Source organism: Grampus griseus (genome assembly GCF_964374135.1).
Source record: "Grampus griseus genome assembly, chromosome: 9".
NCBI classification, from domain to species: domain Eukaryota; kingdom Metazoa; phylum Chordata; class Mammalia; order Artiodactyla; family Delphinidae; genus Grampus; species Grampus griseus.
This window is the reverse complement of record NC_139003.1, coordinates 11,555,262-11,688,556: the sequence shown is the minus strand read 5'-3', so window position 1 is coordinate 11,688,556 and position 133,295 is coordinate 11,555,262. Positions and strand designations below refer to the sequence as shown.

The 133,295-nt window shown below is 47.3% G+C and overlaps 5 protein-coding genes and 1 long non-coding RNA gene across 14 annotated transcripts; 4 read left to right on the top strand and 2 right to left on the bottom strand.

Moving 5' to 3' along the window:
* Positions 1-19,358: 19,358 nt before the first annotated feature.
* Positions 19,359-39,483, bottom strand: LOC309827403. The gene is made up of 4 exons (XR_014297216.1): positions 39,358-39,483; positions 22,819-22,985; positions 20,480-20,562; positions 19,359-19,410 (listed from the first exon to the last, which is right to left on the bottom strand). It is a non-coding gene; the product is annotated as an uncharacterized lncRNA (long non-coding RNA).
* Positions 39,484-40,035: 552 nt separating this feature from the next.
* On the top strand, positions 40,036-44,626 carry GSTK1 (glutathione S-transferase kappa 1). Of its 2 annotated transcripts, XM_082661886.1 has the most exons (8): positions 40,036-40,172; positions 40,696-40,777; positions 40,977-41,105; positions 41,417-41,517; positions 41,676-41,711; positions 43,496-43,612; positions 43,948-44,041; positions 44,320-44,626. In XM_082661886.1, the coding sequence occupies exons 1-8, from the start codon at positions 40,101-40,103 to the stop codon at positions 44,367-44,369; spliced, it is 681 nt and encodes a 226-aa protein (XP_082518012.1). In that variant the 5' UTR covers positions 40,036-40,100; the 3' UTR covers positions 44,370-44,626. The 2 variants fall into 2 exon arrangements, with proteins under 2 accessions (XP_082518012.1, XP_082518013.1); XM_082661887.1 differs by lacking the exon at positions 40,977-41,105.
* An 11,872-nt stretch (positions 44,627-56,498) lies between these two features.
* On the top strand, positions 56,499-59,907 carry TMEM139 (transmembrane protein 139; the record flags this gene model as incomplete). Of its 4 annotated transcripts, none has more annotated exons than XM_082661854.1 (3): positions 56,499-56,609; positions 57,845-58,094; positions 58,312-59,907. In XM_082661854.1, the coding sequence occupies 2 exons, from the start codon at positions 57,862-57,864 to the stop codon at positions 58,703-58,705; spliced, it is 627 nt and encodes a 208-aa protein (XP_082517980.1). In that variant the 3' UTR covers positions 58,706-59,907. The 4 variants fall into 4 exon arrangements, 3 of the variants coding, with proteins under 3 accessions (XP_082517980.1, XP_082517979.1, XP_082517978.1); XM_082661853.1 differs by lacking the exon at positions 56,499-56,609 and adding an exon at positions 56,841-56,864; XR_014297206.1 differs by lacking the exons at positions 56,499-56,609; positions 57,845-58,094 and adding an exon at positions 56,827-56,864 and having other exon boundaries at positions 58,312-58,450.
* Positions 59,908-60,204: 297 nt separating this feature from the next.
* On the top strand, positions 60,205-77,332 carry CASP2 (caspase 2). Of its 2 annotated transcripts, none has more exons than XM_082661767.1 (11): positions 60,205-60,353; positions 63,483-63,633; positions 63,939-64,106; positions 64,264-64,345; positions 64,938-65,032; positions 65,304-65,480; positions 71,082-71,210; positions 71,360-71,450; positions 74,403-74,552; positions 74,693-74,802; positions 74,942-77,332. In XM_082661767.1, exons 1-11 carry the CDS (start codon positions 60,280-60,282, stop codon positions 75,071-75,073), a joined length of 1,359 nt encoding a protein of 452 aa, XP_082517893.1. In that variant the 5' UTR covers positions 60,205-60,279; the 3' UTR covers positions 75,074-77,332. The 2 variants fall into 2 exon arrangements, with proteins under 2 accessions (XP_082517893.1, XP_082517894.1); XM_082661768.1 differs by having other exon boundaries at positions 63,939-64,127.
* A 4,643-nt stretch (positions 77,333-81,975) lies between these two features.
* Positions 81,976-115,655, top strand: CLCN1 (chloride voltage-gated channel 1). Of its 3 annotated transcripts, none has more exons than XM_082661806.1 (23): positions 81,976-82,233; positions 85,735-85,855; positions 86,253-86,384; positions 86,982-87,110; positions 87,345-87,478; positions 88,669-88,746; positions 89,769-89,847; positions 95,993-96,118; positions 96,449-96,533; positions 96,756-96,857; positions 97,187-97,271; positions 97,546-97,695; positions 102,096-102,165; positions 102,403-102,462; positions 104,887-105,100; positions 105,335-105,468; positions 107,722-107,960; positions 108,245-108,356; positions 108,777-108,853; positions 109,088-109,126; positions 112,834-112,938; positions 113,040-113,126; positions 113,663-115,655. In XM_082661806.1, the coding sequence occupies exons 1-23, from the start codon at positions 82,054-82,056 to the stop codon at positions 114,032-114,034; spliced, it is 2,910 nt and encodes a 969-aa protein (XP_082517932.1). In that variant the 5' UTR covers positions 81,976-82,053; the 3' UTR covers positions 114,035-115,655. The 3 variants fall into 3 exon arrangements, with proteins under 3 accessions (XP_082517932.1, XP_082517931.1, XP_082517933.1); XM_082661805.1 differs by having other exon boundaries at positions 102,352-102,462; XM_082661807.1 differs by lacking the exon at positions 112,834-112,938 and having other exon boundaries at positions 102,352-102,462.
* Positions 115,656-118,192: 2,537 nt separating this feature from the next.
* FAM131B (family with sequence similarity 131 member B) lies at positions 118,193-124,532 on the bottom strand (the record flags this gene model as incomplete). Of its 2 annotated transcripts, XM_082662075.1 has the most annotated exons (7): positions 124,374-124,532; positions 121,732-121,841; positions 121,393-121,428; positions 120,986-121,079; positions 120,476-120,673; positions 118,883-119,026; positions 118,193-118,665 (listed from the first exon to the last, which is right to left on the bottom strand). In XM_082662075.1, exons 1-7 carry the CDS (start codon positions 124,399-124,401, stop codon positions 118,193-118,195), a joined length of 1,083 nt encoding a protein of 360 aa, XP_082518201.1. In that variant the 5' UTR covers positions 124,402-124,532. The 2 variants fall into 2 exon arrangements, with proteins under 2 accessions (XP_082518201.1, XP_082518202.1); XM_082662076.1 differs by lacking the exon at positions 121,393-121,428.
* Positions 124,533-133,295: the final 8,763 nt, after the last annotated feature.

Below are 133,295 nucleotides of genomic sequence, written 5' to 3'. Positions count from 1 at the left end.
CAGTCAGATTCTAGACCTCCTGGATGAAACATCTGTGTCTCTTATCCTTTCTGTCCTCGTTTTTATCACTGATGTGTGCTCTACATTCAGAGAAATTACCTTAACTTCTTCTTCTTTTTACTGAAGTCATATATTAACTGAATGTAATTTTAAATCATATTTTTAATTTCTAAAAGCTTCTTCTTGTTTTTATTTGTAATAGCATCCTTTTCTTCTTTTATGGATACAATATCTTCTCTGAGGATATAAGTTTGAATTTTTAAGTGTCCTTTGATCTTTATTTCTTCAGGGGTCATTTACCCTGAAAGCTTATCTTGGCTTTCTCTTGCAAGCTATGGATTTTGCTATTTCTGATAATCCCTGATTACTAATTCATGAGGGAAAATGAAAGGCTGTTTTGCATAAAAAGTGTTATTCCCTAGTAAGACAGTCTCCTGAACAGAACGGTTGACAGAGAGCTCTGCTTTGTAACTGGGTCATCCATCCGGTTCACCAGGACCGGCTTCTGACAAGTGGCTTTTCTTGGAGGTATGAGAGTGAGGAATCTGACATTAGCCTGGAAATCTAAAATGTCACAATAAGAAGGACTCTAATCTATGTGCACACACCGGCACTAGAAGCCCTAGTTCTTCCTGGGAAATGTATTCAATTTCTCTAGAAATGAATTGTCCATATGGGGGCTGCCAATGGTTCTGTGTGCAGGGATGGGGAAAAGTTGGAAGGGATCACTGAAGCAGCTATCTGGCACACAAAATTTTAATGATACCTCTGGTTTTGCACCATACCTCACTCTCACTCTCCAAAGCTAGGAACCCTAAATCCAGGGCCCTGGATGTGGCAAGTTGATGAGCTAACTCTGCACGTTCCCAGAGGTCAACCACGTGCCTATTCCGAGCATCCTCTACTCCACTTTGCCTATGATACATTTTCATTGATGGTCCACATCCAAGAAATGGGATGAATTCTCTAGTCTGCTGTTGGCCATCCCCACGCCTCTCTCTTCATCATTAAGATTTTTCTGCCAATGGAGTCTCAAAAGGGGAGGCAAATGCATCTGTTTGGTCTAACATTTAAAATCAGAAACCTTCTACAAACTTTTTTATTATGCAAGAACCTCAAAGCATATTACAGAAGCTTAATCTTTGATGCCTACAATGTTTTATCATGGACCAACTTGTATGGCCCATATCTTAATTTTGGATCATAAAAATGCCCCCAAACTCATTTTCTACAGGAAATTTCTAAAGAAATTTTTGAACTGGAACATTAACTCCATTGATAACAGGCTGATCTTGTTTTTGTTTTATGTCAGTGTTTTAATCACCTGTTAACAGACCTGTTAATTCCTTTTTAATTAATTTAATTTATTTATTTTTGGCTGCTTTGGGTCTTCGTTGCTGCACGTGGGCTTTCTCTAGTTGCGGTGAGCGGGGGCTTCATTGCGGTGCGCGGGCTTCTCATTGCAGTGGCTTCTCTTGTTGAGCAGCACGGGCTCTAGAGCGCAGGCTCAGTAGTTGTAGCATGCGGGCTCAATAGTTGTGGCTCACGGGCTCTAGAGTGCAGGCTCTGTAGTTGTGGCGCAGGGGCTTAGTTGCCCCGCGGCATGTGGGATCTTCCCGGACCAGGGCTCGAACCCGTGTCCCCTGCATTGGCAGGTGGATTCTTAACCACTGCGCCAGGGAAGCCCTGTTAATTCCATTTTGTGACTCCCCTCTTTGGAAAGTTTATCAATCCTTTAAGTTGGTGAAACAGTGGCAGGTCCAATTCCCTTTTCTCAGTAGTTTCATAGAAAATTTCCAGAAAGCTTAAATTCATGAAAGCTGATTGTTGGGCTAGAGATGAGAGGTTTTATCAGTAAGTTGTTAGTTAAGTGTTGTTTTCCTTAAAATAAAGAAAAACATCCATATGGGACCTCTTAGCATGTACTCTACACAGCAATGTGCATGTCCCTCACCACTACCTTGGGAAGTTTTTTCATAGGAGCTGAGAACAAACAGAGAAAAGATAAAAGTAGAACGCAGGCCATCCCAGCCGACTCTAACTTGCCCGCCAAGTATATAAGAAGGCATGGTGGCCGATTCCCTGAAGTCTTGTGCCTATCTCACCATGGAGACACTCTTCCAGCCATCAAGTAATGGGATTCTGTACAACAAACCTAGCTGAACACACAGATGCAGCTACTAGTGCCAGGAGAATGAGCAAGAGAAGGGGCAGTTTAAGAGAGAAGAAAAGGTGACATACTGGACACAGCGGTCACAGCGAGAGGAAAGAGGGTTACAGGTAGTAACTCTGCAGATGGGAAAGATGGGCTGGTGACTGGATAGTTATTTGGCTTGGAGACCAACTTCTACCTTTAACTAGCAGACAGGCGCAAAGCACGAGAGACTATCTTGAGTGGGATGAGTGTAACATGCAGTGAGTGAGTTTTCCCAGAATTATGTTTTCACCCACCAGGTGGCTGGGGGGTGGGGGGGTTACTCGAATACTAAACCAATTACTTTAAAATGTAAGCTGCTTTTTCACACATTTGATTTGCAAATGTAAAAATTCATCCCTATCTTATCTCATCTGGGATCTCAAAAATTCCTCGCAGGGCATACATCTGCACAGAAACCAATTCCAATCGCTGGACTAGAAATTGGAGTAACGTCGTCTCCAGGCAGGACCAGTGAGAGGCAAAGGACAAGAGGCTGAGAAGTGGTGGGAATAGATGAGACGGACTCTCAGAAGGCACTGCCGATATCAGAAATGGGGATGAATTATAATGAGACTGACTTTGAAAGAGAAATACAGATGCTTGAGAAGCCCAAGGTAGAGCCATACTGCACTTTTTTCTCTCTCCCTGAGCAAACCCCTCTGTTCTCACTGTTCAGTAAGAGCTTCAAAAAGCCAATGACTTCTAAAGTTGTGTCGTCCCATATCTCACTCTGGAACCCCAAGCCCTCTGTGTCCCCAAAGTCCTTTCTCCCATCTCCTTTTTGGATGAAGATTTTTGCTAAACTAATAACTGTCTCTAACTATCCTCTGCCTTGCAAGCGAAAGCTCTTTCCGTTTGAAGAACTACTACGGACTGGCATTTACATCTGAGATTAAAAATAACCCTCACCAGACTGCCTGTAAGATGTGGTTTTCTGAGAACCTGCAGGCCTTGAGAATGCAAATCAGAAAAGGATCCGATTGCCACCAACACTTCTTGAGAAAACTGCCATTTGCATCTGCACACCAGGTCCCGGATGTCTGCAAATAAATCAGTGGCTCGTTCAAACCAGAACCCAGGCACAGATTGAAAGCTCATGTGGAGGTGGATTTGGAAGAAGGAGTGAAAAGGACACAGCTCTGGAAATTGGGATGAACGAGCCCAAGTCACTGTCAGAAGAGAAGGGGGCAGCACATTCCTCAGTGTCTAACCCTAACCTGACTTTGAACTGTATCGACAATGTTCCTTTAGTTCCAATGGGTTTGCAACTGCTAGCCCTCCCTCCCTCCCACCCACCCCCAAGACACCTTCCTATACTTTCATTAACTACATCCTTTTAAAGAATGTCATCATTGCCAGGGACACATTTTCAGGCCTGGAATAGACAGAAGTGATTTTACTGAAAACGTGTCAATAAACAGTGATAATAGTAGCCCACCATGACACAAAGTAGAAACAAAGTCCAGGGGGGACCTTCAAGATGGCTGGGACGAAGTGAGAGAGTAGCACCGACATATATACACTACCAAACGTAAGGTAGATAGCTAGTGGGAAGCAACTGCATAGCACAGGGAGTCAGCTCGTGCTTTGTGACCACCTAGACGGGTGGGATAGGTAGCGTGGGAGGGAGACGCAAGAGGGAGGGGATATGAGGATATATGTAGAGTTGATTCACTTTGTTATACAGCAGAAACTAACACACCATTGTAAAGCAATTATACTCCAATAAAGATGTTAAAAAAAAAAAGCAAGTCCAGTTTTATCTTCCTTAGGAAACAGATTTTCCTGAAATCACTTCTACCCACACACCTGAAGGTAGGAATCCCATTAACTCTTTATCTGGCCCCCTAAATACCATATCATATCAAAATATCAGTTACAAAATTAAAAACCTGTTTTCTTTAAGATTCTATGCTTCCAAGTTCTGACCTGGCTTTCCCTAATGGGCTGTGACCTCTGGTCTGCAGCTTGAACTTGTACTCAACCTTCCCCACTTAGGAATTCCACAAAATTCGTCTGTTTTAGTCTAGAATAGGCTGCAGAACCCATGGTCCTACCGTCCTTGTTTCTAGGGAACACACTGATGTCTTTAGGGGTGAAGGGGCATCACATCTGCAGCTTCCTCTCACACAGTTCAGAAAAAAAGTAATATGTGTACAGTTGGCGTTTTGTATCCGTCGGTTCCACAGTCTCGAATTCAACCAACCACAGATCAAAAATATTGAAAAAGGAAAAAAAAAATTGCAGAATGTTCCAAAAAGCAACACTTGAATTTGCCAGCTCCTGGCAACTATCAACTATTTACAAAGCATTTACTTAGGTATTATAAATAATCTAGACATGATTTAACGTACAGGGGAGGATGTGGAAGGTTGTACGCACACACCACATCACTTTATAAAAGGGACCTGAGCATCCTCAGATTTTGGTATCCACAGGGGAATGGGGGGTGATTGGAATCAATCCCCTGCAGATACCAAGGGACAACTGTATACATATTTAGAGAGAAGGACAAGAATCTAGTAATGTGGGCTTCCCTGGTGGCGCAGTGGTTAAGAATCCACCCGCCAATGCAGGGGCACGGGTTCGAGCCCTGCTCTGGGAAGACCCTGCATGCCGCGGAGCAACTAAGCCCGTGCGCCACAACTACTGAGCCTGCACTTTACAGCCCATGAGACACAACTACTGAGCCTGCGAGCCACAACTACTGAGCCCACGTGCCACAGCTACTGAAGCCCAGGTGCCTAGAGCCCATGCTCTGCAGCAAGAAAAGCCACCCAATGAGAAGCCTGGGCACCTCAACGAAGAGTAGCCCCAGCTCGCCGTTTACCCACGCGCAGCAACAAAGACCCAACGCAGCCAAAAATAAAAATAAATAAATAAATTTATATTAAAATAGAATCAAGTAATGCAGTAATGGTAACATTTCGATCATCTGGATGAAGGATATGCAAGAATCCTTTGTGTTCTTCTTGCGATTTGTCTAAAAGTCTGAAATTAAGTCAAAATCAAAGTTAAAAGAGGGACTTCCCTGGTAGCGCAGTGGTTAAGAATCCGCCTGCCAATGCACGGGAGACGGGTTCGTTCCCTGGTACGGGAAGATCCCCCATGCCGCGGAGCAACTAAGCCCGTGTGCCACAAGTACTGAGCCCGCACATCCTAGAGCCTTGCGCTGCAACTAGAGAAAGCCTACAAGCAGTAATGAAGACCCAACACAGCCAAAAAAAAAAAAAAAAGTTAAAGAAAAATTACCTGAAGAGCACTGTGAGCTTTAAAGGAAATAATATCTATGGAAAAAATGCTCTATAAATTATAAACTGCTACATAAGTGTTTTTAAACTGGAAAATTACATCAATGAAATTCATTTGATGTAATTTAAAAAATTAAAATTAAAAAAAATTTTAAAGTTTCAGTGGCTTAAGAAAACACGTATTTGTAACAGAGCAGTAGGGCTTTATGGGGCCTTTCCGGATGGACCCCTCCCCCATATCCTCTGCTTTAGCTCCTCTCTGAAGTACCTAGATAATAGTATCTGATGCACATTTCCTGAGTTGTTTCACAGATGCTAAAACTCCCACCAAATGGAACAAATTAACTGCTTGATGACCACGAGCACATAGCCCCCAGACCTACTGGCACCTAAGGATTAAGACTGTTAACCCCTGTGACACCACCCTGTTACCTCACCATCAACAAATCAGAATTGTGCACGAGCTGATCACATACCCTGGGATGCACCCCACCCCCCCCAAACCTTGCCTTTAAAAATACTTTGCTGAAATCCATCCTGCTTGGTGCCCTTCAGCAAACACTGTACTTTCCTTCACCACAATCCAGTGTCCGTAGATTGGCTTTACTGCGCGTGGGCGAACAAACCCAACTTTGGTTCAGTAACATTTATTTCTTGCTCCTTCAAAGCCTTCTACATGCCCACACCCTCCAAGTGCAGCTGTTCTCCATCTCAGGCATTCAAGCTGCTTGCAGCTAATGTTCCACCACCTCAAATGAGGCCCAGGGGTCACCTTAGCAAGAGAAGGGAGCTTGTGAGCTGCTGCCCTTGCTTTTCCGTGCATTGGTAAGGATGTCACAAATCTCCTTCCATTCAGGGCCAGAACAAATGACACAGCTCCGCCTCCCTGTAAGGGGGGGCAGGAAATGCAGGGACTTCCAGGCCATAATCGTGGAGCATTCCTGTCTCTGCTCCAGTAACTCCTCGAGTTCCCATTTTCTGCTGAACCCTTGTATTTCTCAATATATGTGGGAAAGGAAAAGGAGAAGAAAGGTATATATCTTACTTTATTCCTTCATTTCTCTTCTAATCACCTCGCAATGCTCCAACTTGGACTCCCTACCTGACCCCCAGTCAAATAGAGCAGGAAGCATCGCCTCCTTTAGGGATGGCCCAGATCAGGCCACCCCTGTTCAGAAATGTAGTGGCTTACTCTTGTCAAAACAGAAAACAATGCTCTCCATCATGTGTATCACAGACGTGGGGTCTTGACTGGACAACAAATGAAGACAGCATTGAGAATAAAGACAGGCAAAGAGTAAACACTAAGCGTGTAAGAATTTCCCAAATCCACAAATACTGACGAACATCCACTCTACATACACCTGGACTCTTCACGTTTAATAGTCTCAACAGCTTGTTTACACCCAGCCAAGTTCCAGCCACCTTGGAACAGACAAATTTTGGAGGTCACAGTACAGCACAAAAGGTGTGTGTGAGGCCAGAGCAACACCAACTCCGCTGCGACCACAGAAGGTAGATAACAACCCCACCGCCCCATTTAAAGAAACAAAAACCACAAGTGCAGAGCACAGGGCTAACAGCATCAAACACCCAGACAGATGCGGGAGAACGAAGCTCCAGGGAGAGAAGAGAGTGATCTTAAAGCAGGGCAGTAAATGAAGAAAGCACAGGGCTGCTTGGGTTTTACTGATTTCTGCACCGAGAGAAAGGCAATTAAGCAGCTCTTCAGGGAGAATCGAGTTACAAGGGTCCCCGAGCTCACTGGTAACTCATCCCACCTTCACGGTAACATTTCTTACCCATAGTCACAGAATAAGAACGGTTCTACTCCTCCCACCACAAACCTTGAAAATCTGGCACCAGAGTAACCCCCCTGTTTCCTCTAGTCACAGCCCTAAGCCTCGGAGTGTGCTTCCCAGAGCTTAGCTCTTCCATCATCTCCTGGGCCACCTCCTGAAGCAAAGTCGTGTGATAACACACCCAGCACACACCTAAGGCAAGTCTTATTTCTTGCCTTCTTCCTTCCTTCCCTCCCTCTTTCCTCCCTACTCTCCTTCCTTCAACAAATTACTTACCGAGATCCTAACGTGTGGCCAGGCACAATCTCCTTAATTTAGAAAATGAGACTTTACAACGTGCAATTTAAAAGTAAGAAGCACCTGTTCCCAGGTAGATAGCTAGAAATACATGCAGAGAGACAGAATCCAGCTCCGGCTGGATATTTCTGCCCACCCACCTGAGGAGAAAGAAAAAATCCAGGTTTTTTTCATTGCCCATCCTGGGTAGTATTGTGGGCATGAAAGCAGCATACGCCCACAGGGGTGGATACATAAAAAACGTCCTACTTCTAATACCTGCCAAGCACCTGGAGTAAAGCTTTAAAAGTTCATTCCTGGGCTTCCCAGGTGGCACAGTGGTTAAGAATCCGCCTGCCAAGGCAGGGACCATGGGTTTGAGCCCTGGTCCGGGAAAATGCCACATGCCGTGGAGCAACTAAGCCTGCAAGCCGCAACTACTGAGCCCACGTGCCACAACTACTGAAGCCCGCACACCTAGAGCCCGTGCTCCACAACAAGAGAAGCCACCGCAATGAGCAGCCCGGACACTGCAACGAAGAGTAGCCCCCGCTCACCGCAACTAGAGAAAGCCCGCCGCGCAGCCACGAAGACCCAATGCAACCAAAAATAAAAAATAAATACATTCAAAAACAAAAACTGATTTAAAGAAAAACAAAGTTCATTCCTATTTAGAACCTAAAGAAAGGTGAATTCTGCTTAACTGCTCCCTGCCTCTCCCCACATCACTTTTGAGCGTGTTTCCTCTCTCTGGACCTGGAGCTCTGACGAGGGCCGGGCCCACTTCTCCTACACTGATGTGGAAGGCACACAACATTTGTTTATCTTATCGCGTTATCTTCATTGCCTGCTGCACTCTCTCGTGACTACTCCACTCCATTCAAACAAACCAGCACCTCATTTCATGCATGAAACCTGCATCCATGTTTGGGACTCCATGATCTCCAAAACAACAACAAGCAAAACAAAGCCATCTCACCCCAAATCATCACCTCTCTCTTTCAGAAAGAACTGTGAATAGAATATAGCTGTCATGTTTGAATGCTTCAAATAGTCATTATAATTATCTATAAACACACCCCATATAATAAAAAACAATAGGTAACTTTGGTTTTAATAATGGTCGCCACTCACAGTTGTCTTTGTCTATGGCTTGGTCCACTGTGTTGCAGGTCCCAGGAGTGAAGGAAGCAGGCTTGTCCAGCCACAAGGGGACAAACTGGGGTTTCGCTATCTCCTTGGTGTCCTCAAGAAGCCCACGGAAGTTTTCTGGCGATAGTTTCTGGGTTTGGGCAGCCATACATCTACACGTTGGGAAGCATGTTGGTTGGATTCGGAGCTGCAGAGGTGTGAGCTGCGCCCCTTCCTGTGGAGCCGTATGCCCTGGCTTTTCCTGCCAGCACAGACTGGAAAGACCGTCTACATCTTTTTCCCTATGTGAGTGCCAGTAATTCAGTCCGGGTCCTTCCAGCCTTTTCCCACTCTTTTCTCTTCTCTCCTTCCTCTACTTCCTCCCACAAATTTCTACGTAAGAGAAAAATCATCCGGTGTTCCTGAGAAAATAGGGAAAACCACGGGCTTCCGGAGGCCTCCCCACTGCTCGGCCTCCGGCTGCAGACAGCTCCACACTCAGCCGCCTCTCCCCTTCTAGGAAGAGAGTCTTTTTAGTTCATGGGGTGAATCAGTAGAATTTTGAAATCCCCTCTCCCCCAAAATCATCTTGTAGCAGGTTTATTCAACGAGCCGGAGTCTGCAAGGGACCCTGAAAAGCGATTTTCTCTCACCCCATCATTGCCTTTGGTTTTACAGACTAAAAGTTCTTTTTCCAGCCTCGAGCAGCCTTCCAGGTAGAGCCCGTGGCTTTCCAGACAAGTCAGGAATTAAAACAGCATAACCTTCAGTTAAAAACAAAAAAAATTCAGTTCTATTGTAATCAAAACCATTATCTTCCACTTAAATTTAAAGTCCGTCCTCCCTCCAGCTAGGCCTGAGCTACACAGCCGCTCCGCCCCACGGACGGGGGAAGAGCTGAGTGAGATCTCTTCATCAACCTCGTTTCCCACTAGCTCAGGCACCTCCCATTCCTGGGAGGAGCCAGGAAAGAAGGAAGTTGAGTCAGCCCTCGGTATCCCCAGGTTCCTTATCTGCAGATTCAAGCAACTACAGGTGGAAAATATTCGGGGAAAAAATTTCCAGAAACTTCCAAAAACTAAAACTTGAATTTGCTGGGCACCCGGGAACTATTTACAAAGTATTTACGTTGTATTACTCTGCCATTTTGTATAAGGACTTGGGAATCTGCAGATATCCTGGGGGCGTGGGGCAGGCAGGTGCGCGAGGATCCTGAAAGCAATCACCTGCAGATACCAAGGGAGGACTGCAGAAAGCACAGAATATTACTTAACTAGTGCTGATGCCATCTGGCTACTCCACGCCCAAATACCGACTGTCATTGGCAGAAAATACCTTCCCCAAAGCTTTCCACATTCTAATCTGTGAAACCTGTGAATACATTACCTTCTATTGAACAAGGGACTTTGTGGATATGATGAAGTTTAGGACCTTCAGATGGGAACGATTGGCCTGGATTATCCAGGTGGGCCCAATGTAATCCCAAGTGTCTTTATAACAGGGAGGCAGGAGGGTCAGAGTCCGAGAAGGAGGTGTGATGGTGGAAGCAGACGTCAGGTGATATCATTGCTGACTGGGAGCTGGGAGCTGAGGAAGGAGGGCAGCCTCAAAGAGTTGGAAAGTTCAAGGACAGAAATTCTCCACTTGAGCTCCCAGAAGAAACACAAGCCTGCTAGCACCCTGATCTTAGCCCCCCGAGACCCATGTTAGACTTCTGACCTCCAGAGCTATGAGATCATGAATGTGCATTGTTTTAAACCACAAGTTTTTGGTAATCTATCAGAGCAGCAATAAGAAGCTAATATGCTGACTCATGGAGAACTTTCCAGACTCCCACAGTGGGTATCTTGGCATGTACTGTATGGCCAGGCTGCTCAAGGTGGCTGTTCTCTTGTTCTCTGTACATCCCCTACTCGACCAGCGCCTGCTTCACCTACACCTACTCACACGACTGACCTTGCCCCTCTGCTAGTTTCCCTGGTAACCGATGAGCCAACCTGACATCAATTCCCCCTTAACTAGCAATCTCTCCCCCTCCGTGGCCACCCCCCTACCTCTACCACCCCCACCCCGGAGGGACGACTGCCATCTTGTCCAGCCTGCGGTCCACCGCACACGGTGGGGTGTGGCTCCAGGACCTTGCCTCCAACATGTAAGATCCCCCATCCATTAAACCACTGACGTCCCTGTTGCTGACTCCGGGCTCTTTCTTCGGTCTTAAAGCTGGGCATGCGCACAGGCCTTGTAGGCCTTCAGGGTACAACACAACACGTACCTTTCTTGAAAGCACTGCTTCTCAACCAGGGGCAATGTTTGCCCCCCACCCCCAGGGGGTATTTGATAAAGTCTGGAAACATTTTCAATTACATTAACTGGTACGGGGGAGGGGGGCAGTGATTTCTAGTGGGTGGAGGCCAGAGATACAGCTGACCAGCCAACAATGCACAGGACAGACTCCTACAACAATTATTAGGTCCAAAATGTCAGTAGTGTCAAGGCTGAAAAATCCTACTCTAAAGCAAGCAATGAACTCTTTGGCTTCTTAGAAATCTCTCTCCTCCAAGAGGGTCGTTTCAAAATAACTTGAGATTGATTCACTCCTACCACCTGTGCCTGAGAGGAGGGTAATGAGCCTTCTTGGCTCACCAAACATCCCCAATTCATGCAGCCCCTACTGAAGGATCCTCTCTTTTGTAGGTTAGAGGTGGGAGGTTGTATGGCTCTTGTCATAACTGACGCCATCTTGGTTCCATACAGTTGCTCCAGTCCTTACGCTGACCCTACCCAGGGCTGTGTGGCATATCACTTCCCTGTCATCAAGGGCTTTGTAGTTAATAGACATTTTTTTTTTTTTTTTTTTTTTTTTTGCGGTACGCTGGCCTCTCACTGCCGTGGCCTCTCCCGTTGCAGAGCACAGGCTCCGGACACGCAGGCTCAGCGGCCATGGCCCACAGGCCCAGCCACTCCGCGGCATGTGGGATCTTCCCGGACCACGGCACGAACCCGTGTCCCCTGCATCGGCAGGCGGACCCTCAACCACTGCGCCACCAGGGAAGCCCTAATAGACATTTTTTAATAATCATTAAGACCAAGTGGCCTTTATGCTCTGTGAGTCCCCCAACAATGAAGAACTGTGCTGATGTGTTCCCAACTCCCAAAGACTAGTTACCCATTCATAAATCTTGACTTAGGAATGCACATCCTGCTTCCTTCCAAGCACGTGCCCCCACACCCTCTTATAGGTTAACTATAAAGTTGTCCCAATGGCCCCTCAGGGTTGTAGAGTGCAGCTTCTAACGCTTCTGGATTGTTGTCTCCTGGTCACACACTGTGAGTAAGTCACCCTATAAGAAATTGATCCAGGGTTTCCCTGGTGGCGCAGTGCTTGAGGGTCCACCTGCCGATGCAGGGGACACGGCTTCGTGCCCCGGTCTGGGAGGATCCCACGTGCTGCGGAGCGGCTGGGCCCGTGCGCCATGGCCGCAGAGCAACGGGAGAGGCCACAGCAGTGAGAAGCCCGCGTAGAACAAAAAAAAAAAAAAAAAAAGAAACTGATCCACTGATTTTATGCAGCTGCCTGCCTTGTTTTTCGGTCTCAAGGGAGAGCAGATACAGGGATATATGTACAGCTGATTCCATTTGTTATAAAGCAGAAACTAACACACTATTGTAAAGCAACTATACTCCAATAAAGATGTTTAAAAAAAAAAAGATAACTTTTCAGTTGGTGGGCACTTTTCATTCCCTCCGTCCTCCAACAGAGATGAATTAAGAATTCTCTCCAGATTATGTGGCCACTTATCACCAATTGTATTCCACTTGAATGGTTTAGAAAACATTCAAGAGCCTCATTTAACATCCTGTTAACACACCTTCCTTAAGACAATTAAGGCATTGTTAGAGTTTAGAGATTTTCCTGTTAACCGATTCTGCAGGGAAGCATTGTAAGCAAACATTTCCATGAAATGACGATGATTTTCATTTCCTGAATGTGTCTTTCACACAAATTTGTAGAATTGGAATGGGTAGAGACACACTCTAATATTGTATGTATCAGAGAAAGGACATGTACAAACGAAGGAAAAGTGTATAGAGAGCATGGCGGGGTCTGTGTGCTTCATCTAGTCATTCATGAATTCAACAAATATTCTACTCAAACATGACCTTTCCATCAAAACTCTCCCTGACCAGTGTTTAAAATAACCCACCTACCACCCTATGCCCACTTTCCATCCTCTCACCCTTCTTTCTTTTTTTAATTGAGATGTAACCCCACGCCATAAAATTCACTCTTTTAAGTGTATGATTCAGTGGGTTTTAGTATATTTACAAGATTTGTGCAACCAATCACTGCTATCTAATTCTGGAACATTTTCATCACCCCAGTAAGAAACCCTGTTTCTTTAGCAGTTATTCCCCATTTCCCCTCCCTAGTCCCTGTCAATCACCAACCTACTTTCTATCTCTATGAATTGGCCTATGCTGGGCATTTCATATGAATGGAATCAGCCTTTTGTTTCTGGCTTCTTTTACTTAGCATAATGCTTTCAGGGTTTATCCCTGTTGTAGTATACATCTCTACTTCATTCCTTTTTCATGGCAAAATAATATTTCTTTGAAAGGATATACCACATTTTTAAAATTTCTCAGACAATTTGGGTTGTTTTCTCTTCTTCACTATCATGAATAGTGCTGTTACATACGTTCACATTCAAGTTTTTGTGTAGACATATGTTTTCAATTGTCTTGTCCTACCTAGGAATATAATTTCTGAATCATATGGTAACTCGATGTTTAACTTTTTGAAGGACTGCTGAACTGTTTTCCAAAGTGGTTGCACCATTTTACATTCACACTAGCAATGTATGAGGGTTCCAATTTCTCCACATCCTTGCCAACACTTGTAATTGTCTTTTATTTTTGCCATCCGAATGGATGTGAAATGGTAGCTCATTGTGGTTTTGATTTGCATTTCCCTAATGACTAATAGGGCTGAGTGCTTTTTTTCACATACTTATTGGCCATTTGTATATTTTCTTTGGAAAAAATATCTTCAAATCCTTTGCCTGTTTCCTTTTTTTGAAGTACAGTTGATTTACAATGTTGTGCTAATCTCTGCTGCACAACAAAGTGACTCAGCTTTACACGTTCATTTTTAATATTCTTTACCATTATGGTAAAGAGACTGGATATAATTCCCTGTGCTATACGGTAGGACCTTGTTTATCCATCCTAAATGTAATAGTTTGGCTTTGCCTGTTTTTTAATTGAGCTGTCTTTTTACTGCTGAGGCTGTAAGAGTTCTTTATATATTCTGGGTCCTAGACTCATCATATATATGATTTGCAAATATTTCTTCCCGTTATGTGGGGTGTCTTTTCACTTTCTGGATAGTGTCCTTTGAAGCACGAAGCTTTAATATTTGAAATATTTGAAAATTTTGAAATATTTGAAATATTTGAAATAAATTTTCTTTCATTGCTTGCACTTTATATGTCATATCTAGTAAACCTTTGTGTAATCCAAGATCACAAAAATTTACACTTATATTTTCCTGTAAGAATTCAATAATTTTAGCTCTTACATTTAAGTCTTTGACCCATTTTGAGTTAATTTTTGTACATAGTATGAGATAGAATCTAACTTCATTCTTTTGCATGAGGATATTCAGTTGTTACATCATTTTTGAAAAGACTCTTCTCCCCCCATTAAGCAGTTTTGGCACCCTTGTTGAAAATCAATACTTTATTTTCTTTATGGTGCTTATCACCATCTGAAATTATATCATCTGACCTTCTCAAACTCCCTCACTCCTCTCCCCCCATATTTTCTCCCCCCACCAACACACACAAACTAAACTAAGTTTCACAAAGACAAAATTGTCTCACTTACTGTTTATATCCAACGTCTGGGATATAGTCAGCAATTAATAAATATTTGTTGAATGAATGAATAAAGGAAACTCCACTTTTTTTTTTAGGAAAAAAAAATGGCCATTGTATGTATCTACACTTCCTGAGTGCAAGAAATCATTTAACTTAGGGCAAAAAAAGATTGTTGTGTGATGGGCCTAAATGAGATTTCATTACCACTTCCTGGACTGGGTGTGAAGAAAGTAAATAGGCAAGTAACTACACACTGATAAAGAGAGAGTCTGCAGAGAACTTCAGTAGAAATCCAAAGGCAAGTGTAAAGGGACTATCCAAGATGCAGTACTTAATATTCAACAACGTCCTCATCGCCTAACGATGTCTACTTACCTCTGAATGGTGAGCTCAATGTACTAAACCAGCTCTCAGGTCAAGCACAGTGTTTACTGGTATTCTAGTATTCTGATGTTTTGAATTCTTCAGAAACAGCCTCTGTAGTCACCTAAAGTTAGTCTATTTAAGGAATATAGTTTTTATTTGCAATATGTCTTTCAAAAATAAATATTAACCAACATGATAATTAAAAGATACACTATTAAGAGACAATATAGGGACTTTTCTGATGGTCCAGTGGTTAAGACTCCATGCTTCCATTGCAGGTGGCACAGGTTTGATCCCTGGTCTGGGAACTAAGATCCCACATGCTGCACGATGTAGCCAAAACAAAACGAAAAAAAACACAACAACAACAAAATCTCATATTAAAAAAAAAAAAAAGGAGAGACAATATGAATTTTCTTATAAAAGCTTTCTGAAGTATTTCTGACCATGAGTATAAAGATTCAGAGCTCTCCCTAAAAGTGAGTAGATAAAACTCTTGGCCAACCGCCTAAAATAGAAAAGGTTCTCAAAGACTTTCCTGAGTATCTTCTTTGGAGAAATGTCTATTTAGGTCTTCTGCCCATTTTTGGATTGGGTTGTTTGTTTTTTTGATATTGAGCTGCATGAGCTGCTTGTAAATTTTGGAGATTAATCCTTTGTCAGTTGTTTCATTTGGAAATATTTTCTCCCATTCTGAGGGTTGTCTTTTGGTCTTGTTTATGGTTTCCTTTGCTGTGCAAAAGCTTTTAAGTTTCATTAGGTCCCTTTTGTTTATTTTTGGTTTTATTTCCATTTCTCTAGGAGGTGGGTCAAAAAGGATCTTGCTGTGATTTATGTCATAGAGTGTTCTGCCTATGTTTTCCTCTAAGAGTTTTATAGTGTCTGGCCTTACATTTAGGTCTTTAATCCAGTTTGAGTTTATTTTTGTGTATGGTGTTAGGGAGTGTTCTAGTTTCATACTTTTACATGTAGCTGTCCAGTTTTCCCAGCACCACTTATTGAAGAGGCTGTCTTTTCTCCACTGTATAGTCTTGCCTCCTTTATCAAAGATAAGGTGACCATATGTGCGTGGGTTTACCTCTGGGCTTTCTATCCTGTTCCATTGATCTATATTTCTGTTTTTGTGCCAGTACCATACTGTCTTGATTACTGTAGCTTTGTAGTATAATCTGAAGTACAGGAGCCTGATTCCTCCAGCTCCGTTTTTCGTTCTCAAGATTGCTTTGGCTATTCGGGGTCTTTTGTGTTTCCACACAAATTGTGAAATTTTTTGTTCTAGTTCTGTGAAAAATGCCAGTGGTAGTTTGATAGGGATTGCATTGAATCTGTAGATTGCTTTGGGTAGTAGAGTCATTTTCACAATGTTGATTCTTCCAATCCAAGAACATGGTATATCTCTCCATCTATAGAGTCATACAGAGTGAAGTAAGTCAGAAAGAGAAAAACAAATACCATATGCTAACATATGGAATCTAAGGAAAAAAAAAAGGTCATGAAGAACCTAGGGGCAAGACGGGAATAAAGACACAGACCTACTAGAGAATGGACTTGAGGATATGGGGAGGGGGAAGGGTAAGCTGGGATGAAGTGAGAGAGATGCATGGACATATATACACTACCAAACGTCAAATAGATAGCTAGGGGGAAGCAGCCACATAGCACAGGGAGATCAGCTCGGTGGTTTGTGACCACCTAGATGGGTGGGATAGGGAGGGTGGGAGGGAGGGAGACGCGAGAGGGAAGAGATATGGGAACATATGTATATGTATAACTGATTCACTTTGTTATAAAGCAGAAACTAACACACCATTGTAAAGCAATTATACTCCAATAAAGATGTTAAAAAAAGACTTTCCTGAGGCTCCTATTTAGAAAGAAAGAGCGTGCCCGCCCACTAGTGGAAGAATTAAGTAATTGCTTGATTTTCCAAGAAGGATTCATTGACTTCATCTTATGGTGAAAACTGTTAGCTAAGCTTTAGAGCCACATAATTCATTGCCTGCACAAGAGGTGAATTGAAGAGATCATTGAAAACTCCAGGGACTACAGAAGCCAGGAACATAAAGGTCTATTTTCCGGGTAAGAAAAACAAACCAAGTGCCAGGAAAATAATCAAACTGTATTTTTCTGAACTATGACTGCAACCAAACCACATAATATGTGCATGTGTGATACTGACAATTGTATCTCAAATTCAAGATTGAAAAAAAAAATCAAGATAAAAGGGTTTCCCTGGTGGCACAGTGGTTAAGAATCTGCCTGCCAAGGCAGGGGACACCGGTTCGAGCCCTGGCTGGGGAAGATCCCACATGCCGCGGAGCAACTAAGCCCGTGCACCACAACTACTGAGCCCGTGAGCCACAACTACTGATCCGACGTGCCACAACTACTGAAGCCCATGCGCTTAGAGCCCGTGCTCTGCAACAAGAGAAGCCACCACAATGAAGAAGGCTGCGCACCTCAACAAAGGGTAGCCCCTGCTCGCCGCAACTAGAGAAAGCCCGCACACAGCAACGAAGACCCAACACAGCCATAAATAAATAAATAAAAACCAAGATAAAAATTGGAATATTTTACTTCCAATATTTTCTTTCACAATTTGTTGACTTTTATTTTGGAACCAGAAATCTGCAACTTTTTCTTTGGCAGCAATATTTCATTGCTAAATCTTGTTTTAAGTTTGATATGAACTCAGAATTCAGCCTTGACAGGTAGTCTTGACTAGAAGTGATGTTTGACATTGGAAAAGAGCTGTTGAAAAACGTAGGCATTTTCAAAGATTTTCCAAAAGTCTCTGCACAATTGCTAAGGTATTTGCAGGAGTCTGACTTTCTAGTGTCACTGTACTAAATTTTCCATCCTGTATGACACCATGGACCATCTTCCACATTATAGGTAAGAATTGATAAAGGAGCACAGAGCAGTGGGAGGTTATTTCCAGAGTTTGAGATCAATAAACCACTTTGGAAAGTCAGTTGTCAGTGTATCCATCACGGAATTCAGGCCATCAGTTACAGTTCGAGAAACTAATTCTAGCACAGAAAAGAGGACCAGGTAACACTGTGTCAGATAACTGTCTCCATCATGCTGTATAACTACTGTGGATGGCTTTGTAGGAAATATTCAAAGTATCTGTCAACCCAAAGGGCCAAGTATGTGACAACAATCTTTGCTGCTTAACATAAGCAAAGATTTTTCTTTTTCCTCAGATGATGTGAATGAGTTTGTTTCAACAGTTCAATAATACTTCTTAGCTTCAGCCATGACTAAGCCTCTCAACCTACCTGCCGTGAGGAGACTGCTGTGTTATGTGTCCAGTTCATCAAACAGCACCTGGGACACTCTGTGGTCCAAACCCTAGGAGGAGATCCAGCTTACAGGTGGTGAGCTCTGTGTCTGTGATGTATTCCATTTTTAACTTCCAGCAGAAAGCAATTTCTGCTGAATGATGCAAATGAGTAGATGTAAAAGCTGTGTCCTCATGTAACTTACGACATGAAACTTACATTTAATGGCAAGTCCAATATGAGCATCATCTATCCCAGGAACATCATCTACATAAAATTGTTTGAAAGTTTCCTCTGTTACAAAAATGAATTTCTTACTCACTTCCTTGTATTGTGCCTGTCATGGGCATGCTGTCCAAAATATTTTCAATCATAAAAATTCTCAGGGCTTCCCTGGTGGCGCAGTGGTTGAGAGTCCGCCTGCCGATGCAGGGGACATGGGTTCGTGCCCCGGTCCGGGAAGATCCCACATGCCGTGGAGCGGCTGGGCCCGTGAGCCATGGCCGCTGAGCCTGCGCGTCCGGAGCCTGTGCTCCGCAATGGGAGAGGCCACAACAGTGAGAGGCCCTCGTACTGCAAAAAAAAAAAAAAAAAAATTCTCAAACCCTTGGGGCTTCCCTGGTGGTGCAGTGGTTAAGAATCCGCCTGCCAATGCAGGGGACACCGCAACTAGAGAAAGTCCGCGCGCAGCAACAAAGACCCAACGCAGCCAAAAATAAAAATTTTTTAATTAATTAATTTAAAAAAAACCCTCAAACCCAGAGTGAATAAATAGAGCTAATTATTACATCTAAATACTACTAAATATGTAACCTCATCAGCTGTAATAGCAAACGTCACAATGTTTAAAACTTTTCACACAATTTATCTTTTCGTTTCCTAGCCATATTTCCAGGACATTGAACAACAGCATTTCCAGTTATGCTTACATTTGCCCGGGCTTCCGTCTTTTCAGGACACACAATTTCCGCTACATTCAAAAGATACTCTGTTACAACTTGCGGTCTGTGAAGACTTTGATGTCCCAGGCAGATTTTCCCCTTAAACACATAACTGCTTATTTTATGAACAACCAGCACAAACCTTGCTGACACTTCAGTTCTCTTGGGAGCGCATTAGGCTTTGATCACATCGCTTCCACATCCCTGGTCTTTGTTCTTACAGTGGTTTATTTCATAGGGCATCTAGGCTGTTTTCTTTAATTACATTTGTCAACTAAGAAAAAACAAAAGGTACAACCTAAAGAGTTATGTTTTATTCAGGGACATTACTGAGGACTATGGACTGGGAGACAGCCTCTCATATAGCTCTGAGGAACTGTTCCAAAGAGGTAAGGGAAGAGCCAGGATATATAGTTTTTGCTGGGGAAAAACAAAAAACAAAAAAACATGTAGCTGAACATCAAAAGATTACTGCTAATCACAAAAAAACAGACATGTCAGGTTAATGATTTTAGTGCTTTTCTACATATGGGAAGATGCAAAAGACTGGGTCCATTGAAATTATTCCTTTGATAAGCATCTTAAATATCTAGGGCCAGATAGTTTTTTTCACCATCCTGAATTTCCTCTCAGGGCACACAGTGGGGTGGCAACAGTGACTGACAGCTCGATGGTGGGCATAATTCATTGTTTACTGTAATGGCAGGCAACACTCTTTGTTTACTAAAATCCAAGCAATATTTTTTTGTCCCCATATCCTTTCCCAAATAAGCACATAGGAATGGTTTTCAGTTTATAAAGAACATTTGACCCTCTAGGCTTATCTTCTTTTTCCTCCTTTTCACAGAGATATGAGAAATATCTTTGCTTTCCTAACATTATGTAGTAGAAGTGATTTTCACAAGCTCAAATCTCAATTTTTAAAAATATTATAATTTTCAACCTCTGGATCTGGTATCCCTCTACCTGGTGGGAGAATTGTCCTCTTAGTTTCCTCCAGGAAGTCAGTCAGTCACTTCCACGAAGATGTTGGGTGGCTTGGTTCCTGTTGCCCCAGAATTGACCCTAGAGCCCACACTATAAACCACACAGGAAAGTACCCTTTACCTGTAGTCATTCTCAACCACCCCCTGCTCCAAATCAGACTTGCAATGGGGAGCTTTGGAGATGCCAATGCTTAGATTTTCTCCAGATCGATGGCTTAGAATTTTTGAGGGTGGGAGACCTGGGTGTGGATTTTTTTTTTTGAAGCCCTTCAGGTAATTCAGGCAATTGTGGTATGTAGACAGGGTTAAGAAGGACAGATTAAAGAAAGCAGCCAAGAACTAAGGTTACGTACTTACCCTGAAAGTTTACCAAAATGAGGAAATGCCAGCCGTACTGTAACCAGCCAGGATCCCAACAGCAACTGTCCACCTTGGTCATACTTTTAAAAAGGGGAGGGGAGGGAAAGAAAAGGAGGGTGACATGAGTCATGGGCAGTACGCTGGACAGTGCCACAAAGCCCTCTCAAGGAACTCACTTGTGCTCCTCAGGAGATAGCCAGTACAGGGATGCCTGGCCCCCAGAAGCACCATGGCCAGATGGTGTAGGGGAAGCAGCACCCGCAAGACAGTACATTTACCACAGCAGCCAGTAAGATAATGAGACATCCTCCGCGCCCCCCTCCACACCAGCACCCTGGAGGAAGAGGAAGGAGAGACCGGTGTCTCAGAGCCTACCCCCTTCCCATCCAACCCAAGCAGATGGGTCTCAGCTCAAACTGTGCTTGGGACAAAGGGAGAAGGTAAGGTTTAAACCAAATATGACACTAACTTGGATTGAGTAGTAATAACCAAAAAAGACTAGGAAAGATGCAACCTGCCCAAGATATCACTACGGGATTGAAACCGAGCAGGACCCTGTGGGGTCCCACCGGGTACAAAAACCTTTCCATGTCTCCTGTCTCTTGTTTGTAGAAAAAGGTTTTAGACTCCTAGACCTTTCCTTGAGTTCCAAAGCGCAGATTCAAACAGGTACAACTAGGGAAGTGAGGGAATGCAGAAACAAAGGAAAAGCAAGCCCAACAAAATCTTTTCCATGATGGTTAGCTTAAACTAATGCCTTGATTTATGACCCCAAACTGTGGAGATAATGTCCTGTGGCTTCAACCAGCTGCCCCAAGTGAACTTAAAATTGATGACACCAGGAGGGCTAATTAAGAAATGAAGCTTCTGAACCACCACAAAAGCTCTGAGTAAATAATAAAATGCTTCAGCCGAGGCTTTTTCTCTCTCCTGGAAAGAAGTTAAGGGATCACAAGGCCATGATTTACTAGTTTGCTTTGCAGGCGCTCACAGATCAATTACAGTCACCAAGGACACCCCGAGTCACGTGACAGTGCCAGGAAGTCTGCAACGGAGGCCTTATCGGGAAGGTGAGATCACAAAGACCCCCTCCCCTTTACCTCTTTTGCCTTTAAAAACCTCGCACCCCAGGGCTTCCCTGGTGGCACAGTGGTTGAGAGTCCGCCTGCCGATGCAGGGGACACGGGTTCATGCCCGGTCCGCGAGGATCCCACATGCCGCGGAGCGGCTGGGCCAGTGACCCATGGCCGCTGAGCCTGCGCGTCCGGAGCCTGTGCTCCGCAACGGGAGAGGCCACAACAGTGAGAGGCCCGAGTACCGCAAAAAAAATAAATAAAAAAATAAACCTCGCACCCCAGCCAGCCAACCGGTTGGACTTGAGGAGTTGGCACCTCCTCTACTAATAAACCTTTCTCTGCTCCAAACTCTGTTTCAGTTTGGGCTCACTGTGCATCGGGCACGTGAACTTGGGTTCGACAACAGGATGGGAATAGATTCAACAGCACAGAGCTGAGCGCTATGACCGAAGGGGAAATCTTGTTCATGTTTATCCCCCTCACTGAGTTGACACTGCTCCCTAAACCAATTATTCTTTCGTGTTTTCTCAGTCATAGTAGGCTTGAACCCTAGGATTACAAGATTTTCTTAGGAGTCCTCCTTCCTATCCTCCCGGAGGTGAGGTATCTGTGTTTGGGGATCAAACAGAGACTTGGAGGGGGCAGGAGGTGGATGTTCCTCTGTCCTTGCACTGGCTTCATCAGAACCCAAGCTGGCAAAGCCTCCTTGGTATGACCGACCACCAGACCCCCTTGGAATCTACTAACTCCATCAGCAAATTTCCAAACCCTTTCTGCGAACACAAGGAAGATACAGGGATTCTCCCAAGGGTGGATGGGCTGTGGGAGACTCGGGAGCGAGCTCGCAAAGCCCCCTCTGCCACTGACACCTCCACGCAGCCATGAGTGATGGGCCAAGACGTAGGGCCCCTTTCAGAGAGATGCTTACCCTCTCCAACTCTTCCCTCCCACTTCTCTCATTCCTCCCTAACTTGGAAAAGCATTTTCTAGTCTGCATGGTGGTGCTTGAGATAGAAGTGAAAGGAAAATGGTTCCCCAATCACATATTCTTCCAAATCTGTTCTATCCTACACCTGGACCAAAGTTTTTGAACTTAATAGCTAAGAATTTGAAACCTTTGGTGTTTGGTTCCACCGTGAGAGTCTCCCCAAAATACAGGTGCCTCCATTCTAGCTCTCCAAATGAGAAAGGATCAAAAAATAAACCGGCCCCCCATCCCTATAAATACGGTGCCTGCCCACACGCCCCCTATGCTTTCACCTCTTAAAATCAGAGATAGGGCTTCCCTGGTGGTGCAGTGGTTGAGAGTCCACCTGCCAATGCAGGGCAAACGGGTTCGTGCCCCGGACGGGGAGGATCCCACGTGCCGTGGAGCGGCTGGGGCCGTGAGCCATGGCCGCTGCGCCTGCGCGTCCGGAGCCTGTGCGCTACAAAAAAAAAAAAAAAAAAAAAAAAAAAAAAAATCAGAGATAAACGTGAATGAACACCAATAGAAGACGCTACCAAATCAATGGAAATCAATAATTATGTACAAGAAATTTGGGGAGATGTTATTTATTACAAACTTGTATAACTTGGGACAAAATAAGAAAGGTGAATTCACTGCTTTGTCATACATGAAAGCTGCTGACCAATGCCATTCTCCTCTATTAGTAGAAGTAACATAAGTAACATGACTCTCTCACTGAAGATGCGGAATTTGTCAAAGAACCTTGTTTTCTGTCTCTGGCGATTATGAATAAAGTCATTCTTGTACCCGTCTTTGTGTTGAATTTTGCATGAATTTTCATGTCTCTAAACAATGCTTTCTTAACTTGGCAGTATACTGCTTTGTCTGGTGCTATTTTTAAACAAATATGATTTAATCATACAATTTTATAATAAAAATAAATCTCTCACTTAATTTGAAATAAAATTAATGTGCGATTAGGGAAAGCCATTTTATTAGCCTTCCATTTATACGATAACAATTATAATAGGGCAAGCACACGGGCACGAGGCCTCAGGGTCAAGAGGAATTGGTGGATACTATAACACTGAAAAGTCATACATACCTGTTTTAAATGGGCAGCCACTATTCTACTTCAAACAATTCACCACGCAGACCCAATATTGCCAAATCTTCTAATTTTTCAAGAGAAGACAGACTTTTGTGTGTACATATATGCAATCTCCTAAATTTAGATGTTAGCCTATAAGATAAAGCTTGATCCCTGGTGGACTAACGCTGTCCAACATTAGGCAGTACAAGACAAAACACAACGGCTGGCCAGATTTTGCTTTAGGTTTCCAAATGATAAGAGACCAAGTGAGAAGAAAGGGAAGGGAGAACAAAGTAACAGAGTGACATGTGCGAGAAGCAGAAAATAGAGAGAAAGAGACCAGACCAGCGAATAGTCTCTTTTGCTTCACTCCTGGGTTTGTGACAATGTATGTGACACCCGTGCCTCGGGCTTTTCCAGTTCTGGGTCACCTCTGGGTAACCAGGGGGGTGGGTCAGGGTACCTGGGAGGGGTTGCTTGACAAGGAAACACTCCTTACTGTTCATTGTCACTCTCCAGAATGAGAACGTCAGCAAGGCCTCAGAAGGCTGGTCACAAAGTGAGACACCCCACCTCCCAGACATCTTGGAACTACAAGTTAGGAGATTGGGTTTTCTTGTATTTGGTATTTTTAAAATCAGAATTACGGAGGTAACTGAAAAGAAGGCTACTGATCATATCAAGCTTAAGGGGCTTGTAACTGGTTGTAAGGTCACCAGCAAAGACTAAATTCTGAGTTCCTGGGTCCTCAAGCACATATTTCAGAGAGTCCCTCACCTCTTAAATGGCAAAAAAATCACACACACACACACACTCTCTCTCTCTCTCTCTCTCTCTCTCTCACTCTCCCTCTCTCACATTTGTCCCTTTATAGTTCAGACAACTTGGGACTTACTCAGCTGTAAAGAAAAATGTTTATGAAAACACACTCTTTTGATAGGTTTCCTAAGTGATACCTATTTAGGACTATTTAAGGTTGGCATAACTGTTATAGCAAAACAAATCTGATTTTGAGGTTTCATTTCAATTCCTAAAGAATAGAGAAATATACATTTTTTCCAAATACTACATACATCCGTACCCACTGAAAAACAGAAAATTGATTTAAAGTCATCATGTCATTAATATGAACCCTGCCAAGAAAATAAACTGTATAATCTCTCTCCGTGCTTATTATAAAGAAATATTATCTCATTGTTTGCAAAAGCGGAAGGCAGCAGAGAGCTAACAAGGGCTTTAAGGATGATAACATCCTTATCAATACTGTATGTTGCCCTACTTTAACCAGATTAAGTTCTCTCCACTCCTCCCTCCCTCCCCCCCCCCTTTTTTTTTCCTTTCTTTCTGTAAAACACACCTAAACTTCCAGAATGGGCCACAATACCCTGTCTTTGAATTGGTTGGACAGAAAACAGAATTCCTAAGGGATCCACTTTGCAAACTCTACACAACACCCTTGTCCCCTGAGAGATGCTGAAAGTTAGTGTGAAGGATTTCTTTACCCGCAAATTCATCCCAGACATCATCCACCACGTGCAGCAGCTAAGGGGATATTGGCTGCCGTGGAAGTCCAGTCTGGAAGGCCCAGTGCAGGGCCAGGTGTCTCAGACCTGGCTGAGTCCTTGCAAATGAGAACTGAACTAGCAGCTGGGGTCAAGCCAAGGGCAGGGATTCGAGAGGCACCAGATCTTCCCACAATCCAGCACCATCTTCCCCTTCTAGTGCCTCAGTGTCTGCTAAATTCCACTGTGGTTCCTGCTTTACTGGGAGAGAATTCCGCTGGAATTCTCTTTCATTATTCTCTCTTTTTACTTTGTTCTCCCTTTCCTTTCTTCTCACTTTGTCTCTTACCATTTGGAAACATAAAGCAAAATCTGGCCCGCAGCTGTGTTTTGTCTTGTACTGCCTAATGTTGGACAGCGTTAGTCCACCAGGGATCAAGTTTTATCTTATAGGCCAACATCTACATTATTTTATTTTTGGGCTCCTAAGCATCTATTGAATAAGAGACAAGACACCATAAGTTCAATCAACCAGTTACAAGTCTTGAGTCGAGAGAGGACAGAAGCCAAGGGCAGAAATCTGAAGCCATCGGGGCAGGAAAGGAAGAGACGCTGAGGGGGAGGGAGCCTTCCACCCAGCTCCTGTTTCCCTCATCCATCTGGAGAGAAGCGGACTCCTTAGAGGAAGGTGGAGGAATGGAAATTTCTTCCACACTCAGTAACATGGGTTTGTGGGAAGAGGAAGGGATAAACAAGCTGGGGGGCCAGTCCCCAACGTGTGAAGGCTGGGGGAGCTCTCTGGACCCCTCCTCTAGACCGGAAGGCAGTGCCTTCTACAGGAGAGGTGAAAGATGGGGGGAAACGCCCATCTCTGGGGTCCTCTGCGGGGAGGTCACAGGTTACAGGCAGTTAGACGTTTCTATCAGTGGAAGGAAGACGGAAGCATTCTGGAGCCTGGGACACAGCTCAGGTGGCCCACACAGGGCAGGCCCAGGCAGAAGACAGCAGCGCAGCATTGAGGGGTGGAGAACAGAGCAGCAGGTACTGGGAAAGGGAAGGTGTGAAGGTGCTGAGCACGGAAGACAAACTTGGCCGGTCTCGTTGGGAGAAGCCTCTGGGGATTATCCCTGCAAGCAAGCAACCAAACAGAACATCTTCCCAGAGCTTTCCAGAGGAACTTTCTGGGTGGGACCCTTCACAGTTTCGGGTGCAGTATGGCAGAGGTGCTCTGTGTCTGCAAAGCTAGCCTGTCAACCAGCCTCACTGAGGGGGAAATGGACTTTTTTTTAAGTTTCTGGTTTATCTCTCGTTTGGTCTTCCTCATTGTTTTCAGTAAAGTGTTTAGAGAATGTTCTGCCCTCTCTCAGCTGCATCAGGAGAAAATAAGAGAAAAGCGGTTTTAAAGACAGTTCAAGGAGCAAAAGAATCAATAATCCCCTGGGCTGGGTTTGGTTCGGTGTGGCAGCAGCAGTGAGAGGGGACCTGAGAAAAGAATTCCAAGGTGGAACATGAATGGGAAAATCTCATGTGGGCGGCAGCTGCGCCCCACTCCCCACCCACACCCCTCGCCCTGCTGCTCTGCAGTCCCCAGAGTCCAGATGACTTAAGCTTGGGGTCCTGGCTCTGCTACTCACTGGTGTGTGACGCAGGCATGTTAGTGCATGTCTCTGAACCTCAGTTTCTGTATCTGGAAAATGGGAATAACAATAATAATGCCTACCTCCTAGGACTGTCTATCTCACCCTAAGAAATGAGTGAGATAAAACACTGTCTGGTCCAGAGTAAGCTCTCAATAAACGTTAGCCATTTATAGTCTGAAGGTAAGGGATGTGAGGTTGAGAGGTAGGTGTCTAGAATGAGGACATTCAGAGCAGGTCAGATGTGAAAAGCCAGCGCTCAGGTTGGGCCAGATGCACGGAAAGGGCTAGGCCCATACCAGGGGCTCCGGAAAAACACAGTTCAATCTGCAGCAGCTCAGTCACTCCAGCGGGGAGGAAGGGAGGGAGAGGGGGTGCCCTGAAGTATTCCGCTCCTGCACCCACTCCGGACAACATCAGAAAGACTCCAGGCTTTATAGCCCCCCCGGCAATTATTCAAGTCCCTATTTTGAACAAAGCAGGGCACTAGGTCAGGGTCAGCAAACTTTCGGTTGCGGGCCATATAGTAACTATTTTAAGCTCTGTGGGCCACATGCAGTCCCTGTCACAAGTACTCAACTCTTCTACGGTAGCACAAAAGCCACCAGAGGCAACATGTAAGTGAATGGGTCTGGCTGTCCTCCAACAACATTTTATTCACTGGCACTGAAATGTGAATTTCATATAATTTTCACATCATGAAATATTCTCTTGACTTTTTTCAACCATTTAAACATGCAAAAAGCATTCTCAGCTCATAAGCTCTACAAAAACAGGTGGTGGGTCAGATTTGACCCCCAAACCACAGTTTACCAACCCTGCACTTGGTACTTTCTCCAACCCAAGGCGGCATCAAAACCTACCATCAAACCCCACTTATCTTCACCGTAAACCAGAGACACTTATCATGACAGTTTTTGCAATGTTTTGAACATTGCAACTTTCCGAATATTTTTGCCACTTATAATTTCTCCAGGTTTTGTCCACATCTTTGCAATCCCTAAAGCACAACCCTTTAATTTTTTTTATATCTTTACTGGAGTATAATTGCTTTACAATGTAGTGTTAGTTTCTGCTGTACAACAAAGTGAATCAGCTATATGTATACGTATATCCCCATATCCCCTCCCTCTTGCATCTCCCTCCCTCCCTCCCTATCCCACCCCTCTAGGTGGTCACAAAGCATGGAGCTGATCTCCCTGTGCTATGCAGCTGCTTCCGACTAGCTATCTATTTTACATTTGGTAGTGTATATATGTCAATGCTACACTCTCACTTTGTCCCAGCTTCGCCTTCCCCCCTCACCTCCGTGTCCTCAAGTCCATTCTCTACGTCTGTGTCTTTATTCCTGGCCTGCCACTAGATTCATCAGTACGGTTTTTTTTTTTTTAGATTCCATATATGTGTGTTAGCATCCAGTATTTGTTTTTCTCTTTCTGACTTACTTCACTCTGTATGACAGACTCTAGGTCCATCCACCTCACTACAAATAACTCAATTTCATTTCTTTTTATGGCTGAGTAATATTCCATTGTATATATGTGCCACATCTTCTTTATCCATTCATCTGTCGATGGACACTTAGGTTGCTTCCATGTCCTGGCTATTGTAAATAGAGCTTCCATGAACATTGTGGTACATGACTTTTTGTTTGTGTGTTTGTTTTTAAACAGAGAACAGGAGTATTTATTTATTCATTTATTTTTAAAGTTATTTATTTATTTATTTTTGGCTGCATTGGGTCTTCATTTCTGTGCGAGGGCTTTCTCTAGTTGTGGCAAGCGGGGGCCACTCATCATTGCAGTGCACAGGCCTCTCACTATCGCGGCCTCTCTTGTTGCGGAGCACAGGTCCAGACGCACAGGCTCAGTAGTTGTGGCTCATGGGGCTAGTTGCTCCGCGGCATGTGGGATCCTCCCAGACCAGGGCTCGAACCCGTGTCCCTGCATTAGCAGGCAGATTCTCAACCACTGCGCCACCAGGGAAGCCCCCAACCCCTTTTAAAACGCTCTATTCTTGGCTTCAGAATCTGTTCAGCTGCCTGTTTTTTCTCCTGTTTCCTTATCCATCAACACCTTTCAAACACAGAAGTCACTCACAATTTGTACACTTCATCTGCTGCCAACGCTAAAGCGACGAGCCATCCAGATTTCAAAACTGAAATTTCCACATCTCAGAACAACGTTCGGATCCGGGCAAACCAGAACAGTTGGTCACCCTATAGCATCACCCAAATGACTGAGGCGATATTCAGATTTCAAGTGTTACCTTCCAACTGCAGTCATGCTATTCTCTCCAGTGCCCTTCCTTTACAAGCAGATATGAACACACTTGAACTTTGCACATGAAACTTTGACTGAAAATCAAATGGTGTTGTATAAATGTATTGCCACTAGATGGCACCCTCCTCATTTCTGTAGCAAAAACCCTTTCCGCAGAGGTATTCGCAATTCGATACGAAACAAGTCATTAATTCAATCATAGGAATGAACTGACAAAAATGTTCCCCTTTCATCTCCCAGTTTAAGCTTCATATTTTCCTCTGAAAATCCATTAGGAACCCAGCTATTGACCCTTGAGTGTAGCCACCTCTAAAACTCTAGGCAAGACTTCCCCGGTGGTGCAGTGGTTAAGAATCCGCCTGCCAACGCAGGGGACACGGGTTCGAGCCCTGGTCCGGGAAAATCCCACATGCCGCGGAGCAACTAATCCCGTGCGCCACAACTACTGAGCCTGCGCTCTAGAGCCCGCGAGCCACAAGTACTGAAGCCCGAGTGCCTAGAGCCCGTGCTCCGCAACAAGAGAAGCCACTGCAATGAGAAGCCTGCGCACTGAAACGAAGAGTAGCCCCCGCTCTCCGCAACTAGAGAAAGCCCATGCGCAGCAACAAAGACCCAACGCATACAAAAATAATAATAAATAAATTATTTAAATAAATAAATTTATATTAAAAAAACAACTCTAGGCAGAAGCTATTAATATTTTCAATCTTATAAGAAATCAAACCAAAGTCGCAGTTGTCCCTGTTACAGAGGGGTCAACTCCCTGCCATTTGCTCTCCTCATCTCTCTCCCCTTGCTCAAAAGAAAACAAGATGGCTTCAAATATGACGTCCATTACCACATCACTCGCTTCCCTGCCCAGCAAGGAGACCTAAATCAATTGAACAATAGTTCAGTTCTATAAATATTTACTTAGCTACTGTATATGTGAGGTACTAGGCCAAGCAGTAAGGATATAAAGGTAAATAAGAATCATACAGAAGCAAGGAACTTAGTTATCAACAAATCTACAAGATTTTCCCAGAAATAAAATATTAATTTTTAAATGAACTCAACAACTTATTTCTAAAACTTATATAGAAGAATAGAGGCATCTACTAGATCGTAAGGCATAGTAACCTCAACCATGTATGAAGGCATGCTACTGAGTTATAGTGAGACTAATACACAGGAAAATGAGCATAAAAATGGACTCATTCATCCACGGGAACTTCAGATATGATAACATGTGAACCACATATACGTGGGCAGAGGATAGATCATTCATTAAGTGGTACCATGAATGAGACTCACTGTTTGGAAGAAAATAAAGTTGGATCCCTTCCTCTTACTTTATACAAAGGTAAATCCAAATGGATAAAAGACCTAAATGTGAAAGCTAAAATTAATAGAAGAAAATACAGAATAATTTTGTGACTAAAGGGTGAGGAATGGCAAAATCCCAAAAGCTCAAAAATTGGCTGGAGTTCCATTCAATGAAAGGCACAGATGACAGTCAGGGAGAAAATATTCACAACATAGGAGACCACTAGCTAGACTATACAAGGAAAACTGGGGAACACACACACACACAGAGGCAGAGGAAACTCAAACGCACAACAGGAGAGGTCCTCATCCTCACCTGTAACCAGAAATATCCAAGTTAAAACAACAATAATATACTACTTCACGTTCATCAGAATGGCCAAAAATTACCAAATGTTGGCAAGGATGTGAAGAAAAGAAAGCTTGGTGCTGCTGGAAGGGGTGTGAAATTGCACCGTCATTCTGGAGAGCAATCCGTCAGGACTTGGTGAAATAAAAGATTCACACATGCTTTGACTCAGAAACTCACTCCCGGGTACATTCCAAAAAAGAAACTGCAGCACAAGTTCATGGGGGACAGAGATAAGGATGGCCCTCACAGCATGATTTGTGGAGGTCAGAGGTGAAGGCACCCCTAGAGAGGAGACGGGTCAGCAAGGTACAGTGGGTGCCCGGTGCAGGATGGCATTGGAGCAGTCACACTCAGTGAGCTAGAGGGACAAACAGCACCGTGGAGAGGGTGTAGAGACAAGTGGAAGACGCGAACAAGATCTGTAGCCCACAGGTGGGCAGCAGGAGGTATTTCGGGCGGTGATGGAACTGTTCCATATCTTCATGGTCAAAATAAACTGTATGCCAAACAAACAAAAAAAAGATCTGTAGCCCAACACCACCTACGCATGTGGAAAACACCTCCCACACAGAACAGCGGTAGAACAGCTGTGGGATGTCATCACCCACAGCAGCGCGTCTGGGAAAAGCACAGAACAGGGCTTCTGGAGCCAGACCACTTGGCTTCAAATCCTGCCTCTGCTGCTTACTTGCTCGGTCACCTTGGGCAAGTCTCTCAACCTCTGTGTTTAATCAGCTTCATCTGAAGAATAAGAGATAATAATAGTAACTAACTACTCAGTGGGGTTCATGAGCAGAGTTAATAAAAACACTTCATGCCTGTCAGCAAGTACTGAGTGGTGATGTTGTTATTAGCCATAATAATATGAGTGGCGGAGCAAGAGTGGAAGAGAAAATTAAATTAAAACAAGTGTGTGGACTTCCCTGGCGGCGAAGTGGTTAAGAATCCGCCTGCCAATGCAGGGGACACGGGTTTGAGCCCTGGTCCGGGAAGATCCCACATGCTACGGAGCAACTAAGCCCACGAGCCACAACTACTGAGCCCGCATGCCACAACTACTGAAGCCCGCGCACCTAGAGCCCGTGCTCCGCAACAAGAGAAGCCACTGCAATGAGAATCCCGCGCACCGCAACAAAGAGTAGACCCTGCCTGCCGCAACTAAAGAAAGCCCGCGCGCAGCAACAAAGCCCAACACAGCCAAAAATAAGTTAAAAAAAAAAAAAAAGTGTGGGAACTTGTATGTATGATCATAGTGAGCTATGAATTGAAGGGAACGATTAACTTAACTTGGTACCTGAAGTTAAAACACACACACACACACATCCACACGCACACACCAACACACGTCTTCCTCCCTGCAGAAGCTTGCAATACAATGGGAGAAACTGAAAATTTCAATATACTATGGCAAAGACATGGTAACAGAATGCACAGGGCAGTACAAGAACCCAGAAGAGAGACATTTAGCATAACCTGCAGGTTCACAAAGGGATTCTGGAGGATAGGAGTCTTGATGGGCAGTATGGTTTAGGGCTTAAGATTTGGCACCTGAGTTAGGATCACAGTTGTGCCTCCTACCAGCCTGTATGATTTTTGGCAAGTAAAATTCCCAGAGTAAAGACACCTAGAAAACACCCATCCCTAAGAATATATTATTAGAGCTCAAAGACCCCAGCGGAACCTCACCATAACTTTAACTGTGATCAACACTCTCTCAAGGCAGTTCACATCTCTTTAAGAACAATCCCTAAAAGTGCATATTGTCAAGCATGTGTACAGTAACCTAAAGGCCTAAATATGCATCTCCTCCCTGGTTTGTTTAGAGCATGGAGGGGGGCAGGGCTGTGGCATTCTTTTGCAGTCTTCAGCAAAGGAAGGGAACAGACAGTGGTGATCATATCAAATCTTGGAAGCAGAACAGAGTGATGACTGCGCTGGCCTTTGAAATCAGGAGGCGTAACCAGTCAGCTGCAAAGAGTCTTTTGAGCAACTGGCCCGTGAGTGGCTGCAAGGCGGCCCACACACCATCACTGACACGTGTACTGTTGGCTACCAGCTGCCGCATTAAAAAAAAAAAATCCACCAGACACACACATTGAGTCAGTAGCTAGAATGTTATTTTGTCCTAAGGATGTGTTTCTTGGTCCAAGAAAGGGACTCGATCACTGGAGAGTTTACAAATCCCATTTGCAAAACACTCGCTAGGTTTGTTCATTTTTCTCATGGAAGGAACACGAAGACAGAAATACTTGAGTGGCCTGAAATTTGCTTAGGGAATGACCTTGGAAGGAAAGAAGGAAAAGGACATCACAGACATTCTTTCAGGCACAATTCCCATGGACAGAGCTGAATAACATGTTCTCTAGCAGTTTTGAAACCAAAATCTGGTCAGGGAAAGAACACAAGGTGCATTCTTTGAAACTGAGAACAGTTTCCAACCCAGGAAGTGGCTACCAAAGTTTAGGGTCACGTTCACAGAGACCAGCTCCAAATTCCACAGGTTCAATTCCCACCTCCACCTCTTATCGGCTTTATGACTTTATGCAAGTTTCTGAATCTCTTCATGCCTCAGTTTCCCCATCAATAAAACAGGGACCAGGATGATAATAGTACCTACCTGAACAGCCATTTGGGCGGACAGTTTGTCAGTTTCTCAAAGAGTTAAACATAAACTGATTGTTAGACCCAATAATTTCACTGCCAGGTATCTATCCAAGAGAAATAAAAACTTTTTCACACGAAAACTTGTATGCAAATAATCCTGGCAGCGTTGTTCATAATGGTAAACAGCTGCGAATAATCCAAATGCCCATCAACTGGTGAATGGATAAACAGAATGTGGTCCATCCATGCAGTGGGGTGATTCAAACCCTGAGAAGACATCTAGTAATTATATGACCACAGAGAGTTCCGCTGTGGACTTCTCTGGTGGCGCAGTGGTTAAGAATCCACCTGCCAATGCAGGGGACACGGGAAGATCCCACATGCTGCGGAGCAACTAAGCCCGTGCGCCACAACTACTGAAGTCCACGCGCCAAGAGCCCGTGCTCCACAAGAGAAGCCACCGCAATGAGAAGCCCGCGCACCGCAACAAAGAGTAGTCCCCGCTCGCCGCAACTAGAGAAAGCCCGCGCCAGCAACAAAGACCCAACGCAGCCAAAAATAAATAAATAAATAAAATTTTTAAAAAAAGAAAGTTCCGTTGTGCCAATTTTCAGTCAATACCCACTCCTACTCCCAGCCTCAGGAGAAACCAATGATCTGCTTTCTGTCTTCTCTGAAAACTTCATATAAATGAAATCATATGATATGGAGTCCTTTGCATCTGTTTTCTTTCACTTTGCATATATTTTGTCACAACTGGGGTTGGAGCATGCTACTGCCACCTAGTGGGTAGAGGCCAGGGATGCAGCTAAACATCCTACAATGCACAGGACAGCTCCCACAGCAAGAATTACCCAGTCCAAAATGTCAGTAGTGCTGAGGTTGAGAAATCCTGCTCGACCGGAATGAAAGTGTGAATCGATGAACCAATGAATCGTTTTTTACACTTGAATTTAAGGACTGTCCTCTCAAATTCTAAGAAAAATCTCTAAAAATATTTCAACACCCCTTCCCTTTCCACGATTTGACATTTGTTGCTCTAATAATAATATTTTTAAAGAAGTCCCCAGGATGGGCAAAATGTCAGAACTATTATATCAGGAGCGCTGTGATGCTCTGCACAGATCACCTTTCAGACATGACCCCCATCTCGTGGGGTGTTGCCAGCTGACAGCCTGTAGGTGGGAAGTCACCTCAGCCAAGGTCAAGCCCTCTTCCCAGGGCAGCTTACATTCTATGCCAGGTTTATTGCGGGAGGAGGGCGGCAGGTAACAGGCCAGCAAGTCACCCAACTCGGGGTAACTCTGAAGGGCCAACTCAGCTTCAGAATTCCTTGGGGGCTGGCTGAGGCCTTTGTTAAGACAGCATCACAGCCCAGCATCTCTCTCCTCCCCTTCTTGTCCCTTCCTTTCCACAGGTGTCAATCATAAAATCAATCCCTAATACAGCTCCTTCTCTCTAATCTCCAGGAATCAACCTCCTAATCGTGACAACTGGAAACAATGGCTCTGGCTTCTAAAATTTATTTTGGAATATAAATATTTTTAATGTATAAAAGTCTAATCTAACAGTGACAGAAAGATTCATGCAAACTAACCTCTAGTGACAGAAAGCAGGTCACTGGTTGTTTGGGGTGTGGTTATTGCCAAGGGACACAGGAAATGCGGGGTATGATGGGTATGTTCACATCTTGATTGTGGTGATGCTTTCACAGGTGTATGCATATGTCGAAACTTAGCAAAGTGTACACGTGAAATATGTGCTGTTTATCGTATGTCAGTTGTACCTCAATAAAGCTGTTTTAGAAGGGGGAAGAAAAAGAAATTATCAAAGCCTGAAAGGGAGTCTTAGAAATTAAGAAAATTATGTATAATCCCTAATACAGCTATTTTCATTTTTTCCATTGTTTTTTGGTTTTGTCCCTATGTCCAATATGTGCGTATTTTACAAGGGTATAATGACAGCATATATTAGCTGTTCTCAGCTGCGATGTTGTCACACTGGTACGTCCTGATGAGCTACAAGATGTTCCAACTAAATTTGTTATTAATCGTATTTAAAATACCTGGTTTGGGGCTTCCCTGGTGGCGCAGTGGTTGAGAGTCCGCCTGCCGATGCAGGGGACACAGGTTCGTGCCCCGGTCCGGGAAGATCCCACATGCCACGGAGCGGCTGGGCGCGTGAGCCATGGCCGCTGAGCCTGCGCAACCGGAGCCTGTGCTCCGCAACGGGAGAGGCCACAGCAGTGAGAGGCCCGCGTACCACAAGAAACAAAAACCTGGTTTGCCAAGGTTTACCTCTTTTAATATAGCACAGCATATTCCAAGATTAGAACCATAATAATGTCAACTTGAGTCTCTTGCATTTTGGGATGGTTTCTTATGTGTGGAAGCTAGCACACAGAATTCCACACCACCCTTGGCATCTCCTTAGGAAAATGTCAGGCGCTGAGAACCAGTGATGTAAATACTCAGTTGTAACTTGGAAAATATTATATCTTAAAACTGTGTCACATGTGTTGCCACATGGCCTTCATAATTGACATTTTCCTTAAATCAAAGTAAAATATACAAAAGCTAATAAATCATATAAGTAAATCTCCTTGAAATCCCCTCCCCCCGCTTTCTGCCAGTACAAATTCCTAAAGGCACCTTCCTTCCTTCCTTTTTTAATTTTTCTTCCTTCCTTCCTCTCTTTGTCCTTCTTTCCTGTCTTCCTTTAGTGGGTAGATAATATACTCACATGGGTCAAAAATCAAAAAGTAGTAAACATGATATACAACAAAAAGTCTCCTTCCTGCCCTGCCCCCAGTCACCTAGCTTCCCTCCTCAAATGCAACTGGTTTTATCAGTTTTTTAGCTCTCCATCTATCAGTATCAATGAGCATATATGGGTATGTGTATATCCACACACTTAGAGAGTATTTAAACCCTGCAAAAAAAGATAGCAAATTATTTGCACTGTTTTACACCTTGTCTTTCACTTTTCAATATACAGGCTATTATCCGATATTAACACATAAAGAGCTTCCAAATTCTTTTTAAAGTTGAAAATATTATAAATATTGGTGTATTGAATTAGACCCACATGGGTGAAGCTTTAGGTAGTTTTCCAATCTTTTGTTATGACAAACAACGCTGGAATAACCTCATAGCACATCATGTAGGTAAACATGTTTATAGTATAAATTCTTAAAAAGGGAATTGCTAGGTCAAAGGGTGTGTGCATTTTTAAAACAGAGAGATATTGCTAAACTGCCCTGCTTAGAGGTTGTACTGATTTACACTCCCACCACTTACATAAGACAATGATTTTCCATGGATTCCTGCCAACTACCTGAGTCATAACCCTTTTTGATCTCTGCCAACTTCATAGATGAAAACATATCATAATGTAATTTTAGCTCACAGTTTTCGTAAGTGTATACAAGCAGGTTTGTGTTTTACAGCAATCTATTTGTCCATTTCTGTGAATGTTCTGTTCATATCATTTGCCTGCTTTTCCACTGGGCTTCTGTTCTTTTACTTTATTGATGTTTTAGCTCTTTCTACACTAGGATAACTACCTTTCTGACTGTGAAATGAACCCAAATATTTTTCCCAGTTATTTTTTGACTTGCTGGATTTTGCCAAACAGATTTTTTTAAAATTTTATGTAATTGAATATATAAATCTTTTCTTCTAAGGCTTTCTGTATTTGGTACTAGTTAGCAAAGCTGTTTCTACTCCCAGAATTTTTTTTAAAGGTTTTTTCCCTTAAGTTCCTCAGGTACTTTATTGGTTTCTTTCTCTAACATTAAATATTTGATCCATCTAGAGATGTTCCTTGTGTAAGGTGTGAGGTATGGGCCCGGTTACATTTTGTTTAAAATTACCAGTTGCCCCCTACCATTTAATAATCCATCTTTTACTGATTTTAAAAAGCAACTTATTTAAAGCATTTCTGGTATCAAATATGTAACTGGAAATCACATGATTAAAGCTGTAGCGGTGTTTTGAACGCAGGCTACTTCACTGACTTGTGTGTGAAAGCTGGGATTTAGTTTCCATACGCTACCCTTTCTCTCCCTCCTCCAAAGCTTGATAAGTACATCATGTTTAGTTCCTCTGTTACTAAGTACTATTAGTTACTTTAGCTACCTTAAATCATTGACTTACACCACTATTTCTAGTTCCAACTAATCAGTACCAAGACACTCCTTTCAGCAAAGTGCAGATCATTCTGCACAGAAGTGTACATATTTTTTGTTGTTGTTCACACTCCATATTACCCACAACAGGGCCCAATCTAATTCATAATAGTCATAATAATAATGGTGCATGAGGCAGGATACAGAGACTCAGATCCATGTTTACCATTCTATGACTCTTAAAATAAATATCCATGAGTCCACAGTGATATAAATGAATCATCAAATGAATGAACGAGTGAATGGGACAATTCTCCTTTCGGAAGAATTCTAATTAATAAATGTAGAAGAAATGAGGGAAATAGAAAATCTCGATTAGAACACCACAGTAATCATTGCTGCAGGCAAGTTCTACTGATAAATGATAAAGCTGGTAGGTGAAAGTTTGAGGAACAAGACTTATGCAAGCCTCAAAGTATCTCCCCCAAAAATATGTCTTAATTACTGCGATGGTTTTAACATATGTCCACAAATTCTTTGATGTTCTTCCCTCCAGAAGGTGGGTTTAATCTACCCAACCCCTAACCCCACCCCCCAGAGTGGGCTGCACTTAGTGACTTCCTTCCAAAGAATACAACACGGAAAGGAGGGAAATACTGATCAACAGTGACCAAGTGATCAAAGTTAACATCACTGACAATGAATCATGTTTATGTTGGAAACCCCCTGACTCAAGTGCAGAAGAGCACTTCACCTCTGTGGTATACTTCCCCCAAATCCATAACCCCAGCCTTGGCATGAGAAAACACCAAACCCAAATTGAGGGACACTCTACCAAATACTTGCCCAATACTTTTCAAAAGTGTCAAGATCACGAAACACAAGAAAAGGCCAAAACACTTTCATAGATAAGAGGACTGGTGGCGCAGTGGTTAAGAATCCACCTGCCAGCGCAGGGACATGGGTTAGATCACTGGTCCGGGAAGATCCCGCATGCCGAGGAGCAACTAAGCCCATGCGCCAAGCTACTGAGCCTGTGTGCCGCAACTACTGAAGCCCGTGAGCCACAACTACTGAAGCCCGTGAGCCACAACTACTGAAGCCCACGCCCCTAAGAGCCCATGGTCCTCAACAAGAGAAGCCACCGCAATGAGAAACCCACACACCGCAAGGAAGAGTAGACCCCGCTTGCTGCAACTAGACAAAGCCCGTGTGCAGCAACGAAGACCCAAAGCAGCCCAAAATAAATAAATAAATAAAAACTTGAAAAAAAAAAAAAAAAAGAGGAGACTAAAGAGACATGACATCTAAATGCTGTGGGGTACCCTGAACTGGTTCCTGGAGCAGAAAAAGTCATTAGTGTAAAGACGGGTGCAGTATGAAGCCTGTAATCTAGTTAATTTTTAAGTGTTAATTTCTCAGTTTTGATGTTATACCATGGTTATGTAAAATGTTCACATTAGGGGAAGCTGGTTGAAGGATATGCAGAAACTCTTTGTACTACCTTTACAACTCTTCTGTAAGTCTAAAATTATTTCCAAATATAAAGGTATTTTCAAAATAAAATCTTATTACCGGGCTAAATTAGCTCTTGGATACTTTTAAATTAATATCAGTATTACTGGAGGAAAACAAGGTATAATTTTTTTAGTTTCAGTGATCATCAAGAAATTAGTTTAATGTGAAAGTGAGTGAAGATAACCTCATTTCTCATTCCATTTTCTTTGTTTTACTCTATGTAAAGGTTTCCACTGTGTCCTTGTATTCTGAAGGCCTAGGATTGTTTTTCCAAAGCGTACAAATGAGAAGTGAAATGTTTATTATGTTTTAAAATTCATAAAATTAGTAATATTAAAAATAATTTTAATAAAATTAAATGGAACTTAGAAAGTTCTGTTTCTTTGCATTAAATGTAATCCCAGTATAAGACAACATGACATACTTACCGGTAAAAGTAGGGCAGACCATTCCCATTATCCCTCCAATTATCGTTGCAATAAGGTCTCCTTTCCTTCACTCACTCACAATATGTATTGATTACCAAATATATTCCAGACATCGTCCTAAACTCTTGAGAAATTAAAAACAAAACAAACAAACAAAAGTATCATTGGGGCACTTCTTACTCTGCCCCAGTCCCAGAAAGTTCTTGTAACTGCCAACTAACACTAATAACTAACGTGAATAGGAACTCTTTCACTCCTCAGAAGTCTATAGGTAGGGTTATCATTATATATCCCGTATTTTTATGCCTATTTTTACGAGGGACGAGGATACTGTGGTTCAGAGAGGTCAACAGGCTTGCCAGAGGTGCACAGCTAAGCAAGAGGCAAGTGCATCTCAAACCACGCCCCTTTGCCCCACACTCCACCCCAGGGCAGGGCGGTGACCACGAGGTGAGCGGGTCACCACAGCGGCGCGCTCCCCAGGGGACGCCCCTCACCCTCGCCCTCCACGGCCGCCCTCGGGTAGCCCCCCACCCTCCGACCAACCACCTGACTCTGTCCCGGGGGCGGATTTCCCCTGCGAGGCTGCGCGGCCGGGGCGGGGCGGGGCGGTCCTCCGGGGAGGCCGGGCGCCGGGGCGGGGCCGCCGGGCGCCGGGGCGGGGTCGCCGCGCGCAGGAGGAAGGAAGTACCCGCCCGCGCGCTTCCGGGGCCGTGGTAGCTTCGCCTGCGCCCAGCTGCACCATGGGACCGCTACCGCGGACTCTCGAACTCTTCTACGATGTGCTGTCCCCCTATTCCTGGCTGGCCTTCGAGGTGACGCCGGGGGAGCCGCTTCGGCCGGGGCTTGGAGGACGAGGGCAGAGGGAAGGGCGAGCGAAGGGCGTAGGGACCGCAATCTCGTGAAAGTCCTGGCGCTGCCCGACGCGGTTTAGGACAAGCAGATAGAGAGCCAGGCTGAAGGTCACTTTGTTGGTAAACCGGGTACGATCGCTGGCTCCAGGTCGAACCCTTATAGCCTAAGGCAGGGGCTTCCCCCAGTGGTTAAGAAGATGATCAACTTCAGAGAATCAGGATATAAGCCCTCTTCGTAGCCCTCCGATTTCCGTTTGGTGGGTGTGTGTGTGGAGTGAAGAACAGATTAAAAACTGTCCACAGGAGCAAAGGTCCTGGGGTCGATTCCTAACAGTGGAGAGGGTTTTGCCCTTTCAAACCAAACAATTTAGGACGTCCTCATAACCCCTTGTCTGCGCCTGTAGCTTCTGGCTGATGACTGCCGTGAAGCACCCTTCCCCTCCCTCAGCCATTTTCACTCTCTATCTTCGCCCCCGCCCTGCAGGTCCTGTGCCGGTATAAGAACATCTGGAACGTCAGCCTGCAGCTGCGCCCGACCTTAATTGCAGGGATCATGAAAGACAGCGGTATGAAGGCAGCAGCGTTTCCGGCAGGGATTTGAGGGAAGACTGATTGCAAAGGCCCAGGGGAATGGCCCTCCACTGGGTCTTCATATTGGCGGCAGCAGCTAGTAACATGCCCTCTACCTGAAGCCCCGGTAGGGGTCCCCCAGTCCTGGGACCCTTAGGTCGTCCCTCACCAGTGAGCCCAACTTTCTGCTTGCAGGAAACCAGCCGCCAGCTTTGCTTCCCCGCAAAGCCCTATACGTGAAAAATGACGTTAGGCTCCTGGGACAGTATCTCCAGGTTCCCATCCACTTACCCAAGGATTTCTTCTTTGTGATCTTTGAAAAAGGTGAAGAGAGGGGGATGTAGATGGGGCCTCAAGTAGAGAGGAGTGGATTTGGAGATTGCAGGGCCAGAAAGGAGGGGTTCGGGTGATTCCATGAAGTGAAACAAGCCTTGGGAAAACTCAGGATCAGAGTTAAGGGAGCAGAAGGTTTGAGGATGTCAGGGGAGGGAGAGCAGGACAAACGGGTTATCAGAAACGTGGGTGGGAGCCTGAGGGCGTTGGAGCACTGGGCGGTGTCAGAAGCAGGAAAGAGCTGGTCTTCCATGGGGAAACAAGCTAGAGGAGCCCTACCTCTGAGTGCCTCTGTCCCACAGGAAGTTTGACAGCCATGCGCTTCCTCACCATCGTGAAACTGGAGCACCCGGAGTTGCTGGAGAAAGTGTCCAGGGAACTGTGGATGCGCGTCTGGTCACGGGTGAGGGCGGGGCTCTGGGAACCCACTTGCAGGGAGACCCTGGATGATTCGATGACCCTGTCCTAGGCTCAGTCCAGGTCCTGCCTTCCCCATCGTTCACTGACCTAGTGTCCTCCATCACACCCCTCACCTTGTACTGAGTGTCCTCTTTTTTCCAGGACGAAGACATCACGGAGCCTCAGAGCATCCTGGCCGTGAGTGTCCCCACTCCTCCCGTGGGGAGTCTGAGGACAGTTGACCTCCGGGGGCAAAGAGGACATCGTTTTCTTGTTGGGTAGAAGAGGTCATAGTTAGGGGAGAAAGGATCTTTGATAGGCGAAATTACTAAAGGGTTGGAAGTAAGAGGACTCGCGAAAGACTATCCCATGGTTGAAAGAGGAAGTGCACCATTCTACATGGGTAGCACGTATTTGATGCAAGAAGCCAGTGGGAGCGAGGTGTTGAATGTTGGCACCTGCAGATGTGAAGTACTGGCAAGTCTTGGCCCCAAAGACTCCAACACAGACCTCACCATCACATCCAGGAGACTTCAAAAACAGGCTTTAAAAAGACAAAAAGAGGGCTTCCCTGGTGGTGCAGTGGTTGAGAGTCCGCCTGCCGATGCAGGGGACACGGGTTCGTGCCCCGGTCCGGGAAGATCCCACATGCCGTGGAGCGGCTGGGCCCGTGAGCCATGGCCGCTGAGCCTGCGCGTCCGGAGCCTGTGCTCCGCAACGGGAGAGGCCACGGGAGTGAGAGGCCCACGTACCGCAAAAAAAAAAAAAAAAAAAAGACAAAAAGAGATAACTGACTCAAGCCAAAATTACACAGAAGCCTGAGTGAGAAAAATGGAAATAGCTCAAAACGTTAAAATGTGTGCCAGCCATAGATAGGGCTATGAAAAGTAAGTGTTTCTGCAGGATTGAATCGGAAAATTCAACACCATATTTTTTTTTTCCCTTAAGTTTACAAAAGACAGTTGAGGCATATTCAAATGTAATAGATAAAACGACAAGTCACAAAAAAGTTAAACATACAAAGCATGCCAGTGTATCCTTCATGTTTTTATTCTTGCAAAGTCTATGCACAGGCTTGCTTTTTCACTTAATATTTAACAGTCCTTTTCCATGCCATTTAAAACTCTCGGAGAGTATAATTGTTAGTTTCCACATAGCATTCCATTCAGTGCATTTGTTTAGTTAACCACTGCCCTATTATTGAACCCTTGGTCAGAACACAATTCCCTCATGTGGTCAAAGACAACGTCATGGATGACTTTGCATTTCCCAGTCCAGGTCGTGGAGGTCAGGTCCCAGTGGTTGTCAACCCTGGCTGTATATTAAAATCACCTGCGCACCACCGCCCAGAAATTCTGACGTACTTGTACTCAGGGATGACATGCAAACTGGGATTTTCAAAAGCTCCCCCAGGAGATTCTCATATGTGCAGCTAAAGTGAAGAGCCACTGATCCCAGCAAACCCCAAACTGAAGCCTTCAACGTTCTCTTGAAGCCAGACACTCATAGCTGTAGCCGTGTGCCTTGTCCAGAGTCCGCAGGAAATTCTATAGGAATTAGAGCCCAGCCCTTGATTCAGGAGTTCTAAGAAGTAGGAAGGCACGAGCCCCAGACTTACTGTCAGGGGACTCAGACTCTAGCATTGGCTCTGCTACTAACAAGCTCTTCAACACTGACCAAGATATGTACGTTTCTGGACTTCAGGCTTATCTGTTGACAAAGTGGTCGGGAAGCTGGTCTCTAAGATGCCCTCTGGCATTAAATTTCTGCAACTGTGCCTCTGCCACCCACTCTTTCCACCCATCTCATGATTTTGAAGGGAAAAACAGCCCCCGTTGGCAAGGATAGACCTCCACTCATGGGTGGGTAAAGGCATTGCCAGGATAACGTGGGGACACAAAATTTAAAAAACCGTTTTTTTCCTGAGATTCTCCTCCCCCACTAATGCAGACACAGTTGTGTTCCCTACCCCATCCCTTCAGGCTGCAGAGAAGGCTGGCATGTCCACGGGACGAGCCCGGGAACTTCTGGAAAGGGTCTCAACACCACAGGTGAAGAACCAGCTCAAGGAGACCACTGATGCAGCCTGCAAATACGGGGTGAGCAACTCTGTGTGTCCCCAGCCTCAGTGCTGAGGCAGGGTCCCCATGCTCCTGTCCAAAAGCTGCTCACCAACCGTGAGCCCTCCTGGCTCTCCCAGGCCACCCTCACCCTCTCCCTTCCTTTCCCTGGACCCCAGGAAAGGAAGGGAGGGAGCTAGGTGGTGAGAGAGGAGACACAGAGCTCTCCCTAGAGACCCAGAGCCTCTTATCGGACGCCTCTGGCTGCTTTGTGTCTGTGACCTCAGACCAGTATTGACGTGCAGCCTTCAACGGCAGCCCAATAACCACCTGCTCCATCACCCTCCTTCCTGCACGCCGACTGCTTTCTCCAGGCCTTTGGGCTGCCTGTCACTGTGGCCCACCTGGATGATGAAACCTACATGCTGTTTGGCTCTGACCGGATGGAGCTGCTGGCACACCTTCTGGGTAAGTTACAGGTTCATGCTGAGCTGCCCTTGACCCCACCGCTGCGTGATATCAGTTGCCCAGAAGGATGGATTCAGAGCACAAAAAAGAATGTTCTAGGCCCTTCCAGTAATGGAGCCTTATACAGACACAGGTGTGCCTGAGGTGGAATGGGGAGGGGGCCACCTTCTCCCACAGGAGAGAAGGAAGCCTCTGTACCTTGAAGCCAGGCGGAGCTCGTCCTAGAGAACCCCCCGGGGCCTGTGCGGCCAGCCTCTGGCATGATTTTCTCCATCCAGGAGAGAAGTGGATGGGCCCTGTGCCTCCAGCTGCAACTGCCAGACTTTAAGGAAGCCCAGAAGCAGCAGAATTACTGGTATAAAAAAGCAGACTATCTCCTACTCCTCCTCCACCGTGGGGCCCTGGGACTCTGGTTTCCTGTCTCACAGAGGTTCCTCTCCGGCCCTGGGGGATGCCGGCGAGGGGCTCTGCAGTACACCGTCTACCATTATCTCACGGCTGCCATTACTTCTGTGCCTCACGAGTGCCTTTCGAGAGCCCCAAACTCTGCTTCCCACAAAATAAACCTAATGCCATCAGGCACCATATTTCTGGGTCTGTGTCTTCCCTGGTGTTTGTGTGTTCTTGTTCCTGCGATCACACCTGGCCATTCTAGGTGCTTGAGAAGAGCAGCTCACTGTGTGCTCCCAGCCCCCTGCCCACCTTGGGGCAGGTTATGTGGAGGGAGCAGGAAACAGTCCCTCTTTCTCTTCTACAGAAGCTTCCTGAGTCTGTCAGAGACAGAAAACTAAGCCGGATGGATTTTGCCCCTAACCAGTTGGGCACTGTCTTCTGACCAGCCGTGGTGCCTGAGACAGGGCTGGGGCCAGAAGCCCCTGGGGAATGAAGGCTGGAGGGAGCCAGAGCATGACTGAGCTTGCATCCAGATATGTAAACGGGGTCCAGCTACGCTAACCAGGACAAGGCCAGGCAAGGAGACTGGCCGGAGCTGCCATGGCCTGAAGACGTTGCTCATCCCCTTATGGTTCCTTCCCCTCACCCACAAAGCAGATCCCAAGGAAAAGTCAGGCCTTTCTCCCGGCCTATTATGACCCCTGTTCCCTCCCACACAAACCAGTAGCTTTCCCACTCCCCCAGTTATTAATCCAAAGTCCCTGCTCTTTCTGTGCCCACTGTACGATCATCAGAATGCCTTGTGTTTCGATAGGGTCTGGACTTCTTTGTCATCCCAGACTAATGTGGTATAATCTCTTATTGTAGAGGCAGATTTCCCAGTCCTGGCCACTCTTCCTTTAAAGGCTCTAGCATCCTATTTTTCTTTTTCTTTTTTTTAAGAGTAGTACTCTTTTTTTATTCATTCATTCATTCATTCATTTATTTATTGGCTGCGTTGGGTCTTCGCTGCTGCAGGCGGGCTTTCTCTAGTTGCGGCGTACAGGGGCTGCTCTTCGTTGCGGTGCGTGTGCTTTTCTTGTTGAGCACGGGCTCTAGGTGCGTGGGCTTCAGTAGTTGTGGCATGTGGGCTCAGTAGTTGTGGCTCATGGGCTTTAGAGCACAGGCTCAGCAGTTGTGGCGCACGGGCTCAGCTGCTCCGCGGCATGTGGGATCTTCCCGGACCAGGGCTCAAACCCATGTTCCCTGCATTGGCAGGCGGATTCTTAACCACTGCGCCACCAGGGAAGTCCTAGCATCCTATTTTTCTAATCCAATAGAAGAATTTAATCTTCACTGAAGGAATGAGACAATTTCTAGACTAATCCTTAACACGTGTGATCTAGATTTTAATGTCTGAACTTATGCCAAATAGAATAAAAAATGATTATATTAGGGTTTTCCCAAAAAGAATCAATAGGATGTTTATAAATATATAGAAAGATTTATTGTGAGGTATTGGCTCACATGACTGCGGAAGCTGAGGAGTCCCATCATTTGCCATCTGCAAGCTGGATGCCCAGGAAAGCTGGGGTCAGTTCCAGTCCAAGTTCAAAGGCCTGAGAACCAGGAGAGCCAATGTCCGAGGGAAGGAGAAGATGGCTGTCTCCGTTCAAACAGAGCAAATTCTCCCTTCTGCCTTTTTGTGCTCTTCGGGCCCTCAATGGATTGGATGATGAAAACCCGCATTGCTGAGAACCACCTCTTCTACGGATTCAAATGCTAATCTCTTCTGGAAACACCCTCGCAGGCACACCCAGAAATTATGTTTTATCAGCAATTTGGGCATCCGTTAGCACAGTCAACTTGCCACATAAAACTAACCATCACAGCGAGAAAAGGAAAAGCCTCCAAATGCAGCTATATTTTATTTCAGTTAAGGAACACTCTTTTCTATAATTTAAACCGTTTCATGCTTAGTTGCTTCCTCTCCTCTCCTTCTGATCAACAGTTGTAATATAAAATTTGCAATTATGTCAATGCTCAGAATTCAATACTGAACCACTTCCTTGTGTTGTAATTCAAATTCCAAGCTTACCAAATAATGTTCTGCTTCTAAAACACAACTTTTTTAGGTAAAATTCTTTAAAATTATATATATATATATATATATTTTTTTTTTTTTTTGGCTGCATGTGTCTTTGTTGCAGTGCGCCAGCTTCACGGGCTTCTCTCTGATTGTGGTGTGCGGGCTTCTCTCTAGCTATGGCGTGCGGCCTCCAGGGCGCTGTGGGCTCTGTAGTTTGCAGCACGTGGGCTCTCTCGCTGAGGCACGTGAGCTCAGTAGTTGTGGCACGTGGTCTTAGTTTTCCCACGGCAGGTAGGGTCTTAGTTCCCTGACCAGGGATCAAACCCACGTCCCCTGAATTGGAAGGTGGATTCTTTACCACTGGACCACCAGGGAAGTCCCAAAAGTGATATTTTTTTACAGAACCAAAACACAAGTGGTAATTAAAGACAACAAAGTATTGCATGCATGTGGTAAAACAAAAACAAAAAACAGAGCAAGGTGTGAAATGAAAAGTGAAGAGTTCTCCCTTTCCCACTCTTCACTTTTTTGTGTATGCTTTGAGAAATGCCCCTTTTTTTTTTTTTAACACAAATGTCAGGCATAATACAGAGATTCCATATACCCTTCATCCAGTTTCCCCAATGGTGACATCTTGCGTGTCTGGTACAATAACACAACCAGAAAATTGGCATTGATACAATCCATCAACCTCATTCAGATTTCGTCAGTTTGATATGCACACATTTGTGTGTCTGTGTTTAATTCCGTATAATTTTATAACCTGTAGACTCATGTCACCACAACCACAGTCTAGACACAGAATGCTTCCAGCTTAGGGAACCCTCATACTGCCCTTTTCGTAGCTATAGCCACCTCCCTCCCTCCCTCCCCACTTCCCTAACCCTTGGCAACCACGATCTGTTCACATAGTTGTCATTTTACGAGGGCTGTATGAACGGAATCAGATTGGCTTGTTTTCACTCAGCATAACCCCCTGAGGTCCACCCAAGGTACTATGTGTCTCTGTAGTTTGTAGCTTTTTTCTTTTTGTTGCTGAGTCCTGTTCCTTGGTATGGATGTGCCAGTTTGTTTAACCTGTTGAAGGACATTTAAGTTGTTTCCACTTTGGGGCTGAAAAATTTCAAATTCCAGCGTGAGTGTGTTTGTGTGTTTGTGTGTGTGTAGGCTTTCCCACACCAGCAAGCAATTTTCGGATGCCAGCAGGGTTTTCAAGAATTCAACTCCATTCCGACACTATCTACCCGGAGATAGCATTACATTCCACGTGTAAGACCACCCTCCACTTCCAGGTGCAAGTCCAGGTCGTCACCTGTGCTTCTGACAGACTGGTTATAAACCAGAGGTTCCCATGACCCCCTTCTCGGGTTTAATTAATTTGCTAGAACGGCTCACAGAACTCAATAAAACCCATTTACTCACTAGATTACTGATTTATTATAAAAGTATATTAAAGGATATGATTCAAAACCCAGATGAAGAGATACATAGGGCAAGGTCCTGAACAAAGGAGCTTCTGTCCTCATGGAGATGAAGGATACATAGGGTGAGGTCCTGAACAAAGGAGCTTTTGTCCTCTGGAGCTTGGGCACCAGCATGGTGGCACATGGAAGCATCCTGGTCTCCCATTGTGGAAGCTCTCCGAAAATGGGGTTTTTATGGAGACTTCATTACATAGTCATGATTGACTAAATCTCTGGCCAATGGCAATGGATTTAACCTCAAGCTCCTCTCTCCTCCCCAGAAATCAGGGAGTGGAACTGAAAATTCCAACCCTCTAATCACTTGGTTGGTTCTCCTGGCAACCAGGCCCCCCTGATCTTCAGGTGCTTCTAAAAGTCACTTCATTCACAAAAGACACCCTTATCACTGTCAACGCTTAGGAAATTACAAGGCTTTTGGAAGCTGTGAGCCAGGAACTGTGGACTAAAACCACATATATATGAGAAATATATTTTGGTCATCTGAATATCCAAATACGTGTATATAAATGTATATATATATATATATATCTTATCAATCACAATATCACAGGGGCTATCCCAGGTAAAGCTGCCATGAACATGCATGTACAGGTTTGTGTGTGCACATGAATTTTCATTTCTCTGGGGTAGGTGCCCAGGAGTAGTTGCTGAGTCATGTGGTAAGCGAATGTTTAGTGTTGTAAAGAAAGTGCTCGACTTTTCCGGAGTAGCCATACCATTTTCCCTTCACACCGGCAATTCATGAGTGATCCAATTTTTCCACATCCTCACCAGCATTTGGTGTTATTACAATTTCTTATTTTACCTTTTCTGATTGGTGTGTAGTGGTATCTCATTGTAATTTGAATTTCCATTTCCCTAACAATATTGAACATCTTTTTGCCTATGGGGTTGAGTGGGAAGGGGAATGATGGAACTTTCTGGGTGATAGTAATGTTTCCTATCTTGATTGGAGTTTGGGTTACACCAATGTAAATTTTATCAAAACTCATGGAATGGTCCAGTTAAAATCTGTGCAATTCACTGCATGCAAATTTTACTTTAAAAAAAAAGTTAACTGTAAACTAGTATTTAATTCTTGTTACTTTTATGCACGCTGAAGTAGCTAGGTGGAAGTGTGCTGATGTCTGCAGCCTACTTTGAAATGTATCAAAAAATAAGATATATTGATGGATAAAGTGATGGATAGATATGTAATAAAGTATAATGAAATTAGAAGCCCCTCTAATCCTTTTTAACTGTTGAAATGTATACTATGAGTATAGATTATTTTTTTAACTAAAATAATTATCTTTAGTAATCTATATCTTTAAGTTTTATGTTTAAAAAAATTTGTTAATATGGGCTTCCCTGGTGGCGCAGTGGTTGAGAGTCCGCCTGCCGATGCAGGGGACGCGGGTTCGTGCCCCGGTCCGGGAGGATCCCGTGTGCCGCAGAGCAGCTGGGCCCGTGAGCCACGGCCGCTGGGCCTGCGCGTCCAGAGTCTGTGCTCTGCAACGGGAGAGGCCACAACAGTGAGAGGACCGCGTACAGCAAAAAAAAAAAAAAAAAAAAAGTGTTAATATCCACACATTGATACTTTCACACATTGATACTATCTCAGATACTGTGTTTAATCATTAACTCTTGGGCTTCCCTGGCGGCGCAGTGGTTGAGAGTCCGCCTGCCGATGCAGGGGACACGGGTTCGTACCCCGGTCCAGGAAGATCCCACATGCCGCGGAGCGGCTGGGCCTGTGAGCCATGGCCGCTGAGCCTGCGCGTCCGGAGCCTGTGCTCCGCAACGGGAGAGGCCACAACAGTGAGAGGCCCCCGTACCGCAAAACAAAACTAAACTAAGCTAAACTAAATCATTAGCTCTTTCATACAGCGTGTCAGGCTGTCATCTTTCTATCCACCTCAGAAAATCCTGGAGACCAAGATCAAAAGTGTTACATTTCCTGCATAGAGATTAGCAGAGGACGATGTACAATGTAAGTTACAAACAAGTGCTCCACAGTGAAATCCAGTCCCTGTGACAGGATGGTGGCCCTGTTGGTGGGTCCCTGGTGTGGCCATTACACTCAGACTTTGGCTGTAGCTCCTGGGTCATAGCCGGGCTGCAGGAGCGGGGTGGGAAAGGGGTGATAAGCTTGGGCTTATTTTCACCAATTTACAAATTAGAAACTGAAGCCCAGAAAGGTTAAGTACTTACCCAAGGTCACACAGTTAAGTGGTAGAGCTGAGATTTGAAACCTGGCTTGGCCATCTCCAAAAAATATGTGATTAACCACAATACAGCCCTATTATCTCATGTATGGGGACACAGTTATGGGGGACACTGTTGCCACTACCTGTAGAATTTTCTAATAAAAACAATGCTTTTTGTTCCTTGGCAAAAACCACACTCAGTTTCTTAAATTTCAGGGTTGCTTTTTGTGGCATAGTGCTGAATACCTGACAGCACTGAACACCATTGTTCACTCAGTTCATTCCCAGTGAGCTTTGTACAATGTTACAACTAGCTGGTGAGGGTAATATTTATCCTTACATACTCGAGGATTCTTTGAAAGCATTTCCGTCCCCAAAATAGCAATGTTTCTGATTTACTTCCTGTTATATCATTTAACCACCTTCCCTACCCATTTGGAGGAGCTGTAAGGCAACTAACACAGAAGAAAAAACCCTCAACAGAGTTAAAAGATCAAGATTCTGAGTTTGATTCTAACTAAACAAATCATGGGCTTTCTCTGAGCTGGTTTCCTCCTCTGTAACATGAAAATGATAATCAGATTTACCCCACGATTGTTATTAAGGATCAAATGAGATTGTGAATGTGGACCAAATTGTTTCTACCACCAACACTGTGTTAGAAGAAGTCACGTGCACATGAGGCTTCTAAGAGCTGTTCAGTTAAAATGTTACTTTTTATAATCAGTCTTAATTAGCTCATAAAAGATGAGCATCCTGATAGAGACTACAATCTTAATTTCCTAATCTTGCTTTATAGGCCAATAACCTTATTTTATCTTCTGATATTCTCTTTTGCTACCTGAAAATCAGTTTTTTCTTAAGACGACAAACAATGGGGGAAATGGCATCTAACCACTCCTCCAGGGAAGACCAGGGCAACAATCTTAGAATGTCATAGGTGTTGTGTTAAATTAGGCAGCCAAAAAAAAAAGTGTTAAGAGTTGGATGACATAGTGGTTAAGAGCCAGTGCTCTGGACTGGGACTGTGGGTTCAAATCTTGACCCACCCTCGATTAGCTATGTATTTTTCTCAAGTCTCTGACCTCACCTACAAAATGATATAATAACTACCCCTTATTACATTATATTTTAAGTTACCTAATTTGTGTAAAGCATTTAGCACAATGAGCAGTACGTACAAAACACTCCACACATGTTGGCTGTAAGTATAAAACAGATCCAGAGTCAGAAACACAAAACCACAGAAATCTGGAGACACAGCAGCACACAGCGGTAGACACCCGTGACCCTTCCCAGGAAGTCTGTGGATTATCTGCACTTCTCCCTTTTCCCCTGACCACCCACTTCCCTGCACCATTATCCTCCAAGATGAGGCAGTGTGGTAGACCAGCCAAGAGGAGAGTTCCAACCTCTAGCCAGGTGCTTTGTGGGAAGCTGGCAAGTAGAAAGCGGAAAGACAATTGAATTAAGTGGTGAATTCATATTCTGCTAAGGATACTAAGTTGATAAAGAAAAAAGGAAAGTAAAAACTTGGGGAAGGAGTTTGGCCACATGCATTCAGGGCAATAAAAACTTTCACCATGCTTGTCTCAGTAATGACATCTTTTAGAATTCAGCTGGAGGAAATAACCCCAAAAGAAGGAAAAACTACACCCAAGAAGATAGAATTATATATATATATATAAAAATTTTTTTTTTTTTTGGCTGCTTTGGGTCTTCTTTGCTGCGCACGGGCTTTTCTCTAGTTGTGGCGAGTGGGGGATACTCTTCCGCTGTGGTGCGCAGGCTTCTCACTGCGGTGGCTTCTCTTGTTGTGGAGCACCATGAGCTCTAGGCACGCGGGCTCAGTAGTTGTGGCACACGGGCTTCAGTAGTTGTGGCTCATGGGCTTAGTTGCTCCGTGGCACGTGGGATCTTCCCAGACCAGGGCTCGAACACGTGTCCCCTGCATTGGTAGGTGGATTCTTAACCACTGTGCCACCAGGGAAGCCCAGAATTATATTTTTTGTTGTGCGTTTTTTTTTTCTTTTTTCAGAATTATATTTTTTAAACAGCTTTATAGAGGTACAATTCACCCCTTTAAAGTGTAAAATTCAATGCGTTGTGGGGTATTTTTGGTATATTCACAGAGTTGTACAAGCATCATTACTACCTAATTAGAAAACATTTTCATTAACCCAAAGCAATAAATCCATTCACAGTTACTTCCTATTCCTCCCTCTCTCCAGCCCTTAGCAACCACTAATCTATTTTTTTGTCTCTTAAAGCATTAATTTTGATGACCAAGAGGAAAAAAAAAGAAAAATTGAATAAAATAAACTCAATGTTATTGAATAACATAATATAAAGGTCTGTTAAATTATGGTATATCCATTCAATAAAATATTATCTTATTGGCTGTTAGAAATTACTACAAGAAAAACTATATCAAAAGGCAATTCTGTTACAATGTTAAAAGTTTTTTTAAAGATAACAAAATGGTGAACATACTCTGATCTCAACTAGAGTATATTCTGGTTTGTGTGTGAACAGACTGGAAGAAATGTATAGAAATTTTAAGTGGCCATGTTAGGGTAATGAGATTGTGGACACTTTTTTCTTTAGCCTTTAAATATTTTTTAACATTTTATATTTTTTAAAAAATGGAATTTTTAGAAAATCTATTTAAAATTATTGAAATAGAGAATATATTGTAGGGCACAGCCAGACAGCAGTCCAGCCCCTATGATTTGGATCCAGTTCTTACTTAACAAATCTCTCTAGTGCAGGCTCCTTCTAGCAACCAAGAGCCTTAAGCTACAAAGGTCCCACCTCACCCAGGCTGCATGACTTTTCACACTGTAGACTTTCAGGCCTTCACCCTTTGGCCCTCTTACCTCTCAGCCGACACTCCCCAAACCCCCCAGAGCTCACTCCTTAACTAAGCCTATCATTGCATACCAGTGACTCTTGGCCAATTTCCTTCTATTAATATATTCACTGTAGGTCCTTCTGATCCCAGCCATACTTTCTCCTTATGAGCTGAATAGTAAGAAAATTGGTGGAAACAAGATATTCATCCCTCAGTATTGATAAGGGATTGGTTCCAGGACCCCCAAATGCGATGAATGTGGAAAAGCCTTCATTCAAAGCTCACATCTCATTGGATATCATAGAGTACACACTGGAGTGAAACCCTACAAATGCTCAAAATCTGAGGATGCTCAAGTCCCTTATATAAAATGGTGTAGTATTTGCATACAACCCAGCACATCCTCCTGTACACTTTAAAACCATCTCTATGGGGCTTCCCTGGTGGCGCAACGGTTGAGTGTCTGCCTGCCAATGCAGGGAACACGGGTTCGAGCCCTGGTCTGGGAGGATCCCACATGCCGCGGAGCAACTAGGCCCGTGAGCCACAACTACTGAGCCTGCGCGTCTGGGGCCTGTGCTCCGCAACAAGAGAGGCCGCGATAGTGAGAGGCCCGCGCACCGCGATGAAGAGTGGTCCCCACTTGCCACAACTAGAGAAAGCCCTCGCACAGAAACGAAGACCCAACACAGCAAAAATAAATTAATTAATGAATAAACTCCTACCCCCCACATCTTCAAAAAAAAAAACAAACCATCTCTATGTTACTTATAATACCCAACAATGTAAATGATTTGTAATAGCTGTAAATACAATATAAATGTTATATAAACAGTTGCCAGCACTCAGCAAATTCAAGTTTCGCTTGTTGGAACTTTCTAGATTTTTTTTCTTTATGAATATTTTCTATGTGAGGTGGGATGAATGTGAGTCAATGCGGAACCCGCAGATTTAAAGGGCCAGCTGCAACTGAAACCATGCCCCTCAGACTGGGATTCGAACCCATGCAGCTGGGACTCAAACCCGGCCAGAACCCACAGTCTTCCAACTGAGATCACACACCTGGTTTCAGGACTTAATGAAGCTCCGTTCTTGATGTCTCATCGCAGAAAGAATTCAGTGAGAGACAAACGGATAGATAAGAAGTGGATTTATTTAGAGAGAAACACACTCCATAGACTGTGGGCCATCTCAGAAGGTGAGAAAGGCCCCAGGGTATGGGGCTGTCAGTTTTTGTAGGGGTGGGTAATTTCCTAGGCTAATGAGTGGGAGGAGTATTCCAGCTATTTTGGGAAGGGGCGGGGATTTCCAGGCATTGGGCCACCGCCCACTTTTTGATCCTTACGGTGGGTCTCGGAACTGTCATGGCGCCTGTGGGTGGTGTCATTTAGCTTGCTGATGTGTTACAGTGAGTGTATCGTGAGGCTCAGGTCTAGTGGAAGTTGACTTGTCCGCCATCTTGGACCCATTTGGTTCTAATCAGTCTATGTCACGTCCTCGGGCTATGTCATGCTTTCAAAGGTTGTGCCCTGACCCCTTCCCTCCGGTTTCATAACAACCAGCTCTCCTCCTCTTAGTAAGTCCAAGCTCCCTGTGCTCGCCACACGATGGGCCAACAAATCGGGAGGCAAGGAGTTGAGGCAAGGAACACGACTTTATTCGGAAAGCCGGTAGACCGAGAAGATGGCGGACTAGGGTCCCCCCAAAAAACATCTTATTGGGATCTGGATGCCAGTTTCTTTTGTAGAATCAGAGAGGGAAGTAAAGTAAAAAGGTAGAATAGAGAGAGAGAGGCGGGGAGGAAGTAAAGTAAAAAGGACTATCAGTCTCGCAAAACATCGCTTGGAATGGCCAGCCTCGGGGAGGGGATGTGTTGATTTCTTCTCTCTCGCAGCCATTCACAGGTGGGTAGGGTTCCCAGAGGCAGGCCATTATGTATGATTATAATAACAAAAGCAATGAGAAAGGCTAAAGTCAAAGAAACAGATCCCACACGGAGTCAAAATTGGCTCTCTTCCCTGTTACACTCCCACCCTGCATTCCCACTTCCTAGAGAGACACGGCTCATTTAGACTATCATAGCCTTCCTGTTACGTCGATCACCTCCCTCTCCGTTGTCAGTCTGGGGCAGAGAATCGACACTGACACCCCACCACTACTTACACACACAACCCCAGGCACACTCACTCTCATCCATGTCATTTCTGTTCTCCTCCTCTCTCTTCCGCACCCCCCCAACTCCACACATCCTCCGCTGCAGTAGCCCTGGCTGTGCCCCAGGACTGCTACCCCTTTGGTTTGTCCACTAGTAACATTCTGAAGGCACAGAGTCCAGCCCCGTCTCAAGAACAAAGTACGCCTCCAGCACCTGCCTCACCCAGACTTACTACTAGATCCATAACTGAAAAGAGTGGGTTCCAGATCCCCAGTGTGTGGTGAGCCCAGGTGGAACGGAAGCCTTCCAATGAGAGCACTCAGCTGTGTTCAGGGAGCACCTACCACGTGTCAGGAACTGTGTTAGCTTCAAAGATTCAGGATGGTTGACACTACTCACCTTGAGAAGCTCACAACAGAAGTGTTGCCCAACACAGGTTCGCTTGTCGGCTCCACAGTGAGGCCCAAGAAGCCCAAACGTCAGCGTTTGGGGCAGAGAAAAGTTATTGCCAGGGCTGTGCAAGAAGAAAGAGCAGCACTTGCTCAAAAGACCTGAACTCCCCGATGGTTTGGGGGAAGAGTTTTCAAAGGCAAAATATGAGGTGAGGGCTGTGAGGTGTGCGACCTTCCTCTGATTGGTTGGTGGTAAGGTAACAGGGCGGTGCTCCAGGAATTCTGTGCACAGCCTGAAGTTACCATCCTCCACCTGGGAGGAGGCCTTAGCTCCGGTAGAAGAACTCAAGGGTATGTTGTCACTATATCCCTTGAGGAGGAACCGGGACTTGGCTTTATCGCAGAACTATTGTTTCCTGACTGCTCCTCCACGGTGTCCACATTGCCTTCCTTCCGTAATTAGAAACTGTTTAAATCTGCCCTTTGAAACTCAGGGAAAGTCTCGGAGGCTAAAGGCTTTTTCCTACCAACAAGAAACAGGGGACCCAGAAAGGCTTTTGTACCCAGGAGGGCTCCTCAGGGTCCTGCTCAGTTTCAGAAGGAAGGTGTGTAAACAGAACGTCACTATATAGCAGGAAAAGGTGTGGGCAGGGGAGGAAGGAACGCCGTGCAGACGCAGTGGAGACAGTCTCTGCAGCAGGCGTCACCTCGGAGGTGGCCCGTGAAGAATCAAGAGTTAACTGGGCCAAGAAGCATACACAACACGTCTTACAGGTCTGCAGAAAACAAGGAACTTACAGAAATGGTACTTTGGCAGCAGAAGTAGGACACATCATTCCATGTCCACGGTAGTGCTTACGGTGTGCAAAGCACTGCGTGATCCGCAGAGATCAAATAAACCGTGGCCTCTGCTCCCAGGCACAAAACGTATTACCTAAATATAATGCAATCTGCTCGGAATACCAAGCGCATTGAGAAGAAGGGAGAAGAAATGTAAATTTCACTCTGGGCCGAAGTACAAACATCACTGGGGGTGAGTTTGGGGAGGACTCTCTTTAGGGTGCTGTAGGGGATGGGTGGAGTAAATAAGAGGCAGAAAAATCAAGGTGGGGCAGTAGTAGGAGTTCAGCCTTCAGCAGAAAGGGGGAGGAGGAATCTCGCGCAGGATTGGGGCAGAAAAGTGGGTGGAACCAGTGGGCGCCACCCCGTCTCCTCCTCCCAAACCCCCCCTACAACCTACCTACCTTGCAGTCTGGTGAGACAGGTGAGGGAGGAACTCCTAACGCTGGTAAGAGGGGCAGGAGGGTCGTGGCTTTGGGGCTGGCATGTAAGGAGGCGGTCTGGCCCCTTTGTAGAATCGGCGACTCCTTCCTCTGCAGAGCTCAGGGAACTCCTGACAGGCTGGCTGGGGGTAGTGGCTGCCTAGGTGCTGCTGTTGTGTTGCAGGGGGATGAAAAGGCTTCTCCCCACCAGCCTCCCAGCCCCTGTGCTAATAACTCCAGGCAGGAAACTTGAAATCCGAGTTTACCGAGTGAGGGCCGGTAGAGAGCGGGGGACCGTGACAGCCATGGGGCACGGAGAGGTCAAGAATCATCTGGGCCTCTGTCCATTGCCCTAGACCTCTATCGCCTTAGACCTCTGTCTGTAAGATTCTCAGGTAGTTGTGTCCTGTGGCTTTGTTGTGTCTTTGTGCACTTTCTCCCTCCAACTGGAGCGTGGGGCTGACGGGAGCAAATGGGAAGACGGGGTCAAACAGGGTAAGTGGCGCCCTACAAGGTCAGACTGAGGGACTCAGACTGGGCAGGTGGGGGGTGGACGTTCGTTGCAAGCAATAATAAAGGGCGGGGCCCGCCTATCACCTGGATTCCAGAGATGCCGTGAGTCCTGAGGCCCCAGGCAGGGCCTGCCTAGGACTGGATCCTGGAATGGGTAGAAATACAGAGACGGAAGGGAGACCATAGGGAAGAAGTTAAAAGTAAGGAACGTAGGGCTCTGACATAGTAAACTCACATGAGGGCTGGGAGTCAGAACTTCCGGGCTGGTTCCTGGCTATTCCACACATACTGATACCCTGGGACAACAGTGTGATCCTAGAGAGAATCCCAGAGCTGAAGGGGACCCTGCAGATCACTTCTTTGGGCCCTTTATTTGATTTGAGATAGAAGAAACAAACCCAAACAAAGGTGTCTGATATGCTTACTTTGAAATCTAACCTAGCGGTGATGCCAATTGCTAGTTTAGACACAACAGCTGTGTGTCTTTTTGCAGGAGCCTGGGGAGGGGCCATGGTGCCAAGCCAATTCTGGGGGACTCTGGAGAAGCCGCTTCTCTTCCTGTGTTGCACCTCCTTCCTCCTGGGGCTGGCTTTGCTGGGGATACGGCCGGACATCGCCCCTGTTGCTTATTTCTTTCTCACCTTGGGTGGCTTCTTTTTGTTGGCCTGCCTCCTGGCCTGTGTTTTGGAATGGGGGTCTCGATCAGTGCAGACCGAGAGCCCAGGGGCCTCAAGCAATGCACGGTGAGTTAAGGGGTGGGCAGGATTGGAGGATTACATGTGGACCCATTCTCCCTGTGTCCCTCTAGACTTTAGGCGGACAGCCTCTGCTTTCCCCCTGTCACTGGTATCAGGGTCAGGGGCTAGTGGAGGGGTCTTTTGCTGGTAGAAGATAGAAAAGGGAAAAAAGGCTTCTTTCAGGAAGGCACTAATGACCTTATTTCTCCCCCGCCCCCTTCAGGGACAATGAAGCCTTTGAGGTGCCAACCTATGAAGAGGCCACAGTGTTGGAATCACAGTGCCACCCCCCAGGGGCGGATCAACCACCCTCCTACACCAGTGTTGTAATCCCCCCAGAACTTGAGGTGAGACAGCCTAGCCATCCAGAGGAGCCCAGGAGAGCCAGACTGGACAGGCGAGTAGGCTCAGAGGGGTCTGTGATCTCAGGAAGCCCTGGAAGACCTCCAGTCAGCCTGCGGCTTCGGGGACCACGAGTTGCGTCCACTGTTCCTGATCTGCAGAGCTTGTGGGCGCCCCCCAAATTGGAACCTCTTACTCCACCCCCTGCCTACGATGTCAGCTTTGGTCACCTCGATGATGATGTTTTCTATGGAAACAACTGGACACCCCACTAAAGGACTTTCCCAGGATATGTCGTCTTTCTGCACCAGACCCAGTCATTCATTCGAACAGTGCTTCCCAGTGCCTGTTATGTGTCAGGAACTGCGTCTCCACCTGGATGTCACAAATGATGACTTTAACCCAGAGGGGAGTGAGGCTATGGTGAGCCCTTCCCAGTTTTACAGTGGCACATCCCAGGGATGTAGGCGGCACAATTTGAGTCTTCAGGCAATATTCAGTGACCTACCCCATACCTGGTATTTCCAGAGTTAGACTGAGGGTGAGATGAGGAGATTCCAGAGAATCTAGTGAAGGAAGAAAAGAAACAATATCTGAGTGACAGCTCTGTTGCTTCTGTTCCAGGTGCTTTGCCTCTATTAGATCACAAAAATGAGGTATTATTGTCCTCATTTGAAAAACGAGGATCCTAAGGGTCAGAAAAAATTGATAATTTGCACAGGGGCACACTGCTAGTAAATAACACACAAATGTCTTAAATTCTGCTCTTCTGATCCCATAGCCCTTGTGTTTTCAATACAAGGCAACAGAAGCCAGTTCATGCACATATCTCTCAATTTCTGTCTTGGTCAATGGCTGGTGAGGGGTAGAAGACTTCGTGTAGACAGAATGGGGGACCAGCTGTGTCTGCAGACAGGGAGTGCTGAGTGGGACCAGGAGTGTGCCCAGCCTCCTAGAGGAGCAGAGCTGATCAAAACTGTGATGGCCCCTGCTCCAGATGGGAAATTCCTGCCCCGGGGGGCTAGACAGCAGTCCCCAGTGCAGGATCCCATCCTATCTAGAAGCAGTGGAGTAAACTGCCCCAGGGGTAGGGACATCTGATTCTGAGGATGGGTGGATATGATGGTCAGAAAAGAGAAAACCCGAGGTCCTTTGCGAGGGGTGGTGGAGCATCTAAGGATCCCTCTTGCATCATCTATTATGAAGCACTGGAAACACTTGCACTGTCTGCAGTAGCTTCAGCCTCACCCCTGCGCCTGACCCCGCTGGGTTTTACCCGAGGACCCCCTGCCCTGTTTCCTCAGATCCAAACAGAACACCAGCTTCTCTAATCATGTGCTGTGCCTGTGATGCAGGTTGGAGCCAACCATCGCTGACCCACGCTCATTCTTTACGCGGGTATCTGTCTAGCGCCTTCTAGTTCTGTCCTTGTCCTCCTTACCCTGGTTCCAACAGTTAACTTTAATAAAGTGAAAAGCCCGGCCACACCCATCTCCATACAGTTCTTGCAACAGGCGGGTGAGGAGAGGTGGGCGGTTCCGGGGAGGGAGCTGTGATTTCCGCGGGAACCGACGACCAATCGGATGGCCAAGTAGGGCGGAGCGGCTCCTCGCTTCCCCTTCCGCCGAGCGCGCTCGCTCATCCCATTGGACAGCGAGTCCGCCGCGTGGGTTCTGCGCCTGCGCGCGCTCCGGCGACGGCGCGGCCGGCCTCGCGTGGGGGCGGAGCTGGGATAGCAGCGCGCAGGCGCTTTGCGCGCCGGCGGACGTGGGAGGGATGCGGGGGACCGGAGGGCTCGCGGTTTGTTTGGGTTGTGGGCGGTGCGCGCACAGCCCGGGAAAAGCGGGAAATGGCGGCGCCGAGCGCAGGCCCCCGGTCCGCCCTCCCGCAAAAGGGGCTGATGACCGCTGATAGGGGGCGCAGGTGAGTGGGGAGGGTCCCAGGGGTCCGTAGTGGGACCCAGGGAGGGAGACGCGGGTTTCAGGCGTATGGCCCTGGCGCCCCTCCCCTCGGAGCCCCTGGAAGCCGCGGTGTCCAAGCTTCCAGCCAAGGGTGGGAGGCCGGCTGAGCCCCCGAGGGGAGCGCGGGCGGGCGAATCTCTTCTGGGCCTCGTCCCTCTCGAGCAAAGATTCCCCAGCCTCCATTCTTCCAATCCCGGAGGCTCTGAACCAGGCGAGCTCTTTCCAGTCCTGTCAAATCTCGGTTTCTCTTAAAAGATTCTTGATTCTTTCTTTTCCTCGGTTCCCTTTTGAGGAACTAAACTCTGTACTCATAAACACCGATGAGACCTGCAGATCTCGGAATTCTGCCTGATGTGCATTTGTTTCGGATTGAATATATCATGATCCGTATTGCGTTGGGTGTAATGACCAGATTTTCACAGCAGTCAACACAGATTTTGGGGTTTGGGTGTACTCTGAGACAAGGAAGTTCCCGAGGCTCCGAGTGTCTCAGCCTCTGCCCCAGTTAAATCGTATCATGGCAGACATCGCCCAGGATAACATATTTTAATGCCTCCCGGTCCAGACCCAGGTGATGAATTGAGGACTTTGGAACCAGAACCTGCAGAAGGACACAGAATCAAGACTTAAGAATCGTCTTTGTGTCCTTTCCTCCACCCGCTCCCCCCTTTCCCGATGTGTTCTAAAGTTCTAGGTGATTGTGGTTACTTTTGGAAAGTCCACCTTTGAGACTCCCCGTAGTATGGAATCCTGCAAGGAGCAGGTGTGTGTAGAATGGATACTGCTTCAGATTAAACCTAATAAGTTATTGATTGAAAATTCAAGTCTACAACTTAGAGTTAAGAACGGGGAGTCGATTAGTGAATTGTGTGGATGATACTGAGTAGGGAGAGGCTTTTTGAGGGGGCTTCCTAACGGAATGTCAACATTTAAGGGCAGGCCAAAGGTCCTGTGAAGGAAACGGGGACCTAGTAAGCAGAGAGGGAAACTGGAGAGAATGGTGTCATGGAAACCAAGGGAGGAGAAAGTTTTAAGGAGAAAATGCCACTGGTAAATTAAGGGAAAAAAGTCGAGTAAACCCACCCCACCATTGGTGTGTATCCTGAGGAAATACCCAGAATCCAGCTACGATGTTATTTTGCGATTGAACTATTAACACTTTTTTTTTTTTTTTGCGGTACGTGGGCCTCTCACTGTTGTGGCCTCTCCCGCTGCAGAGCACAGGCTCCGGACGCGCAGGCTCAGCAGCCATGGCTCACGGGCCCAGCCGCTCCGCGGCATGTGGGATCTTCCCAGACCGGGGCACGAACCTGTGTCCCCCGCCTCGGCAGGTGGACTCTCAACCACTGCGCCACCCGGGAAGCCCAACACTTATTTTTACCAGAGTTCATACGCGTTGTCATTGTTAACTGCTTTGGTATGTTCCAAGGTGATTCTTTTTGTTTTTGTTTTACTTAATTAATTTATTTATTTTTGGCTGCGTTGGGTCTTTGTTGCTATGCAGGCTTTCTCTAGTTGCGGCGAGCGGGGTCTACTCATCGTTGCGGTGCACGGGCTTCTCGCCATGGCTTCTCTTTGCGGAGCACGGGCTCTAGGCGTACGGGCTTCAGTGGTTGTGGCACATGGGCTCAGGAGTTGTGTCTCGCAGGCTCTAGAGCACGGGCTCAGTAGTTGTGGTGCAGGGACTTAGTTGCTCCGCGGCATGTGGGATCTTCCCAGACCGGGGCTCGAACCCGTGTCCCCTGCATTGGCAGGCGGATTCTTAACTACTGCGCCACCAGGGAAACCCCCGGAATGCATTTTAAAATAGGTTTTTTAAGTTATAATCTGAAGCTGGTACCATATTCCTTTCTCACTGCCATCAGGTCTTTACTGTTGTCATGTACTTGGAAACTGTGACTAAGCAGGCTGGCACACCCTGGATTTATATAAATTAGGCACATAGATGTTACACACTGGAAATGGGATTCTTTTATTTTCTTTATAACATCTTTATTGGAGTATAATTGCTTTACAATAGTGTGTTAGTTTCTGCTTTATAACAAAGTGAATCAGCTATACGTATACATATATCCCCATATCTCCTCCCTCTTGTGTCTCCCTCTCACCTGGACATGGGATTCTTTGAGTTCATCAACAGAAGCTGAACTCTTTCCAAACGCATAGCAAAACTAAGGAATCCTTGAAATGAAGACATCCCTCGTAAACTAAATTCCCAAAATAATTTCGCCTTTACATGCTTTAACTCTTTGAGTGATTTCAGGTTATGTTGATTGTTTTCATCATTGCCATTTATCTACTGTGACTTTCCGTCAGATTTTTTACTTAATTCGGTTCTTATAGGATCCTGGTCATTTCTAGTGTTATTTTGTCACAGGAACTTACCGTTTTAAAAACCATAGTTGTGGGGTTTTGGGGTTGTGCCCGTGTACCACAACTACTGAGCCTGTGCTCTAGAGCCCGCGAGCCACAACTAATGAAGCCCGCATGCCACAACTAATGAAGCCCCTAGAGCCCGTGCTCCACAACGAGAGAAGCCACCGCAATGAGAAGCCCGCGCACTGCAGCAAAGAGTAACCCCCGCTCACCGCAACTAGAGAAAGCCCGCACGCAGCAACGAAGACCCAACACAGCCAAAAATAAATAGATAAATAAAATAAATTTATATATATATATAAAAAGGATTATTTTAGACTCATATCACTGTCAGCAGCTTAGATAAGTAGTGTGAAATGTTTTCTGGAATACTCCTTAATGAAAATTGGTCGGTCAGATGGAGGAATGTTCCTTCTTGTGAGTATGTCTACTCGTGTGTGTATTATTTTTGTCACGATAGATATTTCCCCTCGTCAGACCATTCATCTCAGAAGATGGTCTCAGTTGAACATCCTCCATAAAGGATTGTATATCATTTCCTTATGATCAGTGTGTTACTGCTTAACACTTCTATGATTTTAAGCACATTCAATAAAATATGTCTCATTTTAGTTATCGTAAGTCCTGTTCTTTATATTTCTCCTACCCACACCTCTTCTGTTCCACTTCTCTGCCAGATCTTGTACTTGACAGCTTTTCTGTCTTTTATCTGTAGGATACTGGGAGTGTATGGCATGCATCCTGACCATCAGGAAGCTCTCAAAAAGAACCGAGTGGTGCTGGCCAAACAGCTGTTGCTGAGCGAACTGTTAGAACATCTCCTGGAGAAGGACATTATCACCTTGGAAATGAGGGAGCACATTCAGGTATCTGAAGGCAAAAGAGAAAAGCCAAGTGAATATATTAGCGGTAGGAAGAGGAACAGAGCATAGTAAAGTGTGAAAAAGATGTAGTGCTTTACTAAGGAAATGAAAATGCTCTTCTACCCTAGAGCATTTAACAGAAAAGCCATATAATTCAAGAATAGTGGGGGAAGGGCTTCCCACGTACATATTTTTCTGTAAAAGGAGTTCTTGAGATGGATGATGCTGTTACTAGGAAGCTCATCTGGAGAAACAGAATTACAGCTGGATAAGTAAATGTGATGTCATGTTTTATTCTTGTATTGTAGGCCAAGGTGTGCAGTTTCAGCCAGAATGTGGAGCTCCTCAACTTGCTGCCCAAGAGGGGCCCCCAGGCTTTTGATGCCTTCTGTGTGGCCCTGAGGGAGACCAAGCAGGGTCACCTGGAGGACCTGTTGCTCACAACCCTGGCTGGTCTTCAGCACATACCCCCACCGGTATGGAGCCCTAGACACGTGGTATGTTAGGAAGGGTTGGTTTGGTAGGAAGGGCATTTTTGAGGCTGGTGAAGTGGGGAACGGGACTAGATTTCTGTATTATTTGGGCTGGACCAGCTCCCTAAGGCCTGGTACGGGGGGTCCTGCTTTCTTACAGTTGCGCTGCGACTACCACTTGCGTCTCCCTTTCCCGGTGTGTGAGTCCTGCCCCCCCCGCAAGCAGCGCCGCCTGTCCCCAGGTGAGAACTGATGGCGTAAAATGGGTCCCGCAGATCGAGTTCCGCTTCCTTGACTGGCATCTGACTTTGCCCCAGTGTGAAACCTATTTTTGTTCATATTGGAACGGTTTCCTCAGTGAATTTGTTAGGGACCAGCAGGACAGTTCAGATGGGCTCTGGGTTGGGCCTGTTTTTCTTCTTCCGTCATAGATGGTTTTTTAATGGTGATCGGCCCTTGGAGCAACTTGTGCAGGTAGGAAGTTCCTGCACATAATTGGCCTATCTCCTCTGTAAAGCTTAGTTATTTTACGATGAGGAAAGACTACATCATGGGCCTCTACCCTGCTGATTGAGTATTCTAGTGATTAGAACAAGGGTTTTATCATATACCCCATTCAGTCATTTACTGAGTTGAGCACCTACTACTATACGCAGGCTAAGTGCAGAGGATCCAGTGGTGAACAAAAGCAAACAGGGTCTCTGCCCCCATAGAGCTTACAGACAAGGGACGTGAGCCAGACCAGTAATTACGAAAAGGATGCCTGAAGTTACAGTGAAGCACTAGGATTGCTGTGTAGGTTGTGTGCTAGCTTTTCTGCTCTCTATGCCGCAGATACAGTGGAACACTCCCTAGACCATGGAGATGGGCCTCCCAGCCTTCAGGTGAAGTCTTGCACTCCTGAGTTTTATCAAGCGCACTGCCAGCTGGTAAGTCTTGCAAAATGGCAAGAGGAAAAGCGTTGGGAAATGATACCCTTCCTGGGCATCTGAACTTAGTTTGTGTATATACATTTCTTTCCTGCCTTTATTAGTCAGAAAATAATTGCTGATTGTGTTTTGTGGGTATTTCTATACTTGACCTGGTGGGATTAAGAAGAAGAACGTGATGTCTGTGTTTTCTTGAAATGCCTCGTCTAGTGGGGGAGGCATAGTTTCTGTCCTCAAGAAGCTCACGGTCTAATCGGCCTCCCCTCCCCAGGCCTATAGGTTGCAGTCTCGGCCTCGTGGCCTGGCACTGGTGCTGAGCAACGTGCACTTCACTGGCGAGAAAGACTTGGAATTCCGCTCTGGAGGGGATGTGGACCACAGCACTCTAGTCACCCTCTTCAAGCTCTTGGGCTACAAAGTTCATGTTCTTCTTGACCAGACTGCACAGGTACCCGAGGCAGGACATGCTGACGTGTGCATTAGAGAACGGGACAACACTTGGGGGCCAGAAACGTCCATGCTCCTCTGCCTGCTGGGTTGTGCCTTACTAGAGTTATGTTCTCTCCCTACCTTTTACTTGCTGTGTTCTGCCGCCCATCTTGCAATCTAGTTTTTTTTTTTTAAAAAAAAAAAAAAAAAGAAAAGGGCTTCCCTGGTGGCGCAATGGTTGAGAATCCGCCTGCCAGTGCAGGGGACATCCCACATGCAGTGGAGCAACTGAGCCCATGCGCCACAGCTACTGAGCCTGTGCTCTAGAGCCCACGAGCCACAACTACTGAGCCCGCCTGCCACAACTACTGAAGCCTCTGTGCCTAGAGCCCATGCTCCGCAACAAGAGAAGCCACTGCAATGAGAAGCCCGCATACCGCAACGAAGAGTAGCCCCCACTCGCCGCAGCTAGAGAAACCCCATGCGCAGCAACGAAGACCCAACACAGCCAAAAAATAAATAATAAAAAGAAAACAAAAGAAAAGAGAGAAAGGATTCAGGCCAGCCAGCTGCCTGGGTGTTGACTTCTCAGGGTGGCTGTGCGCTCCCTGAGTAAGAATAGTCCAGGGTCGGGTTCTCACTTTTACATGCTCAGCAACTTGATTCCCAGTCCCTCAGGAGGTGAGATACTGATATGCACCCAACCAACTAAGAAAAGATATTTATAAGTCAGAGTTACACAGGACAGTGACTTCTTGGTTGACGTTGCTGCCTAGGAGTCCAGTTCTCAAGATTACGTTGGCAGATAAAATTCTTACAAATGAAAGTTTGCTAGAATTGTCCTTGTAAATACTGTTTTGTGGTCATTTCATGAATTAACCTATTCTTTTTTTTTCTTTGGGCTGTGTTGGGTCTTTGTTGCTGCGCGCGGGCTTTCTCTAGTTGCAGCGAGCGGGAGCTACTCTTCGTTGCGGTGCGTGGGCTTCTCATTGCGGTGGCTTCTCTTGCTGCAGAGCACGGGCTCTAGGTGCGCAGGATTCGGTAGTTGTGGCTCACGGGCTTAGTTGCTCCACGGCACGTGGGGTCTTCCCAGACCAGGGCTCAAACCCATGTCCCCTGCATTGGCAGGCGGATTCTTAACCACTACGCCACCAGGGAAGTCCCTAACATAACCTATTCTTATCAGTTTTGTGGCCACAAGACAGATCTTAGCGTAGATTACTTCTGAGCTAGGTTCCTGCAGGTCCTAAGCATTCTTGTTAGGATTTAGTCCCCTTCAGCCTCAGTTACCGGGCTGTACCACTGACTTTGTTACCTTTAGGTAGTTCTGTTTTGAAATTGAAAATAGTCCATTGGTAAATTAATACTAATTCTTTATTTTGATTCAGAATAATAGTGCTTTCCTAAACTTGCCTTTGGGAATATCCATGGTAAAATTAAGGTTTCTAGAAGATTCTCTTTGGTCTGTTGAGGTAGGGTGGTCAGCATTGTCTGTGGTCTTCATTTCTATTTCTCAGCTGTCTTGCTTCTGTGAGAATAATTGTGTATTTGCTAAATTTGGGGTAAGGCCAGATTCATTGGTAGGGACCTGAATGTTGTTCTTTACATGCTATTACCAGCTTCCCAATAATAGCTCAGGCAAAGAAGTAAACCCACCCTTGCTTCAAAGCCATGGCTGGAACAGCTCCTTTCTACATCAAGTATTCACGTAGGTTATATGCTTTCCTGAGAGATCTGCTGGGCATGAAGGGAATAAAGGTGGGACAACAGCTGTAATTCTTACAGAGGGAATCCTATTAGAAGGTCACTTAACAAAATGAATGCGATTTACATTTCTTTACAGCTTTTGGTCTAGTCATTTTTTTTACTAGGAATTTATTATGTCACGGTTTTCCAAATTTTATGCAGTTGATAAGGGATTTTATGTGCTTGATAGTTAAAGATACATCACTAAGCACCGGGTCAACTGTGTACTACTGATTCTTATCTTAGAGACAGTAGCTTTGATGGGCCTACGGGCCCACTTCACAAATGCCATTCCCTGATGCAGATTCCAGGACCTGTTGGATTCTGATTCTCTGGTTACGTTGTTCTATAACTTGAATCGCAGTGGCGTTCAATTTTGAGCACCTTATAACAGGGGGCAACTATGTTAGCTGCCAGAGATTTTTTTTAATGTGGACCTTGAGTTCAAGGGACCTCATTTAGATGAGGGAGTCTTGACATCAGTTTAAAAAAAAAAAAAGAGGCACATCCCCTTAAAGGACAACAAAAGACTAGAGACAGTGTCTTCTACAGTAGTTAAGAGGAAGAAACCATCACCTGGGTAGATGTGGTCAGAAGGATAAGTGGAGGATGTGAGACTTAAGCTGCCCGCGAAGGATGGAAGCTACTGAGGCAAGAGAGGAGGAGTGAAGGGGTCCTACACAAGGAGAGCAGCATACAGATTAGAAATGTGTGTGTTAGGGACCTTGTGGGTGAACCAAATGTCTAGGGCACAGGAGTTCCAACAACAAGATTGGGGAAAAAGGGACCAGAATGCACAGGGCCTTGAATGTCTTCCCAAAGGAATTGGACTTCCTTGTGTTGACATTAGCACATCGTTAGTGGTTTTTGAATAGAAAGGTGACGCATTCACAGTGATGATTCAGGAAGATTAATATGACAGTAATGAATGAGGTAGAGACCAGTGGCAGGGAATACAGTTTGGAGTTAATATCATAATGCCAATATGAGATGGTGGGGGCCTGGACGGGATAGTGGACCAAAAGGAAAAGAATATATGTGAAAAATAGTATAATGGCATGATTGTACTGTCAGTGCTTTGTGATTAAATAACTACCTATGGAAGAAGATGGAGAACGTAAGGAATTGAGGGCCTCAGAGGAAGTCAGGGCCAAAGATGTAAATTTGGGAACTACTTGTGTAGGAAAAAGACTTCAAGTAATGAGAGATCATGATCCTTGAGAAAAAGCAAAAGGGCTAGGACTGAACCTTCGGGATATCACCCTCCATGTACGCTAGTCCTCAGCTCTGGAGATTCAGAAGCAGGAGGAGGACATTGCAGGACCAATTTCTGACAGTGGCCAATCGAACTTTCAGATGCAGTTAAAACCAGGTAGCGACAGTGGGTGTGATAATTTGGTGCGCTAGGCATCTGTACAGGATACTATCTTTCTGATAGAACATCTCAAGGGGCTCAATTCTTTTTTTTTTTTTAAACTTTTTGGCCATGCCACAAGGCATGCAGGATCTTAGTTCCCCGACCAGGGATTGAACCTGTGCTCCCTGCAGTGGAAGCGTTGAGTCTTAACCACTGGACCTCAGGGAAAGTCCCTCAAGTCTTTTATATAATTATTTGGTGAGCAAAGAGAAAGAACCAAGAAAATTTAGATCCTCTTTTTCTCCCCATATTATTCCTTTTTGCTTTAGAGATAATTCCATTGAAAAATTGGAGACAGTGTAGTCTCAGAGAACCATTTCGCCTGACAGTGCTGGAGAGCACGCTATTATCCTCACCGCTCATGTAGGTGTTCAGTGCTTCTGTTCATCATCAGAGTCTTTTCTTCTTGCACTACCTCATGAGTTTTACTAGTTCTAGAATTACAGTTTATTGTATATTAGGAAATGAGATACACTTTAAAGTGGCAGGTTTCCTTTCACCATGTCGTGGTATTGGTTTGTAACTTGCATTTGGTCACAGACGGATTTGAGGGTATAGGGGCAAGCTGTGGGTCATCTCTGGAAAATACAGCTGCCAGTAAAATTTGGGGTATCATTTCAGGGAGTTCACAGGTTATTCTTTTCTTCTGTGTCCCCCAGCCAAAAACACTTGGAAGTGTTAAGAGCCCTGCTATTTATAGAAGTTCTGTAATTTTATCAGAAATAGATCTAGAGATCCTATTTTAAGCTACGCTACTTTCGGAAAAATTTCCCCAAATGACTAACCCCCATTGATTGAATGGTTTCATCTTATTAAATTCAGTTACAAAGCCCATGTGTTCTTAACTTCGGGCTTTGTTGTCTTCTATTTACTGACCTAGTAATCTCACTTAAGTGCAAAATGCTCCTGAGTGCCTAACCTGTATATTCCCTCCTTGGAGCAAAATGAACTTCACCTATTACATGTTAAATTCTGTTACAGTCAACTCCAGAGGGGCAGTAGGCTCTTGAGATGATATATTCTTAAAATGAATGAATTTTGGATATCTTTTATTACCTTAAGATCGCCAGTATTATGGTTGGGTTCTGTTTGCTCAGAAAATACACATGCTCTTTCAGCACAGCCAGTTTCTCCATTCCCAGTGAAACTGCAGACTTTCAAGTCTCTTATTAAGTCTCAATTATGTGCAAACAGAACTATTCCAAACAGATAAGCAGTTCTCAAACGTTAGCACATCAGAATTACCTGGAGGGCTTGTGAAAACAGTTTGCTGGGGGCCAAGACTCTGCAGTTCTTACAGGTTCCCCTGTGACGCTGATGCTGCTGTTTTAGGGGCCGCACTTGGAGAACCACCGCAATGTATTACACAAGTGTGTGTTTTACTGGGGGCTGTGTATGGACTGTTAGATATATGTGTACTGTAACTGTTCTGCCTAGATAGCATATTCTTCATTATATTTTGATCAAGTTCATAGTAAAATGAGCCTGTTTTCTCTCTGCTCATCTCAGAGACAATCCAGACATCTAGAGTTGTAGAGGGAGACATAGGTTTAAAAGTTGGTATCATATTATTGTACTGTTAGGTATAATGCTTCAGTTAGAGTGTTATTCATATATGTCAGTCTAGTGCAAGATCAAAAAGATTCTTAAGTTAGACTACACGGTTTCTTTGAAAAAATAATATTGTTACCCTTCATTAGACAAGTACATTGCAATGGCAGATCTTTGCAGTATGTGCCAGACACAGTGATAAGTCCTTTCTGTGCCATATCTCATTTAATCTGTACAAACTTGGAGGAAATGTACGCTTAATTGTCTTACAAAATGGGTACTAGAGCTTTGAGGGGCTAAATAACTTGTTCTAATTTATGAACCTAGGGATCCAGCTGAGGTCTCTCTGATCCCTTGGCCCATATATGTAGTCATGACCCTGTACAGAATCCTCCATAGAGTGTGTTCTTCCATGGACAAAGCGTTTTATACAGACATCATCACTGTCTCCGGGAACTTAAATTCTCGGACAGACAACAGCAAAGGAGTACTGCTGTTCTCTACTCTCACGATCCTGTGAGCCCTCTGTCACACAGCAGTTCTTGAAGCTGTTACGGTTTACCCGGCGGTCCCCCTTGTGCCATTTATATACAAGGGCATATGCTCTGAAGAAGGATCGGGTTGATGATTGGAGAATGGATAAAGTTAGCCAGCTCCTTCATTAATAACTTGCCTTAATCCAGGAGTTCTTAACATACCTCAGTGAGCCTGTGAATTGTAAAATTATATTCAGAATTTCGTCGGAAGTCATGCAGTTTTGTGGTGCATCTCTGACTTCACTTACCATCGACCACAGGAATGTAGGGAACACGCTGTACCTTCTAATAGCTTAGGGTTTCAGACACTGAAGAAAAGCTTACATTGGTGCTGACTAGTGAACAACGCTGAAAGCTGTCTTTCTTCTAGGAAATGCAAGAGAAGCTCCGGGATTTTGCCCAGCTACCCGCTCACCGTGTCATGGACTCCTGCATAGTGGCGCTCCTCTCCCACGGCATGGAGGGCGGTGTCTATGGCGTGGACGGCACGCTGCTTCAGGTGCGTGCCGTCCCGTGGCCGCAGCTCTGCAAGCTGGGCCGCTTCACCTCCCGCCTGCCCCTCTCTCCAGTGACGGCTGCTGTTGCGTGTAGGACTCAGGAGGTCCCACTGACCACCAACCTCCCTTCTCCCTTGTTTGTTTCTGGCAGCTACAAGAGGTTTTCCGGCTGTTTGACAATGCCAACTGCCCGAGCCTACAGAACAAACCGAAAATGTTCTTCATCCAGGCCTGCCGTGGAGGTGAGTGCCCTGGCAGACCAGCACCTGGGTGTGGCTCCTGGGCAGCCTCCCACCAGCTCTCACTTTCCTGTTTGCTCCTCTCAGGTGCTATCGGATCCCTTGGGCACCTCCTTCTGTTCACTGCTGCCACCGCCTCTCTTGCTCTGTAAGTGTCTCCCAATGCATGGGGTGTGCTGGGACTTGGGCAGCCCCTGGCTCTCAGGTTGGTCAGCCCTGTGCACCTGCCACATCCTGTCCTGCCAGACGCTCTCTGCCAGTGTCTTCGCCTTCTTTCCTGAGGACGCTTCCTTCTTTCTGTGCTTATTAACGCTGATGCGCTTTTTTGGTTACTTATTCCAGTTAAGGATTTTCCGGCTGTCTCTGCTTCCTAGCCCTCTCACTTTATGCTCTTCCTCTTTTTTTTCTCCACCTCTCCTCCCCCTTTCCACCTTCTCCTTTTACTTCTCGTCTCAGCTACACTGCGTTCTCGTCTCCTCCCTTCTCTGTGTCACTCACGTGTCACACAGGAAAGCAGCGCAGAAGCCCCGTGTCAGCCTCTGGCTCGTGCTCTTCCGTGAGCTGCTGCCGCCCCTCTTCTTTCTTGCACGCAGTCTCTTTTACCCCTTGAAGAGCCAGGACTCCCCGACTAGGCTCAGAAGACATGGAGGCCTGCCTCTCATCTTGGAGGAAAACAGTAATAACTAAAAGCTCTAAATGTGGAGTCCAATTCTGCCTCTACCACTGACTAGTTATGTCAGGTTAGAGAAGTTGCTCGATGTCCCTGCACCTGAGTTTCCTCAGTATAAAATGTAGATAATCATCAGACCTACTTCATAAGGTCAGGCTGTTGTGATGCTTAAGTGAAATGGTTCGTATGAAGGACTTACTTAGCACAGTACCTGGCCCATAGGAGATCCGCGGAAAGTACCTGCTCTGACTGTTAGGACATGATCCGTGCCCCTAAGGGGCTTGTAGTTTGATTTAAAGGTCACTTTGTCCAAGCATTCAAATAATACATTTTTTACATGGGTGTGGAGTAACAGATAGATCCTTTCAGGGAAAAGGGGGGAATGCAGTGACAAGCATACCAAGATTAAAAAGATATCCCCTTCCCCCCGCTAAAGAAAAGGTGTGCTGAGCCAGAAGTATGCCCGAATCTAATTTAAAAACCGCATCTGCATCAGTCGTATGTAATGGGATGCGGCTGACCACGTGATCATAGACCTTTAGCTACAGCTTAGATTTTGGACTTCGGACTTTGACAGATAATAGTACAGAGCTATTGGGAGCTTAAGTAAGAAATAATGCGATAAATTTTTTTTCAGGACGATTACCATGGCAGGGAAAAGTGCTAAGAAAACAGTATGTGCAGGCAAGAGCTTACTTTTTTATGCACCTGCTGTATCCCCAGTCTCAGAGCACTACCTGATAAGTAGTAGCACTTCATAAATATTGAATGAATGGATGGAAATTAACCTGCCTAAAAAGCGTAGCAATAATATAAAAAACATATATGGGGATACTGTGAAAAAAAACATTGATTGATTAACAGATCTGAGACACAAAGACAAGGGAGGAGGCTCCTTTCTCTTGAGGGACACATTCAGCTTGGCCTATTTCCCTTAGGAGGTGTCACTAGCAAAGTAAAAGGAAATAAACATGTTCATGATCATTTTCTCCTCCTGTGTTCAGAGATTATATACAAATAATAGACCTGGATAGGGAAGAATTGCGCTCTTCTGGGCTAACGTGAATCTTCTCTCTACAATTAAATCCTTCAAGGCATGACCAGTAGCCAGCTCTTCCTTTGAAAGCCTGAGCTCAACTGTCTTCCACTCTATTCAGTTAACATAATTGATGCCTGTTAGAAGGACCACCCCACCCCGGATGACTGGCTCCTAAACTGGAGTGTAAGCTCCAGAACAGCAGGGACTTTTCACTATTTCCCTAGGGCCTCAAACAAAAACAGTGCCTGGCATATGGAAGTTGCTCAGTAAATTTTTATTGGATCAGTGAACCTTGGTCATTTTCTGCACAGACCTTCAAGCCTCACTCCCATTTCAGGCTGTCTTGGGGGTCCTATGGAGAGGGAGGTGTAAGAAAGCATACTTACTCCTTCAGCTTCGGCGTGACAGCCGTGTGTCCTGTGTCTCTCCTATGACCCCCACGACAACAGCATCAGAAAGAGAACATGTCTTGGGGTAGATAAGGCCTAGGTCAGGAGGTTGGACATGTGCTCAGGGTATGTTGAGAATCTACTGCTAATATTGAATAATAGTGTTCTTTTTACATTGTGTAGGAGAAAATAGTCAAATTATCCCAATTTTAAGTTTCTTTAAATTTCTCAAATTTTGCACGCCAGCTACAACTTGGCTTATGAAATTAATAAACAATAAATGATTTAAAAATACCCAGAACACCCTGAAAACAGCTGATCATGCTTAGTTTTATAATTTGTTTATTGATAGATTTGAGGTTGTAGTTTTCATATGGCATAAATGTAGTAATCATATTTTTGGTTTCTTTTTTTTTTACATAATAAAACGAAATATATCAATATTTTATTGTGTATTGCAATAAGGAGCACTTTGACTTCCAGGAATATTGACAATTGAACAAGTGAATCATGGACACAGATGGCTTTTCATTCTGTTTACAAGGAGTATTTGGTTCAGCACTTGCCCTGTCTCACACAGCGTGGACAGAGCTCGGACTGTGTGTATGTGCGTGTGCTTGGGCGCGGTGTCTGGCCTGTCATGGGCACCCTCTGTGTGATCGGTGTACTCTGGCGGAGGAATGGGAGTAATGGTGTTCGTTTGTTTGTTTGTTTGTTTTTTAATTCATCAGCCACAGGTTGGAGGCAACAGCTGGAAATGGTTCTTCCCAGTCAAGGTTGCAGGGAACTCGGGCTTGCCTGTGACAGGCCCAAGAGAGGAAATAACATCTCTGTCCACTCTGTCTGCCTTTGTACAGATGAGACGGATCGTGGGGTCGACCAGCAAGACGGGAAGAACCATGAGCGATCCCCCGAGTGCGAGGAGAGCGATGCCAGTAAAGAGGAGGGGCTGAAGATGCGACTGCCCACTCGCTCGGACATGATTTGTGGCTACGCCTGCCTCAGAGGTATCGTGAGTTCCAAAGGAGAGATCCCAAAGGTGGTGTCTCTCTCTGACTGCGGAGGGAGCGGGTGTCGGCGAGGTCCGTCCAGCTGTGTGAGGGTGCCCGGGACCTTCCCTGTGTGCTCACTGCTGTCCTGGTTGCAGGGACCGCTGCCATGCGCAACACCAAGCGGGGCTCCTGGTACGTGGAGGCCCTCACTCAGGTGTTCTGTGAGAGGGCCTGTGACAAGCATGTGGCCGACATGCTCGTGGAGGTAAGTCGGCTCAGTGGTGCCAGGAACCTACCTTCCTCCGCCCTTGCCCTGTTTTTCACAGTCTCCCTACCCTTCCTCTTCTGGGATCATGGAAACACCTGACTCTCAAACCATGGGCCCTGGGTTTCTGCCTTTGCAGGTGAACGCGCTCATCAAGGAGCGTGAAGGCTACGCCCCGGGCACGGAGTTCCACCGATGCAAGGAGATGTCCGAGTACTGTAGCACTCTGTGCCGCCACCTCTATCTTTTCCCGGGACACCCTCCCACGTGATGCCACCTCCCATCACCTGGGCCACATGGAGGCCGCTGGACCACGGGAGGTGTGATAGAGCCTTCTGTCTCCAGGACGCATGGTTTCTGTCCCTCCCCCTCAGGGATTGGGAATATCCCAGGCTCATTTCACACGCCCATCGTCTCCATCTTTGACCTCGGACTACAGGCCGGCTACTCCCATGGGAGGCTTTCTCCCTGTGGAACCAGCTCCGGCTGGACTTGTTGCCTGGAGCGTTTGACCTCAGTTGAGGGACCTGGCAAGTGATGTTACGAACATAGTGTCTCGATGGGTGGGGAGAGGGCATGTGGGTTTCCTCCATGTTCGTGTTCAGTTTCTGCCCCCAGGGCTCTTGTAGGAAGCGTTTGGTGATTGCTTTTATTACTTTAGTTGAGATGTCTCAGAGGTCATCTCCCATCTTTTCTGTCACATCCCAGCCCCATTTGTCTCAGAGTGAGTTTGGAAGGTGTCCTGGTTTAACATAGACCTTTTTCATTTGGTTTCAAAAGGCCAAGCAGGACAGGAGTCACTCTCTGCTGCTGTGGGTGGGCCCGTACCTGTGCATTCATTCCCTTCGGTTCCAGAATGTTACCCCCCGGAAGGACTGTCTTCTCAACTCCACTCTTGGCTCCTTGGGGCTCAGGGAATCCAGCGTTCAGCAGAGGTTAGGGTTTGGATGCCTTGTATCTGTTGCCTGTTGATCTTTGCCCACGGAAGTTTCAAAGATCTTTTAATTGGTTGTCCTTTCTCCGAGCTTTGTACCTGAAATGAGCCCTGCAGGGAGTGTCAGCAGAGGCAGATAAGAGTGGTACGCTTGTTCATACTCTGTAATCTGTCACCTTATCCTCGTTTTTCTTCCTATGAAGTGTCCCCTCTATAAAAGCTTCCTAGTTATCTCCCTGCTTCCTGTTTCTCCCCTCTTCACCTTCGTCTCATCCTGTTTACTGCTGCCACCAGCTCTGTCTAAAATACTGCTTAATTGGATCATTTGGCTGCTCAAGGATGTGATGTAGTACCTTGTTCCCTCTTTCTGCTTCAGTATTAAATCCCTTCTTGATTTTATGTGGCCAATTTCCCCTTCCTGTTATGACTTTCCATTTCAGGGAGACCACTGCTGTATATGTTATTTGTTCACCCTAGAAGCCATCTTTATCTGTGCTTTTATGAAACTTCCCTATTCTTTTTTTTTTTTTTTGCGGTATGTGAGCCTCTCACTGCTGTGGCCTCTCCCGTTGTGGAGCACAGGCTCCGGACGCGCAGGCTCAGCAGCCATGGCTCACGGGCCCAGCCGCTCCGCGGCATGTGGGATCTTCCCGGACTGGGGCACGAACCCGTGTCCCTCGCATCGGCAGGCGGACTCTCAACCACTGCGCCACCAGGGAAGCCCATTGGTTTGGGTTTTTAAGTATAAATCTGATGCTGTTACTCCCCTGCTTGGAATCCTCTGGTTTCCTATCACACCTCAAATAAAATCCAGACTCTTTACCTTGGCCTGCAGGGCCTCACTAAGTGCTGATTTCCCCATAACCCACTGCTGTCCTCAGTTTCTCAGACATTCTGAGGCCTTTCCTGCCCAAGGCCATCAGACACTCCTGGGTCCACTGAGTCCACTCTTGTCTCTGGTGGCTTCTTTCTTTATCCTTCAAGTCTGAGCTTAAATGCCACCTTGTTGTGGAGGCCTTCCCAGGCCATTCTGTCTCTAAGAATCATGTTTCTTTATTACTGTGTCCTGTTTAATCCCCCTTATTGCACTTATCACAGTGCGTAATCATCAATTAGCGTGCTTCACTTGTTCATTCCCGTCTCCACTTTAAGCTCCATGAGAGCAGAAACCTTGTCTCTTTTGTTCACTAACATGTACCCAGTGCCTGACATGTCTTGGATCTTCAATAAATGTTTGCGGAAGGAAGGAAGCGACCCTAGCTAGACTCCTACTTTTTGACAAAATTTCCCTTTTGGCAAAATACCCAGTTTAGTACTTGTACTCTGTATTTCCCCACATGTTTTGTTTCCTCCACTCGTATTATTAGCTCCTGAAGACAGAAGTCGCACGTAGGACAACCTTTTCCACACCTCGTGTGGTTCCGGGCACACTGCTCAGCCTCTCGTGGTTCAGGTGCTCGGTGAATACTTGTTCTGCAGGGCGTCGGAGACTTGTTGCCAAGTGCTGCCCTGGGCTCGGTATCGTATGGAAGTGTTTGGGTGACAGAACCTTTCCTCTTCCCACTGCCAGGATTTTGTATTGCCATCTGGTGCCAAATAAACGCTCATGTTTATTACCGATGTGTGCCTGACGTCTCTGTAGCTGTGGATAATCTGTGTCTAAAGCCCACTTACTTCCATTGCCTTAGCTTACAGCGTTCCTCACCACCTCACAAGGCATACCCAGAGCCGAACACCTCTTGTTTTGCTGCCAGATCTTTTTTATTTTTATTTTTTTGCTGTACACGGGCCTCTCACTGTTGTGGCCTCTCCCGTTGCAGAGCACAGGCTCCGGACGCGCAGGCTTAGCGGCCATGGCTCACGGGCCCAGCCGCTCCACGGCATGCGGGATCCTCCCGGACCGGGGCACGAACCCGTGTCCCCTGCATTGGCAGGCGGACTCTCAACCACTGCGCCACCAGGGAAGCCCTGCCAGATCTTTTTTATACAAGCAGATCCACACCTTGGATGAGCCCATCTCCATTGTCATGGCCACAGGCAACCCCAAAATATGGCTACCAGCACTGGGACTCCTCATGGTCAGAAGAGATGGAAGAGTCACTGGCAAGCAGTGTTAGTTCTGGATTGCTTAGATTATGGGATGGAGGCTGGAGAAACAGGTTGAGCTAGAATAGGATGAGGATCCTAGAATTTCCGATCTCACGTGATCCGATTTGGATTTAAGGTTTTCCAGGGTGGGCATAGGTCGTAAGAGAATTCTCGGGCAGCATGGAAGAGGTCTAAGTAGTGGGCTGTGTAACCTGGGAGTTCTTGGTGTGTGGTGTGTCTACGCCCAGAGAGGTGGGTGTACTCATGCAGATGGGCTACGGGGGGGCTAACACGTCCTGTTGGAGCATTGTGGTAGGAAGCTGCCGTGGACCTTGGGGGAAGGAAGCTTGTCCAGGAATCCAGAGGAGGAAGGGTTAACAGGGATGAAGCTGAGCTGAAACACCACTGGGTGCAGGAGGGGCACTGACCTGCGGAGCCGGCTGGACCCGGGGACCTTCTCCAGGGGTGGGAGGTGGAGACACAGCCCCAGGGAGGGGCACTGGAATAGTGGGAGGAAAGAGTTTGGGAGGCCGGTGTGTTGGGGATTAGAGAGCAGCATATGCTGAGCCGGATTCCACGTCCGTCCTGCCCCACCCTTGAATAAGGGTATCAGGTTGAATTTCAGAGCTCTGTCCCCTCTGCCAGGGGATTTTCTAAAATTATACCCCATGCCTGAGCTGGGGGTGGCCGTTTGCTGCCCTCCCCCATCCTGTTTCCTGTAATAGGGAAGAGGAAAACAGGAAGAAATGGGGCAGATGGGATATGAGCAGAGGGGGAAAGTGGTCTGAGGCGAAGAGGTTCCTAACAGCTCTAGTTGCCCGAGCACTCAGTGCATCTCCCAGGCGCTGTGCAGCTCTACACCATCCTCCCACAGGCCAGGAGGGCGTCATCTCCCTGGTTCTTTTTCAGAAGTGGAAAATGAGGCTCAGAGACTTCAATTATCCAAAAAAAAAAAAAAAAGATGTAGCTTTAAGGACATGGACTCTAGAATTAAATAGATGGCAAATGGTGGCTTGGCCTTTTAAGGTATCAGAGACCATGGCTAAGGTACCTAATCTCACCCTTATCTAAACACAGGGAAATCATTGCTACCTTAAAAGGATGAAGGATGCTACCCTATGAGGATGCATGGTGGATCCCACCGGGTTAACACATTACACATCTGTTAACCATCTGTTAACCCCATAGCCCACCTGCATGTGTACACCTACCTCTCTGGACATCTGAGATGGCTGTTAACCATCTCACAGAATAAACTTCAGTTTAATGACACAAGTTAACATTCAGAGCTCACTTTGGGGCAGGCACTATGACTTTCACGTGCGTTCTTTTCTCTCTGTAACCCCGTTAAGTCACTGCCTTTCTGAGGAAACGGAGGCCAGGATGGGAAACAATCTGGCAACTTGAGTTCATGCTCTCAGCTAACAATATTGCTTCTGTGACTTTTTTCTTAGCATGAGATTTTCTCCCTCCTCACTTTTTGGGGCCAGAGATTTTTCCCACTGAGCTGGGAGAAGGAGCCTGAGACCAAAGACTTTATTCCATCTTAGCCCTTTTGGGGTAGAGAATAGGGAAAAAGTGTACTGTATCGTGTTCAAAAATACAGAAGGGGAGAAAGAAAGAGCCCTGTCCAGCGCTCTCGGGAAGGCCTCATATGCAAGGTATGGGAAGGGACCAGGGATTTTTGAAGGATCTGGAAGGCAAGGTCCAAGAAGCAGTAGAGGAGAAATGACTGCCAGTGAGGACAACTGTAAAGGGAAAGTGTGTTCAGAGGAAGTTGCAGTTGCCTAGGTGAAGTTTCAGCAAGTAGGTGGTCATGGGTTCCATGCTAGACTGGATGTGCAGAGGGGAAGTCATGACCGAAAGCGCCTTAGAGAGAATGTAATGGTGTATCATGCAATGGTTGGAGAGGCCAGACTTGAAGAGGTGGGAGTCTGAAAACAAGGGTTTAACCCAGGGAGAAAGTTCCTGCTTAAATTGATGTGGGGATGCCAAGGGGCTGGCTTGTTCATGACCACCTATACCCTAACACACGTTCCCTTGCACCTGTGACCCAGATGGTCATTTCAACAACATTTCTTCAAATAGAAATTCTATAAGCCTATAGGTTTTAACCTTCTAGTCTCATGGACCTCAAGAAAGTCTACTTAAAACCCCAAAAGAATACATATACGGTATACATATCTCATAGATAAATGCATGCTTATGAATTTGTTTCCAAATTTAGGAGCTTTTCAAAGAACTCCCCAGAAACCCATCTTTGGCCTTCCAACTAAGAGCCTAAGTGCTGTCACCCATGGGGTGTTGGCATGGAGGGGGGCACCGTTTACATTTTATTTTCCTCTCTTGCAGGCTGATAGCCCATGAGATTTTAACTAGCTCTAATCTCAGACTCAAGATCATTCCTCTCAAATCCTTGCCCTCCAGCACGAGCGGCTATAGACTTCCTCGACCCTCGTGATTTCAGAATCTGGTTTTTAGAATTGCTGCTCGTTCTTCTAGGTGGCTTGGTGGAGTATGAGGGTTTTCTCAGTGCCAACAAACTCTGCCTTCAAATTTTGGAATCCACAACCAGGACCTGATTTTCTCAGGAACGGTGAAGAAATTGCAATTGCCCTAGATACTTGTTTCTTAGGATTATGACGCGCCTACAGAAACTGGCTACCTTCAGGGGAGCCATACTCCACAAAGGCGTGGAAACCTTTTCTGTTTCTGAAGCCCCCCGCAAAGAATATAATTGCACTTTGGCATTCTATCTTCTTTATGAAGAAAGTATTTCTTTCATCTCACGCCATCCCCTTAGATCTCTTTTCTTACATTCTGCCTGCAGAGGAGTGAGATATTACAGAACCTCCAGGCCCTCAAATCACACATTTTTAATCTTCGTGGGTAGATTATAGGCCTTCAGATTTATGTTAGAAAAGGTACTTTTAATGGAATTCATTTTCTCACCTGCTTTGGACAGTCCCCTTTAGCCTAGAACAAAATGTAATTGTAGACCAGATGTTTGGTGTCCCTACCCTGCAGCCCCTGAACGTTGGCTGTCCTGGGACAGACCTCACTTGGGGATGGATCCTAAACCACACATTGGCTCACGTTTATCAATTTTTTTCTATAGTGAAGAGCTCAGAGGGGAAGGACTGTACTAGGAAAACTGGTTTAAAAAAAAGTGTGATGCCAGATAGAGTAGTTTGGCCTTGGCCAAAAATTATTTATTGACCTGAAAAGGGAAGAATATCAGAGTACTTCCCTGTCATCTTTTACGTGTGTCGGGCTCATCACGAGAAACGCCCTTTCCCTTCCCTCCTCGGCCTCCCTCGTTCCCCTGGCCCACTTCCCCTTCTCCCCCGTTATCTAACCTGCCCTGATAGACCTCTGAGGGATGCTCCACGGTCTAAACGGAGGCTCAGTCCCTCCCTGTACATCCAGGCTGCTGGTGTGGCTGACGTGTACCAGTCTGGGACGTGGGAGAAATGCCAGAACGCGAGGCTATTACCCCTGTGTCCCACACCCAGGGGGTGATGAAGGTGTGGTCAAGGGGATGACCCCAAAGCATCACCAGCAGCCTCTGGCAGACAGAAAAGGCAGAGCTGGAGGAGAAAGCCGAACACTGGCTGGGTTGGGGGAGAGCTGGTTCCACAGATGAGAACTAAACCTCAGGAAGACACAGAGCCGGGAACAAGCCTGCAGGGAAAGATGGCAGAGAGGCGCCGGTTACTCTGCCAGGTGAGCTGTCCCCCGGTGCTTCGGGACCCTAGGACCACTCCATCCAGCTCCTCAGCCCTCATGTCCCCACAGACTGAAGAAAAGAGGTGGGTTGCTTAGAGGAGGCAGACCCGGGGCAGCACACAGGTCTGAGAGCATGCGAAGCTGTTTTCCATCCTGGTCTGGGCAATGTTTACAGCCGGACCAGTGGCTTGGGGCTGGGAGCCTCCTAGTGACTAAGGAGGGGGACAGTGCTGGCCCTGCTGAGGGAATTCCCTGCGGGGCTGTCCCACAGGTTCTCATCCCAACCCCTCCCCCACACGGCTCTCACACCTGCTTCGACCCCAAGCAGATCAAATGTGGCTGGGTTGGGGGGTGTCATGTGACGGAGAGATGGCTATAAATAGCTGGGGGTGGGCACGCTGCCCCAGACGCCTTGGGGACAGGCAGGAGGGCAGGCTTAAGGAGCTGTACTGGGGGGAGGGCAGGGACAAGCAGGCCGAGGCCTGGCTGCGGGAGGGAGCATGGAGCCATCTGGGTCCCAGAGGCATGGGGCCGAGCCCAGCTGGTGGGGTAGCGCCCCCCAGTACCAGTACATGCCCTTTGAACACTGCACCAGCTACGGACTGCCCTCCAAGAGTGGCGGCCTGCAGCACAGGCTCCGGAGGGATGCAGGCTCCCGTCCCAACGCCCGCCCCACACAGGTAACGTCCTAAGGGGAGGGGGCGGGGGATTCGAGGAGACGGTGGTACCATGGATTGGGGGCAAAGAGGAATCAGGTGAAAAGAGGGAGCACTGTGATCTTTTTAACTTGAAAAAGTATGCAGTCATGTGTTCAAAATATGAACATTCTTCAAAGGTCTGGGTTCAGCCTTGTGAGCTCCTTATACAGAGATCCACGGGTACTTTAACACAAACTTTACTAACAGAACCCCCGAATCCTGGGGGGAGAGGGCAGAGCCACACATGCATGACGAGCTCGTGCTTACGTAACCCACACGAGGTGAGTGGCAGAGGGGACCACACCTCTGTGTGCGTGAGCTGTCCTTACACCCTCACCCGCGCGCAGACACCACCGGATTTCTCCCTCCCCACCCTCGGCAGGACACACACAAATCAGCACTTCTGCAGAAGGCAGAAGAGTTGGGATGAGTGGAGAAAATGGACTGAATTGCATATCAGTGATCCAAGGTAGACCAGTGTCAAATGAGCAGAAGAAATATAATCAAACTTTCAGGTGGGAGGATTAATTAAGCACCGATGAAATGGCAGGCACCTGGACAGGTACAGAGATCTGTACCCAGAGAGAGGGGCTTGTGAACTAATTAGGGATGTCCAGGGATAAATATCCTCTAGGGCTTCTAGACATCTAGGAATGGGCAATGGGATGAGCACCGCTGAAAGACAGGCTGGGAGCTTGTCGCAGATAAATACACAGGTTAGGATTAGCGAGTGAATGTGCCTGCAGAGAGGACAGGATGGAACCTGTCAGGAGGACCAGGAAATCAAGATTTAACAGTGTTTTAGCCAACGAGGGGATGGACTGTGGTTCCTCTAGTTCACGGGGTCTAGACAGGACGGCGAAACTGAGGGCTGGCCTGGGCTGGTGATCTCAGCGCCGGGGGTCAAGAGGACCCGCGTCTCAGTCCGGATCCATCCCGAGGGTGATGGGTAAGGGCAGCCCCGGAGAATCAGGTGGGGACCGGGACACAAAAGCCAGCAGAGGCTCCAATGGTGAGTCAGAGAGGGCTTCCTGGAGGAGGGGACCCTGGAACACTGTGTGGGGTTGGACAGAAAGACCTCTGCTCATGGCCCTGGGCTCACTGTCACCGTGTAGGCGGTCTGGGTGGGATGACAACTTGCGTAAAGGTGCAGTTATGGCATCTTCTGGTGACAGTGATGAAGCCAGGTACACTAGCGTGAAACTTCCTGTTGCAACGGAATGCTCAGGTGACTTGGGAAGTAGGGTTCCAAAGGGCCCTGAAAGCAAAGAAGGGGAGTTTGGACTTAAGTTTTCCTCTGTTTAAATTTTATTATGGAAATTTCACACTCAAACAAAAACAGAAAGAGCAGTGTAATGAATGCCCAAGTACCCCTTGCCCGATGGTCAGTCATCAGTATTTTGTCAGCATCGCTTCACCCATCCTCCCAGCCCCAGCCCCAGCCCCCCACACACGGGTGTTTTTGTTAAGGAATCTGGACGCTGCGAATGCTTTCAGGCTTGCCTTCTCCCTGCCCCCCCAGCCCTGCTCGACTGGTGCACACTGGTCCAGCCAGCACAGATCCGGCTCTTTCAGTGTTTCCCAGCCCAGTTTGGCATGGAGCACCCTCTTCTCGTCTCCACCAGCCTGGGAACCAAGGGGACTGAGGCAGCCCGTGTGCTGGCCCCCCGTGGGTAATGTCTTCTCTCGGGGGCCAGGTAGGGCACAGAGGGAAACACGGCTTCTCTCAGTCACATCCCAGAAGACGAAAGAGCCAGGAGCAGGGTATTAGTGCGTGCCTGTCCAGGACTCGGGCATAAACTCTACTTCTTGTATTGTGAAATCAGATCTCTTCTACCCAGGCTCTCCCAGAACCAGCAACATGGCCTGGCCTGACCCTGGCTCCAGAGGACGTAGTTAGTGCAGTGGAGGTGGGGCAGTTAGAGACCTTGCACACATACACACACACACACACACACACACACACACACACACACCCCAAACACGCAAGCTCTACTTCAGGAGGAAGCGGACTGCCTTGCTTTATCCGGGCTGGGTCCAGTTTGTGCATTTGAGCACAGGAAGGGGAGGTGGACGGGCTTTCTCTAAGCCTGGCAGGGCAACTGAGGGGCCTCATTGAAGCTAGACACACCAAGGCCAAGAGCAACGAAGAGTCACCTGCTGGTCTTTCCTTACCCCGTCCACATCAGTGTGAGGGGTCTGGGGAAACAAGAGAGAGGCTGAGACACAGGAAGCAGTGACACAAAAACATGTAATTGATGCAGATGCCCAGTATCAGCAGTTTTTTAAAAAAATACATTTATGTATATATGTATGTGTGTATGTATTTATGGCTACATCGGGTGTTCATTGCTGTGCACGGGCTTTCTCCAGTTGTGGCGAGCAGGGGCTACTCTTCGTCGTGGTGCCGACTTCTCATTGCGGTGGCTTCTCTTGTTGTGGAGCACGGGCTCTAGGCGCGCGGGCTTCAGTAGTTGTGGCTCGCGGGCTGTAGAGCGCAGGCTCAGTAGTTGTGGCTCACGGGCGTAGTTGCTCCGCGGCATGTGGGATCTTCCCGGACCAGGGCTCGAACCTGTGTCCCCTGCACTGGCAGGTGGATTCTTTTTTTTTTTTTTTTTTTTAATTTATTTATTTATGGCTGTGTTGGGTCTTCGTTTCTGTGCGAGGGCTTTCTCTAGTTGCGGCAAGCGGGGGCCACTCTTCATCGCAGTGCGCGGGCCTCTCACTATCGCGGCCTCTTGTTGCGGAGCACAGGCTCCAGACGCGCAGCCTCAGTAGTTGTGGCTCACGGGCCTAGTTGCTCCGCGGCATGTGGGATCTTCCAGGACCAGGGATTGAACCCGTGTCCCCTGCATCGGCAGGCAGACTCTCAGCCACTGTGCCACCAGGGAAGCCCTGGCAGGTGGATTCTTAACCACTGCGCCACCAGGAAAGCCCTTAGCACAGTTTTTGTATCCCTACTTCAGAGTAGAAATTGGTCCCCTTGATGAAGGCTGCTGTTGACCAAGATGACTACAGATATGCAAAGGTGTGGATGGATAGACAAGGGTGAGGAGTAGGAAAAGTGCAGACGGAGAGTGGGGAGTGGAGGGCACAGATGACCACAAAGTGACCCTGCCCAAGGCCCTCAACACCCAGGATTTTATTTTATTTTATTTTTATTTATTTATTTTTTTTGCGGTACGCCGGCCTCTCACTGTTGTGGCCTCTCCCGTTGCGGAGCACAGGCTCCGGACGCTCAGGCTCAGCGGCCATGGCTCACGGGCCCAGCCGCTCTGCGGCGTGTGTTATCTTCCCAGACCGGGGCTCGAACCCGTGTCCCCCGCATCGGCAGGTGGACTCTCAACCACTGTGCCACCAGGGAAGCCCAACACCCAGGATTTTTAAAAGCTGTTTGTTTGTTTTATCTATGGATCTATATGCTTCCCTCTATTTCTTTTAACTCTTCAACAAGACAGACCTTTCCCATCTCCCTCTGTCCAGATCTATGGCCATCACAAAGCGCAGTTCTCAGACAACGAGCAGGACACGGGGATGCCCAAGACGATGGACTCCAGTGCTTCCATGGACAGCACGGAAGAGGATCACCATTCTAAATGTCAAGGTGATGGGGACCGGGGGATAAAGGAATGTGCAATGCAAGGAGGTACAGGGATTAGGACACTAGCTCAGAAGACGTGCTGGATATTTCTGGCTCGCCATCCCCACACGCACACCAAAGCCCTCCTCCAGGTATTAAGGAGAAGACATGGCTCCCATGTCCTTCTCACTCTGCCTTCCTACTATCCCTTCCACTCAGCCCCAAGAAACTAGGGTTTAGAAAGGAATCAAGTAGCCAATGGGGAATTGGACTTTGGTGCCTTCTGAAGGGCAGAGCAGTGAGAAGAAACTCAGGGAATGAGACATAGAGACAAGACCCCGAGGGCCCTGCACGTCCCGTCCTCAGCCACACACACACAGTAGTGACTGGTTACCTGCTCCCCTTTACTTTCTTTTCCTAGGTTGTATCCACCGTCTGGGACTCGTGATGAGAAGAAAATTAGGGGAAGACTGGATCTTTCTGCTGCTTCTGGGGCTGCTTATGGCTCTGGTTAGCTGGTGCATGGATTATGTCAGTGCCAAAACCCTTCAGGGTAGGTTTAACCTGGCCCTTTGCCCTCAGCCCTCCCCATACTGCAGTTGTTCTAGAGTTTCGACCTAGGGTAAGCTGGGGGGGCTTTGGGAGGAGGATGGGGCACAGAGGAGATCAGGTGTAGCTCTGGCCCAGGATGAGAACAGACCCAGACCCAGATCCATTTTTTCTGCCCCTCCCACCTGCTACCAGCCAAGCTGTGGGGACCCCTCTCACAGGGTGACCAACTTGTCCTAGCTCTCCTAGGACTTTTCAGTTCAGGCAACTGGAAACACCTGGAGTCCCAGGAGCCCCTCAGTGCCAGGTTAACCGGGGTGGTTGGGTGAGCCACAGCCTCCAATGACGTGCCCACAGAGTGTGGTTTGCTGCACTGGCGCCCACTTGACCTCCTACAAGTGGTGGGAACTTGAACGGGTCACGTCTCATCCCCCAGCTTAGACCCCCCCCACTGTGTCAAATGAGAACAGTGCCATCTCTGAGGTCAAACGGGACAGCCATGGCGGGAGCACGCTCCTAGCACGCTGTTCCATGCCGCGAGTGTGGGATGGCAGCAACATGCCATCCACATAGGACTAAGCCCAGACGCCTGTCTCTGCAGCCTACAAGTGGACCTACTACCAGATGCAGCCCAACCTGCCTCTGCAGTTCCTGGTCTGGGTCAGCTTCCCACTCATCCTCATCCTCTTCAGTGCCCTCTTCTGCCACCTCATCTCTCCCCAGGCTGTCGGTGAGAACTTCCCCATCATGCCATCAACATAATCCAGCAGAATCTCATTGGCCTGTAGACCTCGCGCTCCCCTCCCTCCCTCCCCCACCCCCCTGACAGTCCTTTTGCCGCTTTGCTACTGTCCTCCCCCCATAGACCTCTCGCCCCACCCCCATGTCCACTATCTGGATGTCCGTCTACCTTTAACCTCCAGCTTGAACCTGCACACAATCGTTTTTTTAAAAACCCTTTTAGGCTCTGGAATCCCTGAAATGAAGACAATACTTCGCGGGGTTGTCCTGAAGGAATATCTCACCCTCAAGGCCTTCGTGGCCAAGGTTGTGGCCCTGACTGCGGGGCTGGGCAGTGGCATCCCTGTGGGGAAAGAGGTAGGACTCCAGTTACTGTGGGGTAAGCTAGGCAGGTCCTCAGGCAGAGGGCGGCACTGAGTCTAGAGGGAGCTCCGGGGGCAGCCGTGGACCATGGGGATTCCGGAGGAGAGATACATGGGAAGGTCCTCATCAGCGCTGGGAGCACCTTAGAGCAGAATCTCGCATCCTGGGCACAGTGGGCATTTGGGGCTGAGTAAGTCTTGGTTCTGGGGGTCCGTCCCGTACATTGTAGGACGACTAGCAGCCTCCCTGGCCTCTACCCGCTACATGCCGTCCTCTCCCCGCCCCCAACCCCCGCTGTGACAATCAGAATGTCTCCAGACATTGCCAAAGGTCCCCTGGGGGCAAAATCTCCCCCAGTTGAGAACCACTGCCTTAGAGACAATCCAGACACATTCTGTGAAAACTGAGACCTAAAAGAGGCTGTTTTTTTTCAAGGTTATGCTCCTGTACCTTCTCGCCCCCCCCTGCAGCCAGAGTTATCTTTTCAAAATGGAATCAGGAATGTCTGCCCTCTGGTCAGGAACTTGAATGGCTTTCCATTCCTCTTCAAATGAGGTCCACACTTATTCCTGGGGCCTAGGGGGGCTGTGGGGATCAGGCTGCCCCTCCTCCCCCGAGCTTGAGTGACAGGCACTTCCTGCCACTCAACTACTCGAGCCTACCACCCCCCCCCCCCCCGTGGGGCTCCTGCACTTGCTGTCCCCTCAGCCTGGAACATTCTCCTTCCCGGTGCCCAAGCGGCTCACGCCTCATTTCCATCAAGGCCTTACTCAGTTGTGACCTTCCCCATCCCACCCTCAGTTTTCCTGTCTCTCTCTCTCTCCTCTGACCCTCCCTCAATTTCTTCTTAGCCCCTAGCATTTCCTTTTTCTCCCTTTTTTTTTGAAACAAATGTATGTATGTATGTATATATGTATTTATGGCTGCGTTGGGTCTTCGTTGCTGAGCGGGGGCTTTCTCTCGTGGCGAGCGGGGGACATCTTCTGAAATGATAATATGCTGGTGTATCACCCCCCTTCCTCCCTGGGATGAAGCTCTGCGAAGGCAGAACCTCTATCTTGCTCACGTCTGTATTTCCAGCCCCTGGTACAGTGCCTGGAGCAACCAATGTCTGTCCAAGAATGCCGCCAAGCCCCCCATCCGGCCCCCTGCCCCTGACCCCTCGTCCCCCTCCTCTCTCCCAGGGCCCTTTTGTCCACATTGCCAGCATCTGCGCCGCTGTCCTCAGCAAGTTCATGTCCGTGCTCTGTGGGGTGTACGAGGTAAGGCTGAGAAGGCAAAAGGAGCTGGGGCTGTGCGCGCTGGCGGGTGGGGCAGGGCTGCCTTGGCCGTGATGCTGAGCCGGGCACTGCGCTAACCCACGCTCCCTCGTCCCCACACACGTGGCGCCACCCGCCTACTGCAGCCACGCGATGCCGCTGTTTAGCCTGTACCCGTTCCTTGACGCCCCCCACCCCCACCCCGATCCCTGCCCCCGCATCGGGGCTCGGCACGTGGTCCGCTCCTCAGCCGCCCGGGGGGTCAGTTCCCCTCCGGTGCCGCCCCGTCCCTTTGTTGTTTCTGCCCCTCCACCCCGTCTCGTGCGCGCTCCCCCGCCCTGGCCGCGAGCTTCTCTGTTGCAGACTGTGCCTGGGCAGCTTGATCTCCTGGTGTCGGCCTGCGCGGTGGGCGTGGGATGCTGCTTTGCAGCCCCTGTCGGAGGCAAGTCCCACTTCCTCCCTACCCCGGTGGCCCGGGGGGTTGGAGCGGTTGCCACAAGCTTTGGGGTGGAGAGGGGTGCTCGCGGAAGGGACTGGTGGGTGGGCCTTCAGGGTGTGACCCTGGATCACAGGCCCTGGACTCCAGGCACCCGCGCTTTTTTTTTTTTTTTACCAGGGAGCTGTCTGTTCTTTTGAGGCTGGTGGCTGTTTCTTGCCGGCCTTATTGGTGCTGTTTGTCTGAAGTCCTTTCCTGTCTCTCTTGCTATTGACACTTCTTGCCGTGATTGTCCCCATCTCCAGCGCCCCTCTGGTGACCATTGATTGGCTGACCTTCCTTCCATATATTTGCCTAACATTTATTTCATTTTCTATGTTTGACCTTGTGCTAGGAGATCACTTCCTGTTTGCCAAACTAACTTGAGTTTCTGTTGGCCTGGGATCGCAGGGGGGAGACGGGGCCACTGTGATTCCCTGTGACTTAAGCCGCTCCTTCTTTATTCCCCACCCTTGCCTGTTGTCCTTTCCTCTTCTGCCCCCCTGCCCATCCTTCCCATCTGGCTCTTTGTCTGTGTCTCCCCCAGTAGCAGCCATACTATTACACTGACATGCTGACCGTGGGCTGTGCAGTAGGAGTCGGCTGTTGCTTTGGGACACCGCTTGGAGGCAAGTGATTTACCCCCGCCTGCGTCTGTCCACTTGCCTGGTCTTACTCCCAAAACAGTTTTCGCCAGCATCCCCAAGTTCCATTATGAGCAGTGAAAACAAGAGTAAAGCAAGAATAGCTTTTAGTGAGCATTTACTATGCGCGGGCAGTGTTCTCAGGACTTTACATCCCTTCCTGTCCAAAGCTGGATGAGATCTACATTAAGGAAGAGAGGGAGAGTTAGTGACTTGAGCAAGGTCATCCTGTTAATAAGTGGTAGAGCCAGGAAGGAAAACCGAGGCAGCCTTTATGGGTCCCGTACTTATATTAAAACCCGTCGTATTGTTGGATATTTTTGCTTTTCACTTATTACATCTTCTAACAGGGGACTCCTGTGGATGTTCCTCTTGGTTTTTTGCTCTTGAATAATTCATTTTTGTCATTGTTTTTAATTGAAGTATAATTGACACCTCTGTGTATTTTCTTCTCCAAGGGAAGACTTACCTTTGGTTGTATGTTGTTAATGACACAGAAGTTTAGGCGGACCTTACTTAGATTAATGGTCAGCTTTATTTTTATTTTTTGGCCGCGCTTTGGGGCATGCGGGATCTTAGTCCCCTGACCAGGGATCAAACCTGTGCCCCCTTCATTGGGAACGTGGAGTCTTAACCACTGGACCGTCAGGGAAGTCCCAATAATCAACTTTAAATGAGGACTACAGGTGGAAGTAAAGTGTCGTTTTTCCTTGCCAGCAATTTAAGATTGAGTTTAGCTCTTTCTACTAATGTTAGACATAGGGTAACCTTTCAGATTATTTTCCTTGTCCTGAATAACTAACAAGTGGGCATGGTCAGAGAAAGCTGTTGTATCTGTTTATTTACTCATTGATAACAGTTATAACCAGATTAACAGAGCAAGGATTATAAAGATCATTCATTGGATTCATTGGTGATAAAAAAGACACCATGTTGACAATCTGAGAAGCAAAACTGCAGGAAAGGCATATGCTTCTTAAACGCACCAGCTGTTAGAGGTGTCTTTCAATTATGAACACGTAATCAGTCCTTGCACAGAGGAGTCTTCAGGAAACTAAGATGACTTGGCTCAGGAACGATATATGGATAAACGTGTACAGTTAATGAAAACGTACCATGCTCACTTGAACTGACACTGAACCAATGTCAGCGAACACGTCAGCTGGCATCCTGTTTGCACTTTTGTTGTCAGCTCTTGTCATTAAAGTCATAGTCATCAGCCAGTGAAGGGTCGTGTGTTTGAATTTCTGCACACATTAAATGTTCACACTTGCATTTATACCCGCTTTCACCTTTGTTTGGTCTTTTGTCTTACAAATCCAGAAGGTCTGAAGAACGTTTTTAGAAAGGTAGCATTTGTTTTTGTTTTTGTTTCTAATCAGATTCTTTTAAAGTGAAGAGAATATGAATTGTTTGCATAAAACTAGAATTTCTGGGGTGAATGAGGAAGGTTCTTCATGATCCCGTGTAGAGAACGGGAGAGGCAAATAGAAAAGTTACAGATAAAACGTGGCTCCTGAGAAAATGTGAACCATTGAAAAGTCAAAATGCTGTTTTCAGGATGTTTGTAATAAGTGGCAAATATTAAATGAATTTGCAGATAACATGACTTGATTGCCTTTATTTTATGAACATAGACTAATTCTAAAATTAAAAAATTAGAATAATTTATTCACTATATGGTCAACTCTTAATTCCTTACACCGATGAAAGAAATTTGCTTCACTGTTTGGCTAAAATGGCAAATATGTTTTTGCTTCCATATGTGCCCTCTGCCGTGAGCCCTCTGGGCGCTGTGCTGGTTCCTGTGCTCTCAGGTACCCACGGCTGAAAGGGTGGACAGGAAGGCAAGCAGACCATCACACTTCACTCAAGAAGCGTCCCAGTGGCAGCCTGGGCAAAGTGCAAGGAAGATATTCTGGAGAGAGAGGAGACAGCATTGCAAAGTCAAGATGTAAGGGACTAAAATTAACATATATGTGCATTTCTAGAGGATACAGGGGAAGGAATGACAGGAAATGAGTCTGGATAGGTGCCTGGGGGCTGAAGCCTGAAGGTCCTCCTAGGAAATGCACAAGAATGTCAATTTCATTCTCTAGGCTAGAATTAGCCCAAATGTGTTTTATGGAACAGAGTTCATGGTGTTAACAGACATAACCCTTAAACAGTGTTCCAAGATAAGATAAGTTGAAAAATACTGGGTTCAAAAGGTAGTTTTTTTGTTTTTGTTTTTTTGCGGTACGCGGGCCTCTCACTGTTGTGGCCTCTCCCGTTGCGGAGCACAGGCTCCAGACACGCAGGCTCAGCGGCCATGGCTCACGGGCCCAGCCGCTCCGCGGCATGTGGGATCTTCCTGGACCGGGAAACGAACCTGCGCCCCCTGCATCGGCAGGCGGACTCCCAACCACTGTGCCACCAGGGAAGCCCCAAAAGGTAGTTTTTTAAACTGGAAGAGTTATCAGAACGTTTGATATGCTGACATGTATTGTGAATATCCCAAGTGTAGCATTTTTGCAAGGACCTTCTTATGGAACTCATAGTATCTCATGGACCTGACTTTGGGGAACGCTGTCACAGGTGAAGGGGAGCCATGGAAGAATTTCAAGTAAGGAAGTGACATGGCCAACTCTGGCAGATCTGTGCAGGATAGAACTGGCCTGTGGATGAACAGGATTTATCCAAGATTAACAAGAAGACTATTGTCATAGTCCTGATGCTAGATAATGAGAGACCGAACTGGGCAGAGGCAGAAGAGACAGAGAACAGGATGATATATATGGGTGATAGAAAATAAAATCGATGGGACCTGGTGGCTGATTTATGTGAGGATGTGAAAGGTAGGAAAGGAGGAGGAATCTACGCTAACTTCCAATTTTACAACGAGGGAAATGGCGTGGATAGTGATGCTGCAAGCAAGATAGGGAATATAGGGGGCTTCCCTAGTGGCGCAGTGGTTGAGAGTCCGCCTGCCGATGCAGCGGACACAGGTTCGAGCCCCGGTCCGGGAAGATCCCACATGCCACGGAGCGGCTGGGCCCGTGGGCCATGGCCGCTGAGCCTGCGCGTCCGGAGCCTGTGCTCCGCAACGGGAGAGGCCACAACAGTGAGAGGCCCGCGTACCGCAAAAAAAAAAAAAGGTAGGGAATATAGGAAGTGAAACAGGTCTGGGGGAGCTGATACATTTCACTTTGAATACGTTGGATTTGAAGTTCCTGTGGCGTCTCCAAGTGATACCAAATAGGCAGCTGGCTTGGTGAGTCTGAGGTTCAGGAACTGAGCTGAAAGCATTGCTTTGTTAACCAGTAGGTTAGCATGGAGGTGGTAGTTGAAGCCATGGGCATGAATGAAATCGAGAAAGTGTGTCTATGAGTAGCAATTGTTGGAGACCAAGGACAAGGCGCTGGCTGGGCAGAGGCAAAGGTGCCAGGGAGAAGGCAGAGAGGAGCCTTCAGGGTGGGAAAGAGAGCAATATTACAGAACCTAGGAGACCAGAGAGTTTCCAAATGCTGTTTGTGTTTTTAATGCTTTGTTTCCTCTTAGCAGCACATTTTCTGTCTGGCTCAGGCGAATATGAAAATGAGCTCTCGTTCCGAAGTACACAGTGACAGACTGTTAGAGAAGGTGTCCCAGAACCACATCGCAGGAAAGAAAATCTAGCCTAGGATTTCAAAAACTGGTCGTAAACCATTCATGAGTTGGATAGTTTACATCCGACAAATCAAAGCCGACTTTGGTTTTGTTACTGGTAAAGAAAAGGAGAGGGGCTTTCCTGGTGGCGCAGTGGTTGGGAGTCCGCCTGCCGATGCAGGGGACGTGGGTTCGTGCCCCGGTCCGGGAGGATCCCACATGCCGCGGAGCGGCTGGGCCCGTGAGCCATGGCCGCTGAGCCTGCGCGTCCGGAGCCTGTGCTCCACAACGGGAGAGGCCACAGCAGTGAGAGGCCCGCGTACCACAAAAAAAAAAAAAAGAAAAGAAAAGAAAAGGAGAGACTTGCTCTACCTGACTCCCCACTGTGTCAAGTCCTTTTAGGCCAAGGAAACAGCTGCCTTACCGGATAAGTTTTGGGGAGCAGGGGCAAGAGGTGGTTAGCAAAGCTCTGTCCCTCAGATTCCCTGCTTTCTGAAATGCCCCCCATCTATTCTCTTCTGCTCTCTTTCTTCCTTTCCCGTCCCCCTCTCCCCTCTCCTTTCTGTGCATCCGTAGAACAGGCCCCGAGCCCTGATTATGTACCAGGCACTGTGTTAGGGGTTGGGTTCCAAGGAACTTTCAATCCTGGGGGAATGCAGAGATGTAAAAAAATAACTGTACCTGAAAGTGCTAAGTGCTCTGATAGTCCAGAATTCCGAGAGAACAAGGGAAGGGAAGGACTGTTTTTACCCGCGGAGGGGGATCGGGGATACCTTCCCAGAGAAGGCGCCGTTGAGCTAACCATGAGGAATCCCCTGTCCAGATGCAGCAGCTCCTCCACGAGGAAGTAACCACACTCCCTTGGCATAAATGACTTCCTGTCATCGCTGACTGTCACCTATGGAGGAGAGGGCTGGGGGGCTTGGGCTGGCCAGCAGCCGTTCTCGCAGAGAGCAAGGGGAGACGAACCTTATCTAGTTCATGGGCTTTCCTAGGTCTGGGCCTCTTCTCCATTCATCTAATTATGGGCTGCATTTCCTTGTTTTCCTTCTTCATTTCCGATAAAAATGAGGCTTAGCCAGGTGTTAGGTAATTCTCTTGTAAGTTTTTTCTTTGCATCTAATCACAGTCTATTCCCTGATTCTCGGTATGTTTAAAGACTATTTTCTTTGCATCTTTTTTTTTCCTTTATTTATTTTTGGCTGCTTTGTGTCTTCATTGCTGCACGCGGGCTTTCTCTAGTTGCGGCGAGCAGGGGCTACTCTTCATTGCAGTGTGCGGGTTTCTCATTGTGGTGGCTTCTCTTGTTGCGGAGCATGGGCTCTAGGCCCGCGGGCTTCAGTAGTTGTGGCATGTGGACTCAGTAATTGTGGCTCATGGGCTGTAGAGCACAGGCTCAGTAGTTGTGGCGCACGGGCTTCGTTGCTTCACGGCATGTGGGATCTTCCTGGACCAGGGCTCGAACCTGTGTCCCCTGCATTGGCAGGCGGATTCTTAACCACTGTGCCACCAGGGAAGCCCTCTTTGCATGTTTTAAGTCTATCTTTTATACCTTTATTAGCTTCCTTACTTTGTCTCCACCAACTCTTGCTATTTTTCTATCTATTTACCTTCTCATTTGTGTTCCAGCAACTGCTCTCAGAAACAGTACAACTTAGGACTCTTAATTAGGTTTCCTTCTACCTCACCCACCTTTCTTTTTTTTAAAAAAAAAAAATTATTTATTTGGTTGCATCAGGTCTTAGTTGCGGCCCGCGAACTCTTAGTTGCGGCACGTACGTGGGATCTAGTTCCCTGACCAGGGATCATCACCCACCTTTCTTAAGCATAATTGTTTATAGCTTCTTCTGGCCTCTTGGTTTTCCCCCTGGATTTGGTCCTTTTCAGTCAGGTTTTTAATATTAATTTTTTAAAAAATGTGGATGAATCCTCCTTCCTTTCTTGCAATATTGAGTATTGTCAGCTCTCACAAAGCCCTTTCCTATTCATTTTTCTTATTTCTTCCCTAAAAGTTGCATGGTACGTGGTGCATGGGAGAAGGGAGGAGAGATTGAGGGGGGTGTTAAGGAGAGTCCCTGTAAATCTTGAGCTCTGCTTGGCACTCCGGTGAGCACCTGCTCTGGAAGCTTTCTCTTCTGTAACTTTTCTTGCAGAAATTTTTCAAATCCCTGTGGATACCAGACAACTGTGAATCCCACCCAACCTTGCTTTCTAAGGGATGGAAAGGGCACGACCACCTGACCCTCAGGTTTCGTGGGTTAAACCCCCTCCTTTCCCATCCTCTCTGTATCTTGTTGAACCACATCCCTGGCCTGCAGAAAACTGCTAGCATGAGCAGGTATATGGTTTAGAGCATGGTGCACTCTAAGAGATCATCACTTCCCAGTTCTGCTCCCCCTGTCATTGAAGTTTCAGCAAAAGCTCCTTGGGTCCACGGGGTGGGAGTGCGGGAGAGAGCCTCGCACTTTTGTCTGCACCTGACCCTACTTCCTGGCCCCTACAGGAGTGCTGTTTAGCATCGAGGTCACCTCTACCTACTTCGCCGTGAGGAACTACTGGCGAGGATTCTTTGCAGCCACGTTCAGCGCCTTTGTTTTCCGAGTGCTAGCCGTGTGGAACAAGGATGCTGGTAACAGGGGAGCCCTGGGGTGGAGGCGGAGTGAAATAGGGAGGCTGGTAATGGGGCGTGGAGGGAAGTTCTGTGGGGCAGTGCAGAAAAAGAGTGGATGGCATCATCTGGGAAGTGAGACCAAGGCCCAAGCGTATATATAGGGCAAGGATACAGGTCATGGAATAGGGGAGAGTGTCTCAGCCAGGAGTGTTAGAAAAAGGAAATCAAATAGAAGAGGAGACATTGGGATGGGAGGAAGCTTTAATCCTTAAAACCTATGACCCTGGTTCCTTCTCGGTGCGTTTCTGTGATGCTCCCACCATAATCCTTGGCCTTTCCATCCTATAGTCACCATCACAGCTCTCTTCAGAACCAATTTCCGAATGGATTTCCCCTTTGACCTGCAGGAGCTCCCAGCCTTTGCAGCCATCGGGTCAGTGGGTTTGTCTGCTCGGAGGACAGTGGGGAACCAGGGCTGGGGCGTGGCTTTGCACTGGAAGGGACCCAAGTCGGGAAGGTGGGGTTGGTGTGGGTGAAGTGTAAACCGTTGGGGGGAGGTGGGTAGGAAGGGAAGGTGTGTGCCTGGTATTTGTTTCCCTGCGGTAGCCGGGTCCGAGGGATGACGGTATCATTTCTGCATAACCTACACCCTCAGGATTTGCTGTGGTTTCCTGGGAGCTGTATTTGTGTACCTGCATCGCCAAGTCATGCTCGGTGTCCGAAAGCACAAGGCCCTCAGCCAGTTTCTGGCGAAGCAGTGAGTCACCGCCCGTCTTCTGCCCTACCTGTTTACCTTGTGCTTTCTCCAAGAGTTCCTCCCTTTTAATCTTTGTGGAAGGCGTTAAATGCCTTCAGGTGGCTTGTGATAAAATACAGAAGCCCTGATACTGTACAAGGATGAACGGTGTAGTTTCCCCTCTAAAGATTGCTTGTTGGTGGAGAGAAGTCTCTGTCTAATGGCCTGAGCCTACAGTAGACTCGTTTTACTGTAGTAGACGACAGTAAAACTTTGGCTTACCAGAGTCCAGAGAGTTGTCCACTATGGCCTGACTAAATTAGGGTGAGGATTAATTGTTTCTTTTTCAGCCGCCTGCTCTATCCTGGAATTGTTACCTTTGTCATCGCCTCCTTCACCTTCCCACCAGGAATGGGACAATTCATGGCTGGAGAGGTCAGCTCCAAGGGTGACCTCTGAGAGTGGGAGTCAGGTCACTGAGCACATGACTGGGACAAAGCCAGGACAGGGCCACATGGAAAGGAGGAAAGAGCACAGGTGTCCCTCAGGCTTCTGAGCATATGTGCTTTTGCCCAAGGATAGACTCTCTCCCTGAGAAAAAAGCAAAAGGGTCCCGTGAAAAATGAAACTGGGGAATTGGTTCTCTTAAAAAAATGGAAGTACCGAACATCCCTGGAGAACTGCTCCCTTTTGCTTCCTCCTCTCACAGTTAATGCCTCGCGAAGCCATCAGTACCCTGTTTGACAACAACACGTGGGTAAAGCATGAAGGGGACCCTGAAAGCCTGGGCCAGTCAGCTGTGTGGATCCACCCAAAAGTCAATGTCGTCGTCATCATCATCCTCTTCTTCATCATGAAGGTACCTCTCCCTACATTCCTGGCTCCCTGGGCTTCTGTTTTCAACAGAAACAGGGTGTGCATAGGGTAGGGAACGGTAAAACTTCATTTGGTCTTCGTCCAACCTAATAAAAAAAAAACAGTTTGGAAACCAGAACGTAAGTAAGTTGCTCATCTAGAGAAGTGAACCAATATCTGGGTTAATGTTCCATTCATGTCAGCTTAGTGATGTTGCCATAATTATTATAACCCTTCTAAAGGTTCCGCTTGCTAAATTATTGAGACAGCAGCCAAGTAAGTAAGGACAAGAGCTTAGCAATACAGAGCTTAGCAATACAGATAACTGTGTAAAGACCTCAGATAAATTAACCAAATCCCCCCACATGGTAGATAATTAGGTACTTCATTCTCCATGCATCTGATTATCCATTTTCAGATGATTTGCATATCCATTTTTTCCCCAGTCTAGTGGATGATCTCTTTTCTAGAATTACAAAAGGGATAAAATATTTAAATCCACTTTATTAGTGACTATAAATAATTTTTATAAATGTTATCATTCTCTATTTAGGTAGTGAGGCTGTGAGGATTTTGCCATTCTTAAACCATTTTCTTCTAACTTCAATTAGGAAACAAAAGCTGATCTCTTTTATAACAGTTCTTTTTTATATTGGCCCATTAAGGATCACGTGTTTATAGACTTCTCAATTACTGCCTTATACAAGTATATTTTTATTTCCATCACTGGTTGTGACATCTGTTATAATTGCTGCCTTTTTTTTCTCTTTTTTGATGATTGCCTGATTATTAATAGTATGTCTTGCTTGAATAACCCAACATTTTCCTCTATATATTAGGGCCTTCATTTGACAGTCTGTCCATATTAATCTTTCATGTTTTTTCGTACCTTGCTATTAACTTATTCTTGATATTTATTGTGAATCTATATTTCCCCAGGATATGAGTCACTAAGTTATATTTATATTGTAATAGCTGTAGTGGGTTCATTTATTCAATAAATGTTCTCATGCAGCTACTGTGTGCCAAATATGTAATACTTGATTATTGATCTTTGGTGAATCTAACGCTTATGGTTGAAAAAAATTATTTTAAAATTTCCTTCATGGTTTTTTGCTGCTCATTTAATGTGCTTGCCAATGGTCTTATCCTTAGAGATACCAGGTGCTTGACATACCAGGTTCCAATTCTGTCACTTACGTTCTCAGGATTTGCTGTGGGGTTTCTGGAGGCTGTATTTATGTATGTTCTTCCTCATTCCATTCCAGGGGGATTAATTGGGTCTGTGGCTTCCATATTTTGCACACCCACTTTATTAATTAGATCATTTTCATTTCTTCCTTCAAAAGATTTGATATTTTTATCATAAAGAAGTTCTCCGTGTCTTGTTAGGGGTCTGATTTTGGGACTTTCGTTATAGAGCTTATCTTCTCTAATTTATAAACCCCGGCTTCCTGTAATTGGTTGTTGAGCATACAAACCCATGTGCGGTAACCAAGTCCAAGTTTTGATGGCATCTCAGGATTTCTTGTTCAATGATAACAATGGTGTTTTTCTGATACTCCTCTAGACTGAGCTGTACGGTAACTTCGGGATCATATATACTTTTGAAATGTTAAGCGTTTGAAAATTTTTGGAGAAACAAAATTCTGTATGTATTTTCAACATTTCCTTCCCACCTGACCTCATTTCCTCAGATTCCCAAGTATATCTCTGGATTTCACCTTACAGATTAAAATTTATTCTGAGAAGCCTACTTGGATTATATAGCAGGACTCAACTCTATGTCATTCTTATTAATTTCTCACTGAATCACATCCTCAACAATGTCTACATAATAAGTGAATCGAGAAGAAACTCACATTTCTTGGGCTGTATTTCAAGCCCAACAGATTGAAGCAGGCCTATGCTATTCTATAATATTTTAAATGTAAAACCATTCACTGCTATAAATCCATGATATTACCTAGTAATCACTGCTTCCAGCATTTTCACTGTCTTATCATTGGACGCATAACCATACCCTTGTTATTTCCAAAGTGCGGACAATAGGGTGCGTAGGCACATTAAAACATACAAGTGACTTAGAACTATTTGTCCACAGTTTGATTTGAAATTTAGCTTATGTGGTCTTCTGGCAGTCTCAGTGCTCACAGATAAGATTCTCAGTTCAGCTCTTTATAACATTGATGAAGGGAACTTCCATCTTCTCAATTTTAAGACATGGAAGGCATCACCATGTTGTAACTCTGGAGTGTTTATAATGAGTATGAATATAATTACAACATCTCAGTTTCCTTTTTAATAAGTCTAACATTATTACCTAGATCCCTGAGTTCTCAGTACTGCCTGAGGCTCTGTAGCATTCTTGCCTAATCTTCCTATGGTTCCTTCCTGTGAAGGGTTTAAATAAAGTAGAATCTGTGATAAGGGGTCTCTAGTTTCCCAGTTCTCTAGAACTGGCTGTCTAAAATCTTGGGAATTATTGGTATTCCAGATCACTTACCCTGCTTCTGGATCTTCCCTTTCATGTGCTAACAGCTCAAAAAGAATGCTAGTCTCGGGTCATTCTCTGTGCTATAGGAGTTGATAACTTCAGTGTCCCCTGATCCTGTTGCTATTCTTACACTTATCTTGGAAGATAATCTGAAGTTCATCCTCTGAAATCAGACCAGTCAGCCACCTATTATCTTTATTACTGGAGCTTTCAGATTAACCTGAGCCTACAAAAACCCTATGGCTTTCATGTACTTATTCCTAAGAGACAGTACAGAATCGTTCAAGGGGTCTCAAAATGTTGTATGTCAGGATCACTTAAGAAACGCCTACAAGCACCTAGAACTCTGTCTCCAGACAGTCTGATGGGGTAGCTTCCAGTGGTGTCTGGTCATCCGCAGTTTAAACAAGTTCCCCTGAAAGCATTACTGTTGGATGTTTTAAGCAAATATTAGCTCTACGTGTTTCTGCTTTGCATGAATACTGTTTGACCAAACTCTCTTCTTTCCTTCCATCCTTCCTTCCTTCCTACCTACTTACTTAACTTACCTACCTACATCCTGCCTGCATTTACTGAGCACTGTGCCAGTGCTGAGAGAAGGCAAACACAACAAGATACACTCTTGTTACACACTCGAAGAATTTGCAATCTGTATCCTCTTCAATTGTACGTTTAACTTTGCTGCTCTCCACTGTTTTAAACAGTCCTATTCTGAAATGGCGACATATGTATTTTGCCTCTTCTCAGAGGTTGTCTCTTGAGGACAGCCCTGGCTCAAAAGACTCTCTCTCTAAGGTTCAGAAAATTAGGAAACTTATTTCTCATTAGTTTACAATAAAGTTCGTGCAGTGTTTAAATTGTAAATATTTTGAGCCTGGGAATTTTTTTTTGACCTTCGGCTGTTGTCATCTTTCACCAGATTAGTTTGAGATCATTTTCTAAGATCGGCTTACTTATTTGGGAAATGATATGTAAACCTGTTGCTTAATTTTCATATCATGTCTCATATGTTTATTTCTTTTACAGATATTTCAAAAGGTCAACCACTCCTCCTTTTTCCATTCGGTTTCTCAGTTCCTTTGCGTTCTTTGCTGCAGAATGTACATATTGCTTTTGCTCAAATCATCCCAATTCCTGTTGGAATACTACCTTGGCCTTGGAGGTCCTTTCTATCACGCTGGCTGGTTTAGCTGGCTCTCTCAATGGGCTCTTGCAGGTTGGTCAGGACAGATCTGATTTTCTGATCCTTTGTTGAAGGTGATTTGATGTTAAAGGAAATGGCTCAGGCAGGACTCTCTTCACTCCGGGTTCCCTTGTGAGGCTTGCCATATAGATGGCTTTGTAAATAAATGATCGTAGTGAAGCTAAAGCAATCATGCAGTAAGTCACTATGACTTTAAGGTGTCTGCCACTTAGAGCTGGGGCTTTTTTTTCAGAAACAGTCTGGCCAGGAAAAGGTATCCTCCACGTTCAAGAGCTCAGGCTGCTTAGCTGAGGTGACCTTTGTGGGCTAAGAGGATACAGTAGGCTAGGGCCCTTTTGGGGGCAGTGACAGAGGAGTCCTCTGGGGCCTCACTCCTTGTTTTTATTGCCTAAAGGCAAATATTATCACTCCAGGTAGGAACAATTTGGGTTGAACCTTCTTATAGTGTTGTCTTTGGTGAGCTCTTAGCCTGAGCGCCCCATGTGGTTTTGGTTCTGGAGGAAGGGTGACAGACAGGATGGCTTCCAGAAGGATTAGCTATCCCAGGATGTCTGTAACTCTTGAAGCAAGAAGGAGGAGGATAGTGGGAAGGAAGTTGAGAGTGTGTGTGTGTGTGTGTGTGTGTGTGTGTGTGTGTGTGTGTGTGTGTGTGTGTGTATTGGGCAGAGTTGAGAGGGTGTCCTGACGCCTCTTTTTACCCCAGTTCTGGATGTCCATCGTGGCCACCACTATGCCCATACCCTGCGGAGGCTTCATGCCTGTGTTTGTGCTCGGTAAGTTCTGATGGGAAGCCTGGGATCTTACTGATGGCTGCAATCTAGTGTACTGAGAAAATAAGGAAAGGCCTGGAAGGCTGGGGGTTTGTATTTAGTCTTAACGCCCAAGGAGGTATGGCTCTGAAAAAAGAGGATAAAGACCTTGAATCTCTCAACACCTTCCTTCCTTTTGTCTCTCCCTAGGAGCTGCATTTGGAAGGCTGGTAGGAGAGATCATGGCCATTCTTTTCCCAGATGGTATCTTATTTGATGACATCATCTACAAGATCCTACCTGGGGGCTATGCAGTAATTGGTGAGACACATTCCACCCTCCTGTCACCCCAAATACCCACACTCGAACTCCCCCATGATATCTGTATTCCAGGCTACACAATATGGTTTTAATTTAATGTTGTTTAATTCAACTTTTATTCACATAATCAACCCTTGGCTCTGACTCTCATTAGCTCTTATTAAACATCTCTGAGCCTTAGTTTTTTGTTTTTTTTGCTTTTTTTTTTTTTTCAGTACGCGGGCCCCTCACTGTTGTGGCCTCTCCCATTGCGGAGCACAGGCTCCGGACGCGCAGGCTCAGTGGCCATGGCTCACGGGCCCAGCCGCTCCGCGGCATGTGGGATCTTCCCGGACCGGGGCACGAACCCGTGTCCCCCGCATCGGCAGGTGGACTCCCAACCACTGCGCCACCAGGGAAGCCCGAGAGCCTTAGTTTCTTCATGTAGAAAAGGGATTATGGGGAATAAATGAGATAACAAGGATGAGAGCACCTAGGACCACCTCTGAATGCTTGGTAAGTGTTTTTTTTTTTTCCAAAGAATCGTGGAAACAACAGTGCAGGTGACTGGCTTGAATACTCTTAACCTGCAGATGCGCTCTTGTTAATGGGACTTAAGAGCACATGACTAAGAGCTAAGAAACATGGGCTCTGGACTCATCCCTGTCTTTTGTCACTGGATAACCATGGGGCAAGTTAGTGGCCTTTCTGCACCTTAGTTTCTTTATTCTAAAATGACTTCTGAGGTGTCTTACAGCCCTAACATTTTGAGAGTCTGAGATAATCTTTTTCCGTTAAATCTATAGTCCCTTCCAACCAAAAGCCATGTCTAACAAAATGACCAGTGTATGCCCCAGAATTATTATGCTTCCTCCCTCCCTCCCCTCCTCACTGAAATCCCGTAACATCTACGGCCATGCCTCCCTTTGATTTAGAACTAACCAGCTTTATAGTGCATACAGGGACCTTACTCCCCCGTCATAGTTCTTTACAAAAACCTCCTTCATCAATAAGAGTCATCTGCTCTTATTCCCCATCTTCATGCCTCTCAGGTATCCCCCCAATCTCCCTGGTGGACCTTTGCCAGTATAGCTCCTGTGTTAGTTTATGTTCTGAAGGATACTGGGTATACCATCCAGGAGAATCATTCCTCCCAATATTTCCCTTTTGTGACTTTTTCTTGTTCCATTTTGATGTATGGCTTCCCCAGCATCTTTTCTCATAGAATATCTTCCCATGTTTATTTTTTTATTTTATTTTATTTTTTTTGCGGTACGCGGGGCTCTCACTGTTGTGGCCTCTCCCGTTGCGGAGCACAGGCTCCGGACGCGCAGGCTCAGAGGCCATGGCTCACGGGCCCAGCCGCTCCGCTGCATGTGGGATCTTCCCAGACCGAGGCACGAACCCGCGTCCCCTGCATCGGCAGGCGGACTGTCAACCACTGTGCCACTAGGGAAGCCCTCTTCCCATATTTAAATAACAAATATAGTTAATACACTAGGGACTATTTTGGTTGGTGGGAAAACATAACCAAAAACAAGTAAGACAGATTCTATTGTCTAAGAGCTTATGGAATCATAATGATTTAGATCTGCAAGGGCCTTAGAACTTATCTAATGACGCCTTTCACCTTAGAGATGAGAGCATAGGATTCCAGAAGAATTAAGTTCTATTCATACAGTTGAGAAATAGTAGAATCAGGATCTCATTGATCCAAGTCTACAGCATGATTCCTGAATTTTGACTCTATCCACTCATAAATTGTTGGCATCAAAACCTGAGGTCTGGGCTTCCCTGGTGGTGCAGTGGTTAAGAACCTGCCTGCCAACGCAGGGGACACGGGTTTGACCCCTGGTCCGGGAAGATCCCACGTGCCGCAGAGCAACTAAGCCCGCCGCGTGCCACAGCTACTGAAGCCTGTGCGCCTAGAGCCCATGCTCCGCAACAAGAGAAGCCACCGCAGTGAGATGCCCGCGAATCACAGCGAAGAGTAGCTCTCTCGCCACAACTAGAGAAAGCCCGCGCAGCAACAAAGGCCCAACGCAGCCAAAATAAATAAATAAACTTATAAACAAAACAGAACAAAACCTGAGGTCCAAGGGAAAACACTGTAAATGGGTTTTTAAATGCTCAGTTAAGAGTGATCCAAACTTTTCAAAGCAAGGAATAGATGCCACATCACCATCTTTATTTTATAAATGAAACTTTGGCCACACACAAAATTTTTGTAAATTGCCGAAGGTCATAGAATGAGATCAAAACGACGAGTTTCTAACAGTTCAGCATTCTAACCCTTTACTCCTGACAAATGGTTATCTCAGGAGTGTTGGCACTGCCCAGGATCATGTGTCCCCACCCTGTGTCACTCCCGTCGCATCCCCATGTAGCCCCCATGACAAGAAAGGGAGCCCTAACCCACCGGTACGCTCCTGTGTCTCATTCTAGGAGCAGCAGCGCTGACTGGTGCAGTATCCCACACAGTCTCCACAGCCGTGATTTGCTTCGAACTAACGGGTCAGATCGCTCACATCCTACCCATGATGGTGGCTGTTATCTTGGCCAACATGGTGGCTCAGAGCCTGCAGCCCTCCCTTTATGACAGCATCATCCAGGTCAAGAAGCTACCCTACTTGCCTGACCTTGGTTGGAACCAGCTCAGGTCAGAGGCACCAGCTGGAATTAGTTCAGATTTGATGGGGTTGGTGTGGGAGGTTCTGAGATTGAGCATGAGGTTAAGGTCAACGTCTGGAAGCACTGCTTTTTACTTATTTTTATATTCCCACGCACTTCATAAATATTATGAGTGATCAAATGCATGGCAGACCTGACGAGAGGAGTGGAAGGGACAGGCATGGGGTAAGGCTAACCCTGCCTGTGCTTTCTCCCTCTGCAGCAAATTTACAGTCTTTGTTGAGGACATCATGGTACGGGACGTGAAGTTTGTTTCAGCTTCTTGCACTTATGGGGAGTTGCGAAACTTGCTCCAGACCACCACAGTCAAGACTTTACCACTGGTCGATTCAAAAGGTCAGTGGGAGGGAAGGAAGCAGATTCCTGAGCTAGTGACCTGAACAAGGGCTCCACAAAAGTGGAGGCGGCACTGTGGTGTGGGCTTGTCTAAGGGGCCACCCAGGCTGCTGCAGAACGCTCAGCCTTAGGGAACATGGTCATCTTCAAGGAAGGAAAAACACAGCCATAACACAAGCACAAGAAGACAGTTAAAAAAGCCAATGAAAGAAATACAGTTGATTCTCATTAGTCCTTGTAGTTATGTTCTATAAAGTTTCCAAGAACACTGAATTAGGGACACTATACTGAACCGTTGCTCCTAGAGGAAATTGAGGGTGAGGTTCCTGCAAGCCTCTGGTCACAACACTTTCTTCAAGTAATCAAAGCATACACTTGTCTTAGGTGTGTTTCTCCTTAAAGACACCTTATTTAATTCATCAGCATTGAACTCACCATGACCAACAGAAGGTTAGCTCATGGCTGAACAAAGCTTTTATCTAACACACTTCTTTTCTCCATAAGGCACAGCACAGCCTTCCTGCTTAGGGGCTATTTTAAACAGCCAAATTGGGCTTCCCTGGTGGCGCAGTCATTAAGACTCTGCCTGCCAATGCAGGAGACACGGGTTCGAGCCCTGGTCCGGGAAGATCCCACATGCCGCTGGGCAACAAAGCCCATGTGCCCCAACTACTGAGCCTGTACTCTAGAGCCCATGAGCCACAACTACTGAGCCCATGTGCCACAACTACTGAGCCTGCACTCTAGAGCCCATGCTCCGCAACACCACAATGAGAAGCCTGCGCACCGCAACGAAGACCCAATGCAGCCAAAAATAAATAAATAAAATAAATAAATTTAAAAAACAAAAACCCTTAAAAAACAGCAAAATCACCAACACAAAAAATGCAAAAAACATGGCATTCAATGGACCACGAAAGAACATTTTTTACAATATGAAAGCTGGAAAAAAAAAGGGCAGAGCATCACTTTGTTCAGACTCACCTTGGAATGTGTGCGTGGGGTAACTCAAATTTTTGCTGCTCTGCACATGTCTATGAATGATGGGAAAAGTACTGCAAATATTGATTTTGGGTTACAAAGATATTTAAGCCCGTAGGTGAATTCACAAATAGGGAATCCGAGAATAATGAGGCTTGGCTAGAAATCTTACGGCCCCTTATGTGGTTCTCATTGCTACCTAGCTAAGTGATAGCTGTTCTTTAATGCCCAATTTGAGGAGCAGATGTTCCATATGAAGGAGTGAACGTGTTTAATGAGCAGTGATTTCACCTCCTTCACCATCCTTTCTGCCCACCTTTGGCACTTAATCTTGCTTTGTATTATTTCTTATTGTGGTTTCTATATCTGTGTCTTATCTTCCTCAGTAGATTGTGTATCCCTTGAGGGCAGAGACTATAACACCTGTCTCACTCAGACTGTCTCCTTATAGGTATTTACTGGATATTAAATAAATACGTGTCTAATGATTGTATTAGTGTAATAGAATCATTTAGGGATATTTGGAGCCATTTAACTTGTTAGCTCTAAGTTCAGATCATCAGAGTATCCAAACTACTCAAATTAGCTTAGTTTTAATATTTTCCCAAATCCCAAACACCTTTCAGTGGCCTCTAACGCAGTGGTTTCTCACTGGAATAGGGGTACAGCCGACGGGCTGCAGGGTTTTCATAATAATGACTAAGACCTCATGGTAAGATTTGTCTCAGTAACACTGCTGCGATCTTATGGCCTCAAAACTTAATGAAAATGTTAATTATAGTAGCAGAATTCTGATAAATACATAAAAGACCTTCCCAGGAAAAGTAGGCATTCTGTTTATACCTACAAGGACCCAGAGTCTTTAAGTGATTAAACATCAGATATCCTTGTAGACTTCCTTCAAAGTATATTCGTTCATCTCAGTATGAATGGCTTTTAATGTGTCTTCTTTTGGAGACAGTGTTGATTAGCCTATTTTAATACCAGGTTCACCTATTTACAAACAATCTATGTAAGGGCTGCATCAAAATAAGTACAAATTAGCACCAATTAGTGTACTACCAGTTGGGGCTCTAAGTGCTAAATGGGTGAAATAATAGGGATTGAGTGAGATCAATCCTGGAAGACTTTTGAAATGAGTTTTTAGGAAGAGAGGGTAAGAGCTGAAAAAAGATTGGTGCTGGGCTTCTGTCCCTGACTCCATCCTGCCGAGCAGGGTGGGGGTGGAGGGTAATTGAGCGGGCCCTCAGGCTGAGCTTGGATCTCCCCCAGATTCGATGATCCTGCTGGGCTCCGTGGAGCGTTCAGAACTGCAGTCCCTTCTGCAGCATCACCTGTGTCCTGAACGGAGGCTGCAGTTAGCCCAGGACATGGCAAGGAAGTTGTCAGAGCTGCCCTTCGACGGGAAGGTGCGGCAGGCTGGGGAGGGGCGCCGTGGCGTCCAGGGTCGACCTGAGTCTTTTGCCTTTGTGGATGAGGATGAAGATGAGGACCTCTATGGGAAGCCCGAGGTGAGTGGGCTGGGAGGGGCCGGGTGAACAGGATAGATGGGGCAAAGGGAAAATAGGAAGAGAGAGGGAAGATGCTGATTATTGACAAAGTCAAAGAGACAAGTGCCCCTGGGTCCAGGGACTGAAGGAGATAAGTTTGCAACTGATGGTACCGTGAGAATTCAAAGTGCTATAAGGACTTCTGAACTGAATAGAGGTAGATGGGTTTCCCAGGACACCACCTGGTAAAGACAGGAAAAGGTAGCCTCTTCTCTGGGACTGAGAACTTTTTCTATTCTTTACAGCTGCCTCCTCTTCCTCCTCCTCACTCCTTTCCTACTGCTCCACTGCCCCCCGAAGAGCCCAACGGGCCCCTGCCCGGCCACAAACAGCAGTTGGAAGCACCGGAGCTTGAAGGTAAAGATTCTCCCATCATGCACCTCACCCTTGAGACTGCAGGTAAAGATTCTCCCATCATGCACCTCACCCTTGAGACTGCAGGTAAAGATTCTCCCATCATGCACCTCACCCTTGCCTCATGCCTTGTGGTTGTGTCTGGGCACTCCTCAACCTAAGGGCTCCTACTATGAGGAGGGGTGAGGCCTGAGGATGGTGGGAGGGGGTTTCTATTCTTCGAGTCTCCGTGTTACCATCCCAAGGCATGGGGGCAAGGGCTGGATTAGGAGGATGGAAGGGGAGAGTTCCTGTGGAGGTGAAGCACCTAGAAGTATGGACCTTTTGTGGTGAAGTGTCAGGACCACTTGAAGCCCCTGACCATTTCCTCCCAGGATGGATATTGCTTTCTTTCCATTTCCATTCACTCACCACTCCTCTCAGGTCAAAGACCCTCCATCTTTCAGTCCCTGCTACGCTGCTTGCTGGGCAGAGCTCGCCCCACAAAGAAAATGACCCAGGTGAGAGGAGATGTGTTGGGGGCGGGGGACATGGGACAGGGAGCTTGTCTTTGAGGAGCAAGAAACCCATGATCCTTAAATCAGGAGAGAAGAGGTCCCACCAAGAAGAAGCTTCATCATATGGAAGGGATGATGGGTTGGAAAGAGGCATCTGTGGCTTGGCCAGGGAGAGATGGCTGTGGTTCCACTTGGAAGAAGAGGGAAGGAACTTGGACCTATGTCTTTCTTCTCTAGGATTCAGAGGATTTAGTGGATAACATGTCACCTGAAGAGGTAAGTAAAGGAAACAGGAACCTGGGGTGGGTTGTTTTGTCACATGAACATATTGCTCACTTTTTTCGACCTTCTTCATTGTGTTGTTGTAAGAGTAACATGTGAGTCTAGGCAGGAAAGCGTTCTGAGAGGTTGGAAATGAGGTGTGACCATGGAGACAGTACTGAGCACGTTGCTCGGAGGTAGGGGAACGTGGCGGTGTCCTCATGGGGACCGGCGTCATTTCAGGAGAGGGAAGTTTTGAACCTCTGTGTGTAGATGCGCCCGTGGTGCTAGGATGACCCTTAGAGCTTTTAGACATTAGGGAAGTTCTAGACCAGGCAGAGGCTATGCGGGATGGGTGAGATTTACCTGCAGGAAAATGGCGCCTGGCTGCCAGCACTTACGCAAACCAATGTGGAAGAACAGCATTGAAACTAAGATGGGGCATTCCGTGTCTGGTGAGGTTACTCTGCTGGATTGACCAGGGTCCTGAGACAGTGGACAATGAGAAGATTCCAGGAAGCGAGACTGGGAAGAACCACAAACTGAGGGCAGATTTTGACAGTGGCGCCTCATTGGGACAAATCACTATCCCCTATAGAATTCATGAGAGGGAAAATCAAGCACTGAGTGGGTTTGGTTGTGCCGAGTGAACAGAACGTGGCACAGTGAGTGGGAGCATGTGGCTGAGCTGTGCCCATCAGAACTAACCCGGTGTGTGGAGAGACACCGACAGCATCCATTAGCAACCATTCCACTTAGTAAAAGAATGCAGCTTGCTTCGAAGGCTGAAAGGTAGAGCTTTAAAAGTATGTAGCTGAGCTTTCCTGGTGGCGCAGTGGTTGAGAGTCCGCCTGCCGATGCAGGGGACATGGGTTCGTGACCCGGTCCGGGAAGATCCCGCATGCTGCGGAGCGGCTGGGCCCGTGAGCCATGGCCGCTGAGCCTGCGTGTCCGGAGCCTGTGCTCCGCAGTGGGAGAGGCCGCAGCAGTGAGAGGCCCGCGTACTGCAAAAAAAGAAAAAAAGTATGTAGCTGACAAAATACCATAATGTGTATTATCTTTAAATAAACATCCACTGGATATCCAGAATATATATGTGCTAAGAATTAAAAGTACTCAGGGTTGGAGGAGGGGGTGGTGAGTGACAAGAGAGAAAGGCAGTCTTCCCCTTCTCCCCTTGACACCCCTCGAGACACACACATTTTTGATAAATGACCTAAAAAATCAAATGGATGATCACAGAAGGAAAAAATCGAACTATTCCTTCTGCCCACAAGCAGGAATCAGATAGGCCATAACTACAAATAAGGAGTGCCTTACTAGGGTGCTCAAACCAATAATACTTTTTTTTTTTTTTTTTGCGGTACGCGGGCCTCTCACAGTTGTGGCCTCTCCCGTTGCGGAGCACAGGCTCCGGACGCGCAGGCTCAGCGGCCATGGCTCACGGGCCCGGCCGCTCCACGGCATGTGGGATCTTCCCAGACCGGGGCACGAACCCGTGTCCCCTGCATCAGCAGGCGGACTGTCAACCACTGTGCCACCAGGGAAGCCCAATACTTTTTATTTTTAATACACTGAAGAAAGCCAACTAGCTGATCAGTGAGCTTATTTAATGACCGCTGGAAATAAAATGCAACTAGGGATCAAAAGAAGATAGATCATACATTTTTAGGTGATATCTTTCTCAAGGAAGATTTTAAGCAGCTCTCAACTCCCATGGGAACCACCAAGACTTTTTGAAAGGATAAGATTCAGTAGGAGTCAAACTTCAGGATATTTTAACACAGTTTTCAGGCTAGATCAAGATGACACCCTTGACAACATCAAGATGATACCTTGGGGAATAGTCAAAGAATTCCGTTCTAGGTTGCCAGAAGTCCTTGCTATGGCTTTTTTTTTTTTTAATTTATTTTTGGTTGTGTTGGGTCTTCGTTGCTGCACGCGGGTGTTCTCCAGTTGCGGCGAGTGGGGTCTACTCTTCGTTGTGGTGCGTGGGCTTCTCATCGCGGTGGTTTCTCTTGTTGCAGAGCACAGGCTCTAGGCGCCCGGGCTTCAGTAGTTGCGGCATGCAGGCTCAGTAGCTGTGGCACACGGGCTTAGTTGCTCCGCGGCATGTGGGATCTTCTCAGACCAGGGCTCGAACCCGTGTCCCCTGCATTGGCAGGCAGATTCTTAACTACTGAGCCACCAGGGAAGTCCTCTGTCTTGTTTAATTCTGCTGCTCTGTTAGGGATACACACAGTTAGAGCCCTGGTTTGTATTTGATGCTGAGAGTTTTCAAGTCATGGAACACATCAGACAAAGAGCAGAAAACAGCTGGGGGTCCCAGGAACACGATCAGCAGTCAAGGTCAGAAGCCCACCTCTGTGTAATCTTGGGCAGACACTTAAGCACTCCATGCCTCTGTTTTCTCATCTGTAGAATGGGGATAATGATAGGGTTGTTGCAGAGGATTCAATGAGTGAAGCAATTAGAATAATGCTTGGCACCGAGGAAGGGCTTGGTGCATATGCACTGGAAATGGTTCTGTTAGTGTTGTTCCCTAAGGGCAGGCAAAAAAGGAACCAGGGAGGCCAGAAATGATCATAGAATGCTCCAGGAAGACAGGACAAGCCAAACCCGCGTTGGCAAGGGGCTGCCCCCCGTCCTATAAGTAAATCCTTTCTGCAACATACCTGCTAAGTGGTCATCCATCCTGTGAGAATTTTGTGTGAACCTATAGTCAGGGAAGGTGAGAGTTTAGAGGAGGTGTGATTGCAGTCCAGAAAGAGCAGGACAGGACAGATGGAAAGCACAGCACTGTGGACCAAACACGGGACACGAGAACTAGGGGATGGCCTTCGGTGACGTCCTCTGAAGCTTGAAACGTATAGATTTGGGCAAACAGGAAAACAAAGTAGTACCTCATTCGGAAGGGACTGCCTGAAAAGAGATTACGGAAAATTTAAAAGTGATTTATGAGAACCAGAGCGATACTGGATTATTTAGAACCTTGGGGATTTTCGACGTGCACACCTAAAATCCAGAGGAAAGTTCAACTTTTGCCTTAACGCTTCGGTCATAGACAAAACAATGTAAACCAAACCAAACACACAGAAACGGCTTGTTTGAGTCAACAAAGTGCCACGTGACCCAGGACAGCTCTTCCAATCCAACAAATCTTTGCCATGATCTGCTGTGTAAAAGGTCAGTGTGCTGGTTTCTCCATGACACACAGCAACTGATAGCACACAGCACACAGGAGTTCTGCCCAGGGGGCAGAATTAAGACAAACGCCAGCCTAAGATGAAAAGGAGAGCCTGGCAGAGCACGTCTGACCCGGAGTGTCAGGCGTAGGGTATGGGCGCAGGGTGGGGTTCTTGGGGAAACCCAGAACAGCAGTCGCAGAAGCGGAAGCACATCTGGCTTCACTGGAGCTGTGGGTGTTACAGGAGTAGTGGAAAATAAGGCTGGAAAGATGGGTTGGAAATAAGTGTTTGGGGCACCAGGAAGAAGGAGCGTGTTCTGAGCACCTTGAGGGTGAAGGTTGATTTGGGGCTGGAGGAGGGAAGAGAGCGGTGCGGCTCCCTGGGGGAAAGGGAAGAGGGCTAGTGGTCTGGAGGAGCTGTGACGGTTCACTGTATATTTCAGGCTTCTGGGCCAGGGCGAGGAGGGCTGTTTGGGGTCAAGATCTGAGGTTTGAGGGGGCTCTGATACTGGGTGACGGCCCTCCTCTCCGGCAGATTGAGGCCTGGGAACGAGAGCAGCTGAGCCAGCCTGTCTGTTTTGACTCTTGCTGTATTGACCAGTCCCCCTTCCAGCTGGTGGAGCAGACGTCGCTGCACAAGGCGAGTCCTTGCCCGATGCCCACCGCCCGCCGAGCAGGGCTGCTGGGAGGGCCGGGACGTGCGGGGCCTCTGCGTGCTGACCTGCCGCCCTTTCCTCGCAGACTCACACGCTCTTCTCCCTGCTCGGCCTCCACCTTGCGTATGTGACCAGCATGGGGAAGCTCACGGGGGTGCTGGCCTTGGAGGAGGTAAGAGCGATGGTCCCATTTGAGCAGTGAGGAAGAGTGGGGCACAGGATACAGGGTGGGGGGGGGCAGGGGTGGCCTTAACATTCGGGAAGTTCCTCCAGATTCCCCTCCTGTTTTTCACGCAGAGACTGGAGGGGGGCGGAAGTGCAGCCCTGTGCCCTTCTAAGGACGGCATGGGCTTGGGATGGGGGTTCAGGGCCCGAGTCATGGTTTCATAGGGGTGCGCTGTGGTGGTGCATGGAAGGGGGAGGAGATGGGAAGTGGCTGAAGAAGGCCTGAGCGTTGCTAGGAAGGGGCCGAAGGAGGTCCTGTGTCAGGGGTCTTGAGATTCACTGCTCTGTAGGTGGGGCTTTTTGTCCATCATGCCCCTTTTTTCCTTTTTCTGTCTCCTTTTGATCCATCCTCGCCGTGCACCTTGCTTTCCCATGCTTTTTCCTTTTATCGTCTGCTCCTCTCTCGTGTCTGTTTCTCTCACTGCCCCTTTCTTCTTTTCCTCCCCATGTTGTACCCTCTCTCCCCTTCCCTCTGCCCCGCAGCTGCAGAAGGCCATTGAGGGGCACACCAAGTCTGGGGTGCAGCTCCGCCCTCCCCTTGCCAGCTTCCGGAGTGCAACTTCGACTCGAAAGACTCCTGGGGGCCCACTCCCTGCTGCAGAGGCCTGGAGCCTGCCTCAGGATGGAAGTGGGGCCACTGGGGCAGGGGATGTGGCCCCTGCCTCCCCAGAGACCCCTGTGCCATCCGCCTCCCCAGAGCCCCCTCTCTCCTGGGCTCCGGCCAAGGCAGAGAGTGAGCTGGAGGAACTGGAGCTGGCGGGGGCTCCGGGGCCGGAGGGGGAGCTGGCCGACATCCTGCAGGGCCCCAGTCTGCGATCCACCGATGATGAGGATGAAGATGAAATGGTCCTCTGAGCGCCTCCCAGACCGCCGCATAAAGACCAGCCAGAGACCCAGGCTAGAGGGTGGACCTGTGTGGAAGAGGGTATTTCCTGAAGCCGGAGAGATCGCACCAATATCCGGCCTTTGCTAGGAATTTTTAAATGTCATCCTGATCGTGTTGGAGAAGGAGCCAGGATCTGGGCAGGAGTAGCCTTGGTCAATCATTTGGGCGTGTCCCCCCGTCCCCAGACAGGCGGTGGTTGTAACCCCTGCGAAGGGCCCCTGGTAGTCCACGGGCTTCTTGAGTTTGCCTGTGTGCGGGTGGGGAATGCCTGCCTCTGCCTGGCCCCCCTCACTCCCCCACACTCCCCAGTGTTCTTGTCCCAGTGTCTTCCTGGCCTTGCCCATCCCCCGTCAGTTTCCCGGGGGGCGGGTGGGGTTAAGGCAGGCCCAGGATGACTGGTGGGAGGAGGAGACGGGGTCACCTCATGGCCTCATGGACTGATGACACCAGAGTGTACCTGCGAACTGTCCACAGCCCCTTCTCTCAGAGCCCCCTACCCCGTCCTCCACTTGCCCACAGCCATTCCCTGAAATTTGCCTCCAGACTCCATCCTGGCTCCCACTATCTGTCCCGGGGCAGAGCCATTACTAGGGCGGGGAAAGGCCAATCCCACTTCCCCCTCCTTTGTCCTCCATTTAAGCAGTGAGGCATGGATAAAGAGCCTGTGGGGGACAGCCTGGAAGAGGAAAGGTCGCAGGAAGGCTCTGTGTGAAAGGGGCAGTAACCAACAGTCCTGCGGCCAATGGATTTACTTAACTCCCTCTGGCAGAAATTCCTCCCATCTCACATCACATCTTCCAGTTTCCAGGTCACTCCCTCTCCGCTGTAGTCCTTGATCTGTCCTGCCCAAGGGTCAGCTCTGCCCTTGAGGTGCTCTAGCTGGGGCTTCTCCTTCCAAGAGTGGGAGCTCAGGGCAGCTGGGCCGCTGGTTCACCCAGAGACTATACCTTCTTAGGGACTGGTTCTTTGTGTTTCTCTTCTAGGGGTTCAGCGTCAAGATGGCAGACCTTTTTCATGCTTCCCACACCTGGGAAGTCAGATCCTTATCGTCCCCAAACCAGCGACAGGGAGACTGCCATCACCCTGCCTTTTCTATAAGTGGTCCCAGGTGCTCTGAGCGGCCAGAGACCCTTGCTCCCACCCCCAGGGCTTTTGTCCATCCCTTCTTTTATGCCTCGTTTAGTTCTGCAGTTGTGCCCCCTCCCCAGCATTCTCCTCCTTCCCCACCCTGTGCCCGGCCTCCATCATCCCCCAAATAAGACACTCATAGCCGAAGGTGCCACCACGTCGTTTAGTGCCATTGAACAGAGCCTGGAGCCCTCTCCAGCGATACAGCCCTTCCGCCTCCCCAGGCCAAGAGAGAGAGGCTGTAGCCTGGGGAGGGGGGCTGGCTGTGGGCCTTCGAGCCCAAGCCCATGTGTATATAATCTATAATATTTATATATATATTTATATATAATTCTCTCTGTAATATATGTCATAGAATCTCTCTTGGGCTTGGGGTGGAAATGTCACATTAAGAAAACATGCTAAGACTGGCCATAAAAATGGATATTCCCTAGACCTGGAAGACGGAGTATGGGATGTACAGGTGGGGGTGAGAAGAGGTAATAAACTCATTCACCAAGATTCCCTCCTTGACACAAGGATAAGAAGGAAGGTGTGGGTGAGGGGGGGGCGGGGCGGGGGCGGGGGGAGGGGAGGGATGGAAGATTTGGATTTTCCTTTAATAAAGTGAACTCAAAATGAAAGGGCACCCCCCCACACCAGAAGAAAATCATTTAGCAAGAGAAGTTTCATTCACCATGATATGAAAACAGCCCCGTTCTGGGACTGCTGTAAAACGTGCGGCACAGCCTTTAACCCCAAGGGAAAAGCAACCCTCCCCCATCCCCCAACAGCCTCTTCCCGCACATGCCCCTCCCCTCCCCCTAAAATAGGCTATAAGCAAACCCCATGCACCCTGGCCCCCCCCAGCACCAGAGAGGCAGTTCCTCCCTCCAGAAGAGTCCTGAGAGGGTCTCAGGCCAGCTCCTCAGGTTTTCTCCCTCTTCAGAGTGGAGACGCCTCCCCCCCCACCCCGCCCGACCTCTGGGCAGCAGTGATGCCAGCACCCAGGGATGCTGGGCCACGCTCACGCTCACGTCCGAACTCTGCTAGAACCCTTGAGTTTTAGTCGTCTTTTGGCAGGGACCAGCAGGGACCGTTTGGCTTCCTCAGTGAAGGTGGGAGGAAAGAACACTGCTTTAGATGACCTTTCCTAACTCCACAGAGCCCTGAGCGAAAAAGGAACCGTGCTGCGTGAACCCGCTCCCTGGACTGGATGTCCGCTGTGGTCCGGGGGCGGAATATGGGACACGAGGGGGGTGAGATTAAGAGAAAAGGATGATGCCTTAGAGAGGGCAGTTTGCACAAGAAAACGGGGACCCCGTGAGAGGAGGGAACTGTGACATGCAAAACCCCAAGGACCTGCAGCAGGAGTGCAGGGCGAGGCCAGCAGCGAGGGCCTGAGTGAGGCCACGTGAGCACGCACAACCCTTTAACAGTTTTAGATGAGGTGACTTCAGCTACCTGTGCTCGCCATGCCTAGTCCTGTTTCCTCCAAGAACCAACTTCAGGTAGCCATCCTCCCCCTCCCCAGAAGATGTGGACCTGGCCTCGGTTGCGTTTCAGGGGCACAAGTGTATGACACTGTGGGCTTGACGGAGGCAGGGTCACAGATGGACAGAAGCACCCCAACTCTCAACCTCCTCATTCTGGGACACCGCTGCAGCAGGGGAGGGGCAGTGTGCTGCCGTCTCTTCACTCTACCCTTCGACCCTGTCCTCTGCCCTCAGGACGTCTTACAGGAGTGCTGGGGCTGCAGGGCTGTGCAGAAGTCCCCACCAGAATGGAGAGTGGGTGCAGAGGGCAAGCAGTTTCAGGGGCTTATGCCTCATTGTAAAACATCCTGGAAGGAAGAATACCCAGATCCTCCTCTCCTTCTCCTCAGGAGGGCGGGGGGTGGGGGGACACCTGTGAGGCCCTCCTGGGAGTCGGTGAAGAGGGGCCAAGGGAGCCCAGAGCCCACGCTCCTCCTTGGCAGACACCCTGCCCCGGCTGGGGGCCTGACAGCACCGGACCCCTCCCTCCACCCTACTCACCCCTGAGTCCCCAAGAAGTTATAAAAATGTAGAAAAGGCAGAGAGAAAAGTGTAAACAGCTCCAGAGAATTAGGGGTAGATGGAGGGAGACACAGCCTCATGCTTCCCCGTCTAGCCAAGACACCTGCATCCTGTGTCACCCCCCTCCCCCCCCACCGCCTCGGGGCCCCGAGGTTCCCAGAGCAGGAGACAGAAGAAGGCAGAAAAGGGAAGCAAGAGCTGGAGTCGCCAGCCCTGGCGGGGTCCTTTCCCATATCCTTAGGGTCCTCCTTCCAGCCACAGGATAGTCAAGATCCCAGAACAAGTGGCCATGTTTGTCCTCGGTCTCACCAGTGACCGCCTGGTCTCTGGACAGGCCTTGTGCCCCTGTGCATCCCGGCGGCCACGTCCACCTCCTCCGTGACTCCTGATTTCAGAAGCCAAGTTACCTCTGAGGGCAGAGCCAGCTCACTCTGAGGAGACGGGGTCTGTACGTTGCTTCCCCTGTGCCCATCGAACCATGTCCCACAGCCCCTGAGGTCTGTTCCTCATAGGAGGGATGAGCTTGGGCCACAGCCAAGAAAACAGAGTTGGGAAAAGCAAGAGTGACGTGGACAAAGGAGGCCTTCAGGCAGCTACAGTCAAGGCTCCTGGAAGACGAGATCAGGGAGCAAAGAACTGAGATCCAGGGGCCGGCCACGGGCCGCTCTGCGCTCCTGTGCTCAGGACACACACCGGAGCTCCACCACCACAGACCCAGAAGCCCGCAGCCAAGCGAAGTTCATGGCCATCTGCTTGCCTGGGCCTCAGTTCCTGGACCTGGGGTCTCTACAGTGCAAGCCTGGATAAAATCCTACCCCGGCCCTCCGTTTTGCTGGCCAGGACTCCCGGGCTCGTGAGAGTCTTCTGCCCAGGTTTCGGCCGTACTGCTGGGGGAAGGGAGGGTGTGGTTGCAGCCGTGCCCCTCAGGTGGGAGTGGAAGGTGGGGCATTCAGTGGGAGGAAGCTAGTTGTTGGCCTCTCCCTCCTCCTCATCAAAGGACTGCACGCCTGAGGATGTGACGTCAGATACCTTCCGACTGAGAGCGGTGGGCATCTCAGGGTCTTCTCGTGGGGAAAGCGACTCCAGGTCCCGGCATCCCGCATCCTCTTCCTCCTCAGGCGCCAATGGCCTCTTCTCCTCCTCGGCGGGGCCCCTGGCCAGGTCCACCCCACCCACCCCTGGAGCCCAGTCAGTGTCTCCCCCCAGCAAGGCTGGAGGCTCCTGAGCAGCGTATCCCGAAGCAGGTTGGGAAGGTCCCATTTCGTGCAAGCTAGGCTGTGAGTCATCAAATGCGGGGCCGAGATAGGATCCTGTGGCCGGAGAGGCAATGAGGGACTGGTCGCTTGCTTCCCAGGCATCCGATGACCCCAGACAGTACATGCCCTGCGACACGTAGGAGTGAGGCCATCCATCCATTGGGGCTTGAGCAAGGGCATCTGTAAAGAGAATCACGGCGGTTGGTGGGGTCACAAATATCAAAGGCAGTAACAACAGCACAGAGAATTGAGGGTGAGATGCGGGGCGGTGGGTGAGGGGGGGAGTAGGAAAGCCTATATGAACAGAAAGTCTTAGAACAGAGGTGCATGGAGGTAGCCTGGATAGTTGAGGAGGCCTCTTAGGCCTCTGGGGTCGGATTCTGGAACCATCCCTCACCCTGACTCTCCATCAATTCCTGGTAGTTGTCACTGTAGTTGCAGCCCAATGGCTCCTGGGCGGAGTTGACACTCATGTCCTCACCATCCATGGAGGACCAGGCCATGAGAGTGGCCTCGGAGATAGCAAACTGTTCCATGACGCCTGGGAGAAGAAACGTAGTTAGCACGAGATACCTCGGGGAAGCCTGAGACACATGCATGGGGCAGGGGGACGTCAGTGCAGCGCTGTTCAATAGAGATATAACGCAAGCTACTTATGCAATTTTAAATTTTCTAGTAGCCGTATTAAAAAAAAATGAAAAGACATAGGTGAAATTAATTTTAATAATACATCTTATTTAACCTAATCTATATAAAACATTATCATTTCAATGTAGAATCCATATAAAACTATTGAGGTATTTTACATTCTTTTATTCATACGAAATCTTTGAAATCCAGTCGATATTTTACACTTACAGCACATCTCCATTCGGACTAGCCACATTTCAAGTTCTCAATGGCCACATGTGGCCAGTGGCTACTGTATTGGACAGCACAGCCTTGGTATATGCCCCGAAACAAGGCAAAATCGTGGGGGACTTCCCAGAAGGTCAGATTTAGGATTCCTAGGGGAAAGAGTTGGGGGGGGTCTTCTGGTGAGATATCCTAAGGGATTGAAATTGGGGATTTCCAGAAGTTTAGCTTTGGAATTTTTTTAGGAATGGTAGCTAGTGCTAGGGAGTCAAGGCCAGAGGAGTCTAAATGGGAGGGATTGTAGGTCCACAGTGGTATCAAGTTCAAGGTCTGGGAAGGACAAGGGAGGAAGGATAGAATAATGAAGATGGGTAGACTTGGGGTTCCCGTGTTGGTCAAAGCCATGAGTAAGTTGAAGCTTACATTGCTAGCTGCCCTACACTACCCACTACATGTTTGTCTCCCCTCCCCACTGATATTTCTTCCACCACCCACACCACCAACCAAAGAACCCTCTTGTCTATTCCAGATCTATCATTTTTCCTAGGTATCTTATTGAGATCTGCCACTAGGGCTCGGGCAGGGTTGTAGGTACACCGTATGCCTGCCTCGTACCTATACTGAATTTTAAAAGCTCTTCTGTACACACCCTCTCCTCACCCAGGTCCCTTGATCTGGTGGTTGTCACGAGTAATGTGACCTGTAATTGCATTCATGACTGCAGTGTGCTGATGGGCAAAGGCGAGAAGAGAACCCCAAGGCTTTTCTTTCATTTTCATCATAAAACATGAGTAGAAGCACAGACTTTTGAAGCCTAAGATACCTGCCTTTTTTTTTTTTTTCCTCCTGTACTGAGGGAACCCAGGGTTTGGACAGTCCCACCATGTAGGAGAGAAGGCATCAGGTGGACCCACAATCCCATGTTAACTCCCCTCAACTTCTGAGACGATAATAAACATAAGTTTGAAGGTACTTAGAATAAACAAGTCAGAGTCCTTGAAATTAGAGCTAGTTGGGAAATTAAGTCTGATGGTATCACATGAACAGAGCCAGTCCTGCCATAGGGGATCAGGCTGAAGGGTCGGTCTCTGGCCATCCTGAACATGTGTCTCTTGAGGGGCTGGGGAACAAGTACCTGCTAGGAAACGTGCCTCCTTCTCGCCATCGCTGAGGTCGGAGTAGGCGTCTGTATCCCTGCGCACGGCCTCGTGGCTGTGTTGCGGCTGAATGGCTGGAGCCTTCCCCCAGCCCTGCCACTCAATCATGTGAGCCACCCGGCCCTGCCCCATGGCTGTGGGCTTTGTCACATGGTCCTTCATGCTTCGCGAAATCCCTGAGGGGCCAGACATTCCCCAGGTGCTCCAGAACATCACACAATACCCGCACCAGATCTGTCCCTCCCCCGCCCCCGCCATCACCCCCACCCTAGTCCCCGTGGGACTCCATCCCATGAAGGGGACAGGTATGCCCTAAGGCTCTGTCTATGAGGGGCCGCCTGGAGGATGGGAGAGGCTTGACAGAAAGGGCAAATAGGTCCGGGGTCTGGGGATGAGGGTCTTCTTCAGGCCTGAAGGGGCAGGGACACTGAAAGCATGAGCCCCTAGGGAGTCTCCTGTCTGCACGCATCCCCAGGTTGGAGTCTCACCTGAGAACGATGACTTGGCCAGGGCCCCAATGCCATAGGCGTTAGAGTTTCGCTTAAGCTTCGGAAGAATGGAAGTGGTGTCCTCCATGGAGAGCTGGGATAGGGAATGTGGGAGGAGGGGCAGAGGAATAAGAGGCTATGAGGTGCTTTATATGTGGAGGACAGTCCACGGTTTCCAGGAGTAAGGATATGAGCCAGGGCGGGCGATCAGGCTACCATTGTACCCGGGGGGTCCCTAGGAGGCCTATCCCCCAACCACCCTTGAGAGTTTGGGGGTGGCTAAAGAATGTGAGGGCTCCCAGTGCCCGCTGGAGGAAGGGGGCGCTGTGTGCTACGGCAGCAGGTGGGAGAGGCCAAGGAAGAGGAGGTAGGGTGGGCTGCAGAGGCCTGGGGGGAGCTGCACTCACATTGATGCCATCCCAGGAGAAGTCAGTCCGGGTTTGCTGTGAGGAAAGAGGAGAGGGAGTGGGTACCCGGGGCACTTCCTCAGAGGGGCTTCCAGAAGAGCGTGAGGTAGAGAGGGCTTTCCTGAGATTAACACAGGGAACTGGGATCTCCGCGTGGAGCGTTTGGCTTGTGTTTGAGGAAAGGAGGAGAAATGTTCTGTGAGGGCGTCAGTCTGAAGGTGTGTCTGGGAGGTTGTCCTGGAATTTAGGAAGGTGGCCGAAGGACTAGGCTTATGCATGGTGGTTCTGGGGGTGTTTTCGAGGTCCTCTGGGAGGGGGGCTGAGCACGGAGGGCCTCACCTCAGTGGATGGCCGGTGGAGGCTGCTCCCGTGCAGCGAGCTGGTGCTGTCCATGTTGATTTGGTCCACATCCTTCAGGCCCTTCCAGTCCACGGCTATCACTTCATTTCCTGAGATGGACAGATGGTTAGCTGCTTCCCTTTCACCTCCCTATGCCCAACCCGAAGGCCCGTCCTCGTCCTTTTCCTTCAGAACGCTGAGGCCACAGATGGGGGCCAGGCCCTCCAGACCCCTCCCTGCCCTCGCACTACCACTCCCTCTTCTGATTGCCTATTTTCATTTACATCCCCACTCGCCCCAAATTTTTGTTAGGAGAGATAATAATGCTGAGCTCAGTCAGGAATAGCACACTCGGAAAAAGTGTTCTATGGCCTCATTTGTTGTTGTTTAAATGGAAGGGTCAGTGGCTGGGTTTTAGAAGGAAAACAGGTCTCCATTCTATCCTGAGGAATCTCTGAGGCTTTCTGTATGGGAGTGCACGGGAGCTGTGCTTTTCCTCTATTATGTTCCTACAAATAAGGGCAGAACTTTTCCAGGGGCAAGCTTCCCTAAGTGTTGGCCTTATTATTTGTGAGGTGCAAGGATTGCATCTTCCCTAGTGGATCCCCCAGAGGAGTTGGTGGATTCGTCTGACAGGAAGGAGGTTTGGTGGGGATAGAGGCAAGAGCTGGGTGTGTACACCTAGAAGCAATGAAAGCAGAGAAAGCAAAGAGTGAGATGGAATCATTTTACCTGACTCTTGGGAGACAAGTGATGGATTAAAGAGGAGAGAAGGGGGACAGCAGGAGGCGAGCAGGGGACTTTTTAAAATAGGAACTAAAAGAATAGGAATTCGAGTCAGAGAGAAGACAAAAGACAATGGGAGAGGGTGGACAGGGTTTGAGGGCTGACTGGCAAACTGGAGGACCTAGGAAGATGGTAATTCTGCAGCCGAGGCCACAGCTCCTCATAAAGGGGGACTGCTGCCGTGAGGGGTGGGTATGCCAGCTGGAAGCCTTGGGGAAGAATCACTTGGGTGGTAGACCCAAGTGAACCACCTGACCTTATAGATCTTTTCTACACATAAAGTTTTTTGATTCTGAATTTAGGATTAGGCGTCCACTCTTGAGGAGGGGTGAAGTGAATGGGGTCTTGGGCACCAGGAGGCATTCGGCAGGCAACAGCATAGCTGCTGCAAGAGGAAGGGGTTGTGCTTGACAGGTCTGAGAGAGGTAAGGCCCCTCCGAAGCGGGCACACTCTCCCTTGGGGCTACAGGGGAATGGTGAGATGGGTCAGACCAGTGGCTGGAAGGGAAGAGGAAAGATGGACATCTGGGCGGACAGAGCAGGAATGGGCAGGCAGAGGACAACCTCTGAGGGGAAGGGAGATGGCGAGGGCAGAGTGGGAGAGAGGGGTGAGGGGAGGTGGCCTTTGTAGAAGAGGGAGAGCTGAGTCAGAGCCATGGGGGGCAGGGAGGGGGAGGGAAAGAACCCAGAGAAGAGGTGAAAGCAGAGGAGGAAGTGGGGGTATCCATGGAAATAAATCGGGTCTCAGAGACATCAGGCTTCCGGAGAGTGAATTTGTTTGTGATAATAATACGAATTATTCTCTCCGCCTGAGGTCACTGGGGCATGTAGGCGGGAGAAATTGGGAGTCGGAATGGGAAAAATTGGGGGTTTTGGGAGAGGGTTGAATCAATCTGCTGAGCTGTGAGAGCGGAGTGGGTGTACGGGGTGCAGGAGAAGGCACTGGGTAGCAAGGCAAATGCTGAGGGGAGAAGAATTCCGAGGCGCCTCTCTTCCTTCCCCCGGTCAAAGGTAAATAAAGAGCTGGCCCCGCCCCGCCAGCCCCCGCCGACAGGTGCAGCCAGGTCCCCGGGTTCCCTCGCTCGGCCAGCCCCACCCTCCTGGGAGCTGGCTCCCGACCCCTCTCCAGCCCTCGAACCCCCGGCCTCCCCCCGGCGTCCCCGGCTCTTCCACCCCAACCCAGCCCGGCCCCATTGCCTCCGGCCGTGGAACCCATTCCCCTCCCCGAGGCACCAGGCTCACCCCGCCCCCGCCCCGGAGGGAAAATGCACGTGAACAAAGCAAATCGGGGGAGGCAGAAACGACCGAAAAAGGCAACAGAGAGGGAAAGAGATGGGGGCAAAACACCCAAGCCAGATGGAGGCGGAGCGGGGGCGGGGGCGTGCGAAAGGGACTCGGGGCTGAGACTGAGACTGGGGGTCCTTAAAACGGGGGGCTGCTCCAGAAATGGAGGGGGGGCGAGGAGGCGCTGGGGAAGGCAGAGTCGAGGCCGATGGCCTGGAGATGGAGGGTGTGGGAACGGGAGAGTCGGGGAGGGCGACGGAGGAGAGAGAAGGTTGGCGGGGAGATGATGGAGAGGGACCGCGCCTGGGCAAGGGCAATGGAAGGAAGCCGGAGGGAGACGGAGAGAACTGAGTCCAGAGGGATGCGAGGCCCGGAGGCGCGAGGGGAGAACGGGGAGGAGAGAGGAAGGCAGGGACCGCGAGGGCACAGAGGGAAAGTGAGGGAGCGCGGCGGGGCCGGGCGGTGCGGAGAGAGGGACCCGGAGGGGCGCGGGGATTGGTGGGGGAGGGGCCGGAGGACCGGACCCCGCCGAGTCCTGCCGCCGCCCGCGCCCGTGCCGCCGCGGTACCCACCCACGGTCCGGGAGCCGATGCAGCCCATGGCTCCGGGCCTCCAGGCCGGGCCCTCACCGACGCGGGGCGGGCGCCGGGGGGAGCACCGGGAGCCGCGCCGCCGCCCCAGCCGCTCTGCAGCGCCGCGGATGTCTCCGCTCGGCTCCGCTCCCCCCTCCCCTCTCCATCCCTCCCCACGGCAGCCTCCGTCGTCGCCGCCGCCGCCGCTGCCGCCGCCTGGCTCCCCCGCCCCGGCTCGGCTCGCGGCGGCGTGGAGGGGGCGGCCCGGGGATTGGTTGCGCCGGCGCCTCCCCGCCCTGCCCCTGACCCCGCCGCGGCGCTCCCTCGGGGAGCCGGGCTGTCTGGGGGCCTTGACGCCGCTTGCCTCTCTCGCCCTTCCCCAGAGCCACTCGGGGGCTGCTCGCCGGGTCCCCGCTGGGCTCGCGCCCGGGGGCTGCTGGAGACCCGGAGGATGCCCGCCTTGGGTCTCAGGAGCCGGGTAAAGAACCCCGGGCCCACCCTTCGGATCTGGGGGATTGATTTTGAGGCTCGGGGTTGGGGATGTCTAGAGAGAAAGTGGGGCGGGAGTGAGAATAAAGCCTGGATGAAGGGCCTTGGCCGCTAAATTCCGCAAACACTTGTTTTCTTCCTGGGGCTGCATCTGGGACACAAACGGGAGCGTGATTGGATGCAGCTCCCGTTGCTCTGCGTTTCCTGTGCACTGTTTTATCCACCCAAACAAATCGCGAAGTCTTCGCAAGTGGATCGTGTTTTAGACTTGCCGGTGCTCGGCGCTCGCGGGAAAATCGGGCATGGGTGTGGGGATGGTGCAGATAATCCTACTCCAGTTCTGATCGAGGAGGGGGATAGAAGATAATTCGATCCCATCTCGAGGGAAATAAAAATGTCAGGACCCGAGGCTGGCTACGAGACAGTTTTATATCCAGTGTAACTTTTCTGAGCATTGGCCTTCTCTGACAAATGAGCGCAAGGATGTCAGAGGCGGGCAAGAGCGGGGTGGATTGCCCTCGGGCTAGTGGGGTCGGATGGGGTAGGTACCAAGGGCCTCTTGGGTAAGAGACGGAGAGACATCTAAGTGGCAAGGGTTAGGTGGGCACTACAGTTAACAGCAGGCAAGAAGTGGAATCCAGAGAAGTCGCATGAGAAAAGGAGACCCTTTTATCTAAGCAGTACCCCAAAGTTCGAGGGAGCCGACCTGGTGAGCACCAATGTCAGAAGCAAATGCTAATCTAGGATCTGTTTGCTGCCCACCTGATCTTATGTCCCTCCTGAGGTTGGACAGGGAGTAGTAGGGCAGTGGGCCAGGGGGCCCTGGTGAGGACCTGGAACAGGGAGAGAGACCAAGTCTTAACGGATGCAATTTTTTGATCTTTAGATTACGAATAGGAAGCTAAACTTTAGGGTGGTAACCACTGCCTTCTGTGGAATCCCAGATGAGAGATGTAGGGGAAGATACTAATAATTTAATTGCAGATCTAGGAGATAGGATGATGGAAAGGGAACTAATCTTTGGTCTCTGTGCATGAAGAAACAAACCAAGTCTACATCTATAGAACCATGAGAGAGAAGAGAGAAAGGTCAGTGGTGGGTGGGCTTAGATTTTAATTGTCCAGTATACTTTGTGGCAGGATCTGCTCTCTTATTTTGACAGTGGAGGGAATTAGAAAGTATTTTCCACCCCCCAGGTCAGCTTTTGTTGGTTATACAAAAGAGGTACTAAGTGGTTTCTGCCCTCCTGGAATATAGCGTCTAGCTGCAAAAGAAAGAAAATGGAAAGTTGGTTAAAAAAAAAAAAGATAAAAGGAAGAAACAGCCTCCATTACTATAGTAATGCTCCCAAACCCCTACTGTGTGAGCAGAGAAGGCGCTGACTCTCCAGGTCAGCAGTAATGGACCAGGTGGCCAGCTCTGCTCGTGCCTTCTCACCTGAAACTGCTCTTCCCTTGGGGTGCTTTCTTTCTTTCTTTTTTTTTTTTTTTTTGCGGTACGCGGGCCTCTCACTGTTGTGGCCTCTCCCGTTGCGGAGCACAGGCTCCGGACGCGCAGGCTCAGCGGCCATGGCTCACGGGCCCAGCCGCTCCGCGGCATGTGGGATCTTCCCAGACCGGGGCACGAACCCGTGTCCCCTGCATCGGCAGGCGGACTCTCAACTACTGCGCTACCAGGGAAGCCCTTGGGGTGCTTTCTGATTCCACTATTCTCAGTATTAATCTGGTCCAAACATGGATACAAACCCTTCCTTGGGTCCCCTTAGCACAGCTGTATAAGGCTGGATTTATCCAAATGGTTTAAATCAAGTCAACACAAGGGATCCCAGGTCTAGAAGACTCAGTCCCATCCCATATTCTGTCTTAAAGGTATTTCCAGCATCAGAGAAAAGGAGACTATCATAGGCACAACACTGGCATGCTTCCTTCCTGCTTCTTGAATCTTCTTACTTCTCACCATTTAGAGACATTCTTCCAGTCTCTTTGCTGTGTTCTGAGCCAAGGTCAAAGATTCTAGTTCTGTTATGAACAGGAACAACCTTTCTGGAGGACAGGACAGATCAAAAAATCTTCAAAACATGCATTACTATTGTTACTAAATTGTGACATAGCAATTCCATTTATAGAAATAGTCTAAGAAAATAAAAATAGAATGTGGACGAAGATGAAGTCTACAGCATCCATCAGAGTACAATTTCATAATAATTATAAAGATTGTACACAGCCCACATGTTCAAACCTGGGGCTTAATTAAATAAATTATGCTATATGCCTATAATAGAATATTATGCAGCCATTAATACTACCTTATAACTATTTGTTGAAAATTATTCATGATACATTGCGATATTATAAAAAAGCAGGCTATAAGGATTACAGTGTATCAATTTTTGTTTAAAAATCACACACACACAAACACACACACATAGATTCTTCTCCTGCCTTTTGTCAGGCTTTCCATCCCAAATAATTTATGGGATTCCTTGAAGAAAGCTTATATTTTACAAACGTCCAGTTCCACTCATCAGTTACAGATTGACTCTCAATGAAATTACAATATTAATCAGTCCATTTCCAAAGTCTAAAAATATAGGACTTTGGCAGAATGCCCCAGCATGACACTGGCATCTTCCTTATTGGCTCTCTTTGGGACACAACACCAAGGTGAAATTATGCTTCCATCCTCTCTGTGGTTGCTGCTTCGTGCTCCTAATCTCCTGTGGACAGGTCTTGGACAGAAGGACAAACCAAGCTGAGAGCCAGTACTGCCTAAAATGGGGACTCTTGTCCCAGGATTCATGGACGGAATCCAGAATCCATAACCTTGGATGGGAAAAAAAATTACGTTCACTAACTTGTAACCGAAATTCCCCATCCACTTAAATTAGGCATGTAGGCAGCAAACCATAGTTGTATCAGAGGTATTGTACTGTGTCTTTATCAGCCATGAAAATTGCAGATGTTTCTATTATACAACAGTTGTGGCAGATTTTTTACAACATTCTTTATGTTCATCACTACTTTGAAATTATAGTAGTATTGAACCTGCCTCTACGTTTACTTATTTAATGCTTTTATAAAGAAGCAGATATACTACTATACCACAATTTTATAACTATTTTTATATAATTGGTACCCTTTGTAATCTGTATTTTGTTTTATGCATTTAATATTATTCTGAGAGGGAAACCATGGATTTTCCAGATTGACAAGGGATCCAGGGCACAAAAAATTTAAGAACCCCTGGCCTCTAAGTACATATTTGGTGGTGATAGTGGTGGTGGAAGTCTCTAATTCTGCAAGAGCTTAATAGTCTGGTTAATAGTACCAACTTAAAGGACCAAGCAAGATACTCATCATCCCATTTTGAAGACTGGGTCCCCAAGAACAAAGATATGTCCCTTTTTATCTGCAGGACTGAAAGAGACACACCAAAGGCAGGCCTGCCCTCCAAAACTGGAGAGGCAGCTCTAAAACATGACAGCAAAGACCTGTACTATCACAGAAACATCTGTGTATCGTATCTGGGTCTGTATCTCGACGCAACAAGTAGGTGATTCAGGCTGCTTCCAAATTTAGTCAGCTTGTGGGAAGCCCTTAGTGGCTCATGGGAGGCCCTATTTGCTTAAGGCACCAGAAGTGGGTGTGCTGATACTAGAGGAGCTCTGTAACAGGGCTGGGGTAGATTGTTTGGCACTGAGTTGCCTGGAATAGCATGGGGTCTGGGTGGAAATCAGAAGAGTCTGAGAAAGGTGATGGAAGTCTGTATTCTTTTAAAAGGGATTAATTTCCTCAATACCCAGTGAACAGGAAGACGAAGAATGGGGCTTGGGGGTTGGGTTGCTGACACATCAAGGAAGACTCAGACTTAAGTCACGGATGGGTCCACGGTGGGAATGTTGGTAGTGTGTAAGTTGTATTTCCACAGAGTAGGAAGTGGCCACAGAAGCTGTGCCGGTGGTCTGTGGAGCTCTCTTTCCCACACCCACCGTCCTCTGGATTTCCAATGTAATTAGTAGATGAGGTTCCTGGCTGTTATGCTGGGGCAGGGGGTTTCCTGAGCAGAACAAGTTTACTGAGGAAGGAAGGACTTCTCAGGGCAGCTAGTTATGCAGAATGACATGTTCCATAGGAGAAATTCTCTGGTTTCAAATGAGCCTAAAGGTCTCCTTTGACCAAGCTCTGTTCTGTTGAACACCAAGGAAGATAAAACCTTTTACACCAGCACAGGTTATTGTGCGTTTGACTTTTTAGATGAGGTTTGAAACCTTTGCAAAATATTAGGGATTTAAGGTGAGCTCATTCCAGTGTGGAGTACGAAAAGGAAGCTTAGTAACGTGGGCAGTGGTGGCTCCCCACTCACCCCTGCCCACCTTGGTTCTGTCCCCAGATACACACCTCCACACATGAGCTAAAGCTTCCATGGGCGGGTCAGCATGCCTGAGTACACATTTCGCAGGAAGGATCTTAAGGTTCCCATTCAGCAGAGAAGAATGCTTGAACAAATGTTTCCCTGGTGACTCTAATAGTCTATTCTTTAGATTATCAAGGGAATGCATTTGCCCTGTCTTTTCTTGGAGAAACAGGACTGTGGGAAAGTCTGGAACAGAATCACTTTAGATTTGGGGGTATTATCCAAACATTCTGATGAGAAAAGCCTGGGCTCTGGGCTGATGGGTTCCTACGTCTCTCTCAGAGAAGGGGAGGGTTTAACCCAGAGGACCTGGAACAGTGTCAGTGCTTTACTGCTTCCTGCCCCAAAGCATATGCAGGGGCTCAGGGTACAATCATCATGTCCTGGTCACAGGCAGCAGCAGACCAGGCAGGATGCCAGGACCAAGGAAGCAGGCCTAGAGTTTGGGCAACCATAAGTCAGAGGCCAGGTAGGCAATCAACACTGGAGTTCATCAATCCCAGAGAGCTGGACCAGATGGGATCTTTGGAGATCAAGTGAGTTCTCAGCACTCGTAAATCCCAGAGCCACTGACAGAGCAAGGAAGAATCAAATAGGTGACATCAGGCAGTCGCTTCTTCTAGCCACCGTGACCAGAAAACTGGGTTTAGGGAAGGAGTAGGAGTAATTTCTGCATTCTGAGGTAAGAGCTGGAATTTGCCACTTGATCTTTCTCTCCCTGTATCTCTCAAGTTTCCTCCACAGCCAACGTTCTTGAAAGAGCTGCTGACATTCATCTTCAATTCCTCACCTGCATTCAGTCCTCATCCGACTCCAGTCTGGCGTCTTCACTCTCCTGAAACAGCTCGCACAGGGGTCTGCTCTATCCTCTATGTCAGTCGATTTTGCTCATTTCTAATCTTTGCACACCAGGAGCAGTCCACACTCCCTTGTCCCCACTCTTTCCTGGTTTTCTACCTGCCTTTCTGACTGCTCATTAGTTCATTCCATCCATTCATTCATTCTATATTACAGGTATTTATTGAACTTCTACTATATATCAGGACTATTCTAGGTGGTGGAGGCTGAAACTCATACCTTTATGGGGCTTAGGGTCTAGTGAGAAGTAGTGGAAAGGAGACAGCAATAAACGAATTAGATAAGTGATGTAGTGGGTTTTGGTGCTGAAACCCAGGACTGAATAATATATTTAAGGTGATAAATGATATGAAGAAAAGTGAAGGAAAGGAGGATAACCAGTAAAGCGTGTTGGTATATGTAGTTCTAAATACAGTGGTCAGGGATGGCCTCACCGAGAAGGTGGCATTTGAAGAAAGACAAGAAGGAGATAATAGAGTGATCAAGGAGATACTAGAGTGATCAAGGCAGGTGTCTGGGGAAGAGCCTTCCAAGCAGAGGGAACAGCAAGTGCAAAGCTCAGAGGTGGGAGTGTGCTTTGCACATTGGAAGGAGAGCAGAGAGAACAATGTGGCTGAAGCAGAATGAGTCATAGGAGATGAGCTCAGAGAATAGGTGGGGCCAGTGTGGGGAGAGCCTTGTACTCTGCTGTAACTTTGCTCCCTGACAAAGGAGCTAAGAATATACAGTGGGGAAAGGACAGTCTTCAATAAATAGTGGTGAGAAAACCGAGCAGTGACATGCAAAAGTATGAAACTCGACCACTGTCTTACACCATACACAAAAGTTAACTCAAAATGGATTAAAGACTTGAATGTAAGAGTTAAAACCATAAAACTCCTTGAAGAAAACACAGGTCTTAAGTTCCTTGACATTGGTCTTGGAGATGATTTTTTGAATCTGACACCAAAAGCAAAAGCAACAAAAGCAAAAATAAATAAGTGGGATTACATCAAACTGAAAAGCTTCTGCACAGCAAAGGAAACAGACAGCAAAATGAAAAGGCAACCTCTGGAACGGGAGAGAATATCTGAAAATCATATATCTGTTAAGGTCTAATACCCAGAATATATAAAGAACTGCTACAACTCAATAGCAAAGAAAACAAAAAACTCGATTGAAAAATGGGCAGAAGATCTGAATAGAGATTTTTCCAAAGAAGACATACAGATGGCCAATAGGTACATGAACAGATGATCAACGTTATTAATTACCAGGGAAATGCAAATCCAAACCACAATGAAATATCACCTTATACCTGTTAGAATGGCTATTATCAAAAAGATAAGAAATAACAAGTGTTGGCAAGCATGTGGATAAAAGGAAACCCCTGAGCACTGTTGGTGAGAATGTAAACTGGTGTAACCACCATGGAAAACAGTATGGAGATTCCTCAAAAAATTCAAAATGGAACAACCATATGACCCAGCAATTCCACTTTGGGGTGTTTATCCTAAGAAAATGAAAACACTAGCTCAAAAAGATATCTGCACCCCCATATTCATTGCAGCATTATTTACAATTGCCAAGATATGGAAACAACCTAAGTGTCCATCAATAGATAACTGGATAAAGAATTGTGGTATATATATATATATATATAATGGAATATTATTCAGCCAAAAAAAAGGAAATCTTGCCATTTGTGGAAACATAGGTGGATCTTGAGGGCGTTATGCTAAGTGAAATTTGTCAGACAGAGAAAGACAAACACCATATGAACTCTCTTATATGTGGACTCTAAAAAGAAAAACCCAAAACAAAAAACAAGCTCACAGATGCAGAGAACAGATTGGTGGTTGCCAGAGGTGGGGGGTAAGGAGTGGGAGAAAAGGGTGAAGGAGGTCAAAAGGCAAAGAAAAAAATTGCAGTCAATTTAAAACAGACATTGAAAATTTGAATCATACTTAAAATATTTACTTCATATATATACACACATATATATGTTTATATATATGCTAATATATATGACATAGGTATATTATAGAAAATATACATCAAAGCACTTATGCATACCTATTATTTCCAAAATAATGAAAATGAAAAAAGACATGATATTAAAAAAAAAACTGTGGTTTTCATTCTGAGTGAAATAGGGAAGAAGAGTTTTGATCAGAATAACATGCTCTTAAGTAAGATGAAAGGATAACACTGGCTGCTATATTGAGAGTAGATGTAGGGATGTGAGCTATTGCAGTAAATCAGAAGAAATGATGGAGTCTTTGACCAAAAAGGCAGTGGTGGAAATGGTGAGAAGTGGTCAGTTTCTGGAAATGTTTTGAAGACAGAATCTACAAGATGTGATGGATTTGGAGCGCCAAAGAAAGAGCAATGTTGGTGATGACTCCAAAGTTTTTGGCCTGAGCCAAAGAATAGAATTTCTAGTAGTGACATGAAGAAGATTATGGGTAGAACAAGTTTTAGGGGGAAAGAGTAGGAATTAAGTTTTGGACATATTTCATTTGAAATGTCTATTCAGTAATCAAGTGGGAGGGACTTCCCTGGTGGAGCAGTTGTTTAAGACTCCATGCTCCCAATGCAGGGGGCCCGGGTTCGATCCCTGGTCAGGGAACTAGATCCCACATGCATGCCACAACTAAGAGTTTGCATGCCACAAATAAGGAGCCCGTGTGCCACAACTAAGGAGCCAGTGAGCCGCAACTAAGGAGCCAGTAAGCCACAAATAAGACCCGGTGCAACCAAATAAATAAATTAAATAAATATTAAAAAAAATAATCAAGTGGGAATTGTGAGTAAGAGTTTGGATATATGTGTTGTTAGGTCATAGGAAAGGTCCAACACAGAGATATAAATTTGGGAATTATTAGCATATAGATGGCATTTAGGGGCTTAAGACTGGGTATAATCAGCAAAGAAAGAGTAAAAGAAGAGAAGAGGTACCAGGACTCAACCCTGGGGCACCCCAACATTTAGAGGCTTAGCAGAGAAGTTGTGGACAAACAAGGAGACTGAGAAACATGGACCAGTGAGGTTGACGGAAAAGTAGGAGTATGTGATGTGCAGAAAGTGAGGCAACAAATGACTGTTTCACAAAGGAGAGAGCAAACAACTGAATCAAATATAGCTGATATGTCAAGAAAAGTGGGAACCAAGCGTTTATTG

Excerpts from the sequence above, each read along its gene's own strand:
- CLCN1 (XM_082661805.1), top strand. The coding sequence starts at position 82,054 with ATGGAGCCATCTGGGTCCCAGAGGCATGGGGCCGAGCCCAGCTGGTGG. Across the intron at positions 88,747-89,768 it reads TGCTCTGTGGGGTGTACGAG|CAGCCATACTATTACACTGA; the intron begins GTAAGGCTGAGA and ends CTCCCCCAGTAG. Across the intron at positions 107,961-108,244 it reads ACCTCTATGGGAAGCCCGAG|CTGCCTCCTCTTCCTCCTCC; the intron begins GTGAGTGGGCTG and ends TATTCTTTACAG.
- CASP2 (XM_082661768.1), top strand. The coding sequence starts at position 60,280 with ATGGCGGCGCCGAGCGCAGGCCCCCGGTCCGCCCTCCCGCAAAAGGGG. Across the intron at positions 64,346-64,937 it reads GCAGCGCCGCCTGTCCCCAG|ATACAGTGGAACACTCCCTA; the intron begins GTGAGAACTGAT and ends TCTATGCCGCAG. Across the intron at positions 74,553-74,692 it reads TGGCTACGCCTGCCTCAGAG|GGACCGCTGCCATGCGCAAC; the intron begins GTATCGTGAGTT and ends TCCTGGTTGCAG.
- GSTK1 (XM_082661886.1), top strand. The coding sequence starts at position 40,101 with ATGGGACCGCTACCGCGGACTCTCGAACTCTTCTACGATGTGCTGTCC. Across the intron at positions 41,712-43,495 it reads AGCCTCAGAGCATCCTGGCC|GCTGCAGAGAAGGCTGGCAT; the intron begins GTGAGTGTCCCC and ends CCATCCCTTCAG. Across the intron at positions 43,613-43,947 it reads ATGCAGCCTGCAAATACGGG|GCCTTTGGGCTGCCTGTCAC; the intron begins GTGAGCAACTCT and ends TGCTTTCTCCAG.